The sequence below is a fragment of the Myripristis murdjan genome, chromosome 1 (genome assembly GCF_902150065.1).
Source record: "Myripristis murdjan chromosome 1, fMyrMur1.1, whole genome shotgun sequence".
NCBI lineage: Eukaryota > Metazoa > Chordata > Actinopteri > Holocentriformes > Holocentridae > Myripristis > Myripristis murdjan.
In genome coordinates this window covers 8,430,036-8,574,214 of record NC_043980.1, presented here as the reverse complement: position 1 = coordinate 8,574,214, position 144,179 = coordinate 8,430,036, and the positions used below count along the sequence as shown (strand labels likewise).

The window sequence follows — 144,179 nt, the reverse complement described above, 5'->3', positions numbered from 1 at the left end:
TGGGACTGTTTAACTGTTTCTCATGTGCCTGAAATGATAGTTTACACGGTCATTCATCTAAAAAACAAAGTATAATTGCAAATCATTGGTGTTATAGAGGAGATTATTCTTCTCTATGTTCCAAAAAAGACCTATACCTTGAAGATGTGCTTGTAGCATTGAAGCCTTTTCACTCTTTAAGTCTGAGTATGAGAATTGGTGTGATTTTTATGCACACACACCTTTCACAGCAATGCGCTACAACACAGTTTTTTTTTTTTTTTTTTTCAAACTTTCAATGGCAGCAGTAGACTTGGCGGTAACACTTTACAATAACAGTACAACAATTAATGTTAGTTAATGCCGTAATAGACATTAAGTGACAGATAATAAACATTAAGTAACAGGTAATGAACACACTGCAAAAAGTCAAAATCTTACCAAGATTATTTGTCTTATTTCAAGTAAAAATGTCTTATTTCTAGTCAAAACATCTCATTACACTTAAAATAAGACATGATCACCTAAGAAATAACTTGTCTTTAGACAATTTTCACGTGTTTCAAGTGAAAATCTACTTGAAACAAGTGAAAATCTACTTGAAACAAGAAACAAATTTTGCCAATGGAACAAGCAAATTTTTACTTGTGACACAAATGAACAAGTAAAAATTTGCTTGTTCCATTGGCAAAATTTGTTTACTTGTTTCAAGTAAATTTTAACTTAAAACAAGTGAAAATTGTCTAAAGACAAGTAATTTCTGAGCTGATCATGTCTTATTTTAAGTGTAATGAGATATTTTGACTAGAAATAAGACATTTTTACTTGAAATAAAACAAATAATCTTGGTAAGATTTTGACTTTTTGCAGTGCATTAAGTAACAGTTAACTAACTGTTAACTAATGTGTCTAAGAATCATGTACTAATGCTGTTCATCCTAAGGGATTAGTTAATATGTTATTTAAGGGTTATTGTAGATATTATTAACATTAGTAAATGCCATAATAATCATTAACTCACAGTTAATTAACCATTACGGCATTAACTAACATTATCTAACGTTTATTGTTGTACTGTTATTGTAAAGTGTTACCGACGTGGCTCTCGTCTTCACAACACAAAGAAAAAGCACAAGTAAAATCCTGCAAAAAGCAAAGTTGACAAGAGCATCTCAAGACAGTCACGTGGCTAATGCATCTTCCAATTTGCTTCCACATCACCCATCTGTTTTTTTGCATGACTGAAATCGACACGAGTTGGATATTGCAGTTGTGGCCTTTGCAGTCGTGTCGAGTCCTGTTGGAAATTACCTCTTAAAGCCTGACTAACAGTAGCTAGATGCAGTTAGCTGTGGTTAGCTACTCCATGTATTTCTGATGATGTCTTGTTTCACCAGTTTCTTCTGTGTTACTTCCGTTCCATCACGGTTTTTGGGTGTTGCAAATTAATCAGCCATGCACAGGTAGCATCACAATCTCCTGCCTTGGTTTTTGTTTCCACATTTTAATGAACATCATCGTGGAGCATTCAGAGGCTGTGGATGAGAGAGGCTGGATTGAGTGTACTGCCACCCATTCTCTTCAGCTTTTCAGTAATATTCCACCGTAATGCTCACTTTCTTTTAACTTGGCATGTTTATACTCTTTGTTCTGCTTGTCATAGAGTAGCTATCGTTCAGACAATGTTATGTGGGTTTGCATTGAGTGAACAGCAGCTTCTAACATCACACAAATGTACATGTCTTACTGGTCTCTCAGATTTGTAATGTGCACCAAAATTGCAGAAATCAAAAGGACGACAATTAAAAATAAGAAAAAAAAAAAAAGAAGAAAAAAAGAATATGTCAAAGTTTTAATATATGTCTAAGTCTCAGCCCCTTCTTTAGGCACAAGCAGATCAGTGGCTAACTTCCCCTTCTCTATTTTTATTTTCAGCATTGTGATCCCCTTTATTGCATCAAGTTTGCCCGCTGATGCTAATTAGATTGTTGCATAGCAACAAGAATGATGCCTATAGCTCTTGCTCTCTCTGATACTAGCGATGCTCACAGCTGCACTTTGCGTTTGAGCGTGAGATAAAAGCCTCCTGTCTGATCTAGAATCTATAAGGAACGAGATTACCAATTTCAATTTTCTCATTCCTTATCTGTCTTCCCCTGCCTTTGTCTTGCTCTGTCTCTCACACACCTTTGACTGGCAGTGTGTGTGTGTGTGTGTGTGTGTGTGTGTGCGCGTTGGGCTCGTGTGGAGACAGAAGTTGATGAGACAGTTGCAGGTCTTTTGATAAGTTCTTGCTGCTTGTCTGCGCTGTCAGTAATCAGGTGCCATGGCACACATACCTGCATACACACACACACACACTTCCACAAACACTCACTCAATGCCTGGCATGTTGAATGCAAGTTTGCTCACGCTATGGAAAAAGGTGTAAAAGTGTAAATTTATCAGTTGTGGAGCATCAACAATTGCCGAATGAGAATGCAGAACCTGATGAGGATGTGTGAGGTTGGAGTGTTGCGCTGTGCATCTAATTAAATTTGAAAAAGAGTGTTGTTCCCAAAGCATTACCCAATTTTCATGTTTGATCACGCCACCGCAGAGTTTTTCTTCACCACTTTCAAGTTGTGCTCCTCTCTGCGTTTCAGCTTTCATCTGTGCGTGTAAGAACAATCACTTTGAACCCACAAACTCTGCTCGTGTGACAGACGACTACACTGATCGAGGCAATTCACAACCAAGCCTGAGACAGATGAGGGAAATGAGAAATGTATCTAACACCTCTGGCTATCTCACACTGGAAAAAAAAAAAAAAAAAGCTCTGATAAAGGAATAAATCTGGCGTTTCTAACACAAAGTGAGGAGCTTAATTGCATTTCATTCACTGTAGCTGCACAAAAGATGCCAAGTTAGCCACTTATAAGCTTGAGAGTGGAGGGGGCACCGACTGTCTGGCAAAATCTGGTTCGGGAAGTCGTGAATCTGCCAAAGTGCCCATGAGCAGCTAAGCCCTGTGCTGCAAATGTGTAAAAAAAAAAAAAAAAATTATTTGACTAAAAATAATTACCTCAAGTTTTTAGTATGCAAACGTGTCTTAAGAATTACTTTAAAGAGACAATTCTGAATAGATAACACTGGATTTGCAACTTTTACTCTTTTTTTTTTTTTACTTTTTCAATAAAAATCTATCATGAATTAAATTGTTGCACTTTTGCAAAAGCACTGACTTTTCTCTTCATCTGTCTCTATGTCTTCAAATTTTCTTTTTGGTGGCTCAACAACAGGAATGTGTCGCCACATCTCTAATAACACGTGATGCAGATGTTTCCTCTGTCAAAAGCATAAGCAGACATTATGTAGAAAGCATGAAATAGTTGTACGCTGCCTTGATTTGACTGGTCGATGTCATGTTAGGGACAAAAAACACAGCAATGTAAACCTGGCGCTACGATTATGATTCAAAATTATTACCCAGCCGCCTGGCCAGTGGCTCCAATTTATTTTTCCACCAAACCCCAAATTTACCCACATTTGGTGCTTGGTGGGTGTTAATTTTGGACCCCGTGTGTTAAAGTATGTGATACATGTGTGTGAAGTGAAGCAGGATGCCCCTGACAGAGCATACAAGCTCAGGAACATTTTTTGCATGATTATTAAACATACATCAGTACAACCCATCGTCCAGCCAAACACTGGACATGAGATGGTTAAGTGTTGTATCAGTGGGTGGTTATCCATGTCAAAGGGTATTATTGGGTTGTTCCTCCTAGACAAGAACACCAAGACCACTCTCCCAAAGCTAGGAGGGGAAAGGAGACCTTGGGAACCTGCTGGACCCAAGCCAGTCAGAACCAAGATGCAAAATTTATGTAATAATATGAGCAAAAACATAAATTCAAAGTCACTTCTCGTTCATGGTTTACGCTAGCCTTGATGAAACCCTGCATTTTTTTTTTTTTTTTTTTTAATGAAATAGAGAGAATTTGTGGGAAGGTGTGAAGGCTTTCCATAACCGCACAAAATAAAATATAGTGAAATATGGAGCTCTGGAGGAAGTAATAAGGATAGATGAAGAAATATTACAAGCATTTGTTTTTTCAGTAAAATGATCCCTTGCAATCTGGGTCTTTTTTCCCACCATGTAATTTACAGCCATCAGGCTGCAACCTCCTGATTTGAGACTCTAAATTTCTGTGTAAACTTGAATAAGCTCCTCCTCTATCCCCCACTTCACCCATTACCGTTTAAACTTCATTCAAAACTTCTCTGAAAGTGCACATTTTGAAATTTCTGATCAATGGAAAAAAAAAATCATTCAAAGCAATTGACCTTGTAGCTGAAAGTCTGCAGCTTTACCACATTTTTGAACTGGAAGTCGGACAATCCACGTAATCCAACGAGAGCCTTGTGAAAGTGTAAATGTACCCCTCATTTCCTTCATCAGACGCCCCTTAACTTTAACACTCCTTAACAATCCCTTAACTGACAGTTTTGTACAGGAGATCTACGCTGAAGCAGGACTGACTTTGGAGTTTTAGCTCTTAACTAAAACTCGGTTGAAGAGATGCATATGAATCATTGGGACAATTATCAGGTTGCACATTCTGGTACAAATTTGAGCTTAACAGACCAGAGATGGGACGGTAGGCAGGTCTTATTACCTCCCCTCCTTTTCCACAATAATTAGGGATCTCCTTCTAGGCATTTCTGCTCTGAGGAGAAAGCCTGGGAATGAGGTTAGTTTGGACAAAGTATGTTTTTTTTTTGTTTGTTTTTTTTCTCACCAACCTGTTAAAACACTTGTTTTCCCCTCCACTGACTGACCTGGCTGCTGATCTCCCCTCATTCGTCTCCACACCTCCTTCACACTGTTTTGCTGCACTTTGAGAGAGATGTCACGGGGTTGAGCTGAGACAAGGAGAGGAAGAGGTTTCACTCTTGCTGAACAGCTAATTGGCTACATTGTTTAACCCTGGCCTCACCGGTTTGGACACCTACCCAGACCCGCGGAGACGCTCCTCCATGCGCTGACCCCTCAGGTCCAGCTCCGAGAGCCCTCCACCTTATGTCCGTTACCCATCGCCGACAAGCACACCATTGAGCTCTCGACCCCTACATCTGCCACCTCAGCCTGTTAATTAACAGCAAGCATCTGCTGGCTCCAGTGGAGAGCAGAGTGCAAATCTGCAGAGGGGAACACCAGAGGCTGAGGGAATTAACTGGGAGCTCGGTTCCCCCCAGCAGGCAGATGGGCTGAGAGAGAGTCCTTCACCGCACACTGCAGCACCCACCCATTTTTAAGAGGAGCGAGAGGGGAAGCGAGGGAGAGGGCTGGGAGAGAGATGAAACGAAACAAGAGCCAAACACCTTTGCTGTGTGTCACATATGTGCACCGGCACCCACTTCAAAGTGACCGGTGGATTTGTGGAGGGAGATACACGGCATCAGTGGCATGATTAAAGATACTGATTCTTAGTGGGGGGAGTATTATACAGTAGCTGAGTGTGGTGGAGGTTTAGCCTGACTAGTCGGGGAGTGCCCATTAGTCCGAAGGCCCATTATTCTGAAGCCCATTAGCCCGACCACCTGTTATCCTGAAAACAAACATCCAGTATCCGGAAACCCCAAAAGTCTGAAATGTGTCCGCTCACTGTAAAAAGTCAAATCTTACCAAGATTATTTGTCTTATTTCAAGTAAAAATGTCTTATTTCTAGTCAAAATTTCTCATTACACTTAAAATAAGACATGATCAGCTCAGAAATAACTTGTCTTTAGACAATTTTCACCTGTTTCAAGTGAAAATTTACTTGAAACAAGTTAAAATTAGCTTGAAACAAGAAACAAATTCTGCCAATGGAACAAACAAATTTTTACTTGTTCACTTGTGTCACAAGTAAAAATTTGCTTGTTCACTTGTGTCACAAGTAAAAATTTGCTTGTTCCGTTGGCAGAATGTTTAGTGTCTAGCAAATTTTAACTTGTTTCAAGTAAATTTTCACTTGAAACAAGTGAAAATTGTCTAAAGACAAGTTATTTCTGAGCTGATCATGTCTTATTTTAAGTGTAATGAGAAATTTTGACTAGAAATAAGACATTTTTACTTGAAATAAGACAAATAATCTTGGTAAGAGTTTGACTTTTTGCTGTGCTCCTTAAATTTGGTTAAGTTGAGGCAGGGGTTTCCTCAGGTTAAGGTTAAGGTAAACAGAGATGGATTCAATTCTCGTCAGGGATGCAAAACTCAGCTCACCACCGACAACACCAACAGCTCCAGATTGTGTGTATTTTCAGAGTAATGGGTGTTTGTTTTTGTCAAACCAGCGGCGCCGCATCGACTCGTCCTCTTCCTCCTCATTCTTATTCTGCTGGAGTCTGCTGAAAGCGATAGGAGCAGTAACACAACACAGCCTCTGTACACTAAAAGACTAATAAAAATGCAAAAACTACTCGCCGCTTGGGAAGATGCTTCACTGAACTGTCTCCCAAGCGTGCGTGACACTGCTGCGACTGCAACTAACATCAATGACGCTGAAATTAATCTCTAATGCAAAAGTAAAGTCATAGGTAATCGAATCACTTTTTAGACAAAATAATAAAGTCATGTGGTTACAACTGAAAGAAATCAAGGAGTAACTACTTGATTACGTTTTTGTGTAAATTTACCAACACTGTTAACAGTTATGTGAAGCAGTGTGTGTGTGTGTGTGTGTGTGTGTGTGTGTGTGTATGTGTGTGAACATATTAGGCCCGTTTCCACCAAATGTTCCTGGTAGTATTTGGGGGGCAGGAGCTGCTACAGGAACGTCCTCTCGCTCGGCCCTCTCACCTGCCGTCAGTGTTGCCAGGTGTACGATACTTATCGTATTTGTACGATAATTTGGCCCTCTGTACGATGTACGATCAATAATCCCCAAAAAGGCCAAATGTACGATAATTTGACCATTTCAAATTATTGCCTGCCGCAACTGTCTGCCGGAGAGTTTTTTTTTTTTTAACCCTGAAGGCATCTATCCCCATTTGACGTGTTTCCAGCCAATCGTGTATGCCGTCTATGCGTTTGTCTCAGCACAACGAGCATGATTGGCTGAATGGTCAGCTGCGCCCGCCTCACGGGACGCTCACAGTCAGGTCAGGAAGTCGAGTGAGCGCAATTCAAAACAGTTGCTGTTAATCCATTCCGTACTAACGTCACTGAGTGCCTGCAGGACACTATTAAACACTAGAGTGACTATATTTGACAACAGCGTATCATTGGGCTTGTTATTTTGGTTATCACATGTGTACGATAATTTCCCTAAAAATACGATAATTTTGAGCCTCTGGTACGATAATCCTACATTTCCCACCTGGCAACACTGCCTGCCATGTCTCCACTGAGAGGGCCGAGGAGGAGGAAGGTTCCTGTAAAGTTACCGGGCGGCTGCGCGACCATGACCGGGGCATCAAAATGTGTGTTGTTAAAAAAGCCTGTTGTTAGAGTTAGCTAACGTCCGCTGAAGCTAACGTTAGCGCCCCTAAAGATGCCGGTGTTCTGTCGATTTCTGCTACTTGTCAAGAAATGCTGCCTTGCGTTTCTGCACATGCGCAAAGCCGATGCATAGAGTAGCGGTAGCATTATTTGATAAGCTGTTACTGTACTATCGAAATATGCTACCCCTGAAATATTGATTATAAATACTAAAACAGTATGTCTAAATATGCTGCCATTCGTCCTACAGTGCTAGTGAGGTGATCAGTAGTCTTCTATGAATGCATAGAGTAGCGGTAGCCAGTGGTGTAGTCTACGTGATATGCAGGTATACTGCGTATACCCACTAGAAAAGGTCCCACATTTCCATATAACCACTTAAAAATGCGCAAAGATACGTTATCAGTATGTTTTTTTGACATAACGTTCACTTTCCCGTTCATAAAGTCGCCTTCTCTGTGTTACGAAGCGGCTCTTTTTGACCATATTTCGGGGGACACTACAGCTGGAGCTAATGTTAACGTTTCAGAAAGGGAGCCTGTGTGTGTGTGTGTGTGTGTTTGTACCTAGACACATGAGAGAAGATAAATTTGCCCCCTTAATGCCGATATCAATAGATTAACCTGTCGGTTTATGCGGTGGTAGCAAATTTCGACAAAGCAGCAAAGATTGACAGAACACCGGCTAAAAGTGTGTTGTTAACGTTAGCTAGCACGTTAGCGTTAGCTTGGTAGTGTTGGCCGTGTTGCTAGGGACGCCTGCTTTCCGTCGACATCACATCACGCCGTGAGTAAACCCAGGAGTTTTTTCGGGGCCGCTCAGAGTCCCTACCCCGAGGCAGGGCCGTTTTTTAGCCCCTGTAAAGGTTCCTGAACTCTCTCTTTCGGGGTGGTTCCGGCGGTGGAGACACGCGGCAACGGCCACGGCCCCGTAAAATTACCCCGAAGTTCCTGCGGTGGAAACGGGCCTAATGTGTCATTTGGTGGCTGCTTTTCCCCAACGCACGTCACAGTTTCACGAGCATACACATTTTTAGCACGTGGCCCCGGTGATTATAAAACCATTAACCCTGGCAGTTTTGGCGTTGAGTACTTTATGTGTGTACATGTGCTTGTTTAGCTACGTTTTTACAGGGAGGCTGGTGGGTTTATAGGTAACTGTAAAATACGAATTTAAAATGCAGTATTTTCCAAGCATTCCTTACAGTACAGAGAAGTAATATAGAGGCACACACACACAGAGGAAACGTATATGTGCAGTTTGTTTAGTTCTGTGCTTTTGCATTGAAAACCTTTTCTGAGCTCTGCCTCTGCTGATACAACAACACATTTGGAGAGTAAGCGAGCAAAAGCAGAATTTGAGGCACCTGGAAAATCGCATTCTGCAAGCCATCATAATAAAAATTTCCACTCCAGTTCTGTTATTGATGATAAAAGAGGGCAGAGCAACACTCCTCATCACCGCTCATCGTTTTCCAGGAAGAGAGCAGGAGCGAGAGGAGGAGGAGGCTGAGCGCTGGATTACATGTCGAGGGAGTCGTGGGGGCAGTAAGCCTCTATGGGATGACGTGACGATTTTGATGAGGATTTTACCATGATGCTGCAAAATCCGATGGAATAACAGGGCTTGGATTGAAGCAGAATAACTGGAAAAATGCATGTTAACTCTCATTTCTTTCTTCTTTCTTTCTTTCTCAGTTCACAGAATCACAAATCTTGCTCTAAACCTCCCGTTCTCATTCTCTGTGCCTCGGGCTTTGTCCACACTAACACCTATTCGAACACGATGTGAACGAGCCAAACAAGAAGCGGCACAAAAAAAAAAAGAAAGAAAAGAAAAAAGAAATAACAGCCAGTATTTTCGCCGAATATGTCCACAATCCACAGAGAGTGTCGGTGAGTGTTGCAAGCAGCACCGCTTCCAGTTAAACATTAATCTGACCAGGAGGAACCGGTGGATTTTGTCCATTTTCGACTGATTTTGGCTCCTCACTCTGTCACCACACGTCTTTACAAAGGCTACTCTGATGGCTCCACGGTCTCCTCTGTTCGGCAGCACACAGCACACAATTTGAGGGAGTGATTTGATCAGAAACCTATCATTGAGGGATGTGATTTTGAAGTGTATTATTTGAGAGGAAAGTCCTCTTTTCCTATCACCACAAAAAGACAATCTCCGCCTGAGAAAAAACTGTGTTTTCAGTACTGTAATTCAGTATTTTTTCAGGTAAATCACATTCTGAGTCTTTGGTCATGTAGAACAGACACTTTGTTTATACCTCAGCAAATTTGATGAAGGACAGTGTGAGTGTTCTCAAGTGATAGGCTTTTTTTTTTGGGTCACTTTTCCCCTATTCAGAATGGCCCAGTATGGCTCTTTTTCATATACTAGGGTAGTTGTAAAAAAAGAATTTTGCCCAAAAAATAGAAATCCAACAACAATCCATTTCATGAAATGGAGACCGTGATGACACCCCTACCCTGGGTAGAGGTATCTCAAAATCTAAGGGCCCCTCCTGCTAGACTGTTAATAACCTAATACAAGTAGCAAGATTTTTTTAAACAGTAAACGGTAATGTGATAACGTAATCCTTTCTATTACTACACTACTGGGAAGTGTAAAAAATTCACAGGGTTGCATTACTCTCAACTAGGTATGTAGCCGAACCCGAATACGATATTCGGAAGTACACAAATAATGCTTTGATCCCGAATAGTTTTTCTGTCCAAAGTTTCTAAAGAAAAAAAAAAAAACGTTATTCAGTAGACCCAAGCCCCCAGGAACAAAACCACACATTGAAGCCAATTTGACATAGTGGCCAAACGTGGAATTTGCAGCATTACGTGATGCACTGTGGCCCAAAAAGCATTTTTCTCATAGACAATAACGGGAAAAGAAGCGGCTATAAAACGGTGGAGACATTTTTTGAGTGTCACAACGACTCATTTCACCAGCAGAATTTGATCCATTCAGTCTGATTACGTTTGGAAAGTCTAGAAGAGCCGCACAATTAAATTATTTTATTCCCGTTCTAGTTAGCCAAGAGCTAAACCGGAAGTTAGCCGGATAGCTTGACGGAAGTCTCTAGTGCGCCCACTTCCGGTTTCTTCCCGAATCCGAATAACGAATACGAAGTTTTTTTGTTTTTTTTTTTAAGCCCGAATCCGAACCCGAATACAAATAGCGCAATGGCTATACACCCCTAGTATCAACACTGTTTTGTGAGTGCTGGCTGTCCCCGACATGACCCAAAAAGATAAGGAATCCCCTCCGACCCGATTCTTAAACGTCACAGATCAATAACGAGAGGAAAGCTTAAAGACAAACGTCTTTCCCACTGCTCTGGCGGCGTTTCCTGCTTCCCTTGGTTTCATAACGCCGTCTGAATCTGGTTACCTCGACATGGTCGGGCTAATGGGACACGAGCCAAACGAATAAGCATTGATTTCTGCATGACTACTGACAGGGAACTGGCGAAGGCCGGGGAGGGTGTATTAGTTTGGCGAGGGAGTAAAAGAAGGGGAGAGAAGAAGGAAGAGCGTGGTAGAGGGAGGGGGACTGAAAGAGAAGGTGAGAGAGAGAGAGAGAGAGAGAGAGGTCCAAACCCTGTTGTGCTAGATTGCACAGCCCAATCAACCATCTCTGCAGTAATTTCTGCTCAGACCAGTGAACTCGGTATTGTTGTATTAGAGTGGACAGCCTCTTTCACTGAGCCAATCAGATCATTGAGCTAGGTCCTGAGTGTGTGTGTGTGTGTGTGCTCTCCATGCACCCCCTCTCACACACACACACACACACACACACCACCCCTTCTAATACCAGCTTATTGACTCGTAGACTGCAGGTCATCTCGGCCCCTTGGTCCGCTGCAAGGCTGAGTTCATGTTATTGTCAGTTCGTACTCGGGCGTTTTCCTAGAAATTAGTCATCTGTGTGTGTGGCTTCATGTGTGTGTGGCTTCATGTGTGTGTGCATTGGTGATGAGGGATGTGCAACAACTTTTTTTTTTTTTCCCATCTTATGATTCAGTTCATAAGAGTGCTATTATAAGCTGTTCTCGCTGGCCAACAAGGATCTCATCTGAATGTCTCAAATCTATTATCCCTCTTTTAAGTACTTTACTCTCCTCTACATGGACGGTACACTCTGTTACAGCTGCAATATGTGACTTTTTTTTTTTTTTTAGTAATTAATGTTTATTTTATTAATCTGAATGGTTGAGTCGGTTGCCAGTGTTACCATGGTTACAGATGCTCTTCATAGACAGCTTCTGTTGTCGTGACCGGATGGGACAGAGATGGGCCGGTTAGCCAAGTTAGCATAGTGTGCAAAACAACAAGCTTTTTTTTTTTTTAAATTTTACATTTTAAGTAATCCACCCTGACTGATAGACTAACATGGTAGACTAAAAAGTAATGTTATATGAATGCTGTCCAATCGCCATTTACCTTTTGACAAATTATTATTATTTTTTTTAATTAACAAAGTATGCAAAAGTATATTTTACACTGTCAGTGGTGTTTTTATGTCTTTTTATTTGATGGGAGCCAAGACCTAGATCTGTATTTTCAAGCCATCCACTGTGGCATGTGGCACTGCAAACAATTTATCTTTTTTTTTATGACTATGTAAGAGTTGCCAATCCCCCACCAGTTTTAAATAAGTTATGGAAAGCAGTCTTAAATATTCCTTGCTGAAGTTTTATGATTCAGCTAAGAGAAGTTCCTACAGAGTTCAACACGGGCACGACGGCAGACACAGAACCAAAACATCTGCCACTTTTCTCCTTCCTGAGTTTCCTGAATTAATCTAAGAAGAGGTGAGAAGTCCGCCGTAAAGAGCACACAGTTCACCTTTTCATTATGAAGATAGCAAGAAAATGCATTTCTAAGTGGATCCAAAGTACAGTCTAATAGTGATGGGACAAAATAGTTCTCTCAGAATATGATTTGATACCACAATACCACATAAATAAAGTTCGATGACAACAAAGTGTGATTTGCAGAATTATGTTTATTTCTGAAACTAAGAGGATCTGAAACGAGTGACTGAGATCATAACCTCATGGAGGAAGAGTCACTGAGGTAATAAATCAAGGCAAAAACAAGAGTTTTCCTCCCATTGACTTCCATACATTCAGATGCTTTTTGCCAGCTAGCCTGGTCGCCATCTGGTGGCCACTAACGGGAATTACACTTATGGCCTGAGGCAGCTGTGGTAGGACCTCAAGTCTAGACAGCTGCTGAGGCAAGATGGTACAAACACCACTATAATAACCACTCCAAAAAGCGATTGAGCAAAAGAAAAACAAAAGAAAAGAAATAAAATAAAAAGTTTTCAGGAACCTGATGGCATATTTGAGTGGTAAAAACAGTTGAAAGCAGATGATTACACTTTCAGAAAACTGAACGGCTCACAATCAAGCTAAATTGAGAGTCGAACAGACTGAGTGCTGACCTCGAAAACACACAGGTTCGCTCCTGTCTCCTCTGAAGGTCAGAGGTTAACAGGTAGGGCGGCTGGTTCAGACATTAGGCGAGCCCAAAGTATACCGCAGCAGACGACAACGGAGTCATGAAAAAAAGGTAAAGGGGGTGAAAGTGAAGAAGATGAGGAAAATACAATGAATGGCGAAGCCAGATTCTACAAAATCTGACTTTTAGGTTATTTTGGTTCATAGAAGATCATGAAAATGTCCTGATAGGGTAAATGAGGCAGCTGTTTAAAATTTGAACTTCAGCGCCCAGAAATCACATACACTATATTACCAAAAGTATTCGCTCACCCATTCAAATGATCAGAATCAGGTGTCCTAATCACTTGGCCTGGCCACAGGTGTATAAAATCAAGCACTCAGGCATGCAGACTGTGAAACAAGACATTTGTGAAAGGATGGGCCGCTCTCAGGAGCTCAGTGAATTCCAGCGTGGAACTGTCATAGGATGCCACCTGTGCAACAAATCCAGTCGTGAAATTTCCTCGCTCCTAAATATTCCACAGTCAACTGTCAGCTCTATTATAACAAAATGGAAGCGTTTGGGAACAACAGCAACTCAGCCACGAAGTGGTAGGCCACGTAAAGTGACGGAGAGGGGTCAGCGGATGCTGAAGCGCATAGTGCAAAGAGGTCGCCGACTTTCTGCACAGTCAATTGCTACAGAGCTACAAACTTCATGTGACCTTCAGATTAGCCCAAGTACAGTACGCAGAGAGCTTCATGGAATGGGTTTCCATGGCCGAGCAGCTGCAGCCAAGCCACACATCACCAAGTGCAATGCAAAGCGTCGGATGCAATGGTGTAAAGCACGCCGCCACTGGCCTCTAGAGCAGTGGAGACGCGTTCTCTGGAGTGATGAATCACGCTTTTCCATCTGGCAATCTGATGGACGAGTCTGGGTTTGGAGGTTGCCAGGAGAACGGTACATTTCAGACTGCATTGTGCCGACTGTGAAATTTGGTGGAGGAGGAATTATGGTGTGGGGTTGTTTTTCAGGAGCTGGGCTTGGCCCCTTAGTTCCAGTGAAAGGAACTTTGAATGCTTCAGGATACCAAAACATTTTGGACAATTCCATGCTCCCAACCTTGTGGGAACAGTTTGGAGCGGGCCCCTTCCTCTTCCAACATGACTGTGCACCAGTGCACAAAGCAAGGTCCATAAAGACATGGATGACAGAGTCTGGTGTGGATGAACTTGACTGGCCTGCACAGAGTCCTGACCTGAACCCGATAGAACACCTTTGGGATGAATTAGAGCGGAGACTGAGAGTCAGGCCTTCTCGACCAACATCAGTGTGTGACCTCACCAATGCGCTTTTGGAAGAATGGTCAAAAATTCCTATAAACACTCTCCTCAACCTTGTGGACAGTCTTCCCAGAAGAGTTGAAGCTGTAATAGCTGCAAAAGGTGGACCGACATCATATTGAACTCTATGGGTTAGGAATGGGATGGCACTTCAGTTCATAGTATGAGTAAAGGCAGGTGAGCGAATACTTTTGGTAATATAGTGTAAGTTGACTGGACAGGACAAAAAGTTTCGACTTCGACTTTGAGACACATTTTAATTCTGTATTTGACTGATTGAATCTTAATCCATAGAAAAATAGTAGATAAATACATAAATACAATAAAGAGATAAAATGGTGAACTATACTAATACTATTTGCTGTATTTTGGGCATTGTTTACATTTGTAATTTCGATTTACACAGGAGTAAAATAGATATTTTCATTTGAAAAGGGCATATTTTTGGGCCATTGAGCATATTTTAAATCCTCTATGTTGTATCTCTCTGTATTTTTTTCTGTTTTTGAAGGTGTTTCTTTGTAAGTCTGTATCATTTGGTAGTGATGTAGCAAATTCCTAGTTTAATAAATTTCTCAAATTCTGTTCTCTCTCATGACGTTTTTATATTTTTCTCCCTTAGCTTTTTCTGCTGCACATTTTCTCTTTTTAGTTTGCTTCTCCATCACCTTTATTATAAGCCTTAGCAATGGGGCTGCTACCAAGCCCATAAAGTCATTAATAGTAGTAGTAAATAAATAAATAAATAAATAAAAGTTAGTTTGTGCTGCAGCAACTTGTGGCCCAACAGCATTTCTCCCGGTACCCCACATGTCCAGTCCTCCACTGGAAGAGAGACTTAAAAGATCAAATGTTGGTACATCCAGCTTTCTGTGGATTTGCTGTTTGTCAGACAGTTTGAACTCCTCTCTTACATTTTGATGACTTACTTCTGGCCTCGAATAGCTTTAAGAAGCTATTCTGGACTGACATCAAGCTCCTACAGTCACATAAAATGTTTCATACATGTTTTGTTGAAGCACAAAACAATGACCGCCCATAGTAAAGGTATTAAACAACCTCACTTATACATTTTTGGAAAATCCAACTTTTGTAAAATAATGACCTTTGCTGTGTTTGCTGTTTTATTTTCTATATTGTATGTGTCGACTCTCTGGTATTTCGATCAGGATTCCCATGTAAACTGGATTTGTAATCTCAATGGGATTTCTTTTTCCTGATAAAATAAAATAAAATAAAATGTCAGGTTTTTTTTGCACATATCGTAGCAATAAATGAAAAAAAAAAGTTACTTTCTCGGTTGAAGGTTGTGTCCCAGTGTCAGGGGGCTTCTGTATGTGTGTGTGTGTGTATATTAGACAGATGAAGAGAGACTGGAAGACAGCAAGAGCACAGAGCACGATAAGCTATGTGCACTTTATGTTAAATGCACATATAGCTGGATATCCATATACCCTCAGAGTCGTGGCTGAATCTAAGACCATGACATCCCATCATGTGGTGAGCCTAAGCCACCAGGCAATGGGCGGAGTGTGGAGCTAATACCGGGACCTATAGAGGGAGAGGATCGCATAAATACCCCTATATGTATTCACACACACACACACACACACACACTCCTACACCACATACTCTGGCATTAACGTCCAACCTGCTATGAGCTCAGTGACTCATATACTGTAATTGCCTGCATTTTCACTGTTGTAATATACAATGTGCACTCTCATTGGACAAATTATGCACCTGAAGAGTTCTGTGGACCAATCAGAGTGTGAGTTTAGGGTTGCATTTGCACAGACATTGACATAATTAAAAAAATGAGCTGTTGCACGCTTTACTCCCTTTCTCTCTCTCTTTCTCTCTCATCAACATGGATATGAATTCAAATTAATATTTGCCCGGTATCATCTATGTAAAATCTGCGATGATAAGGCGCAATGTTATCAGGACAGGGAAATGAAGAGATGATGACTTTGTGTGTGTGTGTGTGTGTGTGTGCCTGTGCGTGTGCTTAATCCACAGTGGTGGAGACAATATTTTTTTTATTGCACTCATTAATTCAGCTCATTTAAATAATCAATGCCATCTGTTTATTAGCCAGATAAAAGAGAGAAATTATTTGTTTCAGATGGAAAGATGTGCCAAGCAAACGTAATAATCATCCGGCCTTTCATATATTATTTTGAGATATCTTCTGCCTGCCAAAAAATGCCCGCGCAGACTTTCAGGGACCGGTTCGGTGTTGATGAGCGTAGGTGTTGGGAGGATTAAGGGCTCACTCCCGTGCATAATAGCTTGCGATGGCAGAGGCATGACCCCTGTATTCCAGTCCATCTTCAGTGGCTGCTGCTTCTCCTCCGCGTTTAATCTTAATCCTCACATTTTTAAGCGCCTTTAACGTTGAAAGATGTTGCCAGAAAATGTGAATATCGGCGCACGGCTAGAACGGTTTTGTCTCCGCTGTGAGGGTTGAGTGTGAGACCGACCGTGTCAGGCCCTCCTTTCCTGATATGCTTATTTTATTTTATGAGAAAATGAATTGGTAATTGGTAGATAATTGCCTTTTCCTTTCTGTGGTATTACAGAGATAAATAATTAGAGATGTAGTAATAAATAGGTGCTTGGGAAGAGCACAGCTGTACAGTTCAATGAAAATGACAAAGTATAAAACTGGCTGTAATTCCTAAAAGGTTGATACTAGGGGTGTACAGCCATTGCACTATTTGTATTCGAGTTCGGATTCGGGCTTTTAAAAAAAAAACTTTGGATTCGTTATTCGGATTCGGGAAGAAACCGGAAGTGGGCACACCAGAGACTTCCACCGAGCGAGCCGGCTAACTTCCGGTTTAGCTCTCGGCTAACTAGAACGGGAATAAAATAATTTAATCGCGCAGCTCTTCTAGACTTTCCAAACGTAATCGGACTGAATGGATCAAATTCTGCTGGTGAAACGAGTCGTTGTGACACTCAAAAAAATGTATCCACCGTTTTATAGCCGCTTCTTTTCCCTTTATTCTCTATGAGAAAAATGCTTTTTTTGTGGTGCTGCAGGGCATCATGTGATGGATGTGATTGGCTCAAAACACACACCAACATGTTTTTTGTTACGTTTTGATTTAATCTCTTGTAATTGGCTCAATTTGAGCTGGTCATGGGGTACTTGGCTGAAAAAAAAAAAAGTTAAAAAGTTAAAGTTAGCGAATGAATACAGTCACAGGTAACACGAATTGGGTGTATATGAGCTGTATGCACATATTTGTGTCTGCACTTACATTTTACATTTTTTAATGACGTGTTTTAAGTTTCCATGTGAGTTTTATAAGTTTTACATCCATTTTGAAGCTGTTAATTCTCACCGCTACCTCAGTCTGATCTCATCTGTAATCCTAATCCAGAGGAAATGTGACTTTTATTGGCCTCTGTTGGTGACCAGAGGAAATGAAACACAGCGAAAGCTCCCTTGCACAGTCTGTAATACGACACACACACACATACACAAATAAAGTTACAGAGATAAATAAAAAAGATAGCTAACCTAAAGGGAAAGTCATCTGAGGAGGGAATATATCCTCATGTGAAACATTGGCTGAAATAATACTGTTTTGTCGATACTTTGAATACAAATAGTGTGGCGATCCGGGTCCCTTATTTCTCAGAGATGGAAAAGGGAGCAGCTGAGGTGAGGGGACTGGAGGCTATTTTGTTTTTCTTCCTGAGATGTAATGTTGAAGGAAACTCAAAGTAACTCTACGTGACAAAAGGTGCTGATCCTGGCAAAAACAGACAGACAGAATGACGGCACTCGGGTCACTTTGTCCTGAGGACAGACAACAAGATGAAGTGTTGACAGGTTTACTATTCATTTGGAGCTGAGGGTGTAATTTATTATTATTATTATTATTATTATTATTATTATTATTATTATTATTATCAGATCAGATTCCTTTGTTCATAACACGGGGGGATCTTGTGTGTTTCAGCAGAAAAATGAAAAGCAGAGTTTAAAAAAAAACTAAAACAGAAGGAAAACACAATAAAAAATACTTAAAAATATAGAAATACATCACAATATAAAAGAAAATAAAATGAATGTATCCAACACACACAAAAAAAAGATAAATATACAGCAAAAAGAAATATATTTGGTCACCTCCACTTTTAAGACAGAATAGAAAACAAGCCAGGTGAAGTAAATGTCCAGAAATGTCGAGTAAATTATTAATTTTAGCATCAGCTCAGTCCTATTTTGTGCAAAGGGTCAGTACATAAATAAATAAATAAATAAATCTACAAATTTTCCTCTGGGAGTACACTGTCCTCACTTTGAAGGATTTTCTTCATCTTTCTAGCCTTTGTGAGAATCTACAGTCCCCATTAGTATAGAAATACACATTAAAGTAGCACACACACACACACACACACACACACACATATTCACCCGTAAACACACATAATACCTTTACACATAAACACACATCAAGTGCACACTGATCTCACACAGTATGACAATCCCCTCTTGCCACATATGCAATTTCCAACATACATTATCATATAGGGTTTAAGCCTCAGCCCACACCTCCCATGCTGCTCTGCGCTCCATTTCATAACACACACACACACACACACACACACACACACGACACACACCAATGCCTATGGGAGGGAAGAAAAAAAAATACATACATACATATTTAAATATATATATATGCACTCTCACTATCCTCCCATGTCACGTTGATGGGCAATAATTTTCCATCCACATTACATAACTCCGATAAACCTTTTAAAAAATGCTACGCCTCTCCGTGTGAAAGTCGCTAATCCGCGCGGATGCAGCCACGCGGCAGGCATTAGTCAGTTTTAATTTTCAATAACGGCTAACATTTAACATTTCGCTACTCGGCGGACACTTTCATCCGGGGCGCCTCGGCGTGCGACGGGCGCGTACGCGTTTTCCCGTTGGCCTTTGCGGCTGGCGGTGGCACGGCGGCGCTGAGAGGTGCAAGAGGGAGTCAAGTTTAGTGCGTTGGTGCGAGTTGATGCAGGACGAGGAGAGGACAAATGTATGTGGAGTGGAGGGAGAGCCGTGAGAGCGAGTCAAACCTATTTGGGACTAAACTGAATTAAGTCTCTTGATCTCTCTCTCCCTGTCTATTTCCGTCCCTCCTATCACTCTTTCTCTATTGCTTGCATTCTCTCTCTCTTTCTCTCTCTCTCCCCGTTACACGTCTCTCTCTTTTTGTTCATATCTGAATAAACAGCCGACACATTCTCCGCTGTGTTTCTTTCCTCTCTATGCCTTATTTCTCTCCTCATTCTATGGATTTGATGTGGTTGTCTGCTGCCATTAATATTACATTAGAGTAATGTTGCAGAATTGCATGGAGAAGTGGAACTGCACGCACACATACACAAACACGCAAACACACACAACCACACATCAAATTCAAAACCACTATGAAACACACACATGCAGCTGTACAAAAGGCTGTGCGTGCACACACACACACACACACGGGAGAAAAAAATCAGTAAAGTGAGATTCTTAATTCATTCTGTTCTATGTATGGAGTATGATAATGTGCTCTCTCTCTCTTTCTCTCTCTCTCTCTCTCTGACATCCACACACACACACACGCACACACACACACACACACCACCACACCAAGATGCTTAATTCATTCTGTTCTATAAAGGGAAGCATGATAATGTACGCCGTTTCTCACTCATTTTCCCTCTCCCTATCTCTCTCTCTCTCGCTCTTACACACACACACACACACACACACACACACACACACGCATGTTTCAAAAAATAGACTGACGCCTGATGGCTTCTGCTCGCTCCACGGCTGCATTCCCTATGAAAAGTCATCAATAGTGAAAGCTATTGTTGCCGGCAATGAAAGCCCTGATTTGTGCCTGTCAGGGTCGGGGGGGGGGGGGCGGGGGGGGTTGATCTCTGCAATAATAAACGTAGCAGGCAGGGGCAAGGTAATTATTAAGCCGATGTTAAGTAATGTTAGGGGCGCCTCCCACAGCAGCAGTGTAATCTTGTTATCTAAATGACAAGGTGGAAAGAAAGACGAGGCAGAGGGCGGGACAGTGATGGAGGGCGAGAGCGGCGGAGGAGCAGATCCCATCCCATCGTCAATCTGAACGCTTCCACAATTAAACTCTCGCACCCCGCGACACACACGTGCACCGGCAACACGCAGCATGAGGCTTTTTGCATGTGTGTGAAGATGAGAGCAAGGTGTGTGTGTGTGTGTGTGTGTAACAGATAATTAATGTGGATGCAGAGGTGTTGAGCGATGGAGAGACCTTGACTCTTGATTAAAAGGGGGGCAGTGTAGGGGAAGGGGGTGATTGGCAGGCTTGGGAGGTAGGGGGATGTGCCTGGAGGGCCGGGATTGGCTGAGAGGAGATGAGGTCATACCGCTCGCCCGCCCCCCCCCCGACCGACGGCAGCGATCGATCGAGAGCACAAGACCAGCCTACCTGTGGTACCAAATGCCAGACACCGAGAGAGGGAGGAGAGAGTGAGATAAACAGAGTGATAGATGCAGTAGTGAGTGTATGCGTGTGTGTGTGTGTGTGTGTGTGTGCGTGTAAAGCCTTATTCATGCTCCCTTTATGTATGAAAATAAATTCCATTTCAAATGATGTAACCGTTACAGCCCACGTACTTTGATGCGCTCTTTCTGTTGGCGTGGATGTTCAGTAATAAATCCACTAGGGGGCAGTGCAGAGTCAAACATTTCAGACAGTAACAAACATGGTGGCAGTGGAGGAGGTCGTAATATTGAACCCGCAACAAAGAGGCAAAAAACACAACGCACAAGGCATTAAACACATCACGACACGTGGATGGACCATTTTTTTTCTCTAAAATTATCATTTTTTTTTTAAATTTCTTCGTCCTGTCCTGCTCATTGACTGGTCTCGCTTGAACTATCAGCCACACTGCCCCCTGTGATTTCTGGTGGTACTGCTCCGTGTCGTCCGTACCTGCAAGCTTCCTGTATCTGCATCCGTATTTAACGTTGAGTGTAAACACACCTTAACCAGTGGAGCTGCTCAGTGACTTGTGACTCGTTCAAGTCCACACACATGTTAGCAAATGGAGCTGTAAAGTGTTGCTGGTTTATGATTATTTTGTTTTTGCCCTGTGGAAAATGATTTTTTTTTTTTTTTTGTATCTCATAAGCCAGTTCCTCTGTTTTTTTTTTCTTTTTTTGAATAATATAGTTTGAATTAACACATAACATGATTATTACATATATTAGTATAGTAATAACTTCTTATTTTATGTTGGATAAAATGAGTTAGCAACAATGCTCATACTCCACACCTCGTCTCCACTCAGACGATTTTTTACACCCCTTTAAAAAATCTCTAATCACCTTTGAAAAATGAATGATGTCCAAGATTGATACAGCCATTATAAATCTATATTATAGTATTTCACTGTGTTGAGAAAGAGTGGTCAGCGTCAGCCGGTTTCCGGGGTTGTGAACATGCCTGGAGATGCCAACCATGCTGAGCTAACAATGGCTGGTATATTTTTATATGGAGCTTTAAAACTGATAAAAACCTGCGTCACTAAATGCTGATATGACCATGAAAGTAAGTGTCTTCCTAACACATTAAATAGCTTCACTATCTGGATTTACTTGTACTGCTTTGGCTGCTTTCAACATCCAAGCTCTTATTTTGAAGCACCATAAACCCAGATATCATACAATAAAACACATAGCTGGTGGAGGTGCACCAAAAAGAATAGACAATAACAGCCATAATGCACAAATCATGTAAAACCATCCTTAAACTTAATAACACAACACAAAGAGCTCATGATAAACTAACGAAGTAAACAGGGAACATAAGCCAAACAAGTAAGACACTCTCCCTTACTCCTTGAAAAGTTACCCTCAACAACCCTTTGAGCAAGGCATTAAAACCCCAACCAGTCCACTGCTCTGATTTTAGTGGGTTATCGAGGGATTTCAGAGCTCACTGCTACTCTGGCTTTAGTCAGGTTTATTATGAAGGGCGTTTTAGTTCATGTATATTCCTTAAACAAAGAATGACTTTCTGTTTGGGATTTATTCGGCTCTTGTGTATAATCATTAAAAGAATGGCTTGAAGCGCAGTTTGCAAGAAAAAATAAACAAAAAGCAGGGTAAACCAGGGCAGCAGGGCGACAGAGGGAAGGATGAACTGGAGGGAAACTGGGCCGTCATGAGTCTCTGACGGCGCCTCGGGAGCCTGAACTGGGCAGTGGCTGGATTATTGAGTCCACATGAACACGGTCAGAGCAGCGTTTGCTTTCATTCATTTATAGAACCTATTTCGTTTATTTATTGGACTTTCTCGGATGTGTTGTTGAGGCAGGTTGTGTTTCCTCAGATAACGCTGATGTTGGAAAAGCCTTGAAATGCTTCAGCTGAAAAACAGTGGTCCCTGAGTCTCAGTTCTCTGGTTCCCACTGGTCACTTCAGGAATCTGACAAGGAACTTGATAGCACTGAACTGCAAAAGTTTTAATTAATGTGCTCTCACAGGATGACTGATGTCTTAACTTCCAGCTCTCTCAATTATATCCTTTTTTTTTTTTTTTTAACTTGTTTGTACAGCCAGCCCTGTTGATGCTTGATTTTAGGTTTCCTAGGAAATGCAAGTAAATAAATGAGTCAGTCAACTTAAATTAAAAAAAAAAAAAAATGCATCAGTATGCATACAGCATGTAGCTTATCAGTGAGGAGGGCTGATGATGAGCATCATGTCGACTCAGCCATGAAATTATGTGAGTCTAACCAGTTCCCTCTTAAAACGACCCCGTGTAATTTTGCATATTGCCCCTTTAACCCAGTTAAATAGATCATACTATATACTGTACATGCACATGTTTGTTATTACTGTTATGTTTTCATGCTATAATAATAAGTATTCCAATTATAATCTGTACATTGCCTTCTTGTGGAGGCCAATCCAAAAATAATCCAAAATTAACAACAGCAGACGTGTGTATTCCAGCTGATTCCTGTAGATCAGCTATAATAGATTTTTTTTTTTTTCCAAGTCTCTTGTTAAATGCAGTGCAGCCAGGTAAGTATTGACTGAAACACACTGATGCTGCCTTTGTGTGTGTGTGAGTGTGTGTGTGTTCCAAATATCACACAGCAGAAATACACACACACACCTCCAGCCAATAGATGGAGGAAACAGATGCTGCCTAAGCAGAGCACAGTTTGATCTTCATTTCCAGCACACAAGTGTCAAAGTGTTGCAAGCGTACAGTACACACACACACACACACACACACACACACACACACACACACACACAGAAACCTGAATTGAGGTTTGAACAGATGAAAGATTTATAAGACATCCAGTGTAGCTGTGAACATCTATAACTCTCCCTCGCATAAAAATACACACACACACTCTCTCTCTCTGTCTCTCTCTCTCTCTCACACACACACACTCACACATACACACACACACAGACACACAAACTGACATACACAAAGACTGTACTAAGAGTGTCTTTGGAGTGTTTGCTCTAACTGGAAAGTGCAGTCGACAACTGTCATCACACACAAACATGCAGAGGCAATTTACAAGCTAGTGTGTGTGTCCGTGTGTGTGTATGTGTGTGTGTAAGAAACTCGGCGTGTGTACTTGTGTCTATGCGCATGCTATCTCACCTTCAACTGTGCGTGTAAGCACCAAAAAGTGTTTGGCCAAGCATTCTTGCCTGAGAGTTTCCATGCAGGCAAACACATGCGTGCACACACACAACACACACACACACACAACACACAGTTTTTTAATTAACATTCGCTGCGCAGAGCGTGATTACGACAGCGCAAAGGGAGAAAACAGCTTAATATTAGCAGACATGGGGCCAAAATGAGGAGCAGCGGAGCAGAGGGGAAAATGTTAAGAGAAGAAAAATGGGATAGATTATGAGGCAGTGCAGAGGCACCACGGGGGAGATTTGTTTGTTTGTTTGTTTATTTATTTATTCATAGTTCTTTCAGAAATCTGTGTCTAGCCAGGGCACGTTTAGGCCTGAAAGCCGAGGAAACAATAATAAGTTCAGTGAATCTTTAGTTACTGTCAAAACTAGACAACAGCAGTCATTCTCCACCACTGAGGGGAACGTAACTGGATCATCATGCTTCCTGCTCTGTTCTGCATCCTGCTGCTTCTCTTTGGAGACAAAACGGACGAATTAGACTCAAGTGTTCAAACAGTATTTTGTCCATACATCTTCATAATTGTATGCTACCAGCTAAATTGCCCGCAGTTACATACCACAGGGTGTTTTGGGGGTTTCATTAATTATCTTTTCCTTGTCTATTTTCTGGGCTCCAGCAGTGTGCTTCTGAAGAAAAGCATGCCGGTTTCAAACGTGCAGTAAGTGCTTCCGCTTTGAAACAGATCAGCGGACACCGTGATTTCAGAAGTCGCCTGGAAATTGCGGTTTTGGGAGATGGTAATAACCGCCTCCTTCATTTTTGCCAAGTGATTACCAATCTGAGAAAATGTTTGTGCACGCAGGTTGGTAAACTAGAGCCACCACTTCATATGCGCTCAAAATGCTTCAATAAGGTTAATCAGCTTAGTTCAGTGGGACAACTCATGTTTGAAATGTTTATTGCAGCACCAGAACATGGTTAGGGTTCGGCATCTTGGCTCCAAGTTCATCACACCCCACCAATATGATTGCATGTCAATATAATGGGAGAGATGAGTAAATATGAGTTAATATCTTACCTCCTTAGTCGGAGTCTACAGATGGATGCTGGATTGGTGGAGGGGCTGAAAAAGCAAGCAGTTTAAACAGACCGCCAACTTGGGTTAGGTTAGGGTTAGGGGGGCGTTTCAGCACTGTTTGTGTATCAAGTGTAACAGTTCCTGAATCCCAGTACCGGGCGTCGGGTTCTGTCACTTGGTCCATTTTCTATTCATATACACTGTTTATATCATATATATATACTTTATACTATATACTATACTATATATTTATATAGGCTGTTTATATTTATATTTATTATATATATACATTTTTAATACTTTATATTTATATAGGCTGTTTATATTTATTCATATATACTGTTTATAGTGATATACTGTTTATACTTATACATAGTGTTCATATTCATATATATTGTTTATACTTATATATCTTATTTTTATTTTTACACTTCTTTTTTTTTTTACCTTGCTTTATTTATTTATTTAGGCTTATACCGGGACCTGAGTCCTAATTTCGTACCACTAACGTGTAAATGTAAGCTGGTATGACAATAAAGTTCCTTGAATCCTTGGAGGATGATGTGTGGAGGGCGAGAGTTGTCATGTGTGTAGAGCTGCTCGACTTGACTGCCTGGATTAGCTTGCTGGCGTCGCTCCATTAAATATTCCCAGTTTTGAAGCACATGAGAAACATGAGCCACGCGATGCTCCGAGTATATAATGGGGCCATTGGAAATTATTGGCTCATGCAAAATATGAAAATGCACCAGTTTGAATCTTCTCTCTGCCTTTACCTGCAATTCACAGCAACCATTGCGCTCTACACTCTTAACAAGTCAATGATTGGTGCAAGTCGCTATGGGTGTATTTTTGTATTTTCAGTGTAAAAACATGACATCACACAGAAGTTAATCAAATTTGACCCAACAGCAGCATACTGAGTGTGACCCAGGTCAGCAGAGGCTCAGAAATTATGCATGACGGACACACGGATGGACGGATGGATGAACCGAGCCCGATCCATGGTCCCTTCCTTGATCTGCAATCATGGGGGATGCATAATTAATAATGCTGCATCTATTGATCCATTGTTACCATTCACTGAGAGATATGAAAATGATGGCAAATTTTCTTTCAGGGTAGGCAAACAAACATCAACATTTTAGCGAGATTTTGTCCCCCATGTCTGCCCATCTGTCCATTTGTCTGTCAGGTGTGATTTCACAGCCTCCTTTGGCCTGTTTTGGATGAAACTTGGGGGAACAATGGGTTTTGACATTGGGCTCTGGCATTTTTTAATGGAAACCTGCTTGGCACACCACAGTGCAACCACCACCAAGCCAACAGGACCTTCACACTAAATATCTCAGACACTGCCAGGTCAAATTTGATGAACCTTTGGGGGTCGATACATTTTTACCTTCATATCCAGTTTCCACAAAAAAGGCCATAAAGCCCCCAAGGATCAAGCAGCAATATCTCAGACACCAAACATACAAAATATACCAAAAAATATAAATACGACATCAAGGGCAACTTGCACCAATCCTGAGGAACATCTCCATGAAATATTTAACAACACACAAAAAAATGTATTATCATATTTTGCCCTGAAAATGGTTGCTATGCATCTACTTTGGCTGGATTTACTTCAGTATTTGTGCCTCTACTGGATCCAGAAGATGTAAGGAGTGCATCCAAAAAAAAAAAAAAAAAAAATCACTGTAATCCAAATTTTCAGACTAGTGTCAAGGAAATAAAAGTGAGCCACAATTTCATCAACAATTTCAGAACAATATCCTGCTCGTCTGTGGCTTTTAGAGTGATTTACCTGGTTTAAATGGCTGATGACAGTGGTATTAAAATCGTATTAAAAGGGCTAACATACAGTGTCTTTAATGTCTAAAGTAAAAAAAAAAAGCAGGGTCTTCTTTCTAGTCTCATTATTTTGGTCTGACTTTCAGCAACACCACTTCTCCAACTTCAAACTCTTCCCAGAATGCCGACCAGAATGCGCTGCAGCTGCAAGACATGTTAAGTAAGGGGTACAACTCCCACTTTTACTTCAGCTGGAACATCTTGCCTCCTCTTGATCTTAATGTCACTATGACTATTTTTTTCTCCACCTACGCATACGACGCACCGTGGAGTTCAACAAGTTCAGGTCCGTTCTCTGGGGTTTGTCAAAAGGCATTCTGGGAAGTGTAGGAAAATGTAGGATGTACGCACAGCAGTCTATTACAGCCCTTCACTGAACATTACAGATTGATGGTATCTAACAGCGTAAGATTATCTGAAGATGGATTTATCCTTTAATTCCCATTGATGCATCGGCTTCCCCATTGAGCCACTTCTGGGAGTCAAACTGGAGACAAGCCCGAGTCTCCAAAGCTAGGACTTTCTGCCTTTTTCTCTAAAATCTTTCAGCATTTATAATAGATGATGATGGAAATAAGAGTATAGCGCATGAGTGGTCAGAAAACGAAGGGCCATAAATAGCATTTCGGTGTCCTGTCTCTGAGATCATGACCTTACAACGCTGCATTTTGAGCTTATGAGTTTTTTTTTTTTTTTTTTTTTTTTTTTCATGAAGCAAACACGTATGTATACATACACACACACACCACCACCACACTGTCTACATTATCATACAACAGGTTAAAGCAGAGGTCTTCAACAGGGGTCGCTAATTTTTTGGCTGATTAGACAATTGTTTATATATATATATATATATATATATATATATATATTTTTTTTTTTTTTTTTTTTTTTTTAAATTTACCAGTTTTTCTCCACAAATTTAAAAGTCTTTAAATACAAATTAACATAAATCCAACATATTATAGCGAATGGATAAATGGAGACAAAATATGTTATCTTTCAGTCAGCAATAATAAATAAACCTATGCATTATTTGAATAGCTTAGTATTGAATGCACAATAACAAGATACATATATACATGTCACTAGGCCCAGTTTAATATGAAACACAATTTTATATAATATATATTGAAGGGGGTCCCTGCTCCATCACTCGATCAGACCCCTGGGCTAAAGAACAAACTCATCCCAGTGGACAGAACAAGGCATACTAACCCCCTGCAACATCCCTGGATTATTTATTACCACATTTTGAATTTTAGTCGATTAATTCACCAGGCACACCGTGATACCTAAAATTAAAGTCACAAAAAAACATTTCCTAAAGGTGAACATTCAATTCCTGAACATATGGAGGACACAGTTGGCAGTTACCGCTCTATTTTCCCAGTCTTCTCAGTGTTGCAGCTTTCCTGCTTTTTTGGACGTCCCCTCGCGCAGCCTGGACTCGTTAACTTCACATCGTAATTACAGATCGCTCACAGCCCGATGACGTGCCCGCTGACCGAGCTGCCGTCTTCCCTGACGAGTCTGCCCTCCGAGGCGCCGACACAAGGAGGAGACCCCGTGATGTGTGGAGGTGACACTGATAGATGGAGGCCTGCACGAGCGCAAGCAAGATTTCTCGGCGAGGGACAGTGCCTTTGTAGCGCAGACATCATCATGCTCCCCACTGCGCCTCTTATTTTATTCTGCTTTTCTGCTGCGAGCCATGCCTTGACTTTGATTTGCGCTGCAGGATCTCATGCCTGCATCATGTGTGTGCCATTCATTTGACTCATAAATCATTTTGACAGCACTCTCGGGCAATTGTCAGGCTAATCTGGCCTACACGCTGGCACTGTGCCAACAGCAGATAAATAGCTCTATGTGATGCTATCTCTGCTATCATGATCGCCACACAGATACATAACTGAATGCATGTTTACCCACGCCTCTGCAAACAGAAAACATGTGTTCTTTCCGACCAGCATCGCTCGTTTAAACATGTAATGTGTGTGTCATCATGCCCTTCTACCCTGCATAAACAGCACATGACCAGCGATAAGCAGGAAAATGTGTTTGCAATGGGGGAGGGGTTGGGCGAAATACAAAAGAAATGCAAACATATAGGAGATGAAGAAAGCGATTTTGACTGAGAGGTGAGGAAGAACATGTCAAGTCTGCGCTTCAGGAATGTAAATGATTGTGTTTGTTTTTCGAGCGGAGGCCACATACTGTACCTGCTGTTGTTCTTTCTGCTGTTGTCGAGGAGGTGACGAGTAAAGATGTGTGTGGGCTACACTCATTCTTGTTTATCAGGCCGTGGTGGGAAAGTTTTATATTGCCGAACCTCTGTCGGCATTCTCAGTCTAAGTGTGACTATTCTTTCTCCTTCCACCTTTCTATTTCATCACCGAATATGTTTACATGCATAAAAAAAACAGATAATTGTGTAGCATGTGGTAAGTCATTAGGTGGACTTCTAAGTGAAGCAGACAGCATTTTTTTTGTTTGTTTGTTCGTTTTTCTTATATTTTACATGTTACATTAATATAAAATGATTGAAGCCAGTCGAGTATTGAAGAGTTAGTCCTGCTTCTAGGTTCACGGTAGATCACCTGTGCAATACTTGAAGTGTCCCAAAAGGGCATTTTTGAGATGTAAATGAGGGATACATTTCACTCTAACAATGCTCTTGTTAAATTATTTTGTCTCTGACACTCCAATTCCAAAATGTGGTGAAGCTGCAGATGTTCATTCACAAGGTAAGCTGCTTTGATTGAACTTTTATATCACTGCAGTGCTTATTGCAGGGATAGAGGCACTCACGCAACTGATCTGAAATTTTGATTAGTTTCTGCAGAATGTGTGATTTCAGTTAAGTTGAAGCAGCAAGGGGGTGAAGAGCAGGGCAGAGGAGGAGCTTATTCAGGCTACAGAAACTGGAAAGTTAAAACCAGGACATAACAACACGGTGGCTGTGGAAAGACCTACAATGATAACTCTCACATTGCAATCTCACGTTGCAATTATTGATAAAAAAAAAAAAAAAAAAAAAAAAAAAGGCATGTAACATTGCTTGATGTAGCTTTAATCATTGTTCACTGACCATGTGGAACCATGTGAAGTAGTGTGCAATTCTATCATCGCTTATTAGGCAGTAGGGCAATGTGCAATGCAACAAGCACTTTATATTTCTATACAACTAGGTACTCTAGGTATCACAAATTACCATTGTTGGTATTAAATTATTGTAATATGCATTGAGTATTGGGCAATTAAAATAGCACTTTATATTTATTTCATAATGCACTTTACACTTTAGCACTCTGCACTTTAATCAGCCCCTCGACATATAATTTAGTGTTTAAGCAGTGGTGAAATGCGCATGGTCCACTGACCCTTGGCTTGTATGTTTCATGATCAACTATGCTGTTTTTTTTGTTTGTTTGTTTGTTTGTTTTGTTTTGTTTTGTTTGTTTGTTTGTTTTGTTTGTTTGTTTGTTTGTTTTGTTTTGTTTTTATTCTATTGTGTATTATTAATAATGTGAACGCTATGTACAACACCAACCTGCCAATGGGACTAGAGATGAAAATTAGCCACATGGCTATAATCTCACATGTTTACATGTATATGTGCATTAACATGTACTGTCCCATTTCTTTTAAAAATAAATAAATCTACAAATCTAAATCTACATGTGAAGTTTTTATTATTCTGAGCATTGCGCATTGTGTTAATTGTGTCAGTGTCTTTTCCTGCACATGCTCATACTAAAAAAAAAATGTTCAGAAATCGAAGTATTGTTGGCTTCACATGGCAGCACATTGGCTTCACGTTGCGAAGTGCAGCCCTTTTCCTTTTGGTGTCCCATGTTAAGTGATTTGACCAGATGCACTGCAGCATAGAGCTCCACCGGCAGGCTCTACAGATCTACAGCATCTCGTCTAGTTCCCCTGTGCACTGCGAGCGAATTTCACAAGGAAACAAACAGAAAATATAATATAGATGGTCAAATATTCCTCCCATGCTTGCCAACCCTCCTGATTTCCCTGCCCCTCTCCCGCTGTTTTCCTTCATTTTGATGAAATTTCAGAATGTGTCCACCGCATTTGTTGGACTAGCATCACTGCCCTTTTTGATTGGTCATCAGAATACATTAGAAAACGGAGTTTGCATTGTTACCGGCTGTTGTCTTCCCCATTAATTCCATCCCCGCCGAAAAAAACTCATTGTTTTCTGTCAGAGGCAAAACAGCTCAACGCCTCGAGCTACAAGAACTGAAATTGTGTTTATGACCCAGTTTGGCAATGTGGTCGAACTGACTCAACCAGTAAATGAAGTACTTATTCCACACATTTGTCAGTTGGGTCTGAACTGAGAGAGAGGAGAAACAGAGAGGGGCTGATGCACATGTAAACAGAGAGAGAGAGAGAGAAAGAGAGAGAGAGAGAGAGATGGTTTGCTTGTGGACATGCTTCTTAGCCAAGTGCCTTCTTGTGTGTGAATTCACCCTTCCAGTCTGAACCGAGTGTAAAGGTTCACATGGTCCAGGAATCAGGTTTTTCCAGTAGAAATCAATCTGTGTTAACTGTCTTCCTCCGAATCCCTTAACCCTTTATCGGGCAAGTGACTATTTTTGGTAATTTTAGAAATTTTACATATCAGGCCCATCGCCTGTCTCAGTTAGTTCAATAATCATTTGGTCTTCACCCAGCCAATCAGCAAAGATCGCTCTACATCCCAGGTCACATGATTGTGGCATTTGACCAATCTCATTGGCTTTGATTTTCTATAGGAAAATGAAAATGTTAGAAAATTTTTATAAAAGTAATTAAGTCCTGTCATGTTCACTAATAACAGTCTAGGGTTGTTTTTTTTTTTTTTATTTTAAAGTATTTCAATGAGTGCCCTATAAAGGGTTAACCCCATAATGGATAACTAAAAGCGCTCACTGCAACTCGTGCCCACCATCTGCACCACAACATGGCTTTATTTCAGTTATGCATATTTGGTACATTGACCTTCCTCATACTAACATGACCTGGTCACGTAAAAAAATAAGTAAAATAAGGTTTGGGGTCCCCACTTGGGCCATCTGTGCTCACAAATGAAGGCTTGACAGTATTTTGAAGGCAAGTGGAAACACCAAATGCGAGTTTGTCATTAATCAGGTCACTGAAGTGGCAAAGTTTCTGCTGAGGACAGATTCATTGTGTTAAAGTAACAGGAGAAGAGGGCAATGTAAGCGAGACTTGTTCTCTCGCTTATTTGCCGTGTCTAATTCTTATCCTGTCCGCCTCCGGGCAAGGTGCTGAATTGTGGAGGCATGAAAGTTTTTGTTTTTAATCAATTGTGAGCTAAGATAAGAGGACATGGGAGTTGTTTTTCCTCCTGCTTCTGCTGTCACAAATTCTTTGTCAAGTGTTGAATCACACACACACAAACACACACACATATTAACACACTCCACCAGTGCCAACCTGTGTGAGTTGTGTTCAGGCCCTGTGAGCTCAGCGGGATGAGGCGAGTTAGCTGGAGTGTGGAGGAGAGGCGAGGGGAGAGATTGATGACAGTGACCTCCCCTGGTCCTCCTCTGGCCCTCATCCATCTCTCTGCTAGCTGACCGACGGTTTGTCCACCTGATTACCACACCTGTCCGCTGCTATCACTGCACTCCTTGACTTAACATAACGGGGTCTGCGCTTCAGCCCATGACCCGGAGATTATTTCACCATCGGTTGCATGAAGCATCATCCATCTGGGAGTTAACGTATGAATATGTGCACCTGTGCAAAAAGGTGGTGGTGAAACAGAGCGTGCATGTACATGAGGGTGTTTCTTTTCATTTTGGCTTTTGAGGAGGAAAATCAACATTGGACATATAATATAGATGCAGGGTAGCAGAGGAGCCCATTGATTTAAATGAAAATTTAATTTCTCTAGGTAAGACAAGTTTATTTGCATAACAGGCACAATTTGCATACAAAGGCGACCAACAGAAAAGTATACAGCATGTATACAGCATAACAATTAAAGGAAAATATTAAAACAAAAAAAAGCCCAAGTCTAAATATAATTAAAAGTACAAAAGGTGCAATCCTGGATGTAAAAAAAAAGTAAACAGATTTGAAATGCTATTTTTTAGGAAACAACGATGGACAAAAAATTCTTTCATCTGGATTTGAAGATGCTCAAACTCGGGGCAGAGCTGATGCTTTTTGGAAATTGGTACCATCTGGTTAGGGTTATGAACCTCCTCTTCCATCACAGCCTTCTCTCTTTACTGATGGCAACACGGTCATAATGTCAATGTCTCACCCCTGAATGACAGATGTGGATTTGTCTCTTGATGAATACACATTAGAAAGTCTTACTCCAGTAGATGTGTGTTGTTATATTACTGCTATTTAACCTAAACTGGACTAAACATACTGGTCAGTCCACTTAATTACAAAGTAGGTCATTCAAACTCATTCTATTTAAAGGTGCACCATGCAAACCATGATATTGCGTGTTTATTCCACAGTTTTGGCAATTTTCCGTAGTGCATCTTTAAGTAAAAATGAAATGTAGTTTGGTTAAAATGTTGTAAGTTACTGAGTCAGTTTTTAGAAAAGGTATTGTTAGGCTGTCAAAACTCGATTCTGTTATCTGTGCAGTCTTTAAATGTGAATTACAAAATAAAGTGCACAAAATAAAGCCTTTTTCTTCTCCTCATTGCTGGGCGACTGTTCACTGAGAGTGGCTCCACAATGGACCAATTAACAGTGATCAAGTTTTTTTATGTTTAGGAAGAGCTGACAAATTGTTCTCTATAATAAATATGATTTAATAATAATAAAACTCGATTCTGTTATCTGTGCAGTCTTTAAATGTGAATTACAAAATAAAGTGCACAAAATAAAGCCTTTTTCTTCTCCTCATTGCTGGGCGACTGTTCACTGAGAGTGGCTCCACAATGGACCAATTAACAGTGATCAAGTTTTTTTATGTTTAGGAAGAGCTGACAAATTGTTCTCTATAATAAATATGATTTAATAATAATAATAATAATAATAATACATTTTATTTATATAGTGCTTTTCAAAGAACTCAAAGACACTTTACAAAAGAAATATAAAAATCAAAGGACAATTACATGAACAGCACATTACATGACAATTTAAATTTAAAATGTACTGAACTGCAATATTCCAGTAAAAAAATGTGCTTTAAGGACCATAAACAAATGTTTTCATGGTGACTCTTTTCCAGCAAAGAGTCCGTTTAACTAACCTTTAACAGCTTTGTTATAACTTTATTATGGTGATCGGATTCTGGTGTGAAGAAAGTTTGAAGTAATTTTTATATTGTCTTGGAAATAATAGAAACCAATGGCTGGATATAAGGGAGGAAAAACGAATCGGAGTTGTAAAATTCAACTGTTTCCTTTAGGGAAAGATTAGCAGAAACATGAGGTATATGCATTTTGCAGGTATTAGGCTAAATATGCAAAATCCCTAGTATGGTCCTTAATGTACAAGTAATATGACTGAATTTAAACGCTTCCCAGTTACAGTAATATGATGAAATGTAATAGGCACTTGCACCTTTGTGAGAATGACACTGTTGGGAGAAAAAAGAAAGTGCACATGAAGATGAATACAGCCTATCATGTGAGGTTAGTTAATGGAGCACTCCTCTGACTTACATTTCCTTTTCTTAGTGGATCGTAGAAGTGGAGGCGGTGAAAAAGAAGAGAAAAAAAAACGGTCTTTTCACAGCGGGTTCAACTGCGTACGAGTCCAGCTTTCTCTGGCCAGAGTGCTCGCTTCCTGCGTGTAGGAGAAAGTTTTGTATTTCACTTTTAAGTTTCTTTCTTTCTTTTTTTTTTTTTCCCCCAAACTTCCTGCAGGGCTGAGAAGATTTCCCACCCGTGCACACAGTGCCAGAAACTACAATGACTCAATTAGCGAGGACAGAGCACTCTTCTCTTTTGCAGCCCCAGTTTGTGATTATATTAACTGTGTCTGATAATACGGGTGTCGTATTTTAATTCTTATTTATTTATTAATTTATTTATTTCGTGAAAAAAAAAAAAAAAAAAAAAAATCTAGTGCCGATTTAAATTGAAGCAGCGAGGCGGTAGTCAGGCTCACACTGACAAGTCATGCTGTAGACAAGGAGAAGACGAAGCCCCCGGAGGAGGCTGAGCTTAGAGTTAATGATCTTTCTGTATGCAAAGGCCACGGTTCAAAAGGCACTGGGATGATAGGAACTGGCAAAACCCCATTAACTCCATGACGGAGTCTGCCACAAGTAATATGCTCTCTTCCGCTCTCTCTCCCCTCTCTTTTTCTCACCGCGTCTCTCTCTCTCTCACACGCCCTCCGTTTAATTTTCTCCCTGTCTCTCCGTCATTGTTTCCCTTTATCCATCCGCTCTATCTCGCTCTCTCTTCGCTCAGTGTCCTTCTCTGTCTTTCTCCCTCTCTCTGTAGCTTCCTCTTCTTCCTCTTTTATACTCTTCAGTCTCTCTTGCTCTCCATCTTTCTCTTTGTCTCTCTTTTTCTCCTCCAACTCTCTCTCTCTCTCTCCCTCTTCTCCTTCTCTCTTTCACTTAGATAGTTTGATTCAGTCCAGTTCCATTCAAATGAGGTTTATTAGTGTTGAATACTTACCTCGGTATTTTTTGCCAGAAAAAAAGTAATAATCTATGTAACTCGGACCATTTAGCAACATTACACTTGAGAAAGTGCTGTGCTGTGTGTGATAATGATGTGCTGCCAATACTGCATGATATAACACGACCGCTAGTGTATTACTACAATTATACCACCGTTTTCAATCAGTCCCATTGCAACAGGTGTATAAAATCAGGCACCTAGCCATGCAGTCTGCCTTTACAAACATTTGAGAAAGAATGGCTCGTTCTAAAGAGCTCACTGAACTGTAACGTAATAGGATGCCATTTAATAGGATGTGAAGTTTCTTCCCTCCTAGATATTCCACCATCAGCTGGAAGTGGGATTATTGCAAAGTGGAAGCGTTTAGGAACCACAGTGATTCAGCCACCAGGGGGCAGCACCACGTAAAGTTACAGAGCGGGGTCGCCGAGCGCCGAGGCTCATAGTGCGTAAAAGTGGCCGACGCTCTGCTGACTCAGCACCTGCAGAGCTCCAAACCTCCTCTGGCATCAACATCAAACTGAGTGCTGGGAGCTTCATGGTGCTCACATCACCGAGCACAACGGCGAGCATCGGATGGAGCGGTGTAAAGCACACCACCACCGGACTCTGGAGGGATGGAAACAGATTCTGTGGAGCGACCTAGCTGCAAATGGAGGATCAACTCCATATTAATGTCTATGGATTTAGAATGGGATGCCAGAAAAGCTCCTGTAGTGTGATGTGGAGGTGTCACACTACTTTTGCCCATACTGTGTATTTTGTGAAAGGACCAATAGTCATTGCTACAACATCAATGTCAATGTCGAGGTGTTCGGTCAAAAATATCATGATATTTGATTTTCCATACGACCGAGCCCTAGCACCAGCTGCTGCAGTTTGATGGGCGGAGTGATACATACACAGTATGCCTTAATTTCATGTTTTTAATGGCGGAGAGGCACTCTGGTGAGCGCCAGTATCTTCTGGCACTGGATTTCTCTACATGCATCACCTGCTTTGTTTACTTTCAGTGATCTGTAATTACGCTGATAAAAAAAAAAGTAACGGTTGACCTGTCAAGCTGTAGCAGCTGATACACAGATAACACCTTGATCAGACGTAACGTGCCGTGTCAAGTTTGGAGCGCAACACTTCCCCTGCTGTTTACACACGAGCCTTCACTGCAGCTAAACCAAACAGCCAGCTCTGCAGAAACACACACACACACACACACACACACACACACACACACACACAAAAACAAACCTGAAATCATTAGCATATGAACTGGATCGCATCTTTGCAAACTAGCAAGAGACTTTAAAAACCACAGTGAAGAAATCAGCAACACCAGCAAACATACCCGGTAGATTCTTCACGGCTGAAAAATTTCTATTTAAAATACCTCATAGAAAATTGGATTCCTCTCCACTTTGATAATCAGCCTTTCCTGCTCTGTTTTCTGACAGGAGAAAGACAAAACTTGTGGTTGTGAGACTGTCCTCCGGTAAAACACCCCCATAATAAATCCATTTTTTACAGCAGTTTATTAGCCCTTAGATGAATAAGTGGATCAAAAATGATCCGTATTGGTTGTTTTTTTGCAATAACTTTCCCATGAAAATATTTTGTCCGTTCATGCTCTAAGTATTCCTCAAAAATCTTGTTTTTGATGCCTCTTGATTCATTTTTTTTTTTAATTTACTCTCTGTACTTTCTAATAAAAAAGATGTTTTGTATCATTACCCCAGAATGACCCGTGTGCATTTTCTATGGAATTTTATGAGATCATTTGATCTTTATCAAGAGTAAAGCATGTTTACTGTCATATCAGGTATGTAACCACTTATCAAGAGTATTTTCCACATTATTTCTATGTAATATTGTATTATTTCATATCATGTCAATATTATCAATATTATATACATTTTTTAAAACTGTATGAACTCTTTTGTGATGCTTAAGTGATAACAGTTGTAAAACATTGCACATTTATTGCCACAGATTGTATTAGCATTTATTTTAATCATCAAATCAAACTTTATAGATAGCCAGTTAACACCATGTAGCTAACCAGCAACTAACCAGTAGCCTCTAACCTGCAGCCTGAGTGCATAATTAGTTTGGAAACGCATGTAGTGGGCAGGTTGCCAGTTTGATTTGATGGTAAATTTACCTGTCATCCACTAGTTAAATACAAAAATGTGTTACACAAATTAAATTATCAATCATTGTTGTATACATCAAATAATCAGCTTAAATGAATGAAAAATACATTGAAGAACATCCACTCCACTGTGTGTGTGTGTGTGTGTGTGAGGAGGCTGGTGTGGTGGCGGATGAGTCAATCAAGCTGACTTCCACTCAGCCGACCCACGTTCAAATCTCATTTCAGGCAACAACAGTCTTCATTTTATGGCTAATATTACCAAAACGTTGCACACTTGGATATAAAAAGGCTTCCAGGCGTGCACGGGTTTTAAAAAAAAACAAAAAACAACTACAGTTCTGGAAAAACACAAGCACATCAGTTCAAGTTCAGCGTCTAGGTCTACTGAATGACTTGACATTATAAAACTGACCGTAATTCTGATCTTGCATGAAATGTAAAATGTCCACTCGCACTATAACTCCCAGAAGACACTCACACTGACAGTATTTTGCACACAACATGTTTTCAAACAAGCTACATGTGGTTACACTGCTGAACTGCCATATGAGCAAATAGCTGCGTTAAGCATTGTTTCACACAACATGGTCTTTCAGTCAACTCCTATATAAATCTCCCATTTGCATTAAGGGTAAGTCCATTACTCTTGCACATTCATTATACACTGATGTTGCTACTTTTACACGTATTTTCACCGCTTTTGCTCACCTGGAAATACAGAAACACAAGCACATCTGCTCAAATGAATGACGCGTACACGGCCTCCTGCTTCTTACCCAAAACACACCAAAACTGCCCCAAAGTGTCCATGTGAGCTTTACTCAGTGTTTACTCTGTTTTCTACACAGAATATTGAAATTGCATGAATGGCAGCCGAAAGGAAAGAGTCTCATTTTTTTGTTGTTTTTTGTTTTTTTTTTCCTCTTTTGATGAGGTTGGACTTTCCCAAAGTCGTCCATGCTTTGGATTTTGGAGAACTAGGTCGCTCTGACATTTTCATAGCAAATGCAATTCAGAAGGGAAGAGCACCGAGGTCTGCCTGTGACCGCCTGTTTCGACTGCCAGGCTGATCCTCTGTTTTCTCAAGGTTTTTTTTTTTTTTTCTCAGGCTCAATAATCAGGTAATCTGCCGTCATGTACTGTTTGTTGAGGCCCAAATATTCTTCTAATTTAACTTTGAGATTTTGTGACTTTTTAGATAGATGAATAGATAGATATACTTTATTGATCCCAACCAGGGAAATTCTGGTGTTCCAGCAGCAACAGTAGAAACATATAATAAAGTTAAATAAAATAGAATAAAAGCTAAATATATACAATAAAGACTATAAAGACTAACTAAATATTTACAATAAAGACTATAAAGGCTAAAACTAAAAATATACAATAAGGGCTAACCTAAGAAAAAGAGATATTAGATGTGAAATATACATATGGTAATGAATATGAAATATACAGATGGAATTGAAGTATATGTACAGATGGAATTGAAGTATATGAAGTATTTTTCCAGTGTGGCTGATGCTTTACTTTTTCTCTGGCCATTATTTGGTGGGGGTAAAAGTGATCCTGTCCTGAGACTCGGCGGTGCCTGACCGAAGCTCCAGGTCCAGCTGACAGGATGAGTCTTGTTGCTCGTTACCTGGCCCTGTCTCTCCTCATCTCTCTCTCTCTCTCTCTTTGACTCTCCCTCTTTCCTCCAGAGTCTCCCGTGATTTTACTTTCTCCTTCCCTCTTTTATTGTCACTTTCAGTCTCTTGAAAGCATGGGAAACTAAAATGCTATTTTTCATCATTGTTCTGAATCTGATGTCCTTTCTCTGCAGTGAGAGGCCTATGAGTGGATTTTGATCTTTTTCTTTTTCTTTTTTTTTCTTTTCTGGACATTAAAAGCTACTTTAAGGTGTAATCAGAGCACAACCAGTTTTTATTCCTCCCTGCCCCGTTTGATTAACTCTCCAACTGCGCCTGCTGTCCTCTGCCATGCTCAACAAATGGTAGCAACATAAATGTTAGCGTTTTAGCCCTGCACACTGGATAAAAATCCACCATTTTACCGGGAATTATTTTACCGACTTAACGTTCTATCATAAGAGACGAGGGCTAACAAATTGCTTCAATCTAATATGGAACTTAAGCTTGCAAAGTCTGTAGGGGCGATTTATGTTTATTGTAGGCATATCACATTATTTTGCTTGGATATATCTCGCAGTATTATTTTGAACACGTGGGGGCGCTCATTAGTTGTACGGTTGTATGTGTAGGGGCCTAGGTGGATGGATGGCAGTTCTCACCAGATGAGGACCGGCTCAATAAATAACAAACTAAACTGCAAATAACAACTGGAAAATCTATCGTATTGGGTCTGTGTGAGATTTCACCCTCACCTGTCTACTTATGGCAAAATTGGAAAATTTTGGAGAAGAAAACACTGGAAAAGTTGAAAAATTGCCATTATAAAAGTGTCAGTCATGGACTTTCTCACTTCCTCCTGGGGATCAATAATCTATTTCTGATTCCGATTCTGCCTCCAAAATTACTGTTTTTTTTTCTACAACAACGGCATCAATGACAAGCCCTGCTGGGATATATCATTGTACAAAATGCAAACCCTAAAACTTTTTTTTTTTTTCTTTTTCTATTTTTTTCTCAGTCATTGGTGTTTGGGAACCTTGGTGGCTGTATAAGGAAATGTATGTTTTTAACTGGGTTTACAATCCCTTTAATTTCACCCTTCCTTTCTCTGTCTCTCTTCCCGCCGCTCTTCATTTCCCTGTTCCTCTCATATTGCAGGCTAAACGAACTTTTTCCAGTGTTACAAAACATTAAATTGGAGGTGGTGCGGTTCCATTAGCAGGGCTGACGTGAGCGAATAAATATCCTGATCGCAGAACTTCATAAGAAAAGCAAGGCTCCAGTAAAACAGAGGGAATCTTTTTAAGAACGGAAAGCACGGGGCAAGTTGTTCATGATTATCAACGTGATGGTTGCATCTCCTGCTTCACTCTGAATAGATAGATAGATAGATAGATAGGTATACTTTATTGATCCCAAACTGGGAAATTCCCACGTTACAGCAGCATCAATCAAAAAACATAAAATAAAATTAAAATTAAAATTAAGAAGTATATACAATAGAGACTAAATACACTAAATATATACACTAAAGACAATAAGGGCTAAGTATATACAATAAACTAACCTACGAATATGAGATGTTGAAATGTTGAAACGATGATAATAATAAATATGAAAAAATGAAATATACAGATAGTAGATGGAGGATGAAGATTAAAGCAAAATGCACTTAACGATATCCTAATGCACGGACCGTACACTCACAATGGACGATTATACATTGTAGAGACAGTAACTGTGAGGTATAACAGCGGATGGAAATTTTTGCGGACATAAAGCCGCTTCTCAGCCCTTGTGCAATGAAACGACGCCATTTCTCCGGAAGATAATGCCGACCCTATGCCATTACCTATTCCAGAAATGTGCCTGCATCCCCATTTAATGTGGAATTTCTTTATCAACAAATGTTTTTTCCACCTCAGATGAGCATAATAAACTAGATTTTTTCTTTTTTTTGCAACACTAAGGGACTTTTTATCGCCATTCGCCATTTCTATTCAGCATCCCCGATGCCATAATTCACATAAAAATGCTTGGAAGGGAACCCATAGCTACTGTCCGTCTCTCCCTTCACGCAGCACTATCTCTTCCCTCTCTCTCGCTCTGTGAATGTCCCCGCTGTTTCAACGCACACACACACACACACACACACACTCACACACACACAGCCATCCCCTTTAGCCACCGTCGCAGTTTACTCATTTTGAAGTCTGTCGCGGCGTCTGGTATCTCCCGCCACACTCTGTGACTCATAAACAACAAAGGCCTCAGACAGCAGGCAGACACAAGGCTGCAATCAGCGGCCGCCTGAACCTGCTATTGTTGATGGACAGCGACAAAGTTGTTCCAAGTTCACATCAAACAGTTTGGTTTCTAATTGTGAGCAAATATTCAGTCGCTCTGTTCGTCCCTCTGTGATTTGGCTGTGATTGCTCGGTAGAATAATACGCCGCAAATTGCTTCGCCAGCACTGTTCATTACTTTGATTCACGCTAATACATTGTCTATGAACTGATGATCTGCAGATGGAAAAGCAATTTCTAAACCTTTTAGCACCAGACACATAAATTCAGAGTTTTTGGCAGGTATGGATGTGAATCACTTCCTGTCAGCTAACACTGACAGATGACAGGGCTTCTTTGTTGTTATCAGATTTTCCGTCTTTCGGTCGAGTTTAAATGTGTGTCTGTGAGCGTGCCCTAACACACACACACACATGCAGACATTAACACACTCAAAAAAGAAGTGAAAAATATGTAGAAGGATAAAGTTGATCTTTTACGAGGATGCTTTTAGCAGTATGGCCCAGCTTCCAAAAAATGGACACTGACACTGAAGCTGCATTTCCAGACATTTCAAACCTTTTTTCTGAACATGTTGCTGCAGTTACAGCTCAGCAGATACTCCTCTAAAGAAATTCATCAAGTTACTACTGGCTAACAAAGCAAACAAAAGTGTTTAAAATAGCTAATGCGCTAACGTTACCTAGCATTCAAAACTTTAACGATCACATGATGTTTATACAGGCTCCACCACACTCTTTTAATGTTGATATGCAACATATTTTTTGTCCAGGGATGCTGACATTTCAATGTATTTGTTGCAGAAATGTAGAAATTACAATTACAATTCACATTTGGCAGCCACTTTTATCCAAAGCGACGTACATGTGAGGAAATGGCAAGATTTTATTCTTGGGACAACGATGGCCGGGATTACTGATTAATCTTTCAAACATTTATAAAATATATTGAAACCTTTTTTTTCTTAAAAACTGCATACTGATTTGCATAGTTTGGAGTGTTTTTAAGATCAGTAATAGGTAAAAATTCAAGGACAGAATGGTCCTAAAGTGGCACCAAACATATATATTATTATTTTTTTAGTTTTATTTTATGTCATAGGATATATAATTTGAATTAATCATTATTACTGAGGAGGATAAGGGCCAGATGAAAATAAAATAACTCTTAGGAAAAACACTCAAAATTCTGTCTTTTGCCATCAATGCGGTTAATGTAAAAATGCTTCACTAAAGGGCACCAACACGGGGATGTTGCCACCTTTGCAAAGTCTGTGATGATGCAAAATGCAGGGAGTTTTATCAGTAATCATGACCGGATAGAGTGTATACTGAATATTTAGCTGTGGAGGAGTTCCATACTATAGCTTTAAGTGCTAATCTTAATAAAAAATCATGAGTTCAATTACAGCCAAGGAAAATACTGTTTGCGTTCTGTATCCTCAGCTCAGCGTTATCTCAATACGGCACTGTTGCTGTGTAGTTTGACCGTTTCATGCAAAAAAAAAAAGAAAAAAAAAGTGCTAACTGTGTAAGTTTACAAAAGCTGTGTTGACATTTCATGCGGGGAGAAAAAAGTGGTGCTAAATCTGCAAAATTCAAAGATCTCCCGAATAAAGTGTGGATTTATTTCAGCAGCGGGAATCACTGCGATCCCAAAATCATAAATTCCCAAGGTGACTGACTCGCAGTGAAGCTATCAGCGATAACTCCAGTGGCTCTGCAACTGGAGTTATATATCACACAATCAAGCACATCCAGACCCAGAGGGAGGACCGCAGAGAGGACAGACATGATATGTCAGAGCCACCCAGCAAGACACATACTGATGGCCCGGAGTCCCTGCCATTTAGTCCCTGTCACACCCGGCGAGTCTCAAAATGCCACCAACTACTTGCATATAAATCATGAGCAAGAGTGTGTGTGAGAGAGAGACAGAGAGAGAGAGAGAGTTTCTTGTTTATGTGGGAGGAGGACTCCGTGTGCAGTTTCAGCGGTTTGATTGTTGCAACACAAAGAAGATAAATTAGCAGCGGCGCTGAGTGAAGAATAAAACTGCAGATTTCAAGTGTGTGTTGTTACACGACTGTAATTGTGCAAAAGTGAGTGTAATTCGTTCTGTCACATTTCCTTTTGGCAGTGTGTTGCGAGCAGAGTCAGGGGAGAGCACTCGTCTAATTTAAAAGGAAGGGAGACAGAGGAGGGCACAAACACTCTCTCACACACACTCACACACACACACACACACACACACATAAACACACAGAGGAAGAGTGAGAGAAAGAGAGAGAACATGAGACGAGCCACAGCCACTTTTTATTCATTAGTTGTGTTTTTTCATTTGTCTGGGAAAAAAAACTGATTGGCTGACACTATTACACAACACAAGGAGTGTGTGAGGGACTCTCTCTCAACACACACACACACACACACACACACAGAGAGAGAGAGAGAGAGGAAGAGTGAGAAAGAGAGAGAACATGAGACGAGCCACAGCCACTTTTTATTCATTAGTTGTGTTTTTTCATTTGTCTAGAAAAAAAAAACTGATTGGCTGACACTATTACACAACACAAGGGGAGTGTGAGGGACTCTCTCTCAACACACACACACACACACACACACACACACACACACACACAAACTTAAACTCCAATCAATTAGGTGTCGCCAAACCCACAGTTTGACAGTTGTTAGGCATCCAGCTCCACAATTGGAAGTGCGGATAAGAAGATTTAGGGCACTCCGCAGGGTGGGAGAGGAGAAGAGAGAAAGAGAGAGAGAGAGAGAGAGAGAGAGAGAGAGAGAGAGAGAGAGAGAGAGAGAGGAGCTGGAGGGGAGGAGGTGGTGGTGGCGGCGGCGGCGGTAGACAAACCGCTGTCTGCCGGATTGCTGTTGACAAATGAGCTCGGTAACGGGGCATTAGCCTCTGCTGTCACCGGGGAAATCCGGTGTTGCAAAATCACATTAAAGCCCGGTTCCTCTCCGGACCGTCAAATCCAAATCGTCCCAATACCGCTATCTGTCTCACTTAGTCAGCCAAATCACACCGCTGAACGCCGGCGTGCAGGGGAAGTTACTTCACAGGCAGTCCCTTTCCATTCAGTCATTTATTTTCTCACTGAAGCATCATTCCAGTCTGTGGGACTATATTATAGGCTAATGGAGATGAAGCATCCAGATTCAGGAAAAAAATATGTAGATATTAAAACATAAATGACATAAAATGGACATTTGTCTCACATCACAACATCAGACATAAACACAGCAGACACTACTAACAGATGCATGCAGTAGAAATAAATAAATCTGCCAGATGAAGGGAATAAATAATATGCAGTGAGGCGGTGCATGTTTTGATTTTTGAAATTTTCGCCCACGCGGTTTGCCGCATTCATGATCCCTCTTATTTTTCAGCCTCTTTCTGGTCCCGTGGAGGCATGATCTTTCAGACAGGTACTTACAAAGGTAGTACAGCATTCACATCCACACCTGTGCCACACAAACGTCACCCAGTCTCCAAGAGGACAGTGAACTGCCGCCACCCGCCGGCAAAACGCGGTACTGCAGCTTGAGAAATCCCATGACACTGCGTGTGGGATTGTCTATGAGCAGCTTTTTTTTTATTATTGGCCACACACTCTCCCCTCTACCTGTTTACGCTGAAATAAATCATTGTGACATATGATTCACACTATAGGCCGCACTGTGAAAGGAAACTGATGAAGCTGTAGTTGTGTGAGGATTTTTTCTTTTGTTACAAGGGGTGTGGTGATGCTTGATGATGTTTATTTAAATGATGATCCAAGTCACAGCGGCCCCGCCTTCTTAATTTAAATCGTGTGTCATCTATTCTCTATATGCAGGGTGACATGTGTATATGGGTGGGTGTTTTGCCCTGTGATGATCACCCGGCGCAGCTGTTAGCGCTCCCACATCCCTGTTTACAGCTCCATCAGCAGCGGAGCCGCAGCTCACAGTGACTCAGCCCTGCGTAGCCTGACATTAAATTCTCTCTGCTGAAACCACATCCTGTTACCTGCATTTTCTCACACTGCCGGCTTCATTCACATACAGGCGGCCGCTAACCAGAATGGGCAAAACAATAAATGCAGTGTATCGATAGGCCTAATTAGAGGCAACCTCTGACATAAATGGACGTGGCAAAGTGCAAATTTCCTCAATAATGTCCTATCACGTAGAGCCATCAGAGGAAATCAAACAGGAATAGTCACCCTCTCTCACACACAAATGAAAATAAATGAATAAAATAATGTTTGATGTCCTCTTGTATTTATTAATTCGTTTATTCATTGATCCATCCATCACCTTTTTGTCGTTTTTTGCAAATAAACCCAATCGCTTTATTGGATTTGACTTTTTTTCCGACTTTAATGTTTTTGTCTTATCATTTTGTCTTATTTTTTTCATCTCACTCAGCTTCACAATCCTGATGACCTCAGGGTGCACTTCATCTCTCATTTTGGTGTACTCGTCAATAATCAGACAGGTATTAGAGATTACTTTGAGTCTCCAAAGTTTGCTGCGGACAGGTGAGCGCTGCCCCTCAACTTTGCGCACTGCACTGCGGGCGCCAGCAGAGGTAGTCTGCGTGTGTGAGATTAAAGTATCTGCAATCCTAACCCGCAATTATGCGGAAAAGCAAGTTTGAACAACCCCGGCAAGTCACTTCCTAGTGTAGGGTTTCATTCCCCCCTTCACACACCCTCCACGCAGGGCGGCCAGGCACCGAGGCGCTGATTTGGCCACAACTCCGACAGGACGCACGGCACACCGGTGTGTTTGGGCGCAGACGCGGCACCGTCGAGGCACTGCGGGAGAGAAGGGGGCGATGGACATTTGTGCGAAACCCTTCTGAGGACGATTTAAGTTGATTTTCATTTGTGGCTCAACTCGGGAGGCACAGCCTTCCCCCACCTCGCCCGTGAGTGCGCATACCTGTGCGGACTTGCCCGCAGCCCGTTAGGTACTCAGCGGGGGAGTCGAGCCCGATCCGATACGCGTTATTATCGGCCTGTTGCGGCTCTACCGAGGCCCTTACTCTCTTTCTCTCCGTCTGACACCGGAGGAAAAACACCATCTGAGGACTGAAATGTCGGCAAATGAGAGAGCAACTCGAGCACTGAGGGAGATCCTGCAGAAACCTGGAAATGACGCGTGCGCAGACTGTGGCGCGCCTGGTAAGTGAGAGGAAATATGTGCTGCCTTCAGGTACTGGCGGAAATAGCACAATTACGAGTTAAAAGTGGTGAATAAGGCTTGAGAAAGACAGATATTTCTTTTAAACCCTGAGTTTTTCAGGTGGATGATGTATGTGATGCAGGACATTTGAGTCTAATGGTAAAAAAATATATATGAAAACAGCATGTGGCTTATAATTTTATTAAAGTTAACAATCACAAGTCTGCTGTATTGTTCTCCTTCATTCTGTCTCTGCATCACACACTACCTTTGAAGTATTACATTTTCTTATTCCAGCCATAAACACTTGGATTTCTGACAAGTCACATTACATAACGAGAGTCGCTACCTCTGGCCCCTAAGAAGTAGGAGCATTTGAAGAACACTTGAATGCAACAGTAATGCTCAAACTCACAAAAAGCAAGTCTTGACAAGCGCATTATAGGGCTTGTCCACACCTCACCCAGAGCTTTTAGCCTCTGTGGAAGTCCCCGTGCATGTCCTGTACTACCTACTGACATTGTACAAACAAGGCCTTCATATGCATGCGAGATATTGTAGGGCGTAATCACAACTGAATCATGAATAAACAATGAATTCAAGCCCTGAGGCTCCGTATTGCTGGTTGAGCAATGGATCACTGCGTGTGGCCGTGTTTCTACTCTGTATAAAATGAGGGTGGACTTGACTGCCTGCATGTTGTACAACCAGTCTGCTTGCTCAAAGGCAGCCTGACAGGAGTTGGCCAAAGAAGTGAGCATTTCTCATACACTGTCTTCACACAGATTTCCCAGCTGCAAAGTCTAAAGTGTTCACCATCAGACATACAGAGAGGTGTGTTTGTTGTGTTGACGTGTACTTTTCTCGGTGTGTTGGCGTCTACTTGTGCATGTTAATTTTTATTCAGGTCCCTGCTTTGCATTGCAAAAAAAAAAAGTTGACTTTCCAAGCAATTAGGTTTGAGGATTAACTAGGCAAATGTGCAGCGTTCTAATCTGCATGATATGGTTAGAAAATTAAAGAACTCTCTACCTCTCCTTCTGAGACATCTGTGATCTCTAGCAATACGAACAGGGTACACACATATATATACACACACACACTCTCTCTCGATCTTGGTTCACTGGCAGACTGCTGTGTGTGTGTGTCAGAAAGATAAGACAGGTGTGGTCAAAGCAAAGAAAACATTTCTTGCAAGTCAGAGCTCAAAGAGGAGCAGACATGTCAGAGGGAGATTAGCCTCACAGATTTCGGGCTGTGTGATTAACTGGGTCGGACAGGAGAGGCGTCGGGGTGTGAAGCACGCCTCGTGATCAGAAGGTCACCGGTTTGAATCCCCGCACTTGTCGAGGAAAATCAGGGCGGAGGAAAGTGGACGAGGAGCGCTTTCTTCTCACTGAGAAACTACTTTTGAGCTGTGCCTGAGCGAGACTCTCGAGTCACTGGACAGCTCTCAGGAGGGGATTCAAGCCCAGCAGACCTTCCCTTTAACTTTCTATTTGAAAATATCTATTTAAAGAAAAAGTATTTACATTTAGGAAGCTTATTTCCTCAAATTCAAAAACACCAAACCAGTTCTTTAACCCTCCTGTTATGTTCAAATTTACAAACATCTTTTATGTTTGGGGTCAATTTAACCCCAGCAGTTTAAACCTCCACAAAATTATTAGAACTAAAATTGTTACCAAAGTTTATATGTCAGGTACTTTATGTTTCTTTGTTGACGACCTAAATATCCCTTTAAATAAAACATAACTCCTCCACCCCCACCCCCACTTATACATCCAGTATTCCTGTTCCGCGATTATGGAAAAATATGCAAATCACCATAAAATCTCACTGACTGACCTAAAATTGGAAAGAAATATTAATTTTTGGTGTTTTATCAGCTTTATATTATTTCTAAGAACAGATTTTTGTTATTTATAACCGATGTGTTACAAAGTGTGTACAGGACATTGAAAACATATCATCATCATGTGAATTTCATGTTTACCCGGTAGTATCCATTAAATTAGGAACACTCATTAAATATGAAGCAAAAAAAATGATGTTAATCATTTATTTAGAGATGTTAAACATTGAATGGGGTCAAATTGACACCAAACATAATAGGAGGGTTAAATCCTTGTTTTGTTCACTTTCCCTGAAAAACTTCTCACTCTCTCCCTCCTCTCTCACTTCTTTGCTTTACTTTTCAATCCTCTCCCTCTATCCCCCTCTCCTCATCCATCCAATCTCTTATTTCACTCCTCCCTCCCTCTCCTTCCTCTCTCTCTCTCGTCCTCCCTCCAGACCCAGAGTGGGGTTCCTGCTCCCTGGGTGTGTTCATCTGCCTGGCCTGCTCCGGGATCCACCGCAACATCCCCGACATCGGCAAAGTCAAGTCGCTGAACCTGTCCCGCTGGGAGGACCACGAGGTGGAGGTGAGACTCGGGGGAGAAACAGCCCTCCTCCGTCCCCCCCAACACGCCCGCAGTGCCCCATAAAGTTATCAGAGCCTCCTTAAAACCGAGCTCAGCGTCCCGTAAACTTTGCATTTTTATGGAGAAAAAGTGCTGCCTCGTCCACATTTCCTTTTTTTGCTGATGAACTGAAAAAAGTGATGTGATGAACATTTTGTTTCCATAATGACCAGCTGCCACTTTGACGGTGCTGATGTCCACCTCTCAAACACTCGCCATATACTGCCTCTTTATGATTACAGCTACTATACCAATTTTCTTTATTTCTTTATTTTTTTTTTTGTTCACCTTGTTGTAAACTGTCTAACTAAAAAGACTCTTTTTTTTTAGTTTAAATGTGAAAATGGTCCTGGCATGGAAACATATTTTGTCGCTAAAGAAATTACATTATGTATAACAATGGAGGCACATTTGTGATACATATACTTTAAAATTCACCACCGCCTCGCAGTTTCATATGTTCTAATATCACTTTATATGCGATAGATAAAGCACAAAGCGATCATTAAGCGTGTAGTATGTCTTTTTTTTTTCATTCTATGCCATGATATATGTCCAACATTAGCTGATACAAAACATCATTAACAAACTGCATCCCTCAATTATTCTTTTTTAAACATGTCTGCGTTTAAAAAGCTTAATTGTTTGTGCCTTTTTAGAAGTTGGCACATCAGAGCTTGACAGGATGGATGGATAGTTCATTGTTTTCTTCATAACAGATATTCTGCAACCACTAATCTTTGTATTACAGTAGATTAATATGATATGATCCATTTTATATAGCACCAGTGTGGGGCTTTGTTGATGATTTTTATCCTAAATAGTCGACATATTAGATTTTTTGTGGTATTTTTGAAATTGCTGGAGAATGTGTGTCCTAAGAGCGGCTCTTCTAAGAGGAAAAAAAAAAGGTTTTAAAAATCTAGTGCTCCCTCCAAAAGTGATTTTATCTTGCATAGGACTTCATAGAGTAATATTAATGGCGGTATTGTGATCTCAGTGCGTTTAAGCCTTTGTAAACATGACTGATGGTATAAAAAGTGCAATAGTGCCACCTCAGAGTCATAAAATATAAGGGCCTTGTTTGAAAAGATGGTGGCGCGTTGGATTTTGGCAGCATTGCAGACGAACCTGCTACAGATGATTTACAGAAATAGGAGACAAATCTGATTTTTAGCTCTTATTTCTTTACTTAGGAATCCTCTGTCATATATTTTAGCCCTGGAGGAGCCTGTGTTTCTTCTGTCTATCTTCTGGGTGCTGTCGCTTTTACACACCTCATCATTGATTTGTTGTGTTAATGTTCACAGACGATTTTATTCCAGGAAGTTTCTGCTGTTGAACAGATAAGAGCATCAAGCCAAGTGCCAAAAAGGGAACAATGTGCCAAGCTGTCATGTCATTCATACTCCGTTGCTCTTTTCTCTTTATGGTGTGGTTTATGTATGTGTGTGTGTGTGTGTGTGTGTGTCTGTGTGTGTGTGCTGTTAGTTCATGGCACAGAACGGTAACAAGCTGATGAGGAGTAAATACGAGGCTGCGGTCCCTGTTTACTACTACAAACCTACCCACAGAGACTGCCAGTGAGTAACCATGGCAACACACACACACACACACACACACACACACACACACAGTGATGATAAGAAATTTTTGACGATGAAGCCATTTCATTATAGAGCTCCCTGGGGAGTAGACATGACACAAAAACATAAACGGGTAACGACTGTGTGTATGACTACCTGTTTTGCTTGCATTGGTTCACTTTTTTTTTTTTTTATTGTGCGTGCGTGCGTGTGTGTGTGTGTGTGTGTGTGTGTGTGTGTGTGTGCGTGTGCATGTGTGTGTCTCCATGCAACACTCCAAATAAACCGATAGGCTGACAGACAAAACATTCTTCATCGCTCAGTAGACATTTAATCATAATAAAATATTAAAATGGACTCAGTGGTGAAATAACTTATAGACTCATGATTTGCCTCCTTATTCACATGTTTTGTCATATCAGTGCGATGAAAGGTTTGATGTCTGTAAACAAAGGATTTCTCAAGGCAGCTTGAGTGTGTGTGAGTTGATTTCTCCTCTCAGTCTCTCTCCCTCTGTCCTTTTCTCTCAGTAACACACTCTGTCTCTCTTTCAGTTGAGTTTTATTCACATTGCATACTGCATGCACACGCCTGTAATCAGACATAAATGAAACAGAAACAGAAACAAAGTCAAATAAAATGAAACAGGATAATGACATGATGATTACACCGAATAAACACACAAATAAAATAATAAAATCCATTTTCTCACAGGGTAAAGTTAAAAGACAGGATTTTTTTTAAGACTATGAGGCGATATCAGTTTTTTTTTTTTTCCAAGGAGGACACACTTCATTGAAACTTAGAGCTTGAAAAATTATTAATTATTTTAAAGGTTTTAGTAAACTAAATGTCTTTGATAAGGTTATATTTCGTGCAAGAGACGGGGAAATGTTCTTTACGCTGTTTATCGTGTCTCTGTTGTCCTCTTTGTCTCTCGCTCGCTCGTTCTCTGATGGACAGGTGTGAGGCCGTGAATAGCAGCAGTTATGAGGAAACAAAAATATTTCCGTGCAAGAAAAAGCAGATGGGAAATTGTTGACTTTATCGAGTTAATCTCATGCCAGCATTTTTTTTTTTTTTTTTTTTTTTTTAGGGCTACTGCTGTTGCAGGAAACACGGCCAAGCAGCTTATAGAGTGAAGTATTTTTGCATTGTGGTGATACTTTTTCCTTGAGGAGAGGATTTAAGGACTTTATTCACCTCTGTCTGTCAGTGTGTGTGCATGTGTCTGTGTGTGTCATATTTGTGTGTGTCAGTAGCCAAACAGTCAAATGAATGAGAACCATTTCACCGATTTCCACTTCAACGAAGTCCCTGAAGTGAAAAAAAAAAAGTTTCTCGATTCTTGAAAAAAATGTTTGCAAATTTATTGAAAATGAAAGACAAAATCTGAAATGAGTCATCCGCAGCTTCCGGCAGTGACTGCACCCCCGAGTCAGCTTGAATACATCTGGATCGGCTCGGCTCACCTCCGCTTTTTGGATTTTCTCCTTTTCAAACTGGCACACGGTCAGGCTCGGTCACGTTGAATCCGGAGTGTCTGTCTTCATGTTTTTACGCAGATTGTCGGTGGGATTCAAGCCTGGGCTTTGGCTCTGCCACCCGAGCACTATCACGCTGTGTTTGTGATGCAGTGGAAATGCACGGTTGTAGCAAAAAAAGACATTGTTTTTCTGAATCATCATTGTTAGATTTAGTTTCAGCAACAACAAAAAAAAAAATGAACCTGTGCACAACTTTTCATTCACCTTTATGCCTTTCTCGGTGTGATATTTGTCAAAGTAGCAGCTCGTAGAAACTTTGTTTTCACTCTTACTGTCTTTCAGGTGTGATCCTACAAAATTCAACTAAGAATAATTACCATTTTATTACTTTGGGGTGCAACTACAACCTGAAGGACAGTTCCACTTGTTTGCCATCATCTGCTTTAGATTGAAAATATCTCCAATTGACAGATGATGGTTGAATATTTCAGATTCCAGACTCCTCAATCCAACTTTTTCCACTTGACCGATTGCTCTGGTTTTCCAACTTTGGTGAAATGACCCTAATAAGTGCGTCACAGCCGGCCACTGCAGGAGCTTAAGGTGTCCCAGGAAACTTTTGTGCTATACAGAGGGGCTCACCAGCACCCCGAGGCACCCTTCATACACCCTTAAAGTAAGTCCATATCAGACTCGCTGAGGACCGATAGCCCTGAATCCCTGCGGTGCTGTCACATATCTCACCCACACCAAGAGGGACCATCGGGTTATATTCAAGATAACTGGAAACTGTGAAATTCAATCCCGAGAATTTACTATTTCCAACCAGTGAGCATTGCATTTGTTTGCCTAAAGGGCCACTGTGCTGTTTTCAGTTTAATCGTTCCAGTTTTGCAAGCGTCGATGCATTCATCTTCTCAAGGCTAGATTACTCCAATGCCCTTTTTACTCCTTTTTTTTTTTATTACTCATACACTCAGATCACTTCACTGGCATCTGATAAAATACAGAATGGACTTCAAAATGTTGCTCGCTGTTTAGAAATCATTCGAAGGCCGTGCTCCTAAATGCATCCGTGACCTGCTCAGTGCTTACAAACCCTCCAGAGCCCTCAGATCATCAGACGCTGGGCTCCAAACTGCACCCATGACCTCAAGTGACTCTGCTGAAGATGAGTCAGTCATTATGGGCCGACTCTCTGGAACAAACTGCCTGATGATGATGATGATGATGATGATGTCGTTTAAAAGCAGCTTAAGACCTACCCGTTCTCTCAGGCCGAATGCTAGTGCCTCCTAGTGCCTCCTATAAACATGTGAATAAATCTCAAAATCAAATATCAAAGAAATCACAATTGGAGCTTTGCAAGGAAACAAAATCAAATGCAAAAGAGAAAAAAAAAAATGGCCATGATTCACCAAGTCTGCTTCTTCCATGGATATTTCCTGCTGTTTCTTGACTGATGCAAGCAGTCCTTTTGTCCTTTTGCGTCCAAGTCCGGACACGACACAGTCACAGTTCACAGATATTTGAAGCTCGTTCGTGATCCGCTCCGTTTCGTGGCTCTGAACGGCCACCAGAGAGAAAATCCTCCCCTACAGAGGCATTTGAGCCCGGCCCACTGAGGACACATGAGACAATCCTGAACATGCTGATCAAGTTGGCTTTCCCTAGGATTTGGAAAACTGCCACCCACTTCTCAGCGGTGCATTTTGTGGTATCGTGTCCAGTTTTCTGTATTTCCTCGAGGCTGGAGAAAAACTCTAAAAAGAGTTGTCATTTTGGAGGCAGCCGCCACCTGCCGTAATGATGTCAGACACTTATAATTAACAATCTGAGCCTGTCAGCGGCAAAAACAAAGTCTCTCCGTGGACGCAATTTGACGGGCAAACTTTGCAGTAGGGGAGACTGGGGTAAGTTGAGCCAAAGGGTAAGTTGAGCCACCCCCTGTTGCTAGGAAACGGTAAAAAACATTGATCATTTGACCAAATATTTAGGAGGAAGGCATCATTTCATGGAGTCTGTGAAGGTAAGAACCACATGGGTAAAGTGGTTATACATTTATTTCCAAAAAAACATTTTTTACTCTTGAAAGTGAATTCAATCTATCATCAGTTTCCTGAGAATTGTGTTAAGACCAAAACAGATCATTTTAAATTTGTTTTATACATCAATTGTGGTATCTATGAGCTACAACATGAGGTCATAAACCTAGCATAAAAGTGCACCATTTTAGCTGTGGGGACTAAAAAAGTCAAAATGGTAGCTCTGGGGTAAGTTGAGCCATTTGGCCAGGGGTAAATTGACCCAGAGCCCCACACACTTAATAAGTGTATTTTGGTTGTAGCCTAAATGTCTTAAATATTAAATAAATATGAAATATCGAATGAATGAATGAATGAATGAATGAATGAATAAATAAATAAATAAATAAATAAATATGAATTACTTATTAAGTGTATGGGGTAAGTGTATTTTGGTTCAATGTGTTACGTCCACATGCGGCTCAACTTACCCCGCTCCTATGCTCAACTTACCCCATACATGGGGTAAGTTGTGCCACGAGACCACTTTTTTTGGACATGCTATATTATGGAAACAGTTATGTTTACACCCATTCTGTTTGTTTGAAGAGATGCACAACATCCTGAAATATATGCAGATATATTAGTTAGCGACAAAACTATGATTGCCTTGATGTAGTGATCCTAAATATGAAAAATGGCTCATCTTACCCCAGTCTCCCCCTAACATTTCACGTCTCTATTTGGACCCCAAAAGGTGGAAAAAATAGGGTTCAAGTTAAAAAAAAAAAAAAAACAGAATTATCCTTTAACTTTTGGTTTGGTCACTTTGTATACATTGCACATTCACATTGGGATTGGAAGCAAAAAAAAGTAATAATTTTTGAAAGCACCGGGCTTGAAATAACTTTTGGTCTCTCAGTCACAGTTCACACCACTGAGTATTCTCATTTGCTAAAACTTAAATGGAGATGAAAGGGCTGTAGAGGATGTATCTGCATGATAAGGCCGAATACAGAGAATGATGCACTTTATTTGTACCATTGCGTTACTTGCATTACGCCCGTCCCGCGCCCAGAAGTGTGATTAATAGAGTGGATATACAACGAGACAGGAGAAGAAAGTGCAACTGAGAAAAGGTTAGGGGAGGACAGGAGGACGGACGTGAATACAGATTTCTCTCAACACTGATGTGTGTTTCCGCTGCGGTCTTTAATAGTCTCGAGCAAACCTCGCCGCGCTGTGAATCTCACAGTCCTGGCTAAACACTATTTGTTTTCCTTGCTCAAACCTTCGCCAGTCACGACCTGCTTGGCATCTCTCATTAGGTGTTCATGGTCTTTTCTTCACCCCCTAGTTTTATTTTTACCCCCTCCTGACGATCACTGATGACTTCTGTTTTCTTGTCTCCTTCCTCATCTCACCCCGTGCTGTTTCATATTTGCCTTCCCGGGGTCTCTCCGTGATAAACACGTAGCGCCACATCCCGGCTTATTTTGTCTTTTTTTTTTTTTTTTGGCCGACGACAGCAGCTTGCCGGACCGCTAGCACCAGAGCCGTGTCACGTCAAATGTAGAGGGAAGCCTTCCTCACGGAGAAAGATCTGCCAGCCAGAACAGTCATGCATGCCGTTGGTGCAATGAGTGGGCAAACAGCGCTTATATAATGATAATAAAGTGGAACGTAGATAATATATGGAGAGAGAGAGCGCACACTCCTCCTTCGTTCTCGGCCTGCTGCAGGAAAAAGTGATCGCCTGTTAGTCACTCTGCTGTGCGAGTCCAATTAGGAGGAAACATACATGCACACACACACATGCAAAGGGTTATATACTGTTTATGTGTGTGTGTGTGTGGGTGTGTGTTTGACAAGGTCGCATGTCCCCAGGTAGCACGTTATCTGTGTTTTTAAGCTTCAAGCTCCTCCACTGAGAAACAGGGCAAAGAGGTCATTTCTGTAATTACTGACACCGCACCACCACCACCACCACACACACACACACACACACACACACACACACACACTGGTACCAGTACAGTAATATGAAAATGGGTTCTGAGATTTTACCACACATCCTCTCCTAAATACCATTTAGGAGCAAAGCAAACTTATTGAATTAAGTTTATGCATCATTCACACATGTACATTAAGGGTTTTATTGCCTTTTTACTGTAGTTTATTGTACTGTAGTTCCCTGACTTAATCCTTAAAGCAAGCAAGAGAAAACCCCCAAGCTGTAACATGGAAAATTGGAAGAAAACCTGAAAAGGACCACATATTATGAGAGGAATGCCTTACCATGAGAATATCATGACGAGGGTGAAAGGGTTGATTTATTCTCTGTTTTCGGTTTGGGAGATTTAAGGTTTAGTCAAGGCAAGAGCAAACTACTGTTTTAGTTCCTCCTTGAGTTGTTGTCCATAATTCAAAGTGGGTCAGGAGAAAAGAGTCCATATTTCTCGCTCAGTATAATAAACCGTCACGTCGGACTTGACAGGTGAGGCGCGTACAGTTAACGGGATTCAGACAGCGTTAATTAGACAACCTAGGATGAATGTAGGATGAATTTAATCATAAACCGCTGAATGCCACAGGACTCTTTTTTTTTTTTTTTTTATTCAGAGATAATAGGTGGCTCTCATAGTGTCTGACAACCTGGAGCAGTCAGCTCTTTCAGCAACTCATGTTGGGGGGGATGGGGAGGGAAAGGCGCGCAGGCAAAGTAAACACATAATTCCTGAATTCATATCTGATTAGCGTTGATGGAAGGAAGCCACGATTTCAGAGCGTCCAACAAGTCCAAATCTTCCTTACTCTTCACTCTCACTCTCACACTCAAAACACTCAAAGTACAAATAAATTCCAGAGATTTCTATGTTCTCTTGTGTGTTCATTTGGGGGAAAACATCATTTAGTGTGTGTTTTAATTTTCTGTGTACACAGGGTGTTGAGAGAGCAGTGGATAAGGGCAAAGTACGAGAGGAAAGAGTTCTGTGAGCCTGGCAGGAGCCTTATATATGAGCAAGGTGAGAGTGTGCGCACACACACACACACACACACACACATGCACACGTATAGAAACATTTAGGCCAACACACATATGCAAAAACACACACATACACTGACATATAATTACCAACTATAAGTACTAACATAAAAAACTGAGAAAGCATAGGTACTTGTCATACCTACACACACACACACACACACACACACACACAAATGCATCACTTGAACACACTCGTCTCTCCCACAGGAGCTAGAGACGGCATGCTGATGAAAAGGGGGCGGGACAACGGGCAGTTCCTCAGCAGGCGATTCGTCCTCTCGGAGAGGGAGGGCACTCTGAAGTATTTCACCAAATATGACGTAAGCACCGGCTATAACCTGGCTTTTATTAGCCAAGCACACACACACACACACGCACACACACACACACACACATGCACACACACACACACAAACGGATCTGCGCATAACCATGACCACAAGACAGCCCTGCCTTAATTAGATCGCATCCTGGTGACTGTAGTTTAAAGACAGTGATTTATTTGTAGCACATACACACACACACACACACACACACACTTTATAACCACATGCTTACCAAAAACCAAGCAGATTTAGGTCTTATCTCCTCTCTCCTCCGCTGTACACACTCTAAACTCTATACACACCCATTACAAACACACTCTACACTCTAAACACTCTACACACACACACACACTGAGTGTATTCAGACCAATTTAGCCAACAGTCTGTCCCGCTGTTGTCAGTGTGGCTGATTCGCTAAGCTCTCCACCAACCAAACCAATTAGAGCTTTGTTTGCTCCGGGGAAAAAAAACTGGAAAATAGACTCCTTTTCAGTATAGATTCTGTGTGTGTATGTGTGTGTGTGTGTGTGTGTGCGCGCCCATTTGCATGTGTTTGTTTTAACACATGTCCTTGCATGCATCTGTCTTTCTATCGTGAATAATTGATGTGATCCTCTTCTCGGGTGCTGTTTGCATTGTGAATATTTCATGCCTTCGTATTCTCCTGGTGTAGAACAATATCTTTATATATTTATATATATATTTAGATATATGAAAAAAAAATCTTATGTAGTCACAGCAGTGCAGAAATCAAAAGTGACTTCTCCTCGCCGCGCAGTCGGTTTACTGTTTTTAAGCCGGGGAATTTGGTCGGGCTTCAGAGGAGCCCCGGGGTGTGTAAAATATTCAGGTGAGGCGCTCCTCACCCGATTTGTTCCCCTCTCATGCCGCTTGTTCGCACCGGGGGAGTCGGCTCTCGCAACGACAGGCGGGCTGACAAACGCTATCAGAGGAAAAGTCGCTCGCCAACTGTGGCTGAGTTTGTTGATTTGCGTCGTTTAAAGTCATTTTCTTGTCTGAAGGTCAAGGTCAGACGAGGTGCACACGGCAGAAAATGGCTACTACAACGTTTTGCTTCAGCTCATTTCATGATGCAAGAAATGTATATCTTAACAAGTTCTTCTTCTTCTTCTTCTTCTTCTTCAGTTTTACCCAGTACTCGAGTTGAGGGGGGATGAGGGGGGATGGCATCCCCCCTGAAGTAAAAACGGTCAAAATCATCCACCCTGTAAAACTGCCATCCTCCCTTTTCATCAAGTGAAAAAAATTGACCATCCCCCCTGAATTTTATTTACAACTCGACTACTGGTTTTAGCATATATTTATCTGGAAAAAAGTATAAATGTGTTGAAACAAGGCAGAATAAGCAGGTCATCCCACTTGTATCAAGAAAATGAAACTTTGATTGAAGAAAATTCAAGAAACAAGTTGACTATCTCATCCCAGTGGCAGCTTTTTTCTACCTTATTTGAAGAAAAATGATATTTTAACACTGAAGATGACACTAAATGATTTGTTAAGATCAATTTTTTTTTTTATTATTTTTCCTTTACACATACATGCAGTCTCTGCTGTCAAAGCTAAAATCACTTTGAAACAGACACAATAGAACAGAATTATCTTGGACGCAGATTGATGTTTGTTGATAATATCGGTATACATTCTCATGGTTAGGAGGAGCTCACACACACACACACACACACACATACACACATCATTGGAGTAAATCAACATCTGTAGGAGGCTTTTCTTGTCCACAGGAAACTAAGACTTAGAAAACAAGAGGATTTTTTTTTTTTGTGAAAACGCTGTTATCTTTTGCATCTGCTCGTAGCGGAGACATTGAGTACGTTTACATGCGCACCATATTCCCATTCGGGTCAATATTCTGGTTAAGGTCATTTTCCGAATAAGGTGTTTATATGCGCTGCAGCAACTGGAATATTCCGTTTATATGTTACTCGGCATATTCCCGTGTTTCGGCGTACTCCACGCTCTTATTTAATGCAACACTCAACCAGCAGGGGGCAGCCATGCGCCTATAGGCGTCTGGTCTGCCAGAAATACAGAAGAAGAAGAAGATGTCGCTATTTCTGTGTTTTCTCCCATCGATATCCTCCATGATATTTAAGTCTTTCATTAGCTGAAGGCAGACTGCAGTCTCCTGGCTCTTGCTGCTGTTCGCCATGCCGTTCGCCCCGCTCGCAGTAACCATAGCAACAAAGACGCCCCAGGATTCCTTGCGAATCGAGCATGCGCAGACGTAACTGAATATTCCCGTACGGGGCATTTTTCAATTAAGGTTTACATGGCACAATATTCCGGTTGGAACAGGCATATGCCAGGGGTCTTATTCGGAATTTTCTCCAACTGGAATATGACCTTAATCTGGTTCGGTGCGTGTTCACATGAAACGTGCGCAACCGGAATATTGAGGATATTCCGAATAACACCGGAATATGGTGTGCATGTAAACGTGGTTATTGAATAGAAAAGCAGAGGCAGTTGAAATGTCCTTGCACCTGCTCTGACATGACTCAGCATTCTCAGTGATTCATGTAATTCTTTCTCTCTCTCTCTCTCTCTCTCTCTCTCTCTCTTTGATTTGTCAGTATTAAGTGATTTCCTCATCTGCACAGAGGCAAGCAGTTTAAAGAAAGGGCTTTTCATTTGTAACTTTCTGGAGGAGCTCTCAATCGGCATCTGTCTGTACGTTTTTGTCATGTGACTTTATTTTCCACAGAGATCGGACACAATTAGGACATTTTAACTTTGTTCCTGCATTTGCGCCTGCTCAGGCTCCACATTGCTGGTTGAGCCGTGGATCACTGCGCGTGATGGCGTTTTTAATCTGTCTTTATTCAATGAGGGTTGAGTGCGAATATGTGGTACAACCAGTCTTCTTGCTCAAAGGCAGCTCGCTCACTCGGCTGCGGCTCAGATTCAACTCCTCTAGTCTTCTAGTTCCTACTTTTCTATAGTAATCGCCATCAAACGCGCAGAGAGGTGTGTTTGTCGTGTCGGCTTCTGCTTTTGTTGCTGTGTCGGCATCTGCGTGTGCGGTTTGATTTTTATTCAGGTCCCTGCCTTGCATTGCACAAATTTGACATCGCAAGCAATTAGGTTTGAGGATTAACTAGGGTTAGTGCAGCGTTTTAATCTGCATGATAGGGTTAGGAAATTAAGGAACTCTCTACTTCTTTCCTTACCGCCTTCTGAGACATCTGTGATCTTTAACAGAGCAGACACACACACACACAAACACACACATATACACACATATTCACTCTCTCTGTCTCTTGTTGTTGGTGTATAGTGTTTTCCATCTGCACAGAGGCAAGCAGTTTAAAGAAAGGACTTTTTTGGTAACTTTCTCCCTCGTCATCTGTCCGTATGAATGACTCATCCTTGTTTTTGTCATCCGACTTTATTTTCCACACAAGTAGGACTTTTTAACTTTGTACCTGCGTTTGCACCTGCTCCCATTTTCTTTTTTTTTTTTTTTTCTAAAAACAGAGCAGTAACATTTACATTTTCTAAATCATCCATATGCATGGAGATGTGGTTTGTTTGTTGTTTTTTTTCCCCTTCAAAAGTCTGTTATTATTGCCATATTTTTTTCACCCGCCAGTGCAATCAATAGGATTATGATTTAATCTTAGTCTCTTCCTTCATTTCTTTCTTTTTGTGTCACACACAGTATCTCAGACACCACTGATTCCATTTGATAAGACTTTGCAGAAATGGCGCCTCTCACCATTGCATTGTGGTATATTCAGAATTAGCTGTCTTCTTCTTCCTCCTCTTCTTCTTCTTCTTAGCAGCAGCAGTAGTAGTAGTAGTTGCAGTAGTAAATTTTTTTCAGTTTGCAAGGAGCTGCCAAAAAATTGAAGTGGTTGGAGAGATAAAAAAAAAAAAAAAAAGAAACAAAAACATCACAGAAAATCCAGTCTGTAACACAGCTGCTGTTCAAACCTAAAGGCTAAAAATCGAGTTATTTCTCCGCTTTGTGCTTCCTCAGTGGAGCTGCGCGCCGAAAGTCAAACAGTCTCACGTGCGCGACTCCAAGGCGATGCTCCCAATTAGCGAAAGCAAAGTGTAAGCGCCACGCTTTCCGGAGTGTAATTCCTCCCGCCGACGAGTCGGGTTATCGCGAAGATGAAGCAATCAGACACGTTCACTTGTGACGCCTCGCCCTCTAGCAGCAAATTCACCAAGCACGGCGTGAGTGTGATGTTAATTTGACCTCAAATCGCCACGTTTACTGGAGTTCATTTTGAGCTGATCCAGAATCGCAGAGCAGGCGCTTCTGTTGCTCAGTGGGTTCCAGTTCTTCCCTTGAATTACAAACCCTCTTTCTCTCTCCCTCACTCACACACACTCACACAAACACACACTCACGCTCACTCCTCTCCCCTCCAGGCTAAGGAGCCCAAGGCGGTGATCAAGGTGGATACCATTAATGCAACCTTCCAGCCCGAGAAGATTGGCAACCCCAACGGCCTGCAGATCACCTACCTCAAAGACTACAGCACCCGCAACGTCTTTGTCTACCACGACAGCGGCAAAGTCAGTACCATCAAAAAAAAAAAAAAAAAAAAAAAAAAAAAAAAAAAATCCTCAGCTTAACAAGTCTCATGCTGAGTCTTAAAATCGTCTTTTTAAGGGCTATAATAATCCTTCCTGTCTTGTTTGTGCATGCTGTGTTTTAGCCCTGACTCGAATTCAGATCAGCAACTTTAGGAATAGAGTCAGTGTGTCTGTGCGGTGCAAGAAAATCACCGTCTTCACAAGTCATTTGGTCTCCTATCCAGTGTCAAAAACAGTGTTTTTCTTGGAATAAGCGACAAAAATCAACCAGTAGGATGCGAAAATCGAATTCCTTCAACTAGAATTTTCTTGAATCAAGTGGGCTGATCTGACTTTTTCTGCCTTGTTTATTTATTCTTGTTACCAGAAATATTCCTGGAACAAGTAAAAATACATTGGAAACACGTGAGATGATGTCATCCCACCGGCTGACAAACAAGATTACAACACTGGATATGACGCTGAGTGACTTAAGACGGCTATTTTTTGCAGTTGTGGTGTGGTTAGGGTGTGTGACAGGACCCCCAGTTTCAGTTCCTCGTACCCCACTGGTTTGAAAAGCAGTGGAGCAAATTAAAGCTCCAGACTAGAAAACATACAGCGATGTTCACCTACTTTTGATTTCTAACCTTGTAAAAAAAAAAAAAAGAGAATTTTTGGTTCCTATATATCCCTAAAACATTTCAACATATGTGTTTATATGTGGAGCTAGGGCTTACTGTCATTTTATTGGTTTATTGATAAGCATAATTATTGTCTTATATGTCAAATAACACGTAGATCTTGACGAACACCTCGAGAAATACAGTGGTAGATTGCATTGCATTAACAAATCACTCTTAGGTCTTCAAGTGCAATTTCTTTTAGTACAGTCACAGCCAAAATACTAAACAAATCCTAAAAAAGCCATTAAAAACTTAAAATTGATTGGTTCCATAAAAATACATAAGAAATTTTTTAGTATTGGGTCATTTTGGTACCAGTGATGAAGGTCGTTCTTTTTATTAAAAGACACATTTTTTGTTGCCAAGCTTCGTTTCTATATAAAGCCAGCACATCTGAAAGTTCTTCAGACACAAAAATGGCTAAAACAAGGAACCTAACGCAGGAAACACGCCTGAAGATAAAGATTCAACTGTCAAGAATTTAGTTTTGTTAGTTTTTCTTGTAAACAATAAACAAAAAAATATAATTTGTATTTGTTTGTATGTGTTTAATGCAGCCACACCTTTTGAAACACAAAAAAGATTTTTCCAAAAATATTTCATGATCATATTTGAGATTGTGAGATTGTGTAAAATTTTAAGGGTGTCCGAAAACTTTTTTCCACCACTGTACATGTGTGTGTTTCACATCTCATAAAGTCGCACAGTAAGATGCACACACACCCACCACATGCAGGTACTGCCGGTTTGATCACAGTGTTGAAATATTTTAGGTTTGGCAGCTCCAATAGTGGTCATCGGTGTAGGGAAACTATTTTGCGGTAATGTAATTAAGTAAAGGATATGATGTTACTTTTCTCAGAGTTTTGCAGAGTACTTAACTAACATAAATAAGAACCACAGGAAGCATCGGGCTATATACTGTCTTAAATCTACAGGACCATGAGACAGGCAGCAGCATTAACTGGTAAATCTCTGTCTATCATCGAAAGCATGACTAAATGTCTGAATGTCCAACTAAATGGCCGAGTGTGCGTGTAGGGAGTGGGAGTGACTTAGATGAAGCATTAAATCTCAGCTGGGTGCTGTCTGAGCTGCTCTGAGTTCAAATGTTTGACTAAAGCCTGGTCACTCCCAAACCTAAATAAGCTTTTATAGCCGTGCACCTACATTTGAAATTGATTTTGCTCTAAGGACTCTGATTTGAGAACATATTTTGGATTCTGTTAAGCATCAAATTGTTTAGATGAACACTGGCAAATCCATTAAAATGATTAACTGAATTGAATAACAGTGAAATTTAACAGTTTAACAGGATTCCTGGGGATCCCACTTTGAAAACCACTGCTTTACAGCGCACACAGTGCCAGTAGCCCTATCAGTCTTGGCAGAAACAACACGGTGCATGAAGGTTTGCCTCTCTGTGGCATATGATATTGTATTTTGAAGCGCGGTGCACACAGGCCTGCAGACCGAAAAGGCTGGGCCCCTGAAGAGCTCAAGTGAATGGGCCCTCCCCTTGCTCCTCCCCTGCTTTACTCACATCACCTGAGTGTCAAAGTGAAGAAATACAGTGAGGCGCAGGTGAACAGCTTGAGAGGCTGGGACACTCTCAAGGTTTTCGCCTGAGGTTTTTTCATCCAAGCACCGGAGAAGGGGAGATACACAGGCAGTGCCTCTGTATTTTCTCTTCTGCCAGTAGATGGGAAAAAGGTTGAGCCTCCATGGAGCTTTCCCCTTTTTCCTCCTTTATGGTCGGCCCTGTGTGCACACTGCGAAGAGTCTCCATCTAAACAAGTAATCTAGTCTTTAGTTTTGAAATCTTGTTTTTTTTATTAAAAGACAGTAAAAAATCTGCAGGTGGGATGAGATGACCTGACTTGTTTTCCAATGCTAATCAACTTGTTTGAAGAATTTTTGTCAGTCAAGTGTTGTTTTCTTGATTGTACTGAGCTGATCTGCCTTGGCTCTGACTCTGCCTTGTTTCAACATATTTATACTGAAACAAGTGAAACTGCGTCAGGAAAAAGTGGGATTATCTCACCCCACTGGCTGTTTTTTCCCCTTGTTTTAGGAAAAGCAAAATTTTTTAACACTGAATAAAAAACTAGGATTCATTTTTTGCAGTTAAGACAAAAATACACCATAAATGCCACATCATATTGCATTGCAACAGACATGCTGCTACTTAGAAGAACCAACAGAGAAGTCTGGCTCGGGAAGACCTTACTCTTACTTTGTCAGATTTTATCTACAAAGACTTTTTTAAAATTACATTTGACTTAATGTTTTTCCTCAGCTTTCAGCAAAGAGCAAAAAGCAGCCCCGAATCAACCCAAACGATGATTTGTTGTAAAGGGTAAATTATGATGATTATCATTATGAAACAACATGAGAAACGGGGTCGTGATAACATTTTTGGCCCTCGCTGTTTTATCGTCGGAGTAGAGAGACGATGGGATCAAAGGCCTCTGCTGTGTCTTAGATGACAGATGGAGGCAAATTAAAAATCAGAGGAATAACTTCACAAAGTCAAAGACTCTCTCTCTCTCTCTCTCTCTCTCTCTCTCTCTGCCCATTAGGAGATTGTAGATTGGTTTAATTCAATTCGGGCGGTTCAGCTTCACTATCTAAAGGTGGCTTTCCCTGGGGCTACGGATGCAGAGGTGAGCGTGCCCACACACACACACACACACACACACACACACACACACATTAGATATGCACCATTTGGAATAAGATGAAATGACCGCTGAAATGAAAACAACAATGAAAAAAAACAACAAACAACAAAATGATGTATTACTTGTAACTTTTTTTTTAAAATGAACATACAGCATTTAGGAAAGAAAGCCCTCATTTGCTCATGCTATTATTTACTTACTTACTTTCTTACTTTCTTACTTACTCATTTACTTGCATACTTATTTACTTACTTACTTACTTATTTACTTGCATACTTACTAACTTACTTATTTACTTACTTACTTATTTACTTGCATACTTACTTACTTACTCACTTATCACTTATTTACTTATTTACTTACTTACTCATTTACTTACATACTTACTTATTTACTTACTTACTTGCATACTTATTTACTTACTTACTTATTTATTTACTTACTTGCTTACTTACTTACTTTCTTACTTTCTTACTTACTCATTTACTTGCATACTTATTTACTTACTTACTTACTTATTTACTTGTATACTTACTAACTTACTTATTTACTTACTTATTTACTTGCATACTTACTTACTTACTTATTTACTTACTTACTAACTTACTTATTTACTTACTTACTTATTTACTTGCATACTTACTTACTTACTTATTTACTTACATACTTACTTACTTATTTACTTACTTACTTGCATACTTATTTACTTACTTACTTACTTACTTACTTACTTACTTACTTACGTATTTGCTTGCCTGTTCGTTTCAGCTCATGCCAAAACTGACCCGGAACTTTCTGAAGGAAGGATGGATGGAAAAGACAGGGCCCAGGGCAAGTACACACACACACACACACACACACACACACACACACACACACTCTTTCTGTCTCTCTCACACACACTCCAAACAGTCAAGCTTAATTTCATCATATGTCCACTTTCCCCTCTCCCTCTCTGCCACCTTTCTTCCCCTCCATCTCCTCCTGCGCTCCTCCCAGCGCTCCACTAACCTGATTTAGTGGGTGACTTTGTCAGATTTACAGCAGGTGTTTCAGCCCTCAGTCAGTGGAGCTGCTTTGGTGGGTGGGGGTTTACTACTACAGGGCAACCGTAAGTGCCACAAAGTTCATCCGGCTGCATTAATATTTCCAGGAAAGTCGATAACCCGAGTTATTAGATGGCTCTGTCGCATGCTCAGCTCTGATTGGTCAATCATGGCAGTCTGCGGTCCGATATTTCTGAATAATGACCGTCATTATGAATAACTGACCATTGCTATGTCATTTTTTGATATGGTCATGTTTGTTTTATTACTCCAAACATTCCACTCCGCTCCATTAATCAGTCGAGCTAACAACGACACTTGCTGGGGCCAAGAATTCATTACAGCATGGATACCAATTTATCTGGGAACGTTAAATGTTTGATTCATATGCCCTGTAGGTGCAATGAGAGGAAAAATACTGTACATATATTGAGGGTATGATTGACTAATTTTGCTTTTTTCCCACATTTGTATGTACAAGATACAGCATGTTCCCTCATTTTAATTGAATTGTTTTGGTTCATTTCTGAAAAACATAGTTTGTACTCTCATTGTAATTAAATTGTTTTTGGGTAATTCATGCGCACATGATGCATTTTTTTCCCCCTCATTTTGTATCTGTACATGTTTTGTGGTCAAATGATACATTACAAGAGGAGTTTTTTTTTTTTTTTTTTTTTTTTTTTTTTTATCTAACTTATCATGATCTACCCATTACGGGAAAACTATTTACAACGTAATTACCTCCTGTTTATTATTTATTGACACAAATGAAGCCCTGAAGGGTGAAAGGACCTCTTCCAACTTGCGATAATTCAACATACTCAGTTAACACACCTCCAGGCAAGAAGAAATTAAGGCATGTGGGGTTTTCCTTCCATGTTCAGTGACAGTCATCCAGATAGACACAGACTCTTGCTACATGTTGCTCTTCCCTGTCAGTGGTTACCTGTCTCTTGTAACCCAAATATTAGGAACACAAGGTGATAATTTCATGATTTCATTTATCGTTAATCTTGGTGGAATTAAAATGTAATCCAGGACGTGAAAACTGTTTGATGCATAATGACTGGAGAAAATTACTTACCAGGGTTTACTCGCTCACAAGAAAACAGCTACACAGTTTTTTTTTTTTTGACATTTAAGCGGTACCTTATTTTCCTGAGAATGTAGGGCGGCTATGATTGTGTCCATTTGTAATTTCAGTCAGTCTTCTGGAGGGTTACAATATCGTAATCCTGAATGATGTCACTTTATGTCCCTCCCAAGTAGAGTCATCGGTGTGTGAAGTCAGTGTTGACGAGGAATTCAAGCCAGAAAATTTCTAGAGAGTTTCTTCCAGGGTGGCTTAAGAAAACATTTGTTCTGAATGGGATGAAAAAGGGTCCCGAGAAAATAGTTACCCGTCACTAGACCTCCCGTGGTAAAACTAATACCATCTGCAGAGGGCTGATTACAGCTCATTTTAATTTAATTTTTTTTTTTTTTAAATCAATTTTATCCGTATTCACATGGGATTAATAGCACCTGGGCGTGTGAAGTGATTTGTAATAATTACGAGAGCATCAGTGGTTTTAATCCCATGCATCCTATCTATAAATCTGCTTATTGTGAGTCTGACTCACTGATAAATTATGTGGTTCTTGTGCTTTTTGTCAGCTGAGTCACAATAGTCAATTAGCCCTGGGTAATTTTGCATAGTGCACCTGGAAGTAGACATATGTGGATCTCTGACAGATCCTCACGCCTCATATATCTTACAAGTGTGCCGTCACTGTTTCCACGGCTCTGCGGTTTGCTTTTCAGTTTAAAGACCGAGACTTATTTGCACACAAAACCCGATCCAGGTCTGGCGTGAATTGTGTTTTCGGAGTGAATTTCCATTTAACAAGTTGGACACCGTTCCCTCCATCAGCTCTCCCCATGTGATCCCTTCTCTCTCCCTCCTGGCTTTAATTGAATAAGAGTTGGGCTAAGAGGCTAACTAACCAAGCTGTCAGTGCAGCTGCTTTCCTCTGCTGCCTGACAGACCCGTTCAGCCGACAGGCAGCTGAGGAGGCCTGCCCGCCACCGTGAGTGTCTGTCTGTCTCTTGGAGAGGCAAGAAAAGGCTTCCAGCTGGGGATAAACTTAATCCTCAGGTGTCAAACACACACACACACACACACACACATACACACAAACTGCAGACCGTCGGTATTTAAGCACACTCACAAAGAAACATTTGTAGATGTGCATGCCGACATAAACACTCACACGTACAGTGACTTGTCAGGATGCGAACACAGACACCTTCACAAGCAACCCGATACTCGTTTAGCATTCAGACAGACAACCACATGCACAGACACACACACACACACACACACACACACACACACACATACAGACTTGTTTTAATCTCCCCATGTCAGGCTGAGAGATGAAAGGGCTCACTAACCTGCTGCGTGGGGCTGATTTGCTAAATGGATGTCATAATTCATTTCCCTCACACACATGCGAGACATATTTGCGAAAGGAGTCATACGCGAATTGAGAAGGGAGCAGTCGGTTATGCAGGCTTATGCCACAACGAGAATATCAAACACTTTTATGAGGATGATTTGGCAGCAGTCGGGGACCTGAACGTCCTCATTATTTGAAGCTCGGCTGTCTGAAAGGAGCCCGGGCTGCTTCCGCACTTCAGTAGCCTCTCCAAAGTGGCTGTGTTTCTCATTCTTCGATAGCTGGCTTTCACCGGGGATTTGAAAACGCTGCATTAATGTAAACTTTCATCCTCGACAACAAGTTTTTCCCCTCTCGTTTCATTTCGAGTGCGTTGTGCAGGTGGTGCAGTAAGCATTCAGCCGGGGCTGTCAGGTGGAAAACCAGTTGACGCCATTAAACACTCAGACAGAAAACCATATGAGTCTTTTTTGAAGTTTTCCACTTTCATATACCATATTTCACAGGCTTAGCTTCATGTGCATTCACAGTGAAATGACAACACAAGTGATGTTAAACACTTACATGCCAAGCAAACAGTCTGCTACTTTGCTGTTGCTTTAGAAATGGAACAGTATTCTTGACAAAATAGTTAAAATACAAGCAGGGAGACATGTGGTCAATCTATATGACATAATTTTAGATTTTAAGTAAAGTGAGCTTGCAATTTCTGTTTATTTTTTAGCCTGTCATGATGACTCTTACACATTATTTGGCTGTTTCTCATATAAGAAAACTATAAAAACAAATTAAGTGCAGAATCTTCCAGATCTGAAGGCTAGACAGACATCAGACTGTGGTACAATGCTGCTTTGTAATGCTATACAATGTCTCTCTCTCTTTCTTTCTCTCTCTCTCTCTCTCTCTCTCTCTCTCTCTCCTCTCTTTTCTCTCTTTTCTGTCTCTGCAGCAAACAGAAGGCTTCAAGAAGCGCTGGTTCACTCTGGACCACAGGCGGCTCATGTACTTCAAAGATCCCCTGGTACGGCATTTTTACACACACACACACACACACACACACACACACACACACACAAGCCTGCATAATGGCAAACACTCCAGCCGTGATTGTTCTTTTGTTGCATGTTTACTCTTTAGGCATTTAGCTTGTGCTCGTGCCCCGAGTGAATAAACCTTCAGTTCCTAAACCACAAACAACGTTTTTGGTTTTGTCGTCCTCAGAAGTCGCTGCGGTGGCTTCCTCCCAGATGTTGACTTAGGTTTATTTTGGTTTATATTAATCTTTTCTGCATGTAGCTGTGATGATTATTAATGAAGGAGGAGTGTCTGGATATTGATTTCTTGTTGTGTGTTTTTCTTCTTAAAAATCTACCAGCGGGATGAGATAATCCCACTTGAAGGTCAGAAATACAACTTGGGGCCAAAACTAACAGGCAGCCAGTGCAAAGATGTGAGAATAGATATAATGTGCTCTGGTTTTCCTGGCAGTTGAATTTTGGATTAATTGTAATGAGGAAAGAGACTTTTTGCTGCATACGGAGAAAAGGGAATTGCAATAATCTGGCTGCGATGATTGACTGTTTCAAGGTTTTTGATAGACAGAAATGGCTCAATTTTAGAAATTTTTCTGAGTTGAAAAAAGACTGTATGGCTTATTTGATGTGGCTGTTCAAAGTGAGGTTGCTGTTAAATAAAACACTAAGGTTTCTACACTGTGGAGTAATAAGATGCAAGTATGAACCTCCTAAGTTCATTCTCGGTGCTGGAGGAGTCGGTGCCAATTAAGAAAAGGCTATTTCAGTCTTATTTGAGTTGAGTTGAAAAGAGTTTTGAGCGATCCATTTATGAATGTCCGCAAGGCAGTTTAAGAGTGAAAAAGTTTAATTTAAGTTCCTGGGGTCTCCGGAGGTAAACCTGGGTATCATCTGCATAAAAATGGAAATGGATGCTGTGATCTAATGAAATGTCCTGTTAGCAGCATGTAAATGGTGAACTAAATCGGGCCAAGCACTGAAACCTGAGGAACCCCACAATGCAGAATAGAAGTAGAAGACCTAGACTCAGCAGTACCAAGACAGAAAGTCCTGTCTGTGAGGTTCAACTTAAACCATTCAAGGACTGTGCCACTGATGGCCACCTGCTGCTCTGAACTGAACAAGATGATGTCCTGAGATCTAAGAGCTAAAAGTCATTCATGACCGTAAGAAGGGCAGTTTCTGTGCTCCAAAACCTGATTGGAAAAATTCAAACCCTGATCATTCATAAAGGCCAAAAGTTGATTTGCCAGGACTTTGGCTAAAAAAGTTTAGAGATTGAAGTGAGTCTGGGTGTCTTTAGCAAGGGTTGCGTCAGTATAAATGGACAAATTGAGTTAAAAATTTATTTAAAAAATCAAACAGGGAGAATGTCCAGAGGACAGGGGGAGGAGTTCATTTTGTTGGGTTGTGAGACAAGGTCAAAGTGATCAAAACAAGTATTAGGCCTCGTGGGTAAACAAACTGACGGGGGAACAACGGATGAGGGAATAATCTGGGAAAAGCAGGAGCCCTGTTGAGTAAAAAAGTTTAAAAAGTCATTGCAGGCTTCAGGAAAAGTGTCCACAGAAGGCACCAGGGGAGCATCAGTGGCAGAGCTTACATTGTTAAAAAGCACTTTAGGATGAGAACTATTACATTCGATAGGATTAGAGAAATAGACATGCCTAGAGTTTTTAACCTCTTCATTGAAAAGCTTCATCAGAGCCTTAAGGTCCTCATGGTGGCCAGGGAGTTTAGAGGCCTTCCACTGACACGCTGCCTTGCAACAATTCATTTTAAAACACAGAAACTTTCCTTTAACCAGAACTGGGACATGCTTTTTGCTTTCCTGGATCTAAATGGTGTAATTTCATCAAGGATGAAACTGCAGATAATGAATTTAGTTGGATGCTCATCCATTGATAATAAAGACTCTATTTCACAAGGAATAGTATTATAAACTTTACTAAAAGCATTAGCAGAGGCAGAATTAAAAACTCTTGACCACAATGAAGCATTTAAGCAGCTAAAACAAGCAGGTAAAACCAGAAATACAAGGATCAGAGCAAAGACTGTAACATAAAGCAAGATCAGGAGTATGACCCTGACAATGAGTGGGACCTGTCGGTTAGAGAGATAAATCAAAAACAGGTTAAAAATTCAGCACTTAGACTGCTAGAGGTGCGGGAGACATGAAAGTTAAAATCGCCTTTAATTAAAATATCGTATCATGGTATGATTAAAGTAGAAGGCACAGACAGTGGGTATCCCCCTGAAGTATATATGAAAGTATTTTGACAGAGAAAAACAGTCTTAGGTCAATGCAAAGAAAGAGCAAAATTACTCCTACAGAAACCAGCTACCTTTCCCCCCTTACCCTAAAGTTTAGGTTGGGGGGAAAAAGAATAAAAGGCTTCAATTAGGGGAGTAAAATCCTCAGCACCCCAAAATTCTGTTATCATACAAAAGTCCAGATTCAGTGATAAAATGAAATCATCGCACACAAATAACTTATTTATCTTACACTGAATAGCCCTGTCTTGAATATATTTGGGGCAGTGGAAATAATATAGGCCACCAGGGAATATGAATGAGAAAAGGCCACAGAAAAGGCTAGCGGGACCCTTACTGTTGTAACATGAGCTGGGGAGAAACTAATCTGTGGAAAAGGGTCATGCTGAGGGTTGTGTAAATGAAAAACAGGATAAAAAGAATTAAAAGCTATAAAATAAATAAAGTTATCAACCCGCTGCTTGGTTCCTGTCTTGTTTGGATGGTGGCCATCCATTCTGTAGAAGCTGCTTGGTCCATAAATAATAAAATTGCTGATAAAATTGTATCCTGCTGCTGAAAAAAAAAAAAAACATTGGCAGCCAGTGGTGGAGATTTTCAACCAGAAAATGAAACTAAATGACTTCTTAAGATGGAGATTTTCATAGAGTGTGTTGTGTCCTTGACATAAACTTTTTGTCTGCGTTTGGGGTGTGTAATTGCTGTGTTGTCACTTGTATTCATGGTGTGTATTTGTGTGTGTGTGTGTATGTGTGTTTGAGTTTCTCCAAGGATGATTAATAAAGTGTACCCAATCTAATCTGAACCTAGTAAGGACTATAAGGGTCAGAGCCGCAGCAGTTTGGCAATATTTGTATGACAGAAGAGCGGGGAAAATCTAAAAAATGGGCACCATGTGGAGTTGCAGAGGGCATTTTTATTTCTTAAAGCAAATCAGAGGGAGTACAGGAAGTTTGCGAGAGGACATGATTCACTGGGGAGAGGATGGCAGGAGTGCATAGATTTTTTTGTTATGATTTACCTCAGTGTGACTTGACTGAGTGTTATGGAGCCATGTCTGACACAGGACTCCTCAGTGCACAAACCTGAGCAATCCCAGGCACCGGAAGGTGAGAGAAGTTGCTGAGGCGAGACTCGGCGGCATCGGTGTCATCGCAACAATTCGTAACAGTGAAGTTTTTTATTATTGCAGCACTTATCACACACACTTTGCACCCAGCTTTGCGAGGGGGCGGCTCGGATTGCCCAACACTTGGCTAAGTAGACGGCAGATAGCCAATGCTAAATTAGCCCTGCATTGTTGCTGATGCAATAGTTCAATAGCGAGGTGCAAGAATTATAGGTGATCCTGTAAGGGACTGAAATGTTCAACTTACCCCAAGAGTGTTAGACAAGGAAAACGGCTAGATGAAAGGAAGAGGAAGTGATGAGCGGTTGTAGACTGGGAATACGCAGTAGAAGCTCAAAGCTACTGCAATATGATCACTTGGATATTTTGTAAATTATGCATGTGAAATATTGAGTTTATGGCCATTATTAAAGACAACAACTACATTCCTACTTTTTGCTTACAACAGAGTGACATTTCGCGAGAAGGAATCACCTCTACTTATGAAACACCGATGTAAAGGACATAATTGCTTTCCAAAAATGGATATAGCTGGGCAGCAGGATGGAGTGGTGAGTAGGGAATCTGCCCTTCGACTGGAATGAGCAAATAGGAGCCACTCATCTTGACAAGCACCCATCCAGCTGAAACATGGCCATGAGCAAGACGCTGCAATGCTGATCTGGAGCTGAGCCTGACCTCGCTCTGCAGGGAGGCGGGCAAAAAGGGAATTTCCCTGCAGCGATCAATAAGCATCATCTCAAAAACTTATATTATAGAGGGCTTGACACTTTCTCTGCACTACATTTCAGAGGAAAATATTGTACTTTTTACTGTTACTGTGTATTTGCACTATAGGTTTTTACATGCAAAACCTTAAATAGAGGTAGCTTTAAATTAGAAGTGTATTTTTGTGTGTGTGTGTGTGTGTGTGTGTGTGTGTGTGTGTGTGTGTGTGTGTGTGTGTGTGAAGACAGCTCTGTGTTCCCTCAACGCAAAAGAAAAACATATTCTCCATACCTCTTATATTGAAAAAATACTTAATCAGATGTTCAATAAATAATGGTTGAAACAGTGTTGCCGTTCAAGCTGCTTCAAAGATCTTATTGCTTGTCAAACACGCTTTTTATTAACATTGCAAAACTCACAAAAGTGTAGTATTAGTGTTGGCATGAACAACATGAGACACATACATAATATTTGCAGCATACAACAATCCTGTGTTATCACGTTCAACATAAAAAGAAGAATAATGTCCATAATGTCCATGTCCTCTGGTGTACCATGAAAAATGCATAATCTGATTGTACATGATCAGCAAATAATATCTGAAATGCTGTTTGAAAAAATGAAAATAAATTACACCGGGGAATTACAAGGCCTGGGCACATAAGACCTTAGGAACACATATACTGTCCCCTCAATAGTTTAACACTTTGAAATTAACCATTCTTCACAATGACTGCCTATATGTTTCACAATTAAATACATTTTACTGCTAATGCTTCTATACTGCCTAAGTGTAATTTCAAAAGTAGGACTTTAACTTTCAATGGAGTAAAAGTTTGAAGAACTTTTTCCACCAATGTCCAGCTTATATTTTGATAATGTCAGTTTGTAGGCCAGCTAGCTATGGCATATGGTCAACTAATATCAGTGTCTTGATTTTGGCACATTGGATTTGGGCACAAGCTAAAATATATAATGCAAGTGAACTTTAGCATTAATCGTGGCCGGATTGTCGCATTGTGAAATTAGTCTGTCGGCTACCTGTCAGCTGTTTGTTTGGGTAAACTGACTCTTCTGAAGCTGCAGGAAGTGTTTGGAAATAGAGTGTAAGACTAAACTAAAGAAAGACAAGACGTTTGAATAGCTCCTTTGTCCATCCATTCATGTTTTTCCTGACCTTCCTGAACTGAACTTCACTTACAGTCTGTTTTTCAAGTGGGCCCACATCTCTTGGCCAGCTGCCATTCAACCATTAATTCTCCAACTGCACAGCCTCCATTATTAGCAGCTGGAATAATAATTCAGAACCAATATCCTCAGTTGTATTCATTAAATAATGAATTTATTGTGGGTAACACATCATCTAGCATTGGATGAGGTTGTTCTGTATACTGTATATTTTACTCCTCTTCCCCTCCCTGTGTCTTCAGGATGCCTTTGCTAAGGGCGAGGTGTTCCTGGGGAGCAACGACCATGGCTACAGCGCCGCCCCCGGTTTGCCCGCCGGAACCCACTGCAATGGCGCCTGGCAACACGGCATCACCATAGAAACACCCGAGCGCTCCTTCCTGTTTACCTGCGAGACAGAGAGTGAGCAGCAGGATTGGGTGAAACACTTCAACGATGTCATAAGTAAACCGATGTCCCCTCAGGAGTACACCAGTAAGAATTTGAAAGTTTTAATGGTTATCATTAATTTATTAGTTGTCAGCTCTTTATATGGGTGTTTACAACGGGCTGCTACTTTTTGTGAAGCTGTTTTTTTTAAATATATTTTTTATGGCACTTATGCTTTATTGGATAGTTACAGTACATGGAGACTGGAAAGATAGGGCAGATATTCAGTAAAGGGCCCCGGTCCATCAAATAGTTTTACTCTCCTATAAGCCAAGGTGGAATAATAGATGTACAACAATGTGTTAATACTTTATGTTTACATTTTTTTCAATGAAATAAGAGGCTTTATACCTAATTGTTTATCACAAGTCACTATTTAATAGTCAAAGCACAACTGTCACTCTCATAAGTGAAAAATTAACACCATAAACTGAACACTTGTGGGTGAAGGTCTGCTGCACCTGATGACATGTGTTGTGGACAAATTTGAAATTTGAATTTCAAAGGGCCAAAGTTGGCAGAAAACAGAGCCATACCCTCTGACCTGAACGCTCATTGCAGGCAAGAAAAAAAAAATAGTAATACCCAAATGGAGGAAGGGATAAAATGGAAGAAATCTTGGGATGGGTTACAGGGAGAGGGAAGCCCCCTCCAGACCAGACCCTCACATAATATGCTCAAGGATAAGTCATCATGGCCCTGTGTTGCTGAATCGACAGAGCATGACCTTAATAATACCACCAGGGTGAGATGCTCCCACTTGGCCACCCATGTTAAAATATATGCATTCATATTAGTGTTAGAAGATCTGGTTCTTACTGGTATGGGTTGTTTTCATGGTGTTTTTATGATCCTTTGGCCCTTTTTCTTTTCCTACACTTGTTTTTTTTTCCTCACACATTTTCATACCCAAAGCGCTCAAGTTTTTTGTCTGTTTCTTCACTCGCAGTATTACTGCACTTTTAGCCAACCGATAACACACTGTGTTTTATGTGAATCTTCTAACTTTGGGCTTTTTATGTATTTTCCAGTGGAAGCCCTGTTCAAGCACAGGCATTGATGGACCAGAGGCCCGTGGGACTGTCTCCTCCCTCCGCTCAATTCACCTCCAGTCTGACACAGCCCTTGTACCAATTCTATCAGAGGCTCCTCTCCTCAGTACCTTGGGGAAGATGTAGTAAAGTGATGCAATCTGGCCTTCTTCACTGGTGTGCTCAGGTTAGAGTCTGTAGCTGAGTCCCAGAGTAGTGACTGCAAGGTGTTCTCTCTTGTTGTGCTGTTAAAAATCTAAACAAGAGGACCAAGGCACCACTCACTTAAAAAAAAAAAAAAAAAATGCATGTGGCCAAAATAAATGTGTAAGTGTCTTTATTGGCAATTTTTACCAATAGCTGACAAGCATTTCTCAATACAGAAAGCATATTTTCAAAACTCCTTCACTCAGTTGGCATAGCAGCAGTTTAAACTATGGATAACTTTTCATTGCTCTGACACAAAATGCATTCAGTGACTACATGTTCATTAGCATCATCATCATCATGCATCATCAGAAACATATGGTGTATGATATAGCCTATCCTGTAATGCCACTGGTTGGTAGCATTGCTAGAGAGAGAACTATGTTCACAATTTTGAAAATATGACTTCTGTGTTGAGAAATGCTTGTTAGCCATCAGTAAAAACTGTGATGGTAACATAGTAATCAGCAAAGATTTTTTGATATGTGACGTCTTTATATGCTCAGCAGTTGTGCACTCCCTCCCTGGTGATCACCTGTCAATCAAACAGTGTGGCCGGGACTTTGATATCTTTTTTCCTTGGATTTGCCGTTGATGAAGATTGAGTTTATTTAGGTACTGGCCTCTTCATGTCTGTAATCACCTAGTTTTTGTTTGTTTGTTTGTTTGTTTGTTTGTTTTTTTTAAGGATTTTTTCCCAGGAAGAAAACCCTACTTTGGGAGACACTGGGTATTTAAAAGAGCAAATGTAAATGCTTGCAAACTCTGATGTTGCACCTGAGCTGTCGGTACTGATGATATGTGAGGAAATGATGGTCAGATGGGTGAGAAAAGGACTATCATCCAGGCAGGAAACAAACTTCTCACGCTTGTTGCTGTGATGATGGGAGGATTCAGAATTCCACTTGGGAAAAAAAATGGCTTTCACTGTGATATACTCTTCACTGTGCTGTTGCAATCCAAATGGTCACCAAAGATTTTGGTTTTAGCCAATTATCTAGGCAATAGTCTCAGAAACACTATCAAAAGCAGTTTGTATCATTCAGCATGGGCTTTAGTATTTTTTATGGTTTCTCTTGAAAAATGAGCAGATTTCAAGTTTATATGTTAGTTTCTGAGATATCGGTACTTATGAAAAATGTGTACTGGAAGGTCTATTACTGTAAGGAGAATTGTCAGTGCATTTGGATGCAAAGTTGAAAACACTGAAGGTAATAGATGGTCCAACAGCGCCTCTGTGTGGCACTTGCCCAGTAAACATAATAAGTATGTTTGTTTAAAAATCAAACTATTTTTTTCTGTTTGTTTCATAGACATTACACCAACCATTTGATAAACTATAGAGCAAGGAATATTTTTAGCATTTTTTTTTTATTATGACAGAGAGAAAGAGATATTCACATTTTTTGTACATGTGATGTCACACTTTTCTAATGTCACACATTTCTCTAATGAGGCATTTTTATGTTAGACTATAGATAACTGACATTGCATGCTTTGTCATTCATGATCACTAATAAAACTACCTGTGGCATTTGTGGTGTTTCCCATTGTTTTGAAAGTCAAGGGATATTCTATGTACAAATGGTGTTGTATGCAGCAATCATTATAGTAATTCAGAAATATATTGAAGCTATCCATCAAGAAGAGTTGCTTTTGTTTTCACACTCTCGAAATATCAGGCTGAAAGTGAGCTATCCAAAAACCTTATGCCATTCCAATCTCCAATATATGATCTAACCTAAATGACAAAGTTTGATTTTATCCAAGAAAAAGATGTATGCTGGTAAAAGATGAAAATAATGCAACACAACACTAAAGCTGTGGAAAAATAACCCTAAATTGGAATTAAAGGGCAATCAGAGAGCAGGCAAAAGTTTTCATGAATTTTGAAGGTAAAAGTGGATGGCTGATGTGAACCTAAAGCTAGGTGTACATCTGTATGGTGTGTTGTATGGTGCATTTTATTGTTGTACATGTGTATGGTGAAGCGCCTGTACACAGTTGCCCCTGCCAGCAATTGCTGGGTGTCTAAAACTACACCCTGGTGCTCAGAGACAGTAGGTTGGGGGCCGAGACAAATACCTCATAAATCTATAGGCCCATGCTAGCTTTTCACCTAGGTGAGAAAGAGGGAAAGAGAGGAGTGGAGAGGAAGAGAGCAAGAAAGGACAGTGATCAGGAAAGTCCAAAGACCATAGACACAACAGTCTTCTATCAAAACTGAGACACATGAGTGCTGACCCAAGTAGATCCACTCAGTGAGGGTCCATTTGCCATCAACATGGTTGCATGCATATGGATAAGGGAACAGCGAGGAAGCGCAGAACGGGGATGAACTTGGATAAAACAAAGGATTTGATCTTACTGTACCTTGCGCTGATTGAGTGGGTGTCTACTTGTAAGAAAAAAAAACCTGGCTTGGACATCAGAGGACAGAAGATGAGATGAATTTTGACTATTGAGCCAGGATAAAAAATACATTAAAGGAAAAAAAAAATGGACATCTCTTCGGGACATCACAGAGGACTTTGATGGAAAGAGAGAGCTGATTTCACCTTGCATTTAAAGTCATGCATTACTGATCACTGTAGGGAAGGTCTCTCTGGAGTCGGTGTCTTGCTCAGGAACACTTCCTGACTCACTGCACCACCCCGCTGCCCCCAGATGACTTCATGAAGTTCAGAGTCCTAACCCCAGCAGGCAATTTCTGTATTCTCTATGGCTGAGGACATTTCACCTCTGAGGTTTCTTGATAACTTAAATCCTCACTAGATTGTGGGTCTTTTCCGCTGTGTGGATTCTGAGGAAGTGTGGAATCATGGCTTTGTGGAAGACCTCAAGTTTGGAAATAAGCACTGAAAGCCATAGGAGCCTCCCCAGCCACTGGAGTTGTCGGCCATGTCAGTGATCTCCTTAAAAGCTTCTCTGTGGATTAATGCAGTCGATATGGGCCAGCGCCTTGCTGAGTTCAGTTGTCCCTAAACTCTCTTGCTTTTTTCACATTCTGTTTTATTTTTTCTTGAGCGTTTTAATCATTCAGCACAAATCCATAAGGAGCTGTGACAAACAATGTTTTGACTGTAACATGCAGGACACGCTTGCTAAAATAAGACTTTCTTTTTTCTACATCAGTCATTTCAGGAGCTGACTAATGTGGAATTGAGAACAACATAAAAGATTTGTTTAATTGTTTTTTTCCCATTTGATTATGCCGCTGAATCATCTGCCAGAGCTTTCATCTTCTATCCGTGCTTTACATTAAAATATGGAATTCATACAGACTCAAAAATCCTGTCCGATTTTGCACAGGAGTCAACCCTCATAGAACCTGGAGGATCATTCATAAAACAAGACTGTCTGTCACTTGTTGGAGCTTGACCTCTGACCTTTAACCGGACTCTAACCTGCAATGAACTGCACTCCCAATGCCACCATCAATCCACAGCTGGGACTTGTCCTGAGCCCAGAGGCTGGAGGTCGGGGTAGTGGCGGAGGAACTGGGCTTGGAGAGAGTGGTGGTGGAGCGGGTGGGGGCGTTTGGGTGATGTCCCTTCTTGGTGCTACACTATTGATCATGTGTGCCATGGGTGTGGCAGGCAATATGTACACGCTTGTCATCACACGCTCGGCAGCACTGCGCCGTACAGGCTCCATGTATGTGTACATCGTCAACCTGGCCCTGGCTGACCTGCTCTACCTTTCCACCATTCCATTTGTGGTCTGCACCTACTTTGCTCACGACTGGCTGTTTGGTGAAGCAGGCTGCCGCATCCTTCTAAGTCTCGACCTGCTCACCATGCATGCCAGTGTCTTCGTTTTGGTTGCTATGAGCCTTGAACGTTACCGTGCTGTGGCCAGGCCCTTCATTGCCCGTAGGTCCTCGTCCCGCAAACGCAGGCTGGCGGCGGGGATTATCTGGGGGGCTGCATTTGTGCTGACACTGCCCATGATGGTGATGATCCGACTAAGGGAGGGTAAACCTAATGCAGCAGGCATGGTTAAGAGGATCTGCTTCCCTACCTGGACACCCGAGGCCTTCAAAGTTTATATCTCTGTCCTGTTTCTCACCAGCGTTTTGGTGCCTGGATTGGTAATTGTTGGGTTGTATGTGGGGTTAGCAAGGCGTTACTGGGCAGCACAGACCAGTTTGGGAGGTCGCAGCCGCTCTGCTCAGAGGAGAGGGCTCAAACAGAAAGTGGTGTCAATGATTTTTAGTATTGTTGTGGCTTACTGGGCCTGTTTCTTACCTTTCTGGGGATGGCAGCTGGCAAAACTGTTCTCTCCGGAGTCCCTCAAGGCTCTGTCTCAGGCCACTCACAATTATGTAAATTTCTTTGTCACGTGTCTGACTTACGGGAATAGCTGTGTTAATCCTTTACTGTACACTCTTCTGACCCGGAACTACAAAGACTACTTGGCCCAGAAAGGTCAGTCCACAGGGTCAAGCAGGGTTGACCCGGGGTCAGCTTCAAGCATACCCCTACAGGACCTTTAAAGGATGGATAGTTCTGATTCAACAGTGACAGCATATACTCAGCAGATTAAATACTGTTGACCCTTGAGTGATTTTTAAAAGCTACATTCTGTTTAACTAAAATATGTTACCTTATTGATTGCAGTAGGGAAATTTTCTTTTTGCCGGCAACTATCACATGAGCGACTATAGAGTTTCCAGAGATAACCTTTCGCTAAAGTAAGGGAGGGCATACAACACAAATGACATTACTGTGCCATATGCTATGTTCAAATCCACCTGTGGTATTCCATCATTTCCTGCCGAACAGGCTAGACTCCATTTCTTCCTTTATGACAGTGTTCATAAAATATCATTGTGATGAATATGCATTTTTTCCTCTGAATTATACACATTTAATAGGATGTTTTGCATTGGCCTGTCTGTCCAGACTCTGATATCAATTATTGTTTAAGCACAGTTTGAAGTACAACAAAAATAGGCTGCAAAGGGAAACAAAGCAAATCAGAAGAAAAAGCTGCACAAATCCAAACTTCATAAAAAGACACATTTGTTGTCTCAGCAACCACTGAATTTTGTTTTTAGCCTGTGTAACACACCCAAGTTAAGCATTAGTATACTTTGAGCAGGAAGTGATGTTATTCACCCCTGAAAATGACAGTCCTTCATACCAGTATATGAACAATGGAATGAAATGTAAAAAACAACTTCCCTTTTCCCTCATCTATCCTTCTTGCCTGCACTTAGCACACACACACACACACACACACACACACACACACACACACACACACACACACACACACATTTCTTTCTCTTACACACACACACATAGGGGTTAATTCATCTCGTTCAATGGAATGTGGTTTCATCGTGCTAGATTCCTCAACCTTAAGCCAGAGCTCTCTTTGAGTGCTCCTGCAAATTGTCTGTGTAGGAATGTGCCTCATCTTGCCTTTCTCATATGTCATTCCCTCTGCCAAGATACAGATTGCATTGCACTCATTCTATTCTATTCTATTCTATTCTACTATGGCCTACTACCTACTTAATCCTGATTTAATAACAGGATTTATCATGTTGTACCACGCTATATCTGATATTGTGCAAGGAACCTTTTAAGAATATATGATTTATTTTTGTGTCATTTTTAGTGAAAATGTATGACTTTTTTTTACTGAATGAGAATCTCTTATAGAAACTATTCAGATGCTTCCCTCCCATACTGAGAAGGTGAAACCAGTTCTAGGTTTCCACTTGCTCACTGACAGATACAGCGCGAGCCGGTGTGTGAAAAGGAGACTGTCACAGTAGCAGGAGGGCAGTTAACACTTGCAAGTTAATAATAAACATTTGTATGTAATGTCTGGATACTGGGAAGGATGGCACGAGGTGTAGCACCCATGGCAGATCATGTAAGTTTGCATGTTTGTATATAATTGTCTCTCTCCAGTCTTGACAAAAATTTTGTATGTGGATATGTGTAACTAAATCTTATCTTATCTGGGCCATCATAGAAACATATTCTGCCTAGCAGCATCTCTTTAAACCATTCACAAGGTGGTGTCCTCAAAAGGGGTGGCGGGGTTGAGAAATGCAACCCTAAAAATGATGTGTGTGTGTGTGTGTGTGTGTGTGTGTGTCTGTGTGTGTGTGTGTGTGTGTGTGTGTGTGTGAGTGAGTGAGAGAGAGAGAGAGAGGAGGAAGAGGAGAGAATTGTCACTATAATAATGGTACAATAATAAAAAAGAACATGAGACTCTCTTTCTTGTTCCACAGTGTTTTTATGAGCAAACTCAGTGGCCTTCACAGTCGAGATGTCAAGCATACACTCAAGCATACAGTCAGGTCAGATTTGGCATGGCGCCCTCTGGAGGCCATTTCCTCTCACTACAAAACACAGGCTCAGCATGGTGCACATTTCCTGGTGTCCAGGCCTGGACACTTCTGGATCAAAAGTCAACGGTCAGGTGGAGGTCAACCTCTACTTGATCTTGAAGCCAATAACCTTTGCGTCGCCGGTGACCTCAATGTGTTGGTACTTGACGTCTCCCAGTCGGTTGGGGAAGTTCATCATGCAGCCATCAGGAAGTTTGATGTAAAACTCTGAATCGTTGAAGTTAATGTAGAACTGCGGGAGAAACAGAGGAGACAAGGGGGAAAGAAAGTTCTTAATCATGAAATCCAAAATGCGGACACATCTTGAAAATGACTGTGGATAGAGAATCATTGCAGGAGCACTTTGACTTTGACACTGAGTCTAACTCCAGTAGAATGACATCTAGGAGAGATTGTCTATTTACCCAAAGCTGCTATTATATTTTATGAGCTCATAAACCCAGTCATCATAGTAGAGCTCAGCATTTGTTGACCTAACAGGGTTGCAGCACAGATACGAGCCACTAATATTCTCTTCACTACTGCAGAGATTATGAAATTTGTTCTCAAGCAAAGTCTTTCTCATATTAGGAAACCAAGGACACCAGTTCGCCTCCAATGGCTGTGTTTTAACTCCCAGTGGCTTTCAAAAAGCGGTTTAAATAAAATAAATACCCTAGAGCGACTCTTTTCTAAACAAAGACAGAACCATGACAATGCACTAAGGTCACTAAAAGAATGAAAACTAAAACACTAAATGAAGTTCTAAAATAAAGGCCAAAGTTGCAGAATTGATGTGGATGAAAATCGCCCTAGCAGAGAAATTAGGGGACTCAATATTAAGGGTTGCTGATTAAATTTAATCTTTTTTTTACTGTAACACACTTACATACATCTCAGCAACCAAACGGTTTCACTGGATTATACCCAATTATGTCTTAACAAACCAAACCGTTCCACTGTGTTACCAAATGAAAGAAGAGCTTGTTAGATCGCCGGTAACTTACACAAACCCACTTTGTCACTCACCTTGCATTCCTCCCCCTGTGAGAAAGGGAAGTTGAACTCACGGTGTTCGTCTTGCCAGGACCCACCAGACATGGAGTTGCAGACGATGGTGTTGGTGTCGCCGCAGCTGTCGAAACGTGGGTTGAAGTGCAGTGCGATGTTGTCAGAATCATGACCGATATTGACGGCAAAGCTACAGTGGAGGAAGGGTGGCAGAAATGAAAAGAGTGAGATGGTTTAACTATTAACCTATGTCACAGTGGTCAATGCTTGGTCATATTATTAATGATTAAAACCAAAATTGACACCATGTGTGAGATTTTTAAAAATGAGTACAGACGATCTATAAGAGACAATGGCCAGATCTCAGATCAAACATGTTCCACAAACCACTTCACCATTTGATATGTGCTCCCATGATGAGGAACTAACATCCCCATTTTACTCTGACTATAAAATTGCATCATGTTTGATGAAACTGCGTTTGGATGGTGCAAAAAACACAAAATCATCCCGAGACAAATGCAGCTAGGGTTAGGGTTAGGGTAAGATCCGTTCACTCAAATCACCTCTGCAGGTAGTCAGAGACAACAAAGGCAAGCATGTAAATGGAAGTATACTTTTGTGTACGGATCCAACTAGGAAGTAAACACCCAAATTAAATAGAGAGGAGGTCAGGATACACATTTAAAGGTCAGTTTTAAAGAACAGGGATATTATGAGTTGATGTGACATACATGGTTGCCTGCTCTTTGGTCTTAACCAAACCCCAAACCCATTTCTCAGTAAAGCCTGACATCCAGCTGTGTCAAGTAGGGCAATGAATTGGCCATGTGCTATTGGTTGACCTTTGGCAACAGATTTCTAATGCCATGTGTGAACTGGGCCTAACATTTGCCTCAAAATGCTCTGCAGCTCTCCTTCTATTGGCTGCTGAATGGTTCTTTAGCCAATTAGTGAGCAAACTTTTGTACGACAGACTCAAAACACCATTCAAACAAATGACCAACAGCTCCGTCACTGAAGTCAAGTTGCCAAATGGAAATAGGAAACCTGAATGCCCAATGTCTCAAATATCAGTTTCACTAATCAGTGAAACTGACTGGTGAAACTGATACTAGTTTACCAGTGAAACTAAGTGTCACCGTTCAAAATGTTCCTTCACAATGTTTTCTTGGCACTCATTTTCTATACAAATCACTGTTGTTAACCCCTATAAGGAACTATTGGTTTTCACAATATTTAACCACTTCAGCTATTGATTTTGTGGATTTATGCTAGACAACTAAAACCAAAGCAGCGAGTAACAACTTTGGAACAATGCAGCAAAATGGACACTCCGAGTTCTGGTTTGGTTTGAGGTTGGACTGTTGTTTTATGAACCTTCAGCTGATCCACAGAAGAAATTCAGACACCAGTTCCAGCAAAACAGATTTCATTAAATACCATCCAGGAAACTTACGTAGCGCAGTCGTCTTTGGGCTTGATACGGATCTTAAACTCATGCCCCATCTTGAACGACATGTCCTTGACCTTCTGTAATAGGAAATGATAAAGGATACTCTGTGAGAGCTGTGACAAAAAGATGGATGGATGGATGGATGGTGACGTATTTCAAACAGATGACCTTTTCATAAAATGAAAGCGACACCGGCAGTGCTACAATAATACCTTAATTTCACAGAGAATTCAACTGATGTGATGGTGTTGATGAGATAACAGATTTTTTGGAACGCTTGCACTTTTTATTGAGGCACTATTAAAGGCAGGAGCAGGTCAACGGTCTAATTATGTTTCCCATTTCCATAGATAGAGGGATGTGCAGGATGAAGGGGGGAAATCCGTAATGTGCTGAGCTTCTCACAGATAACAAGTATGATCAAGAATGTCCTCAGAGTAGCTGAGAGGAAAGGTAAGTGTTTTTGCAGTGGGTGGGCCAATCTCAGCGGATGAGCATACAAGTTAAAATGATGGTTAAGATGTCTTGCTTTGATTATAGATTTTTTTTTGCAGAGTGTTTTTGAGGTTTAAGTTGGGGGAAAAAAATACATACATTAACACATAAATCTGGAAATTCTGGAGAGTTCTGGCTTTATTTTCAGAAGGGCAGGGCTGCAGGCCAAGTGGTGGGTATTACATTCTGGGATCAAATTATTCATTTTCATGTTGCACAGGACTTTTTGCATATCATTGGAAGAGATAGATGAGGAAATGAGGAGGGGAATTTAAATGTCCTTCAGCAACACTGCCAACAGTGCATGAAACTATTATCAAGTGAAGTGTATCCTTTTCAATCTGTGGCTATTTCCTTATTGGACACGAGTCATCATTTATGTGCTGCCACGAGGCTTGGGTATACAGTATCATATGAAGGAAATGACTCGGTGCAGTAAAAGTCTGTGGTGATTAAAAAGTGCTCATCAGAACAGATACCGGAGCTGTGCTGATGATTAACCAGGGTGGAACAGTGTACCTGGCTGTAAAAGTGCTGAAACAGGAAGGAGCTGTGTTTGACCATTGAAATGTGGTCGTCATGAATACAGTAAAGCCATAAAAAACGCCCACACAGACCTCAGGGGTCTTATCATAAACCCTGAGAAACTAGATGAGTAGCACTATCACACCTGTTGGATTTCAAAAGTTATCGCTCCAGAATTACTCATCACTGCATGAGGGCTTCCCCAAGAATATTCCCCCAAACAATAAATTAATAAATTCAATTCCCTGCCGTCCTCCCATCAATAATCCCGGCATCACATGATAGCAATGGCACCAATCATGTAGAAGATGTCAACATCCTGGACTCTTCAGTGTATTCCTGCACCACACCCATAGATAAAAAAAAAAAAAAAAAACCCATATGACTAGTAATGTATTGTGTGGAGCCACATCTTTTCGCCTATCTATAATCAATACTGGTTTATCATTAACCAGACAGAGCTTATGTTGGAGAACAGTGCTCCATTCATTCGTTTAGGTTTTCTCTCCATAGAGACCCGAAGACATTTCCTGGCGTTAGATCCATGAAAATTTTAGATTTATTGCTCAGTTGTGGTTGTGGACTGCCTTCATCAAATTATGGTTTATGTCTATATGTGCATTTTAAGTGATTTAGCTTTTATTTAGTGTGACCTAAAAAGAGTGCAAGGGTAGAACAGGTTTAAATCAGCGTCATCACAATCTGTGGCAAGGAGAGGAAAGGTCGAACCCGTTGGCACCCACTCATAAAATATAATGATTATTCATGTATTATTAAAAAAAAAAGTACTCACTAAAAAGCTATAAAATGGGATGAAAAATTGTCAAAAAGGTTTTAATGGTGTCAAGGTTTAAGGTGTAGCAATAAATACAAAAAACTAAATAGATCTAAGAATGTTTTCACATGTCTGTGATTTGAATGTATGGCCTCAGCACCTTTGCAAAGTTTAGTCACATATAATCTCTCCACAAAAATGATATAGAGAAATATTTCTAAAAAGTGCCACTTCCACCTCATTAGTAATATCAATAAAATGTAGAAATGTGCTCTTTTGAAGCAGAAGTGGAAGACGAAAGCAATCAGAAAGCCAAATGTCTATCATAGAGGAATAAATCTGATGGTAAATCATAAATCATACGTGTTAATGAACATGATGTCATAGAGTAGAAATATAATAATTAGATATGTAGGGGAAGATTAGCCTCACTTTGAGCTTGGTGCAGTGCCATAATAAAGATAATATTCAAAGGGATGTTGAGGAAACATTGCCAGTCCTACAGTCTGTTCCTGCAGTTTAGCATCACCACTGTTATTACTGAAAAACGGTGATCGACCACTCTTCAATAAAAAAAATGTAAGACATGCGTTACAAGCTTTTTGAGCATGCGGAGAACACAGAAGTGTGTAATGTGAATGAAGGTTACACCACTCACCATGTTGGCTGTCTGCAGTGGGCTGAACCTCCAGTGACAAAGGTCTGCAGCCAGGTGAGCAGTTTATATCATGTCAGCTGACGCTCTGAAGAGGAAGCAGCCAATCAGGAAAAGGGTTGTAAAACCAATCAGGGTCAAGAATGTGACTGCATTTCCCAGCGTGCTGCCGCAAACATTACACCTGCAAACCTTGTGCACACATTTGAGAAGGTGTGATGGAGCTTTGTGTCATCCAGAGAGGGTTTGGTCAACATGAATTCTCCAGGTCCAGTATAACCACAGTCTTGTACTGGTGGCCACAAATTAGCTACACTGCAGGGTTAACGGATTTAAAGTGACTTCCTCAAGGGCAGCAAATCAGTCATTTTTTGATAGAGGCAAGAGTGTTACTCATTAACTCTCTTACATCAGCAAAGGCAATAGCACCCAGCAGGGAAGAAGAATATGGACACAAGAAAAAAAAAAAAAAAAAAAAAAGAAAGCAAAAAAAAAAAAAACAGCTATAATAAAATTTTGTTTTAGTTTTACTGTCTCAAATGAGGAAATTCCTCTTGTCGTTGTATAAGAGCGATGATAAATAATAGAATAAATCAATAAAAGCAATTAAATGGCATAGAGACAATTGTAAGGTGATGTAAAAACAGTTATAATAAAATTTAGCTTTAGTTTTACTGTCTCCAATGAGGAAATTCCTCTTGTCGCTGTATAAGAGCGATGATAAATAATAGAATAAATCAATAAAAGTAATTAAATGGCATAGAAACAATTGTAAGGTGATGTAAACACATGTTGCTGACAGTTTTAATACATTTAGGAGACCGTAAAAGCAGGACATATGAGGAAAAAATAGATTATTTGCAACTACGCAAATGTTTCAAACAGTCTTACTTGCTTACGTAAATATAAATAAAACAAAACATAATAATGTTACAGAGTAGATATGTAAATTTGCAGTGTTCTGTGCAAATATGCATCATGTTTACATTATACATGTCCATGGTGGGCTGAACATTTGTGCACAAATTGTTGTAGCATACAGATTTGCATTGCAAAACATAATAAACTGACACTGTGCCACTGTATATTCACAAAAATTCTTCCAGCTGTACAAAACCTTTTTTCTCAAAACATCAGGCTGAAGTTCATGGTGGTTAAATGACTATGTTTTTGCAGAAGCTCCATGGTTTCAGGTGTCACTCTTGCTAGTCAAGACTAGTTTTCCCTCTTGAGTTTCCACTTTCAACTCCTATGTTTGAGTAACGCCTAAAGAAGAAATAATTTTTAGCAATGTCACTAAGAGCATCTTTTCAGTTGTTTTCCTCCAGCTGGTCATTTGGCTTGGAATTACCATGTGTGATTCATAATTTGTGGAATATACTGCATATAAGTAATAAAATGCAAATATCATTGTTATAACAAAAAACAGCTGAACTCTGTTTCTTCTGTTTCTTCCTATGAGTTGCAGTAGTAGCAGCAGTATTAGTCGAGGGCTACCTGAATGTTAACACACTCATGTTTATTCAGCAGCTACTTTATTTTCACATCCACAGCCTTGGACTCTGTGGTTCACAGTCTGCAAAGCCTCTGCTCCAACTTTGAATTGTTTAGGTGTTTTAGGAATTTTTCAAACATATTCAAATTTTTATTATCTTTATCATTTTGAGGATATTTAACTTTTACTAACCTTTTCTCCATCTTCTTACAAGTTGCTTCATGGCAGAGAATTAATATTTTCATATTTTCAAATGAAGTGTTGTCATATTTTTGAACAAATGCAGACATCAGTGTTCTTGCAGCTCACACATATTCTCCAGGCAGACATTTTCTTCAAATTATTGTTACAATCAATATAATTACTATTATTATTGTCAGCGGTGTTATTCTTATTAGCAGTACTCATGTGTGTGTTTCTGAAAGTAGGTCACTTGCTCCACTTTAGCCAGGCGGCGACTTGATGACTCTTGAACTTTAACGGAGTGGGTGTGGCTTTCAGCGCTGTAGCCAATCAGGTGCCAGTATTTTATGATGGGCGTGTCGCACAGCTAGGCACACAAACCGATGCTAACACAACTAACTGCCAAGTTAGCTTGTCAGCTATTTCGGGTATGTCAACATCTCATATAGGATTTCATTAACAACTTGGGCTTCATTCAGATGGCCGAACGTTTTAAAATGTAGTTGACACGATACAGATGTGTGTATTATTTTTTTTTAGGTCAATGTGAAGAAGTGTTACAGCCAGTAAGTTAGCTGTAAGACCAGTTAGCATGAGCTAACAAGCTCCACTGATAATCAACGGACGCTCCTTTGCTAGTGGCTAACGGTTGGCTAGTAAACCCCAAGCCAGGTAGCTAGTTTGTTTATTTATTTGGTTACATTTGCATGGCTTCTCTTCCTTAAGGTCCGGGGAAATGGCGTCGTTAACGGCGACAGAACCAGGGTTAGGACCGGTAGCAATACCAGCAGCCGAGTCCATAGTACCGGCTTGTATGTTTGCACCAGACCGAGGATGCGGGGACGATCCATCCGGCGGAGAGGGCTTTGAAGACGGGGAAGGCACAAACGGCGAGTCCGCGGCTCATCTAGACTTCAGCAGCAAGGTGGGCCCGAGTTTTAACACCACTCAGCAATGTTTAATTTGTGTCGGCTAAGCAAGACTTTGAGCACCTGATGTACTAAACTAATACAGCCGAGCGACATATTATTGCATAGGAGTTGTTGCATGTAGGGCACACGATGCATTCTGAGGTGGTTGTGCAAAATGTGAAAAAAAGTGACACGTATGTTGCTGTAAGTGCAACCAGCTGGCAACTCACACTGCCTCAGGTATGGTATATCCATATGTAAAGTGTCGTGTGCCTTGTGCTGTCGCCTTGAGCGTCTGAATTGTTTTGTAGAGTAAAATGTTACCTTCAGGGATACAAAACATGAACGCATGCTTTCTAATCACTGGTCAAAGTTTTAGCTGATGTTTGTTGCAAGCAAATCAGTTTTGTTATGCTGTGTTTTGACAGGTCCAAAAGTGAGATTAGACTCAACACCTCTCTCTCTCTGTTTTTTTCTTGTCTCTAAATTCCCCTGTCTGCCTCTTTTCAGCTGGTTCTGGTCAGTCCAACAGGGGAACAGTATGATTCATTACTACGAAATCTGAGAGAGCGGATGGACGAGGGCTGCGGGGAAACCATTTATGTGGTGGGAATGGGCTCAGGTGAGGGGACACACTGTCCATATCACACAGACATTAGTACAGATTATTAATACATATTCACTAGGAGTCTAACAGCTCAGTAAACCCATGGTTCAGTTTGTATTGTGCTGTTGTGGTCACAATTTTGTTTTTGGCTCAGTTTGTTTTGCACATTTGGGAGAAAAAAAATACCATTTCCAATTTTCTCTGTGTTTAGTAGTACTTTTTTTTTCATTTAGAGATTTTGGATGACAATATGAAATCAAAAAATATTCTTTCAAAGGTAAAAGTATACTTAGACTATTTGAAACAATTCAGTATATTTATAAATTCATCAGCTGACTGTTTGGTTGTATGGCTCTCATACAGTGGATGCAATAAGGTAATTCTCAGTTGCTGTGGAGGTCCAAATATCACTGTATTGTGTATTGAACAGTTTGTTTTTATAAGGTTCGGTTTTACACTCCTAATAAGTACTTATGTTTTTAAAAGTAAATTCACTCGCACTTATAATAGATTTAATATTGCTATGCTCATCTTCAAGTGTGCATATGTCATAAAATGTGTGTTAAGCCTCGTTGGGTCACCTTTGAACATTGGCTTGCATCCAGTCGACGTAGCAGCACTTGTTTCAGTGAAATATCATAAGTAGCAGCAAGCGAGTGCAAATCAACTTTAAAAGCTGACTTTTTATTGAGATAAGTGTTTCATGATGGATCGCGGCTATGCTGGCTTGAAGTGTGGAGCGATTCAGAAAGACTCGCTTTAAAACCTATATGCACTATGTCTACAAAGATAAACTGACAGATTGATGCTTGCAACTGAGGGGACATTGTCTTGCATACAGAGAGAAAGAGAATTGAATGAATTAGGTATTGATCAGATGGCACCATTTAATTGGTGTTTTATTTGGGTTACCCAGTCACAGATATTTGTTAGAGTTAGGCCTACAGCACCTTTAAAAAAAACCCAAAAATAAAACCCTACAGTACATTCTGGTGCTCCAAAACTTCCTCTACCAGCTCTCTGCACTGTTCAGATCTTCATTCCACTGACACAACACTACCCACTCTGAGACCTACACTAATCTCCTATTGTCTCAGTCCACACAGTGACTTAGTGTTTCATGAATAATCTGGATAAATGTGGCAATCCGTAAAGTCATGGAGTCTAAAAGTTGTTTTGTCAGCACCTGGAGATTATAGACCCCCTTCAAAGTGTTGAGTGTCAAGTTGAGCAAGACCCTTGTAACTTAGAGATCATCATAGTCAGTAACTCAGTCACCTGAGGCTAAACATGCCCTAGGTGTGAGTTTCATCTTGCCCAAGAAATTCCTTTTTTTCATGGATCTGGCAAAGTCACAATTTGTTTTCTTAAATTCACCGGACGGATAAAATATTTCATTGAACAGATTGGTTTTCAGAGAAGAAAAGAGCCTCCAAAAAAGTACTGCATTAGTGGCCGGACAACTTGGCAACCAAAGGCAACGTTTACCAGCATCTTGTGGGAGGCTGGTGTTAATTTCCCGCTGTAGTTTCCAGCAGAAGATGTGGCGATGCAAACTGGCTCGTCAGAAGGAAACTGATGTGAACATAGATGTGGACAAACACTGGCTATGGAAAATGTTGCTATATGCCTGAAGTAGTTGTGGAAAAGTCAGTTTTCTCCCTTGCGTATTAGGAGAGTCATCACCTCTGTCAGTTTTGGCCCAGTGTGACCTCCCCCTGGCAGCTAACCCCATTTGTATGCTGTTTGGTTTTCACTCTGAAGCCCTCTCCCCTCACCATGCACACACACACACACACACACACACACACACACACACACACACACACACACACACACACACACACACACACACACACACAGTCGAGGGCCTTTGTTGGCAACCCGAGTTATTTTCTGCCCACCGCAGCAACATGTCTGACCCATGTGACCTGTTGAGGGTCAAAGGGCATGTGTGAAGTGGGCCTCATGTTACCCTGCTCTGCACTGGGACTGTCACTGGTTCACTGGTCCCCATCAGTAGCCCTGGCCGGGTCAGAGACTGGCTGACCGGCTGACCAGCTGGCTGGCTGGTTGTCTCAGGCTGATATGGACAGCATAGGTCAGTGGTGTATTGTGTAACAGAGTTGAGATAAGCAGCAGCAGGCTAATCTAATGAAGAGAAAGTACTTGGTAGTGGGTAAAGGCCCCGTGTAAGTTTTCCTTTAGAAATGTGGTCACATTACATAGAAGGGGGAAGATAAGCTCTTTTTGCCTCTTGCTTAACAATGCAAGGAATTTGCTATCTTAGCTCTTCTTGAAAAGCTTTGCTAGATAAGCCTGTGTCTTAGAAAAAAATTATCGATGGCACTACTCAAGATAGCGTTCCTCAGTTTGTTAGTTATCAAATCTGCTGGCTTAGGATTTCTTGCATGTTTCAAATTATTGAGCATCAAATTGCCACCCTACACAACTAAAAAACATAGTTGTGCCCTTTGAATGACCAGAGAGTAGCTGTGAGAAAAGTTGCATTTTGATCAAGACCACATACAGATCCGACAAATTACCATTTTTATCACCGTGCTCTTAGTAGAGCATTGTGTTTAAAAAAGAAAATCATTACTATTAGCATTTTGTATTCAACTTATATTAAACATCAACCATAATGTGCTTTACAATTATCCCAGCAGCCATTTAAGTAATTGTTGCTTTTTTCAAATGATAGATATATTATATTGGAATGAAACTCTTTCATCTGGTTCTGCTTTAGTGTTTTCCAACTCTTGCTTAACCCTATCTCAGGTCACTCATTTTCAAATATATTTTTAAATATTTCAGTTACAGAGTTAATGACATAAAAGACAAAATCCTGCAGGCCTGATGCACTAGCTAGTCAAGGCTTGGGTGGGTTGTGTCTGAAGACATCTTGAAATGTAAAATAAGGAGCTAAATGGTTATGATATAGTAATTTGTGGTTACAGCATGTTAGGTTTTTCCATCTCTGCATCCACTTCTGCCTTTCTTTCAAGCCCTCTGATCTCTCACTCTTTCTTCTACCAAAGTTCATTCCTCTCACAGTCTGTTAGTCTTCTTTGTCACATCCCTTTCTTGCTCAGGTCTTTCTGCCTCACCCACAACCTTTCACCCCGTCACACCCATCCCATGTTTCTTTTATCTTTTCAAGCCTTTGCAATTTCTGCTCTTTTCTGCCTGCTCATTTCTTTCTCTCTTTTCTTTATGTTAGGATAAAATAGTAGGTAAGCCGAGTGCGACTGTGCGAGCATTGCACTGCTGATCTCTAGTTATGATGGTTTAAGTCGTGTATGATAGTTAAAGTGGCAAATGCTTTAACTTACCCATTTTCCTGCATTCCTGCAACTGCATTTCAATAGATGCAGTTGGTGTAGCAGGTTAAAAAAAAGGAACACTCTGCTATGCTCTGCCCAGAGTACCCATCATGTCATGTCTGTGCCTGGTGTATTTTCCCCATTAGTCCAACAAAAAGATTGTTTGAGGGAGAGATGGTCATACATGGCAGAAAAAAAGCAATATGAGTTTTTTGTGCTTGTTGAAACAAAGTGCAGACAGACCTAAAAACTAGCTGTTTTCACATGATCTATGCAAATACAACCACCAGATTGGTCAGTGCCAAGCGGTTCCCACTTGTAATTTGCATAAAGGGGAGCTATCCAGTTTTTGTCACCTTGTCTCACCCATGCCGGTAGCATCACACCCTTTCCAGTTCCACAATTCCCTGTGCATACTTTCCTCCTGGTGTCATTGTAAATTTTTGTGATTTTACTGAGCAGATTTCTTATAAACACCTACTTTAAGGCATTTTAGATAAAAGCATCCACCAAGTGTCAGATGTGTGTATGATGCTTTCCTCCCTTGCCCCCCTTCTTCACACTCTTCTTTCTCTTGCACACCCTCTGCTGCTAGATGGAGGCGACTATGGTCTGGATGAGAAGGACATGGAGGCGTCGGTGGCCACAGTGCAGTCGCTGTGCGAGCAGATCGAGGCCGACCTGATCCTGCTGAGGGAGAGGACAGACACCGGAGGATCGATACGGGACTACCTCATTCGCCGGCGTGTGGGGGAGCAGGACTTCCTTGAAGTCAGGTAAAGAAGCGAAAAGTCAAAGGAATCAAGTGTGTGGGGGTCTAAAAGTCCATTTATTGCATCGATACATCGATTTATAAATTCTTCTGATTCAACTTCATCGATCTGCAAAAAGAAGTAAATAGGATTGACTCCTCTATATTTGGCCTGAATCGATATGAGGTGCTTTGACTTGAATCAGTCATGATTCTTAAAAAAAGACGGAATGCTATAATCTAATATAACACTAAAAATTGACTTTTTTTTTCTTTTTTCTTCTTTTTTTTTTTTTTTTAGGCTTACATGTTCATTGCACATTTTTACTACTGGTTATTTTATGACATTACTTAAAGTATTTACTTACTTTAAGTAATTTATTTGCTTTGACAGTTCGATTCAGTTTGAGACAAATTGAATTGCCAAATAGTAAATTGTGAATTGAATCTCTGTTGAAGCCAAAGATTCACTCTTAGAACAGATATCACCAGTTCAAACCCCAGTTTGGCTGGAAACATCTGAGTTATTCTTTGTGAAAGAGGAGCAGGTTCTGCTCCCTCAGTAACTACTGTCAAGTTTACCTTGAGCAAGGCGCTTAAGCCCCATACTGCTCCAGTGGAGCTGCTCACTGACTGAAGCAAGGTGTTGCTTCACATGGCAGTTCACAAGCAAGCTGTGTGTACTCAGTACACCTTCCCTGGATGAGTAAATATTGTAAAAAAAAAAAAAAAAAGCCTGTAAAAGAATGTTGTCATCCTAAGACATACTGACTAAGGATTAGCAACTCTGCCCCCACCCAGCATGGCCATAAATGCTGACATATCAGTCAATCAGTAGGTCGAGTTGACCATAAAAAATATTGGGACGATTTGCTTGTGGCTTGTAAGAGCTTAATTTGTATCTAAAAAGTAAGCCTTTCATTTCAGTAAATCAAGGGCTGTGGATCATATAGTGAACAGGGGCAGTATGCAAGTGTTTGGATGACACTGCTGTTAACTTATCTGAGCTTAAAGCAGTTTTATACATCACCAATTCAAGAAAGAAGTAGATTACTTTTTACAAATACTTTCATAAATATATGCTCATTTGAAGCAAACTGTTGAATGATTCAGTTTAGTTTTCACAACAGAAGCATGTGTCGGATTGGGTGCAGTGTTACTACTCATCTGTGCATCAGTAATGACAGTTGCACAGGGAAAAAAATACTGTTCCATGTAATTTATTTGGCTGGTGCCGTGCAAATTAGAGCCTGACCACTTCTGGATTTTTGGAGCCAATACCAATATTAGGGAGTAAAAAAAAAACAACTCTACTGGTAAACTATTGGTACATCGGCCAATATATACATAAGCACACATTTTGCAATAATCCCTCTAGAATTGGGTAATAAGTCAACCGTCAGCCCAACAATGATTGGGTGATTGCTGATATATGATCAAATATTCATTTATAAATTAGCTTCTTTTCCAAGCATCTCTTTTCTGCATTATGTTCTGTAAATAAAACAAAAAAGTAAATAAATAAATGAATATCACAGTGGTGCATATTAGACAACATATGCACTGATGTAAATATATCTGTGATAGGCCAATTTAGGCTGGCCAATATATTTGTCTAATGCCAGTGCAAATATTGTGACAGTGCACTAGAGTTGAGTCCATAAATGGGAAATGTGAATATTTGTAGCCAGTCTTGCATGGATATCTTGGTGGATATCATTTTCAATATTTATGAAGATTAATAGAAGTGTCATTCTAGCAATATTTTTACTGCAACACTGATAAGTATGGAGGCCGCGCTTGACCAAACTGCCTGCTCAATAAAGTTGGCAGGTGCAAATAGGCCAGCTGTAGCAAATTACATGACAGATGTTTTGGATGATTTTGGAAGTGAACACAAAAAGTAAATGATCACAGAAACATAGACATTATTAACTTTGCCATTTGGAATTAAAATAGTTTTGTAACACAGCAAATTTATGCATGTACCTGTCTACACACGGCTCAGATGTTTTGCAACAGCTTGTGATTAATCCTGATGGAACCTAGTGCCCAGATTAACAGTGCCTTTGTTTTATGCTCATAGTGTCTTATAAAGGCTGATAAGTTTATTATTTTGATTCACAATTCATGTTATTTACGTAAACAAAAAAACAGCAAAGAAATTGGAAGCAAAAACTGAAAGTAAGGCAAATTTTCAGACCACTCAGTTCTAGAAATGTTGCAACTGTATCTATCTGTATATGTATCCTTATACATCTGTATCAGTGTTTCTCTTTCTCTTTCCTGTCATCCCCAGGGTGGCGGTGGTGGGGAACGTGGACGCTGGGAAGAGCACCCTGCTGGGGGTGTTGACCCACGGCGAGCTGGACAATGGCAGAGGCTTCGCCCGTCAAAAGCTCTTCAGACACAAACATGAGATGGAGAGCGGCAGGACCAGCAGCGTGGGCAACGACATCCTGGGCTTTGACCAGGATGGACAGGTGAGTTTCTACCATATATATGATATATAGTACAGGCCAAAAGTTTGGACACACCTTCTCATTCAATGCGTTTTCTTTATTTTCATGACTATTTACATTGGAGATTCTAACTGAAGGAATCAAAACTATGAATGAACACATGTGGAGTTATGTACTTAACAAAAAAAGGTGAAATAACTGAAAACATGTTTTATATTCTAGTTTCTTCAAAATAGCCACCCTTTGCTCTGATAACTGCTTTGCACACTCTTGGCATTCTCTCGATGAGCTTCAAGAGGTAGTCACCTGAAATGGTTTTCCAACAGTCTTGAAGGAGTTCCCAGAGGTGTTTAGCACTTGTTGGCCCCTTTGCCTTCACTCTGTGGTCCAGCTCACCCCAAACCATCTCGATTGGGTTCAGGTCCGGTGACTGTGGAGGCCAAGTCATCTGCCACAGCACTCCATCACTCTCCTTCTCGGTCAAATAGCCCTTACACAGCCTGGAGGTGTGTTTGGGGTAATTGTACTGTTGAAAAATAAATGATCGTCCAACTAAACGCAAACCGGATGGGATGGCATGTCGCTGCAGGATGCTGTGGTAGCCATGCTGGTTCAGTGTGCCTTCAATTTTGCATAAATCCCCAACAGTGTCACCAGCAAAACACCCCCACACCATCACACCTCCTCCTCCATGCTTCACAGTGGGAACCAGGCATGTGGAATCCATCCGTTCACCTTTTCTGCGTCTCACAAAGACACGGCAGTTGGAACCAAAGATCTCAAATTTGGACTTATCAGACCAAAGCACAGATTTCCACTGGTCTAATGTCCATTCCTTGTGTTTCTTGGGCCAAACAAATCTCTTCTGCTTGTTGCCTCTCCTTAGCAGTGGTTTCCTAGCAGCTATTTGACCATGAAGGCCTGATTGGCTCAGTCTCCTCTTAACAGTTGTTCTAGAGATGGGTCTGCTGCTAGAACTCTGTGTGGCATTTATCTGATCTCTGATCTGAGCTGCTGTTAACTTGCGATTTCTGAGGCTGGTGACTCGGATGAACTTGTCCTCAGAAGCAGAGGTGACTCTTGGTCTTCCTTTCCTGGGTCGGTCCTCATGTGTGCCAGTTTCGTTGTAGCGCTTGATGGTTTTTGCGACTCCACTTGGGGACACATTTAAAGTTTTTGCAATTTTCTGGATTGACTGACCTTCATTTCTTAAAGTAATGATGGCCACTCGTTTTTCTTTAGTTAGCTGATTGGTTCTTGCCATAATATGAATTTTAACAGTTGTCCAATAGGGCTGTCAGCTGTGTAGTAACCTGACTTCTGCACAACACAACTGATGGTCCCAACCCCATTGATAAAGCAAGAAATTCCACTAATTAACCCTGATAAGGCACACCTGTGAAGTGAAAACCATTTCAGGTGACTACCTCTTGAAGCTCATGGAGAGAATGCCAAGAGTGTGCAAAGCAGTAATCAGAGCAAAGGGTGGCTATTTTGAAGAAACTAGAATATAAAACATGTTTTCAGTTATTTCACCTTTTTTTGTTAAGTACATAACTCCACATGTGTTCATTCATAGTTTTGATGCCTTCAGTGAGAATCTACAATGTAAATAGTCATGAAAATAAAGAAAACGCATTGAATGAGAAGGTGTGTCCAAACTTTTGGCCTGTACTGTGTGTGTGTGTATGTATGTATACATATATATATATATATATATATATATACACACACATATATATACATACATACATACATATATATATATATATATATATATATATATATACATACACACACACACACACACACACACACACACACACACACACACACATTTTTTAGCATTAAACAGGAATGAGCCTCGTGTTGACTGGACACCTCTTCCACAGCATCTGCAAAGGGCTTAACAATAAATTTGCTCCTGTTTAGATCAATTATCGAGGCCTAACCAATAGCTAAAAGTATGTTAAAAAAAATTCCTTTGCTGTGAAAACAAAAGCATTTTTGCAGCTGTTTTGCATCTTTTGCATCCTGAAGTACGTTAGCTTTAGTAAGGGTTCCCTCCTCTCTCTTACTCTGATACTGCAGCTCAGCAGCTGGTCATCTGTTGTTGCAAGGCACTCTCCTGTAGTCTTGCAGTGTTTGTTCCTTTATTCATGCTTTGCTTGCTTGTTTAGTGTTTGCTGTAATTGGATTTGATTGATTTTATTTGGACAGAATGAATAATTGCCCTCGTGGCACCGATTGTACTTGGAACTTGCTTCCCGCTCTGTGATCCTTCCCAGAGGTTTTTTCCCTTTTTTTTTTTTTTTTAGTTTAACTTTGGTTTCTTGCCTGCTATGAGAGTTCAGGTTATGAGTGTCATTTTGTTTTCTATCAACTGTGGACCTGTAAAGCCCTTTGAAGTAGTAAACCGTGATTAAGAGCTATAAACACACTTGCACTTGGACTTTAATTTGCTTAATGCTCTGGATTCAGGTCCAGAATTATATAAAAGAATCATTTTTTACAGATCAAAGCATCGCTGTCGGTTCAGATCTGTTGCATAATTACATATACATATCTAAAAAAAATAAAAGCTGTGTGTTTTGCTGCAGTGTGGTTTGTTTGTTCTGTTTAGGTAAACCAAAGACATGTAAATATGAAACAGATCGGAGGCCTTTCAGTGTGAGCTGAATACTTTTATTGTGGCGTGGAACATTATTCCTGCTCTGATCAGCATCTGAAAAGAGCATCACTGTGAACTGGGCATCTGTTAACTTCTACTGACTGGCATAGCAATGAGATGCAATGGTAATTTAAATTAATTCTGGTCGGCACTCTGATTCATTCCACTTGTTTTTCTCTGACAGACTTATTCATCGTTCATCTGTCTCTCACGCTCTCTGTAAATGATCACTTGCTCCTCCTGCCTACATCTCTGTCCATCAGGTGGTGAACAAGCCAGACAGCCACGGTGGCAGCCTGGACTGGACCAAGATCTGTGAGAAGTCCTCCAAGGTCATCACCTTCATCGACCTGGCTGGACACGAGAAGTACCTCAAGACCACTGTGTTCGGCATGACCGGACACCTGCCTGACTTCTGCATGCTCATGGTGAGAGAAAGGAGAGCGCGTGTGTGTCAGTGTCTGCAGGTCTTTAAAAAGTCTTAAATGTCCTCAATTCAAGATTTTAAATATTAAACCTCAAATGACATTAAATAGTCCTTAATTTAAATGTTTGATCTAAATTTCAACATTAACATTTTATTTGATATCCTTTTGTCAAACTTACTCAATTTCTTGTTAGGCAACATATCTGATGCCTTTTTACTTGACACACTTACTGTGTGTGACACATGCTGCTATGTACTTTCCTGTTGTACTTAACCTATAGAGAAAATTACAAGAAAATCTTTGGACTTAGTCTTGATTAGATTTGTTACAAGAGCACCTTGCTATCTAGCTTAAAGGAGACACTTTATGTAATCATATAGGTAATAAAAAAAAAATGTATTCCTACCTAAAACTGCCCTCTGCATGCAGTGCTTAATACCTACCTGCAATGCTGAATTAAGTAAGAAAAAGATGTTTTGTTTTGTCCAAAAACTGTCATAACTTTAATTAAAATCTATAAAGTCATTAAATTTAACTGCTGTCATCAAGTCTGAGATGGTGAGAAATCTTGCAGTATTTGAAGTTACTATCATCTCCTATGCAGGCTAATTTATAAATTCAAATAAAGCATGTAAACTGTGTGTGCTGATCTTCAATTGAGTGCTTTCTCCACAGTTCTGGCAATGCTTTAACTTCATTTCCAGGCGTTGTTTCAGCCCACTTACCTCTGTCTATGCTTTTCCATTTCTCTCTCTCTCTCTCTCTCTCTCTCTGTCTCTCTCTCTCTCTCTCTCTCTCACTTTCTCTCCACCCAGGTTGGCAGTAACGCTGGCATAGTTGGCATGACCAAAGAGCATCTGGGCTTGGCACTGGCCCTCAATGTGCCAGTGTTTGTAGTGGTTACTAAGATAGACATGTGTCCGGCCAACATCCTCCAAGGTAAAGACACATGCTGCTTTATTGTCTGGTTCTCTAATTAGTGTCAGGGCCATTCGGTGCTGTATATCTGTGACGAAATAGTGGCTAGCCTGACATCCCTCCACAACACTCTACAAAGTAAGGTGATCAATAATTGCTGTTGTTCATTGGTGTTCAGTCAACAAGCAACATCCAAAAAAAAAAAAAAAAAATCAATAAACAGGTTTTAGTTAATCTTCTATTGACCAGTGTTAAGTTGACTGGCTGCCTTGTGTATTCCTTTGGGCAAAAGAGTTGAGTGAAGCTTAGCTATCCAAGCATCATTATATGTCCTGAAGAAGGCAGTCAGCTGCCTCAAACGGGCAACTGGACAGTAGCATGGGAACGCAGTAGCTGTATCAGAGTTGTTCTTAAACTTTTTTTCTCCAACTATACAGCAGTTTTGCTGCTGGACTGCAGCCAGTTTTCTGTAATGTTGTATCAGAGTAGTTCTTTCTTAAGCAGTAACCTATGTCTGGGCTAATTATTGCCACCTTGTAGCCATCACAACAGATTTTCATCATCTGTCTGAGCTAGTGGTACTTCTAGGTGGCCGCAGTGGATAGTCAGCACAGATGATCTTGTGTGAGGGTTAAGGCCTAGGACCATCTTGGTCATTTCAAGCAGTCTGGACTGAATCCAGTGAGAATTGAGCTTGAGAAATGGGAACTATGCAAAGTATAATGTTCCACCTCCACATTTGTTTTGGCTCTGTGCTGTAGTAAACGCCACAGCTTGTGTTTTTGTCAGACTGGGCGTTGGAGGTGTTCATGGCATGAGAAGTCAGTTTCTGTACCAAGACTTTACTTTGTCGTTGAATTTGCATTCCTGGAATCCAACTATTTGTCCAGTGTTTTCACGGTCTGTTCAGGTGCTTGATGTGTGCCCAGCTTTTGTTACAGCCAGTGCTTTGGTGCCAGAAGCATTCATTCTTTATAGTATTTATTTATTTATTGGTTTATGTGTGTGTGTGTGTCTGTGTGTGTCTGTGTGTGTCTGTGTATCTGCAGAGACTCTTAAGTTATTACAGAGATTATTAAAGTCACCAGGCTGCAGGAAAATCCCCGTCCTGGTCCAGAACAAGGATGATGTCATTGTCACAGCCTCCAACTTCAGCTCTGAGAGGTAGGAGGGGGTACAGAGGGATGGAGAGTGAGAGTAATAGACAGATAGAGAAAGAGAGAGAGCAAAATAGAGAAGAGTAGAAACTACCTCAACATTTTAATCCATATACAAATGCTGGAGCTACAGTAGCATGATTAAAAAATTGTATGCCTTTATTTTAAAGGCAAATGGTCTTGCCTGTGATATTTTTCTTTCTGCATAGCTGTCCTGATGCATCTTCTACATCCTAGTTGTTGTACAATAAATTCAGAGGCAATACATTTATGACATATTTAAGTATATCCTTCATTGTTTAAATAAGACTGTTTTCTTCACTGCAGAGCTGTAAACAAATGGTAGTTCAGTGCAATCTTAAGCTCATGTTGGCTAAGAGCAGCAGTAGTCGTGATAACATTCATTTCTTTTCATTCCATTCATTTCTGTCCCTTGCTGTGATAAGGACAGCGCATTTTGTTTTCTGTTGAGTCAACAAATCGAGCTCTTGAGTAGCTGACTGTCAGCATAGTCAATTGTCAGAATAATCGTTTGTTGCAGCCCTAATTGACACAAATAAAAAGATAAACTGGAGACAAAGAGCAGCCAAGAGGGAAATAGAGAGAGATGGGAAGACGGAGAGAAAGAGATCAGCAAAGACAGAGAAAAACATGTTGCTACAGAAAGAGGAAATAGACAGAGATAAAGAGATTAGGAACAAATAGAGGCAGAGTAAGAGCCAGGGCCAGTTAATTCAGTCAGATGTCCATTCAGATTTCAAATACTATGCATTACATAGTATACTGTATATAAGAAGCCTAATTGTTGACTGTCACTACTCTCCTTATTCAGAAGGCCTGTTTAGTTTGTCATTTAATCATTTAGATAGTGATATATTCTATCCTTTAATTTTTCCTCTATCTCTGACTCCCTCTCTCTCTCTGCAGGATGTGCCCAATCTTCCAAATATCCAATGTGACAGGGGAGAATATGGACCTGCTGAAGATGTTCCTGAACCTTCTCTCCTCCAGGACCTCCTACAGCGACGAGGAGCCCGCAGAGTTCCAGATAGACGACACATACTCTGTACCGGTACGACACACACCACACTTCACTCTCTGTGTCAAGTTCAGAATCAGAAATATAGGTGAATTGAGGTTGACTTGTAAATGACTTGCAGTGACTAGAATGTTTAATCCCAATGGCCCATACAAGACTTTTCAGAAAGTCCTTGACCCCATATAAAGCCTGCACGCATGCACACGCACACAAGTCTCTCCCTTTTCCTCTCACACACTAAGAATTGCTCACACTGATTTTCTTTTTCTCACTAACTCGTGTACTTTCATTCTCTCTCTCTCGCACTTACTGTTTTGCACACTCAAACACACTTTTTCTCTCCTCTCTCTCAAACTTAATCGCTGTGACTAGGGATGTCATGATACCACAATTTTGGTATTTGATACCAATACCAGTGAAACCACACGATTGTCAATACTTAATTCGTGTAAACATTAACAGATGCACAGAAACTCCATGTATTTGAAAGCACACAACTACAAGAAAGCAGCACTGCACATTTTTAAAGCTGTGTTGGGACTATTGTAGTCTAGGTACCATTCTCCAAAGTATTGATTAGTGTATCTTCGCCATCTCAGATTCATTGTAATCTCCTTGTGCAGTAAATGTGAAGGAATTTGCTTTTGCAGATTTAGGGCAAACAGAGTTTTACATGTTAAGACATCACACCCAGGCAGTCAGACACCAAATATGTAAATGGTAATGCAGCGACACACGCAAGACCAAGACCTAGCAGATTATACTCACTCAGTGTATTCACAGCATTATAAGTTACAGCCATCTAGATAAAACAGAGTCTCACCTTTGCGTAGATATATATTTCTAGTAGTTAAGAGCCAAAGAGGATTTAAGTCTTTCATCTCCTCAGTTATGAAATAGTGAGAGTGAAAGATACACGGTTAAGGGTCTCGTAGGTGTTGTGTGAAAACTCACAACCAAGGTGTGAAGATTCATAGTTACAATTATATTCTCACAATCATAAAACACTTACATCCTTTTCAGTAGATCAGTAATGCTCAATAAAGAACATGAATTGTGGAAATTTTCTCAAGTGCTGTGCACGGCGAAGAAGCCAGAGCTGAGCATGAAAGAAAAAGCCTTGCTGAAGAAAAAAAAAAAAGGTTTCAAGGCCTTTTTATGAGCACCTGAATCTTCTCTCAACAGGGTGTGGGCACAGTAGTTTCAGGGACTACGTTACGTGGATTGATACGGCTCAACGACACACTGCTCTTAGGCCCAGACCCGTTGGGCAGCTTCATCCCCATTGCTGTAAAATCCATCCACCGCAAGAGGATGCCTGTCCGAGAGGTTCGCGGTGGACAGACGGCCTCCTTCGCCCTCAAAAAGGTTTGTGTTGGGAGTCTGCGGGTTAGGGCGGTTACTGTGTGTGGCTGAATTCTTACTGATTTAAATTTAAATGGCATTACCTATTTTAATCACAAAAACAGCATTTAAACTACCTGACACAAAGGCAAGCCATTCTGAAAACAGTTGGGTGTCATCTACATAAGATTTTTATCTTAAGGAAATTATTTTCACCACACATAATTTTACATGCTGTATTTTTTTTTTGTCTCAGATCAAGCGTTCATCTATAAGGAAAGGCATGGTGATGATCTCCCCAAAGTTAACGCCACAGGCCACCTGGGAGTTTGAGGCTGAGATCCTGGTCCTTCATCACCCGACCACGATATCCCCAAGATACCAGGCCATGGGTTAGTGACAGCACGCGGACAGAATCATTTTAGTTGATAAATATTCAGTTTGTGATGCAGTATTTCCCAAAATAGTCTTACTTTGGCAGTCCACCAAGGTAAATTCACATTCACCCAAAGAAACTTTTGTTTTAGGATAATTTAGAGTCTAGTCTACTTTTTTGTTGTATATTCGGCACTGTCCCTTGCACTTTATTTGAACTGTCATTGTACCATGTGTATCCACAAATTGCACAGGATACTGCTTTCATTGTTTGTTATCTATAACAATCCATATTTAGAAAAATGTGTTACTATGTTTGCATCTTCCCATAAGTTTGATAGGGTGCTTGCACTTCCTGATTTGATATATTTACTTAGTGTCTGTAAGTGAACTTAAGATGCATTCACATTTTGTCTGCAGTGTGACCAAATTAGTTTAATTCTTAGTGCATCTTTGGCTTGAATTTTATGCATTTCTGCTCTGATGATCACCTAAGACACATTAATGCCACTGACAAAGCTTTATTTCTCTTTTTCTTCATCTACTTCAGTCCACTGTGGCAGTATCAGACAAACAGCCACCATCCTCACCATGAACAGAGACTGTCTACGGACAGGAGACAAGGCCACAGTCCACTTCCGCTTCATCAAAACCCCCGAATACCTGCACTGTGACCAGAGACTGGTGTTCAGGGAAGGACGCACCAAAGCTGTGGGCACCATCACTAAGGTACTGGATGATAAGCATGATAAGTAGAGCGTGCGTCACAGTTTTCTCCTCACTGTAGCAATAATTTTATGCATGCAGCACTTTACAAAACAAAGTTAGAAAGTGTTTCACAAAGACAAGAATTTTAAGCGGACAAGGAAGTAAAGGGTAAATAGCGCTATCTGTCTGTTACTCAGAGAGTGCCTGTCTGTCTAGAGACCAAGATAAGAGAGGCACCACGGGACAGAGAGCTGTAAAAATGAAAGAGGGTTAAGTGTGTGTTCTTGCCAGTGCTGTTCTGTTTCTCTGATACACTGAATAATTGATGGTTAATCCAATGAGAACATAAAAAATGGCACTTAAAGGCAGCGTAAGAGCATGTTAGAATATATATTAGATCTTTTTCCACATAATTTGATAGGTTCCATTATTGCAGTAAACAAAACACAAATGTTACCTTATCTTTAATTCATAAACACACACTAGACACACACACACACACACAAATAGTAATTTGTACCTAGGTTTCTCCTTCCCTTCAAAATTGACTATCAATCCACACAATCTCATGTGTATGGCTTTATTTTATGTATTCGGCTGTGATACAGTCAGTTTTTGAGAGGAAGAGACTGCCTAGTGAGAATGTTGTTTGTTATATATAAGTTCATCACTTCACAGTTGTGGTAAAAGCAGGTAGAGTGGCTGTAGTTATTATTTTTGTAGATAATAGAACAGATCACAACTAAAAGCTCTGACACTGATAGTAGTTTATTAACCCTCCTATTATGTTTGGGGTCAATTTGACCCCAGCCAATGTTTAACGTCTCTAAATAAATGATTAACATCATTTTTTTTGCTTCATATTTAATGAGTGTTCCTAATGTAATGGGTTCTACCAGGTAAACATGAAATTGACATGATGATATGTTTTCAATGTCCTGTACACACTTTGTAACGCATCCGTTATGAATAACAAAAATCTGTACTTAGAAATAATATAAAGCCATTAAAACACCAAAAATGAATATTTCTTTCCAATTTCAGATCAATCAGTGAGATTTTATGGTGATTTGAATATTTTTCCATTTTCGCGTAATAGGAATACTGGATGTATAAGTGGGGGTGTTGGGGAGTTATGTCTTATTTAAAAGGCTATTTAGGTAATCAACAAAGAAACATCAAGTACTTGACACATAAACTTTGGTAACAATTTTAGTTATAATAATTTTGTGAAAGTTTAAACTGCAGGGGTCAAATTGACTCCAAACATAAAGGATGTTCAAAAATGTGAACATAACAGGAGGGTTAAAAGCTTAAGAGCTATCTGTATCATGTGATGCTGAGTGTAACGCAGTTCACATGAGAAATGGACAGCTAATGATGAGATGCCTGGAAATTGAGCTTCAGAGGATAAGCAGAGATCACCAAATTAACCTCTACTAGGAGAAAAAGAAAAAAAAAAACCAATGCTCATCAGGAGTAAAATGAATGAGTAATGTGTCAAGTCTTCACTGGCTTTGTGTGTTTGTGCTGCAGCTACTCCAATCAGTGAACACCCAGGCAGCTAAGGCTCAACAGGCCAAGATGCAGGCCAATAAGAAGGCCTCTAAGGAAAGCACAGCAGCCAATGAGGAGGTCGGTTCCATGGCGAGGCCGGCCAGTCCCAGCACAGCACAGGTAACACCGAGTCAATCCTCTATGTGCGTCAAAGAATCAATGTCATGTGATGGGTCCTGTCTGTGTGTCTTTGTCTGTACTGTTTACGCCCAGTAACTATTGTAGAAATAAGTTTTGGACCTCTTGGAACGTCCTTGATGATTTTACCTGCATTTTAGTTTTTTAACATTTTAGAAAATCGCCCAATAAGCTAAAGCTAAGCTGCTCCAGAAAATCTGTGCTTTAAATCAGGTGACACATTGGCAAGTTTTTGTGTGTGCATGTGCAAAGTAAACTCTTTCTAGTAGCCCTTTTCACTGCTGCCATCTTCCTTTTCTTCTTGCTGCTGATTCTCTTCCAGTCCACCGGTTAATGTCTTTCACTGTCCCCTCTTTCACTTTTTCCATTTGATCCCTCAATTATGATTGTTTTCATCCTCCCATGTTTACTTTTTTTTTGTTCCACATCTCCTATTCCCTTGACTCTTCTCATTTCTGCCCTTAATAACCCTGCTTTTATCTGCCCATTCGGTTACAATTGCCCTCCTCATCATCCCTCCATTTACTGCTCTCCTCATTTACCGTCTAATACCCACTCCTCCTCCTCCTCTCTCCACTTCTCCTGTCCCCTCTGCGCATTCGTCTCTCCTCCATCACTTTTCGGTTTCATCTTATGCATTCCCTCCCTTTCTTGGCATGCTGCGTTAGACAGTGGCAGAGGAGGAGGCAATATGTAAAGATGGCAACAAAGAAAACAAGGTAAAGAAGTTTCCTCTGCCTATGGGAGACAAGTATGAAAGCCTTTGTCTACTGAAAGCTGAATGTTTTGCCACTACCTCTTTTTCAACCCCAGTATGAATTTGAAACTTTAACTAACTACAAAGTTTTGATTGATTACTGTTATTGAACAGAGTAGGCTTGCACCATTAGTGTTGAGTCAAAATCACTGATATAAAATCTGTCTTTTTCCTTTTGAGAAATACGTGCATCTGTGGGCCAGAAATGGAGAAAATCAACATAGTTTGCTTTCATTTCTTATGTTACTTCAGGGTTCTAGTATTGATATCGGTGTATCCCCAGTGCATTCAGTGTGTTTTCTCACTACAGTTCCTTCACATTCATACATTTCACACATTCTTGCCTGGGAGCTGCCCAATACCGCCACAGTTTTCTACGGCGGGCCATTGAGCAGCCCACTGGACCGCCTTTTGGTCATTAAGTGCAATTTCTTTGCTGAATTGGACCCCAGTGGCATTTAATTTACTTACTAACAGGTTCCCACTGGTTATTGAATTAAGCAATTACAGAAATAAAACATACATCTTCTTAATGCATGATTTTCCAAAGACGCAAAACAGATGTCTGTTACACGTAATGGTAGGAGGCTCCCAAAAACCCAAACATGTGAATTAAAAAATGTACATGAGAGACCATTTGAATGCAGAGTGTAATGTTTAATTTGCTCAAATTAAATGGCAGGGGACATAAAACGTTTGCTCTTTGCAGTTTGCACAGGTGACGTTTCAAGCTAAAGCTGCTCCTCAGGCAGTATTGTGCTCTCTGCATCTTTATGTGCCAGTTTTATGCCTACCTAACAGAAAAGACAGACAAGTCACAGACACGTCGTGTAATTTGGTCGACTTGACAGTTATGTGGCCATCCAAAAGGAGGTGCCAGGCTAGATGAGAAGCAGTAGAGACGTCTTTTTGTTTTAGTAAAGCTCACCAAAAGATCTGCCTAAGATGGAAACATTGTCTTTTTGCTTGAATAAAGTTGTACAGTTGGAGTTTGCAGTGTGCTCGCTCTACTCTGTTCGACAAAGGCATGGAATTTAAAATTTTAGGATTGCAGCTGCTGGAAAAGAAGTTTCCAGCAGCTGCAATATGTGTAATTGTGTTTTACTTGATTTTTTGTGAATGAGTCTACAACTTTTTATTTAGATCAAGACGAATGAATGCATTCTCTCATTCTGACGCCCCTGTGAAAACACATTTTGCATGTTACCTTTGTGGACCAACCAGATTCTACCGACTTTCTTCCTTTTTATTTATTTATTTATTTTTTATCCTGATATCAAGGAAGAGCTGGCTGAGTGATGTTTCCTTTTGTGTGTCTGCAGCCCAAGTCGGGAGGCGGAGGACGCAGGAGAGGTGGTCAGAGACACAAAGGGAAAGGCCTCAACGCCGCCGCCACATCTACGTCTGCAGGCGGAGCAGGCACGGCCTAAAAACACCACCCTCTCCTCTTCAGCCCTCTTCATCTCTGTTACAGCTGAGGAAAGTGAACACGTTGCCCTCTGGTGGTTGCATTCAAATCCCCGCTGCACAAGGGACTGAGTATAAAATCATATTAGTTATATTCAGCGGTTTGAAATAAATGTGAGTGAAACCCTTTCCATTTAAAGCCACTATTAAGCTTTTTTTTTATTGGTGTAATTACTTACGGGCTGAGTTTTTATTTGATTTGAGATTGCGTTATAAAGTATCATCTTTTCAGTTCAAACACAGCATTTCTTGAAGCGTTCATGCAGTCACTTGTTCATTAGAAAGTAGCTTTACCAATGACCAGATCAATAGGTGTTTTTTTTTTTTTTTTTTGTTTCAGAAATGAATGCAACCAGCAGATTTATCATCACTTTCCCAGCCTAAACCTTCCCTACCGTTTAAACTGTTGCCCTCTCTGCTCTCCTGCCTTTTAGATCCCATCCTGTCCCACTCCACATAACTTAATTCACCTCTTCAGAGGGTGTCGGGGTTGGAGTCTGTTTACCGTCACATCAGTCAGTTCAGGAAGCGTTGGGTCTTCAGTAGTTCAAACAGAAAATATTTTGCCTTTTGAAATGTTCTTATAAGCCCATTGATATTACGAAACCTGCAGTTTGAATTTACATTTTGAATTGAGTGAATTGAAAGGGAACTGACCCCAACCCTGACGGGGTATTAACATCTATAACAAACTGATCCTTGAGCAGGAGGTTAAACTTGTTATAATGTTAGCCTTTGGCACAGCTTGTGCCAGAGAAGGAACTCTCACCAGCATAACGCCGGGTAAATCTTTTTCTGTGACTGATTAGTTAGTTTACTCTACTATCCCCTTTGGTAGTAGGTCAGCTGTCATTTGGACATCCTGGTCTGGTTTAAAGGCCTGTCTGAGTGGTAGGACAGTGAAAGTGGTTGGTGAATTTTGGGATTTACCGGCCACTGTGGCAGGTCGACTGAAAAGTACATTCTCTGCCCTGGGCTTGGTGCTTCCATTGCACTGATCACCTCTTTTGGAAAATTGCCTCATAGATGAAGAGCAAAAAAGACCCAATAAAACAAGGTCCTTTTTTAAATTAATTTTGAATCCCTCCACTCTGAGAGCTTCTGTTCCAGTTTTAACAAACTGACTAGTGAATTAGTTTGAAAGTATTTGTCCCAATTTTCTCTTTATTTTCCAGATCATATAGTGTCAGCATGGCTTTGTCATGTGGTAACTCAGCACAAGCCTCTGTGAACTCTCAAGTCTACACAGTTTGCAGGGAAATAACCTTTCCAGCACAACTCCAAGCACAGTGTTGATCATTATGGTCTACCAGTGGCACCACAATGAAGCCATACACAGAAATTATTAATCCAGTAATTCTTCTTCTTGGATGCGATGACTGAGGTTATGGTTGACACTAATAATGACTAAAGATAAGTTAAAGCTAGTTTTAATTGTTAAAAAAAAATAAATGGGTGCTATGTGGCAGAAAGTTATTTTATACTATGAAGGAGAAAGGGAAGGCACAACAAAACGCCCCTAATTTGTCTGCTAAATAAGAGATTGGACTTGAAAGTTGCAAGGTTTGAATACAAATGTGCATTTTGCCCTCCAGCGTATGCTCTCCTCCATAACTGAAGAAATTAGTTGCTGGAAGTTATTTTTTATAGTCAGAGAGAAATAAACTTTTTTTAACCATTGTTGCCTGATTTGTTGGCGCAGTAAAAGTGGCTGGAGCTGAACTTGTGCTTTCTTATTGCCCACCAGCAGACATTTTAATGCTGCTGTATGACTCTGCATCAGTCGGTCAAATAGCTCAAATCAGCCATCAGATAGTAACTCAGCGATGTGGTTGCTGGTAGTCTAAACACCAGCCCAGGTCAGCTCAGGTTGTTTTCTGTGCAAACACACTTCTTCATAATAACGTAGACCATTGATCACATCTGGCTCCGCTGGGAAGCCACAATGCTTTGCCACAGCAGACACTCTGGCCCTGTTCACAATCGGCGTTAACATCTGTTTCAGGGGGTTCGGTCCTATGTGGACCGCCGAGGCAGGCCCCCCGTTTACAAATGGCATTACGATGCATCTCAAATGCATCTCCACTGACTTAGCAGATTTCTATCAGACTTACGTTTTCCTTTCTTTTCTTACTTTGATTCCTCTGTACTTATTCTCCCTCCCTTCCCTTCTTTGTTCCTCGTATCCCCCACCCGTCCTTTTCCCTATCTCTGGCCCATTCACAAAGCAGCTGTGCCCAGCCACTCAGTTTTGTTTATTGTGTCCAACAAAGACAACACTGTTTCACCACGAAATAAACCTCCTTCAACCTTGAACTTCACACCAGCAATCCGCTCTGCCAAAACGTCCTTCCACAAAGCGACCAGGTTGTCTGATGCTGCTGTTGGGGATGCATCCGGATGCATTAGGAAAGAGTTCACACTACAAATGCTACGTGGTCTAATGTGGCCCTGACCTCGTCTAATGGTGGTTTGGGTGGTAGGATCACAAAGTGTCACCAGCTATAGTTCGAGCTGTCCATTTACTAACACCAAGACAGGTGTTGAACCTGTGTGAATGTGTCTAAAAAATATTTCTAATATTTATTTTGGTGTCAACATCTTTTCTTGTGTGGTTTTATTAGGTTGTTGGAAGGCTCTCCTCCCTATTCTAGGTTTTGTACTGGGAAGGTAAAAAATTATTGGCTGTTCTCACAGCGCCAGGAGCCGTTACTCCCACATATTCATATTGTGACTGCAAGCTGGTCACACATTAAACTGCTCTGAGGTTTGTGTCTTTGGGGTAATTCTCCTGTACAGACTAACATATTTTATAACAGACACAAACACCGTAAACTGCCAGGATATTTTTCCCTCTTTTTTTTCTTTTCTTTTTTTTTTCCCCAGAAATTACCAATAGTGCATGGGTTTATTTTTGAAGAGACACATTTTGTGTGTATGTATGTACAAAAATACAAATTGTGCAGAAGAATTAAGGAGGTAAAAAAAAGATGCCATTTAAATTAAGTGGTGCCAGTTTGTGTTGTAAATCCTTTTAAATAAAGATGTTTCAGAATATCAGATGATTCAGTGTGGTCATTGGCATAATGGTCTTTCTCGCCCGCAATTTGAGAATGACTGACAGAGAGAAAATGGGTAAATTCCTTGATCACCAATGTTACAAGCAGCTCGTAGTTTGTCAGAGATTAGAGCCTGACAATGGACGTCGATACCTCTCTGGCCTAGACTTATCAGTTTAGGGCGAAGTTCAATTTATTCTGATTTGTTCCCTGTTCAGCTGACAGATCTGTGATTGACTTGCACGGAGCGAATTTTTTTCCGTCTACACAAAGTGGACTGAAAGATTTACCTCACCTTGAATAGATGTATTGGTTCATGGATGGATGGAAATGTCGCTGGCGGTAAGGTTTCACAGTGATATTTGGAATTGCCTAGAACACTCACCCAAATCATTTTATTTGGCTTTGGGATGCTCAGCACGGCGGCACCATATTGTCGTGAAGGGCTTTCAATCAAATTTGTTCAATAGTTCAGAAAGAGTCAGCCTTCCAGCTATAATTATTTCCAAGTGCCCCCCCGGCCTTAATATGGTAGTCCGTGACAACTGATTGCTTTGGTAGCAGTTCAATCAGAGTCTCTCTCCGTGAACCATCAACTCGTTTTAAAGCGGTGGTGTTCACTCGGATGGCTTAAAAATGGAAATAGAAATGGTCTTTGATGCAGAGCCCGGGATCGATGAATACTTTGATGAATGTAGGTTGGGGCATTTCAAGATTGCACTCTAGCAGTTTATTGTGGTATTAAAACAACCCCTTGCACCGTCTCTATATCTCTTTCTCCCTGCCTCCCTCTTTATCTTGGGTTTGAGTATTCGCTCCGACTGCTATTTGGAACTTGTCTCTCTTGATAGAATCAAGCCCAAATAGCAATTACTCACCGTGTCTACCTCCTGATTTTATGGGCCTGCCCACCGAGCAGCATGAGGGCCTCATAATCCAATCTGCGCAGGACCGGGCGGCTGGGTTGCCGTCAAAATATGCACAGCCATTGTGCCACCTCAAGCATGACATGAAGGAACTTAATTATTTCTTTAGTGGGAGATACTGAAAGGGGCGAAGATTTATTCAATGTTGCAGTCCTGCCACACACACACACACATACACACTCACACACTCACCAAGCAGAGACTGTGGAGTCAGCAGCTTCACTGTCCTCACTTAGCCTATTGCCGTTCCCTATTTTACATTGCGTTTTAGGCATTAGCTGGCGCTCTTATCTGGAGTGACTAACACTGAGAGTAATGGTAGCTTAAGCTTGAATTGCTCTCTCAAAAATAGCCCTAATACAAAACAACCAATAATAGGGAGTGCAAGGGTCGGTCATAATACCCTGACAGCATTAGGAGGGCTGCAGAATATTTTGTAGAAAACAAATAAGAGCAGAGGACAGAGATTTAACCCTTTGAAACCTGAGCAGTTTCACTTGATTTCTTCCAAAAACATGGCGGGAAAAAAAGGTGATTAACAAGAAATGACCTGAAAATCAGCAAGAACTGAGTGAAAAGGTACAAATGACACGTAAAAATGACCAGGAAATCATCAGAAAATTAATAAAAACCTAAAACTATCATTATAAAGATATTTAAAATTTAACTACAAGGAAATTAACACCAATAAAAAATACAATTAAAAGAAAGTGCAGTGAATTTTGTTAAGAGGGTAAATAAAAACCTTTCCTAAAAGCCTGTCCACAGGCTTCTTGATTTCAAAGAGTTAAGTTTTTTTTTTTTTTTTTTTTTCTTTATGCCTACTTGTTAATCAAATGTAGAAGCCTGCTATATACACACACAGCAATCCACTAGATCAAACAGTCTGGACATATTAAAAAATCCCCACAGCTGCTGTCTATAATGCAATAGCATGTCATATTAAACAGTGATTTTGAAATGGGGCTCTTGAGGTGCTTCTCGGGGGTCCTCAGCAAAGAAGGACTAGTTTCACCATAATTTAATTTACTAGAAATTGTTACCAATATCAAAAAACAAAACAAAATATGTTTTCATCAGAACAACATCTTAACAATTTCAATATCGCACACAAAATCAAATTATCTTTTCATATCAGGCTCCCGAAGACAGACCACTTGAAATGGGGGTCTGCAGCTTGATGATCATCAACTTGGGGGTCTAAAACATGAGTAAACTTTGAAAATCCCAGATGTAAAACCCCGTTTTACCACCAGGTTCTCCCTTCTTGCAGCCCGATAACCTGCTTATTATCAAAAACACCTCAGTGTTAAATCCTGCTCATGCTTGTGATCATTTTGACAATCTATTTATTCATCCTCCTACTTTAATCTGATTACTGTCTTTGCACAATCATTGCACAGAATCACATCTGAATCCAAATGAATTGAAGACCCCTGCAGTTACTTCCCCTACTGTATTGTAGTGTAGTAGGTCATTAATCTGGTGCTCAAGAGAACAAGTAGTCCTGAAATACAGCAAAGACTAAGGAGCTAATCATCAGCCTCACAGGTCACAGGATGACAAGTACGCTCCGTTCTTCATCAAAAGAGGCAGAGTTGAGTGTCCACTTTCAGGTTTCTGGGGATCCACATGTCAGAGGACCTCCTGTGGTCCACTATCACCGCTGCACTGGCCAGCACAGAACGCAAAGGTAGTTTTTCTTTTGTTTTTTTTCTGAGGACGCTGAAGAAAGCTGGTCTGCCCCAACAGCTGCTGCACCACAGAGAGCATCCTCACGTACCGCGACTCTGCGTGGCACCTTTGCGATAGGAAAGCTCTTCAGCGGCTCATCTCCAGCCTGCAGGAGATCACTGGGACACAGCCCTCCAGCTCACACCGCCTCAGGAAAGCCACCAGTATCTGGAAGGACTCCACACACACCCCCCATGCCATCATCTGATTGAACTCCTGCCAACTGGAAGATGGTGTAAAGCCCAGTACGCCTGCGCCTCCAGACGGGGAAATGGCTCTCTCCCCAAAGCTCTGAATCAGTCCATCAGGAGCCCCCCATAGTCTATCACACTGCCCCCATGATTGTCCGACTCACAAATGACTTTACATACACACACAGACTGCACTATGACTCTAAATAAACTATGAAGGGTACACTCTCATTCACTCTGTGTGTGTATCTGTAATTGCAACTCAGCTGCAGTAAAGAATAACCTCAGAGTTCAGGGACAAAATGCATGCATCCACATTGTGTCATTTATTGATTCAATTATTTATGTCTACATTTCCATTTAGTTTTGGTTTTCTTGCTGCGTTGCACGTCTGAGCCGTTTGCACTATTCAACTCTACTGCTTTGTTTATACTGTGTATATATAGGGGAGAGTGGGGTAAATAGTGCCAATTTTTACTTAAAGTGCCTTTAAAGCGAGGGGATTACAGTAATGCCTCCAACTAAAATATGCACATATAGTTTAGGATGTTGTGCATCCCTGGGAACAATCACTTTGGATCTTATATAAACTGTTTGAGAAATATAGCTTTCGAAAAAAAAGTGGTTTTGTGGCACAACTTGCCCCCAGCGCGGGGTAAATTGTGCCATTAGAGAGAATACACTGGGGTAAATTGTGCCATTGATAATTGAAGTAAACAGATCATTTTAATCTCACAAATGATAATGCTATATAAAAGTAAAGCAAATTCAATACAAAATTATTTATTTAACATTTATTTATTATTTTAATAAGATCACAGGCCACTTTTCTATAACAAGGCCTAGCGCCACATGAACACATACCCAGAACAAAATAAAACTTCCAAAATGAGCACCTGCAAATCATCTTCATCTGAATCTGAATAGTTTTAGTGATCAAAGGTAAGAAAATAATGTACAATAATAATAAAATACAAGAAAGTAATATATAGTATATAATCACAAGTTGTGCCACTGGCACAAATTACCCCAAAGCCCTTTGGCACAAATTACCCCAAGCCCACCATTTTGAAAAAAAATGCATCCCCCAGCTGTTTTGAGCTAACATCATGCTAACTGTATAGACTCATGGTGTAGCTTGCTTAAGTACTAAAACCTGTGTCAACTGTTTTCAAAGTTTTCTATAATTGTTCAAACACAGCAATCAAAAAACCTTGATCATAGAAATTTTACTTTGGAGGGCAAAAAAATGTTTTTTGAACTTAAATGTGCTTACCTCTCAAGCCATGTGTCTCCCTTCTTTGCAGGATGAGTGAAATGGATGCCTCTTCAAAAATATGTGGTCACATGACCAACTTCTATAGTTTTCTAGATAACAGGGGTGGCACTACTTGCCCCTTGGCACAAATTACCCCACTCTCCCCTACTGTATATAACATTTATACTGAAGTGACCTGATTCCCTTTGCTGTTTATTGCTAATTTATCTCTTGCACATCTGAGCTGTTTGTGCTATTTAATACTGCCGGACACTGTTTACACTATTTATATCGTCATATATTCTTTATACTATACACACTGTTCATACTGTTTGTAACTGATTGCTACTCTGTTGCGATTTTATCTCATTTGTTGTTCTATTTGTATTTTTTTATTTCTTTTATTAACTTTGAACATTTACCTTTTACCTTTGTTGGAAGCTACAAACTTAATCTTGTTTTACTTGTGCACTTACAATAAGGATATTCCATTTTAGTCTATTCTACTGTACTGCATTAAGAAGTACTCATTATATAGTATCACAATAAGCCAATACATGGTGAATCTTTGTAAATATAATAAGATCTACTCAAAATCCCATCGTTCCAGCAAAAAGTGTTCTTTGGTAAAGGCGAGACAATCAACTGCTTTGATGCAATGGTTTTAATCTGTTCTTGCCTTCTTGTGAAGTGAAAGCATTTTTAAGTTTTATATGAAAATTCTTCCCATGCGTGAGTTGTTGTGACACTCATTGAAAGAATTCCCTGTTTCCCCCTCCCGAGGTTTTGGCTGTGACATTATCTAGTTTGCTGAGAGAAAATGATGCAAAAAAAAAAAAAAAAAAATGATGCTTTAACAATTTGGAAGACATTTTATTTGCTGTGATGCGGAAATCTCCAATTCTCATGATATTCACAAAATCGAAGCATTACTGGCTCGGAAAATGCTGTTTTTTTTTTTCTTATTCCCTGAAAAGCTGGCATTTTGAAGATAGAGAATTCTGAACATAAACACAGTGATCGTCTACCAACTTTATTTGCTTCATTGATTTACAGTAAGGTGAATCACAACGGCTGTCAACACAAGGGGATTTGTCCCGCTGTCCCGAGGCTTTACGGCTCAGAAAGTGAACGGGGTCTTGTGGACGTATTACGGTGACATCTGAAAAACCTCCCTCCGCTGGTAAAAGAAATATAAGTTCCATCCGTGCTTATGATGGATTATGTCTTCAATTAAACATGGATGTCTCTCTGCTGCTGGCAGGCGCAGCCTCGAGGCCTGAGCACACACTGGACGAGATAACAAATGCTTGTAATTTGAGACTTTTTTGGCGACTGCAGGCAACAGATTTGAAGCAGCAGCAGCAGCAGCAGCAGCAACACTGGCACCTGTAGGGCCTGTTATCACTCTGTTAGGGGAAAAACTAAATTCTGCAGACATACATTGCAAAGTGAATTAGGGTTTCAGCGGTTCGTTCTTCCTCATCCACGCTCTGGCTTCCTATAGCCTGGATGATGTCTTGTATTTAAATACATCAGCCATTACTGTGGTCGTCTGTAAATGCCCAAAATGTGATACAGTACAAGACCTTTTAAAAAAAAAAGGTCAGGGCGCATTTGGACACCATCTTTGTTTTGGCATATGTATTGTTATTTGCATTTCATATGTCAGGACATGGGCTCATTGCATTTAAAATGAAATTATAAAATAGTTCTGAAGGATATTAATACTGAAAAAAAAAAAAATTGTTAAAAATTGTTGAGTAGAATAACAGCTAGTTTGCGCTGACTTCTCATGTAGTGTCTGTTGAGCAGTTCTCCCAGCTTGCACCATCCTAAATATCTGAAAGTGATTGGTTGATAGCATTTCTGGTGCTGACAGTGACGCCACTGTTAGCGTTTGAAGTTTTCCTCATGATAAACTGATGGAGTGCGCCGTTGCCTTCTATTTAAAAATCTAAAGTGCACGGTGCACCTTCAAATGCCATTTCAGTGTCTAAGAAAAACATGCACTTCTAATGCTTGCAGTGCACGTCTGGCCTGACAGTCATAGAGATGTTCTTTAGCTGCAAGTGTTTATTAATCTGGGTCCCTGCAGGAGCAGGAGGCTGTGATTGAAAAGGTGTTTTCTGGTGCCACCTGGACCCTGACAAACCAGTAGGGAGTCTTCCGCTTTCAGCGCCACTTCTCCGTCTGATCACCTTCTGTCGATCTGCCTCAAACCTGCCCTGCAATCTGGCAGCACACCCATGCTGCCACTGTGAGAGTGTGTGTATGTGTGTCCATGCATGCATACATTTGTGCTTGTGTGCATGCTTTTGTTGTTTGCAAGCTTGCATGCATTCATGTCGATGTGTGTACTCTTAGGTACAGAAGAACTTCCCCCCTGTCCATGACCGCCCTCACCCTGAGCTCTGAATGGGAGCTCATTAGAGAGGATTAGTGCCCAACATTTGGGCCATGGCATTGCTTGTTTATCTTTGACCACAACCTGCTGGCCTCTGGAGGCCTCTGGCCTGGTAACAGTACAGAAAAAGTTCACACCATTATTCAGGAAAACACCAATTAGCTGGCAGACAGCAGTGCCGGCAGATAAGACAAGATGGAGAGTAAACACCCTCTCCTCTTGGCCAGAACAAAATCAAAGCGATTTTTCAGCTGCTTTCCCGGAACCAAATTGTTTTGTTAAAAATGGCCACCACTCAGGCCATAATAACAGCTCGATAGAAGAATAAAGTAACCTCGGTACAGTCATCGTTTACTGTCTTTCCAGCCAGACGCCCACATAAAAACACAGATAAATATGTAGAGCACGTCGAATAAGATAGCCAGAACTCTGCTGGACCCAGAGGGAGAAATGAAGTACATGCCCGGCAAAAATTTTGATTGTCGAATAGATGTTGATATGACATCCTGCATCACCACTGAAAGCCAGAGTGCCAGAATTAAATTTAGAGGAGCTATATGGTCATTGGTAGTTGCTCTCTGTGTTGTTTTGCGTAATGAGGACTTGGTACAAAACAGGTTCCAAAGTCATTTAAATCTTAATTCCTAATGTATTCCAATATAATTTTAGTGCTTATTTTGATTGAAGTTGACCGGGTTTCATTGTTGTCCTAAGTGGCCGAGACCGGGGCCACTGAGCCAGGAAGCATCATGTAAACCCTTTTCACGGACTTGCAGTCTGAGGAGGTTTCGGGGGACACTCTCACTGTTTGCTGTAGGAAATAACAGCCGTGTCTCGAGTGAGCGGGCGAGAGAGGAGTTTGACTCCTCTTCCAAACAGGACAGATGTAGGCGCTCTGACAGGCTGCCAGAGCCATTAGACACACCTCGACACTCGGTAAACGCTCTGACTTCTCTTTTGTCTGTGTCGACTGACTCTCTTTCCGCTGTCTGAATCGCACATCTATCCATATCCTCCCTTTGGATTTCTTTTTTTTTATTTCCTGCATCCATCCATCCATCCTTAGCATAACTTATTTTTCGAGTGAATGTTTGGATTCTGCATTGAATTTGGGAAAAAAGGGAACTAAGAATGATGTAATAAATTATATATATATATATAAAAAAAAAGATAAAAGTCCTGGCCAACACTTCAAAATTGAATAGCTGTGGAAGAGGGGGTTATTGTAAATAGTAAGCATGGCAAAACATTTGAACAGCAGTGGAATACACAATCGCTCTAATCAAATGGAGCAGCAGTGGGCGCCGTAATTGAGCATGACTTTGTGAATGGTGTTGATTCTGCCGCTGCGTTGTGGAGCCCTCCATGAAAGACGTGCCATCTGCGGGTGTCATGAACAATGGCGATCATTGTGTGGAGCAGAGATCAGTTTTGGCTCGCTCTCTTTCGCGGCAGCTGAACGTTTTTGTTCCTCGCCACAGGACATTCACAGCGAGGCAGATATACTGTAACCGCGCGTGTGGATGCTTCAAAATTCAGATATTGTTTGATTGAGTGAGTTTTTTTTTTTTTTTTTTTTTTTAATCATACAGGAGGGTGATATTCATTTCATTTGCAGAAATTACAGTGCTCAAGCCAAATCAATTTAGTTGAAAACTTTTTTAGTGTAATTTAATAAGAGTGGCACTTCTGGAGCTGGTACACTGCAAAAACGCAAAATCTTACCAAGATTATTTGTCTTATTTCAAGTCAAAAATATCTCATTACACTTAAAATAAAACATGATCACCTCAGAAGTAAATTGTTTTTAGACAATTTTCACTTGTTTCAAGTGAAAATTCACTTGAAACAAGTGAAAATTTGCTTGTTTCATTGGCAAAATTTGCCAGTGGAGAAAGTGAAAATTCACTTGAAATAAGTGAAAATTAGCTAGAAACAAGAAACAAAATTTGCCAATGAAACAAGCAAATTTTCTCTTGTTTCAAGTGAATTTTCACTTGAAACAAGTGAAAATTGTCTATAAACAAGTTACTTATGAGGTGATCATGTCTTATTTTAAGTGTAATGAGATATTTTGACTAGTAGTAACACATTTTTGACTTGAAATAAGACAAATAATCTTCGTAAGATTTTGAGTTTTTGCAGTGTAGGGGTTCACTGTTATGTTGAGGGGCACTTTGGCTGTTTTGGCGGATTGAACCTGAGAGTTTTCTGACTTTTCGAACAACTGGCCCCCATAGATCAAAGGTATAGGAAGTTATTGGCTGGTTCATGATGTGTCTGGGGCCACAGGTGATGTCTGAAGCTTCCCAGCTGTTTTACTCGCTGTGTTCACTCTTCCGGCTTGTGTGTTTTACTCCAACAGCTGTGTCTGTTAGGCCTCAGACTGCAGGCAAATCAGATTTGTCTCTCAAGTCAGATCTTTAAGAAAGACTGTCCGCACTGTCATTTGCAGGTGATCAGATCAAATTTGTGTAGTCCAGACATCACCAGCGTATCTGCAACCACATAAAGGTCCGCTTCTCCACACAGGAGATGTGGTTGATCAACATGGAGGCATGAGAAATGCAGATCCATCATGTCGCCCTCCAAACGATCGCGCTGTCAAGTCGCGTTGCAGAACATCTCCGTCGCATTAGACAAACTCAGCGACGGAGGAGGCTGATATTAATTAACGTATCCATGGTAACAGCAGCCGCTGTCATGCACTTCCGTCACTTTGAACTGAAGATGTTGTTGGGTGTCATAACAGACACTTTGAAATCCTGTTTGAGTGTCCAGAGCGTCCGGACTGAGACACATCTGTACAAATCGCATTTCAAACCACCTCCAGATGTGGCTTGGATCTGATTTGATTTCAGACTCTCTAAACATCAATCTGGATATGACAAAAAAACAGATCTGGGCTGGCAGCGTGAACAAGGCCTTAGTGATTTGTAGACAACTGCCAAAAATGTCTTGACTGACACCGACGCTATTTACTGTCTCGATAAGGTAAAGACATCAGATGCATTAAAAAACATTCACACACAAGCTTTGTCTGTCATCTAGCCACTTTACCACATAATTAAACCGCCAACAGTTTCGACTGGTTGCATATTAATTACAGCGGGTTGACCTATTCTGTGTTTGAAAAGGCACTAAGTAGCCTAGGAGTTTTATTTACCTTTACCGGAGGCTGGTAAGAACCGTAATAACATCGAGCCGTGCCTGGTGCACCACTGCTGTCCGTCACTGTGCAGGTAAAAATGTGAGCGGCCTCGATGTGATCATTTTCTTTTGATTACAACACCACAGTCCAGGCTGGAAAGTGAGTTTTGAAAGCCAAGGATCTCAGCAAGTGACCGTTGAGTCATTGTTTTTGACCAGCAGCCCCATCAGCCCCCCACAGATGGTCATTTTGTGCTAAGGGGCGGTTAAAATTTTATTACTCACACATGGTGTGTTTTTTTCCCCACAGCATCCATACTTTTTTCTTCTCTTTTTTTTTGAGAGAGAAACAAAGAGTATTTTTTTGGGGCTCACTTAAACTGTAAGTAAGGCTGTACGGCTCACTGTACTTTATCAGAGTCCTATGCCTGACGTTCTTGTGACATTTTGGGCGTCGTGTGTGGAGTGGCCACTTTCTGAGCGCCTCTCCTTGGACTCCACATAACAACAACACTGCAAAAACTCAAAATCTTACCAAGATTATTTGTCTTTTTTCAAGTCAAAAATGTCTTATTTCTAGTCAAAATATCTCATTACACTTAAAATAAGACATGATCAGCTCTTGTTTTTAGACAATTTTCTCTCGTTTCAAGTGAAAATTTGCTTGAAACAAGTGAAAATTTGCTTGTTTCATTGGCAAAATTTGTTGTTCTTGTTTCTAGCTAATTTTCACTTATTTCAAGTGAATTTTCACTTTTTCCACTGGCAAATTTTGCCAATGAAACAAGCAAATTTTCACTTGAAACAAGTGAAAATTGTCTAAAAACAATTTACTTCTGAGGTGATCATGTCTTATTTTAAGTGTAATGAGATATTTTGACTAGAAATAAGACATTTTTGACTTGAAATAAGACAAATATTCTTGGTAAGATTTTGCGTTTTTGCAGTGAATGGTGGCAAAGTGTGAGCACAGCCTTCATTCCACTTAGACTTCTGGCTCTGCTGAGACTGAGTCAATTTTTACCTTTTTACGTGATCCAACAGAGCTTTTTTTTTATAAGTGTTACCCCTATTTAAGGTGTTGCAGGGTAGCTGGACCCAAACTTAAAAGCAACAGGAACAGGAACCGAAGGAAATAAGTATTCATTCCCACAATCAGGTCACCAGCAGGACTGAAACACGAGGAGCTAAACTCAAGGAACATAAATTGCCGCTACGCCGGTGAACATTGACAACGAACTGACAAGGAACAGTGGGAAACACACAGGTTTAAATACAGGGAACCCAAAAACACATAAAGTCGAAACACTAGAGTCCACGAATTTCAACCAAAGTCTTTAAGTTATCACCACAAAAGTCCAAAACCCACAGACCTATAGTGGTTTCTTTATGCTGAATAAGATAATGCTATTAAATGACAATATTAATGAATGCCAGACAGAGAAAAGAGAGAGATTAGTGGCATTTAGTGTAACTCCCACAGCTAATAACAGCAACTCTATCATGCTACATCACTGACTCGGGGAGGAAAGCAGCGGTGACACTTTCTGTCTAAATTACTCACCGTTTAGCGACAGTAATTGTTGGAAGTGAATCGGAAATAAAGCCCATTAAATTGCTCTCAGGGCACGATTGAAAGAGCTCTTGGTTTTCATTTTGACACACCAGCGCGCTGCACAAAGCACGGGCCATCTCCTGCGATTACTCCAGGCACTGTACGGCGCTTGTGTTCAACTGGTGCTTTTTTTTTTTTCTTTTTCTTTTTCTTTGTACAGGAATGAATCCAATCAATTTGAACCAACTGGCGCTGTTCAGTGCCAGCCTGATATTACTCACCCATCCCTCTCCAGCGATGATAGTATTTGAGCTTGGAATTGCATAAGCTTCCACATTTCATTTAACTAAACGAATCATGTTCATTTGCATTTTTACAGTCTGTCTTTTTTTTTTAAAATCTAGTTTCAATCAGAAGAGCTAAGCACCTGTTAGCAGAGCCACATGACATGCAGAACTCGTGTTTGCCCAAAGCTACAGATGGAGGCTTTATATTCCAACACCAGAAATGTTTGAAGCAGTTAAAATGTGAGGCAGTTAGGATGTTAACACTTATTTTCAGGAATTCAGCATCTTTTCATCCACTTTTCGCTCAGATCCGCCTCGCATGGTGGTTCTCTAACCGGCGCGGGGAGCGACTTGTGATCCAAACAAGTGCGTTTCTGTACAGGTGCAACATGTGCAGGTGCCATAGCTGCCAACACTCCCGTTTTTCCCAGGTTTCTCCCGTATTTTAGACTCATCTCCTGCCAACCTCCCGTTTTGTCTTTTCTCCCGGGAATCTCCCGTAATTTACAAGCCCCAATTTTGTTTGTTAATAATAATGAGAAGCGCACAATAACAAAGGTTTTGTTTTGAAAGCTGAGACCGGAAGCCGCCGCAGCTCCGTTAGTTTAACAGAAGCTGAAACACACGGCGAAATGTTTTTAACTGCAAATAAAAGTGCACGTTTTCCAGCTAGCGTCAGACAATGCCGAGTTTACTGACTAATTATTAAAAACCTGGATGAGTTGTAAATCTTAACCCGCTTGGCAGGCACTTATATCCCCACACATCCTCTGCTCCTGGGTTTACTACTCAAATGTTGGCAGGTATGGCAGGTGCTATTTTGTGAATAGAAAATAATAATAATAATAATAATAATAAAAAAAAAAAAACAATTTGTGCCACCAGCTGTGCCGAAACATTGTCAGTCAAAGTTACGATCAAATTCAAAATCCAACTTCTCCTGAACGTTTGAGTAGAGACGCTTCAGTACATTTTGAGAAAGTTGTTTGAACGGTGTGAGCCATCTTTCTTGCAGTGACTCTTTGGACTCGCTCATTCCTGCAATGACCTTCCCACATTTTAGTTTATTCTCTGTCCTCTGTGTTTTCTTGTTTTGGTACTGTACCTGGGCTGCTCGATGTTACGCCAAATACATAGGAGGACCGACACATTGTTGCAAAATCCTGGAAAATGAACACAAAGTCTGAAACACAGGTGAAAAACACATTCCTCTGTCCCAAAACGACAGCACCACAGATTGGACGGTTCACGTTTGCTGCATGAAAAGGCTAGTTAATAGTGAAGTTCAAGAGAATAAACAACGTTGGTTATTTTAATGTAACTAAAAAGGTTAGCATTCATGTTTTGGTCGCAGTTAAACAAGAGAATCTCAGGCGAACACTTTCCAACCTCTAGAGCCACATTTTAATTTTCCGCTGTGCTATTTCAACACCAGACTACGTCCTGTTTCGAGTCTTGTGTCCTCCATGTAATCCTTTCATGGCAGGGAAATGTGTGTTTTTTTTTTTTTTCTGACCTGTCAAAGCAGGAGTGTGTTGTTAGAAGTGTGTTTCAGAAATTAGTCCAGACCCATATAATAGATTTTCCCAGACGTAGCTGCTCTTAAAGTGTTTGAGCCAACATTTGCCAAACAATCACTGTAAATGAGATTTTCCCCCCTAAAGATTAATAAAACAAACCAAAAAAAAAAAAAAAAAAAAAAAAAAAGCACACCTTTTAACTCTACTTTAATATGTGTACATGTCTACCTGAGGTCAAACAATAAAATTATGAACATGGCCTGTAAAATTATTAGGAAAGAGCGGAGACGGTTGGGATGTATGTATAAAATGCAGGTGAGACCACAAAAAGCTGGAAATATTGTGTCTGATCCCGTTCATCTCCACTTTTAAGAATTCATAAAACTGACCTCAGCAAGACGCTGTGGAGCTGCTGCAGCAACTTTTACAAAAAAAAGTCTTTGATACCGAATTCAACAACTCTGCTAAACTCATAAACACCATTCACACTGGAACCATGTCGATTATTATCTGCATGTTGTGTGTTTTTATAATTTAGACATTTTTGAGACTCACTGTGATGTGTTTTAACCAACTTGCAAATTTCCACATTTTCCACAAACAAACTAGCCTGTACGATAAATGATAATCCTGTATAAAGGAAAAATGCCATGTCCATTTAGCATGACAGACCTTTGAAATTAATGAGCACCATGATCACCGTCCCTGGCAAATTCATATCAATCAAACTTCAATCAAACTTTATTTATAGAGCACTTTTCATACAGAAGGAGCAGCCCAAAGTACTTTACATAAAAACAATACAACAAACAATAGACACAAGAGATATCCCCCCTTCTCCCACACACACACACACACACACACACACACACACACACACACACATTTAAAAACACTGAGGAATTAAGAACACTGAGGAAACGCTATCCTACACTCGCCACTTTGAAGTGAGGAAACACCAGAGAGAAGATAATCGATACTATAGAGATATAAGATGACTGTATAGATTAAAATTCAGTAAATATATAAAAAATAAAAGTAATAAAATAAATAAAATTGAGTTAAAGGCCAGACTAAAAAGTAAAAAATAATCAAATAAATAAATTCAATTAAAAACCAGTCTAAAAAGGTTACATAAATAAATAAATAATAGAATAGAATAAATAAAATTCAGTTAAGAATCAGACTAAAAGGTTAAAAAATAATAAATAAATAAAATTTTGTTAAAAGCCAGACTAAAAAGGTAGGTCTTGAGTTTGCTTTTAAAAATGTCCACATTCTCTGTTTTCATAGTTCATGTATATCTTATATATTCATAATCTGCAGCGAATTTCAGCCGTTCCAGGAATATTTTATATTGTCATACCTGTCCGGGGACTACAGGTGGAAATTAGCAACTGTTGCTATAACCTGGCCCAAGACATCTTTTCTTGTCCTACAAGCTTAATGTTTATTTCTGCATTGTCCCTGTTTCAAATAAATAAATTCCTCCTACTCGCCTTGCGTCTGACCAAATTTGAAACTTGAACCTGCAGCACATCCTGACCTGTGATGGACACGCCAAGTCAGACACGGTTATAGAAATATTTTTTCACATAGACTAATAAATATTTAAATTGTTTCGTAACACTTTACAATAAGAGTACAACAATTAACGTTATTTAATGCCGTAATAAACATTAAGTAACAGGTAATAAATATTAAGTAACAGTTAACTAACTGTTAACTAATGTGTACTAATGCTGTTCATGCTAAGGTATTAATTTATATGTTATTTAAGGGTTATTGTAGATATTATTAACATTAGAAAATGCCATAATAATCATTAAGTAACAGTTAATTAACCATTACAGCATTAACTAACGTTAACTAACATTAATTGTTGTACTCTTATTGTAAAGTGTTACCTATTGTTTTTTTGGTTTGTTTGTTGTGGCCTAGTGCTCGAGGAACCCCAGTCTAGAAGGGGAGGTGGGTGGAGGGAGGGTTTGCAGCCTCATTATTTCCTCTCGATCCAAGATGGCTTCCTGTGTCGGCGTCTGCGGCATCACAAGCAGTGATGTGACCTCTGCTGTCCCGCTCGCCTCAACATGCACGGGCCCTCCTCCGCCCAAAATGTCAGCATTCATGCAATATTCATGTCCCGTCGTGCTCCTCTGCTCCGTCCCACCGGACCGATAAGACTGGACACAGATCAACATGCTTCCCCCTCTCTCTCTCTTTTCTGTCCCTGTCTCTCCCCATCTCTCTCCCTTCCTTCTCTTTCAATCTTTCTTTCTTTCTCTCTTTCCTCCTCTGACATTTTCGGTTACATGTCACCAACGTGTCTTCTTTATTTCTCTTCTGCACCTTTGTATTCTTGACTCCATTTCACTTATGTTTTCATCCTCTTTGTCTTTCTTTCTTTCTTTCTTTCTTTCTTTTTTGTCTTGAGCAGATCCAACAAATAAATCCCCAAAATGTAAGATACAAAAAATATCTCACCAAACAGCAAAAATACACCAAACGGTCGACATGTAGAAAACAAGTGTGAAGAAGAAGACAAGAAAGAAAGAAGAGAAGGAGCAGGAGGCAAAAAAAACAAAACAAACTTAATTGGTCTTCTCCCCTTCCTTACAATATCCAATCACTCTACAAAAACAAACAAACAAACAAATGAACAAAAAATAATAATAAAAAAAAAATAATAAAAAAAAATAAACATCCCAGCAAATATATAACATTATTATTGGAGACAACAAAAATAAAGCTGAAAAAATACTGACTATTATTATTATTTTTTTTGTTACCTTTTAAGCTCCTCTATTTTATATTTGCCCGTTAATAATTATTTGTAGCTGTTGTTTGTCAGCCTTTATCTATGGACTAACAGTCTTTCTCAGGACTTCCTTATTTCACATATTTAGCAACAAGTGCCTTGCTCAAGGATACCTTGTCAAATCAGATTTATTTGCCTTTTTTTTTTTTTTTTTAAGCAAACTGATTTGTTTACAAAACCAAACACAAAAAGGACAAAAAAGCAAGGAAGCAACGGAAACCATATTTTCTGTTCATGTGCCTCTCATTGCCATTTGATTCGTCCTGGGAATGCGCGTCCTGTCATCCTGAATGATCATCCGCCATTTGAAATAGATTTGACTGTCACTCTCGCAAAATGATAGCTGGCATCAAAGTGAAAGCACAAACAGAGAGCGGTCACCGCATTGGAGTTAGGGCAAGAACGACTGTAACGGCACCACCTGTCGCTGGTATTTTACCTCTTTTACTATATTACCGCAGCCACAAATTTGACATTTTCTTTATTTTCTTTTTTTTTTATCAGGCAAGAGGAGCTGATAACATTTCCCTCTCATATTATCACTTCTCCATGGCGGCGTGTCCTTGTGAGCGCTCTCCACGGCGGCGCTCTTTTAACGCGCTGCACCAAGGTCAGCTAAACACCTCAGCTCAGAAAACACATTTTGAAGAAATAAATGCTGTTTTTCCCGTGGGGCGTGCGGTGCGGTGCTGCCGCTGCAGGCTATGTGCAGGGCAAATTGTGGTCACTCACTCACTCGCTCGCCCACTTGCAGTCGACCTGCGTGGGAGGTTTAGTGGGAGGCGTGTGCAAGTACGCCTCCATCCTGCAGCCTGTTGAGATTAACGGCATCTGAAAGTGACACTTGTCAAAGTTGTATTATAGTTGATAATTTATTCATGTGGAATGTTTTTTTGTTTTTTTTTCAGTGAATCTCTTAGCTACACTAATACCGCAAATACCGGACACACGCAGGTGCACCATGGTTTCTGGACGGTTTCATGCGTGCTAAACATTTCCACAGACTTCCCAGAGAGCAAAATGTTGAATGAAACAATGTTGAAATGTGGTCAGGCAGAAATATTGAATCCATGCTGAAACCCAACATTGATATCATACAGAAAGTGTCCCCTAGGTTTGACGTTGAATCAATGTTGGATTTTCAACCACAACTGACACTGGATCAATGTTGCTTCAACCATCATTAAAGTTTTAGTTGATCTTACATTGAAGCAATGTTACTGAATCAATATGGATTCAACCATCATCTGATAGGTGATCTACACGTACATTTTAGCTGATCAAAATGTAAATGGACTGCATTTCTACAGCACTTTTCTACTCTACTGACCACTCAAAGCGCTTTACAACGTTTGCCTCACATTCACACACCATGCAAAGTGCCTAGCTGTCCATCAGGAGTGAGGGGTTCAGTATTTTGCTCAAGGACACTTTGACACACTCTGGAGGAGCCGGGGATCGAACCGTGAACCCTCTGGTTACCAGACGACCTCCTGAGCCACGCCTCACCCAGAGCCCGCCCGTTGGCCGATGCCCCCCCAAGACTATTTACAATAGAGACTCAACATTGATTCAGTGTTGACCATTCAAGCATTAAATTCAACCATAACACAATGTTGATTCAACCATATCTTTTCAACCTTTCATCTTTTCAATAGTTGATCCACCACTGATCTTTAACCCTAACCAAAAGCCAAGCAAAAATCAACATTTTTGACCATAAATCGATGTTGATTTAACAACTTTTGCCATCTGGGTTCTCAAATAGCCATTTTCCCCCTCATTCCCCCTTTATGATCGCAGTAATAGCACATCACCACCTTGTTTCCCTTCCGCGTTTCCAAGCGAGACGCTCCGTAACCAGGTAATCAATATCAATGTAAACAGCTAAAGACCGTTTAGTGGGCGGCACATGAAGCTAATAAATTAAAAGAGGTTGCTGAACTATGATGTCAAGTCAGTAACTATCACTGGGCACAACAACCACATCCATTACACTTTACACGCAAGCGATAATGTATGCTTTAGATCATTCCATCCCCCTATGATGTATAATAAATTAATGTCACGGTGATTTATGTTAGACTAGAAAGGTGACTAAACACCATTTTTCAAAAAGGGGGTTAACTGAATATGGGCTTGTTTTCCCTGCACTGAATCCCTACCTGATCTGTAGTCATATTCACATACACAAGGTATTTCCAGCAAGGCAATACCACCAAATTGAGTCACGAAGACAGATATCAGATGACACTCTTTGCCTTGGGCTGTTATAATGTAAGTCGCCTATGGGCAGCTTTAAAACAGGAATACAAATCAAACACTGGGGACGTGGCATTTACGCTACTGCCATGTCCCTGATCTTCCATTGTGATGAAACACTTCTTATATTTTATCCAACACCTCCCTCGAGGCAAAGAAGTATGTGATACGTGCAGTTATACACCTAACTGATGCCTGTGTTGTACCTAAATCAGAAATTGGCGCTGAAATAGAAAAAAGTGTGTCCCATCTCCTCCCATTGAGACACGGTGGGATTCACCCTGTGTGTCCGTGTGAGACGCTGGTGCCAGGCGGGGTCACGGGGCAGGAAGCCTTCTCTGCCAACAGGAAGAGACAAAGTGACACTCGAGAGAGAGAAGAATGTGAGCAGTTAGTGATGGCTGAACCTCTTCGCCACCCCCGTTCCCATCACACACACCAAAGAGACAACTCTATGAAAAAATCATAAGGCGTCAGAGGCAAAAAAATGAAAAAAAAAAAAAAAAAGGCTGAGCTCTTGTTCAGACGGCATGAAGAATGGATGCATAGCAGGATTTCCGCTCATGAGTCGCCGACGTGAAAACACACAAGGAGGTGGGGGGGAATGGTCAATGAAAACAGGCAGGAACATCCAATATTAATACTGCCATGCTATCCAAGCACACACCAGCACACACACACACACACACACACACACACACACTAAATATTCACTAAACATTTAATCTTATTTTTTTATGATGATTCAGTAGCAGAGAATGTTCATTTGACATGACAAATATCAAAAGCACATAAGATGGTCACCATTATACAAAGACTTGTGAAGATGTAGTAGTAAGGCACAGAAAAAAAAAGATATTTGGTGGGTTGATCATTGGGTTCTTTAAGTGCTTCTGTGATGATATGAAGTCAATTTGACCCTTTACAGAGAAAATAGACTAAATGCCTCATATTTTTTTTAAACCACATGGGGTTTACTATTTTAATTTTGTTTGTACCATTGGTATAAATGACAATAAAGGCATTCATTCATTCATTCATTCATAATAGACTATCGCTGCAGGTTTGTGAACCACTCAGCTGTAGTTCCTCTCTGTAGCTGTTGCTGATGTATGCTCTGTCCACATCCTTCATCATGGAGCCCGAAGACGAGTCCTTCAAACTTTATACCATTTGTCCAACGATCTCGACTGTTACAGAAATACCAAACAGGGTATAGGTTTAGATAAAAATGTGTGACTGAAACTGAAAGTCAAAGTTAGTGAGAGGTAATGTCTTCAACAGTAGAGCTCATGTACATTAGCTATTTATACTGTGGCCATTTATATAAATCCTGCAACCTCAAATATGGTGCATTGTTAATATGTTGAGAAAATTGGTCCCTTTCATGCATGACACAGAGGATAGTTTTGCACCAAAACATTTACTAACTCAGCTGGTTGAAACCTCAGGCCAACACATTATTTTCTGTTTTTCCAAAAGATCTGCAGAATGACAGTCTGACTTTAACACTCCACAACGTTGCTGACATCAGGCATTATACCAGATGTTTTGCTCACATTTCGGCACCAAAACGTCTTATGGTTTTTTCCAGAAATGCTGATGGAAGTAAGCCGTGAGTCGACCGGATAAAGCCCACGGAGAGCTGTAGCACCACTCTATCTGGTTTTTGGGATCCAACGTCCTGCTGATTTCCCCTCATCAGCCATCTAATCAGGCACCATTTTACACCTGGAATGCAAGATGAATGCAATTAACCACCTGGTAGGAACGAGAGCCACAAGTACTTTAGATCGCAGGCACCAGGACTCAACGCCAATGAAGTAAAAAGCTGATTGGAGCTTTAGTGAACTAATATTCCTCTAAGTGAGGCAGAGCTTTTTTTTTTTTGGAAACATAAATAATGCCATTGGTTTCGGTAAACTTCAGAGGGTGGAGCTGAGGAAACAGCTACTTGGACTACTGACTTCCCTTTTTCATTTAGTGATGATCACGGCATTTGTAACCCTGGAAGGTCAACAGTATCTAAGTAGCATACCTTGAAAACTATAGATAACTAAGTGTGCCTATTGCAATTTTTTTTTTTTTTTTTTTTTTTTTTTTGTAGAGCACTAAGCTTCATTAAATTGGCAGTCTCCTCTTTGACACTCTTTTCTGTCTTTTTCATTAGACTCAAATCCATTACTTGGACATTACATTGAGGTTTAACTCGACCAATGAGATTATACTAGTTGTTGACAGTAGCAGTTGCTGTGGTCGTTACCGTAGCGATAGCAGTAATAGTAGGAGTGGTGGTGGTGGTGGTGGTTATAATCTGGGAGCTTTGCATCACATAGCACCAGTTAGTAAGACAGACAAAGTCAAAGACGCCTTCATTGTTTCCATGTGTTTTTATTGCTTTTATTGTATGCACGTATGCATGTGTATGCATGTATGACTTTGCAATTCGTGTGCAGTAATTGCACTTTTTTTTTTTTTTTTTTTGCTGCTGGATGCGACTGTTTTTTTTTTCCCGTTCACATGGGGTCTCAGTTGATGTGTTTCAATTGATGTGCAACTGCAAAATCCAGTTTAATTCACCAACAAAACTTATTCAGCAAACCTCCTCATCTTCTTCTTTTTCCCCTCTGTTTACGACTCTGTCCTTATGTTATGTTACCACCAACTGCGTCATTTATTGTATTTTACTGTAATCAGCTTACCCTCTATTCTTTAAAATTTAATCTCTTATTTTTTACAAAAGGCCTTCTAGGGACACGGGTTGCAAATTAGCATCTGCACAAATACCATGATGCTTGCGTTGGATGGCTGCTTTCAGTTTGCCAGTGTGCATTGTATCGGTCCCTATCAAATAAACAAATAAATAAATAATATTAAATGAATACATTTCTGCATGGGTTTAGTTCTAATGCAGACATACCTTAACTTTGCCTTAAGACTCCAATCTGCCGGAGAGGGGGCCGAGAAGAAAGACAAACAAAGCAAGTGAAGTGAATATACAGACAGGAAACAAGGTATAACCAGGCACACGAACATGCTGATTACAGGCAGGCGGAAAAGAAGCAGGCAGACGAGACACTGTAGGCTGTTGATCAAAACAAAGGTGGGCGGAGGCACAGACAACAAGTTGGGGGAGAAAAAAAAAGGAGAGAGAGCATCACAGAACGTTGTATGACAGTGAAAAATGAAAGATGCATCATGGTTGCAGACAAGAGGTCAGCTGATCACTGCAAGAAAAATGAGATGAGAAGATACTGGGAGGCGAGGAGAACTTTTTCAGCACCTCCGTCCAGACAGGCGTCCCCCCAGGACAGAGATCCCTGCCAAGTTGTCCAGCTCCCACATTCACTTGTCTAGACGCTCTGATTAACTGCTGTCTGAAGTGCTTCTTCTCTTCTCTGTGAAACTTTATATTGAATTTTCACTGGAAAATGATTGACTGTTTTGACATTGTTTGGCACATTTATTTTTAGCCAAAATGACTCTCGAACTACAGAATTATACAGTGTTGCTGTGGAGGGGAAAAAAAGCATGTAACTGCAATTTTGGTGTTTCTGCAATGCTGATTTTTTTTTTTTTTTCAAGTAATGCTCTACCTTGCATTTGCATGTCAAGTTAGTTTCGTGACTCTTGACTCTTTAAATGACACCTCATCCCAGGCATCTTTGACCATAACAATTAAGTTGTTTATCCCAGAAAAAGTTAAGACTACTTTTTGCAGATGTGTTTTTTTGTCTGTTAACAGTGATAAGAAGTCAGGGATGGTGGTTTTCCATCTCTGTGAAATATTTCCTTTACAGTTAAGCCTGTGTGTAGCATTGGTCAATACAGCAAAATTTGCAGATTTGGGACGAATGGACGATAAAAAGGATAAGAGCTGGTGAAATGAACCACTCAGCAAAAAAAAAAAAAGACAGTTGGAGTCACATTTACACAGTCAAGGACAGAGGAGACTTTGTTCTCTTTACAGACGGGGATTTCACAGCTATTTTTTTCACTTGGCTCCACTACACTTTAAAGAGACTGACTGTGAAATCAAGGTTACCCTGCTCAGTATCCCTGCACCGTCTGCATCACATGAAGGGTTTCACCTCAGAAAAATGACATCTGCTTTGACAAAATCATTGAATGCAGTGCGAAATTAAAATATGTTTTTGTGCTTATTAATGGTCTGTAGATACAGGGCTTTGGTTTATTGGGTTCTTTCTACAGTGGATATTGAAAGACAAAATTCAGGCTTTTTTTTTTTCTGTGCAAAATGCCTACATCACATCTCAGAAATGAACACTAGATTTGGGCTTAGGACAATATATGCATTAACCAATGTTGGGCTATTTGGCAGCCAGTGTCATAAACCTACAGTATAGTGAAGGTTCTTCCCTAGCCATAATGCAATGTTTCCTGTAAATTAATTATTTTAATGTAATGTAATGTGTGCCTTAATACTGAATCCGTTGGATTGGTCAGCCTGCTCCCTAAGCTGTCTTTAATGTCCAGTGAAAAAAGCCCTGACCTCAGCCCCAAAGGAGATCTAGTCCGCCAAAGTTGATATGCCACATCAATAAATTCCTTTTCTAAATGTGAGTTTTTCTGGATTTCTCTTAAAATGGAGCTGATTGGAAACAAAAAGGATACAGGAATATCTGTTCCAAATTGAGGCGTATGATTAAAGAACATCCTTGTCGTACACTTCCTCAAGATGTGTAAATTATACGAAATGTACATTTTTTTGGGTGCAGTATTCCTTTAAAAAGCTGCTGTACCTAAAGCAACTCCAATAATTTGGGTTTGTCAGGTTTCGTGTTGCATATTACATTCAGTTCATCTCTGTTTCAAATCCTGGCAAGAATAAAATTTGTAACATTTGTAATTTCTGGGGATCGAAATGGTCAAACTCAAAGATTTTAAATACTGCACAAAATATCAGCTATCCGGGAGCTTTAGTGTAAAAATATCACACTTGGCCTTCAAAGCCCTGTATTGGCAGAGCACTAGACTCTTTATCGACTCCCTCTAACCTCCTAACCTGCCCGGTTCCATTTTAACTCTGCAGAGACATGATTTCCAGAAATCTTTTTTCCAAATGTTTGCGGCGATGCTCGGCCCGCGGGAGCCGTAAAGTTCATGACGACGGGTGCAAATCGAGTCTTTGTCAATACGGCGCCGGCGACGAGCACGATGTGTCGGCGAAACGAACGCCGTTGTGTATTGAAATGCTCCGAGAAGTCTGTTCAAATGTTTACACTGATGATCCACCTGATAGAGGTCAGATCTGTTGTTGCTCAGGGGCACAAGGAAAGTGTGTAAACCTCCCAAACAGAACAAGACACGCACACACACACACACACACACACACACAGACACATACACAGGTTCTGCATTCACATCTTAAAGTGTGACTAATTTCTTGTCTTTTTTTATCTGTAATTATGTCCTACCTCGCTCCGTAAAGCACTTTATGACACGTTTTTTTTTTTTTTTTTTTTTTTTTTTTTTTTATTCTTTAAAAGTACACTTGACTTGACGCGGCTTAGCAGGGCCTTCATAATTCATGCTGCTCGGAGCACTTGGCTTGACTGGTTGACAGCTAACACAGACGTTCACATCTACATGATGAATAGGAGAATGCATGATTCACGCTGTGTCTGCGCTTATGAATAATCCTGACTTGGGTTTTGTTCTTTGACATGCCCAGAAGTGCCATGTGGTCCGGTCTTTGTCTCCAGTCCAGATCCCTAATGTCTCACACTTGAGCTGGGGATGTGGCTTGAATCAAGTGATGATGATGAAAACAATAGTAATCATAGTAATAAAAAATAAATAAATAAATAAAATTTTAAAAAAAGAGGTGTAATATCCCAGATTTGTTATAGATGTTAATAGTCCAAGCGAGTATTTTTTCATTGTATTTAGGAAAGTAGTGAGACAAAAACGATTCTGGGAAGAGGTAAGAGATTTTATTAGTATAATTAACTATGGAGCCCAAGCCTTTCATATTTATCCTCATCATCCAAAAGAGAATAACATGAGGAAGAAAGTACACATCTTTTTAGGTAGATGTCACAAGAAAAAATGGTTATAGCACTATCATGGAAAAATGTACATTGACCAGATATTGGTAAATGGCTGTAACGACTGTCTGCATGTATATCCTTAGGAAAAAAAAAAAATGTATGCTATTAAGGGAAAGCAAGAGTTATCAAAAAAATATGTCTTTTTATTAATTACTATGACCATAAAAAGTTGTAAAGTATACTGAGTCAGCGGAGTGAATTTGGAGATAATTGAGTTCATCTAGCATGGTCCCCATTTTTTTTTTTTTTTTTTTTTTTTAAATTATTATTATTTCAGTATATTTTGATTTGGATCTGTATATTCTGAATGTTTTGGTTTTCTTTTCCAATCATTTGTTATATTTTTTATTTTTTATTATTATTAATATATATATATATATATATATATATATATATATATATATATATATATATATATATATATATTTTATTTATTTATTTATTTTTTTTTTTTAATTTTTGGCCTGTGTTGTATATGTTGTGTATAGTCATGCATGTTTTATGATTCATGAAAAACTAATAAAGAAAGTGCTAAAAAAAAAAAAAAAAAATAGTGGTTAAACATTTAAGAACATGCATTAAAGCATTGCAAACTGTAAAAACAAACAAAAAACAAACAAACAAACAAAAAAACAAAAAAACAAGTGTGTTAGATGTGTGTTTAATGTGAGTGAGGAGTTAATATTGAATTAGATTACAGTGTGGGTCTTTAAAGTCAAATCTAAATGAGGCCGATAACCAGGGCGGAGACGCTGGAAGTGTGGTTACTCCGTTTGGCTGCAGTTAATGTCCTGGCTGCTGCTTTCTAAATGAGCTGCTGACTTTTGAATTAGAGGGTTTGGGTGATTAAAATGAGATGAATTAATCAACAGTTGCAGTGGTTTACACAACATGAGGTAAGAGCATGGTAAATCAGCAGAGGACTTCATTGCATAAAATCAACATTTTAAATAAAATGGTAAGGCATATTCTTTCCCTGTGGGATGGAATATACCCACTATATCCTGCTAATTCAATGTTTTATAGACCTAACTCTCCCTGGTATCACGCTCAGGAGTTGGACTTAACTAACTTCGGTTTTTACGACCGCCGTGGTCTCCTCGCTGCAAAGCAAAGGCACATTTGGACTGGCTTGCAGATAATGTAAAAAGCAGTGATTGCTTTTATCATTGCTTGAATTATGTGAATATTCTCTTATTCATAGCATGTGGTAGACATAGAAAATTGTCCAATACAACTGAGTAACTAGGATTAAGTTGCTGCTTAATCCTGGTTAGGATTCATGTGCTGTATGTACATTTTGATGCAGATGATTGTATTCAGTATAATTAAAAAGTTGTGGTGCAAAACCCAGCATACACTTTATTGTATGGGGTATTAAAACAAGGGTAAAAATTTCTGCTTTATCTATTAGCTCAGGGGTGGGCAACCATGTGCCATGGAGAGCCGAGAGGCTGCAGGTTTTCTTTCCAACAAAAACTCCACCAGCTGATTTCACTGATTAGTCCATGCTCTCTGCTTGAAGGTGAGGTAATCAGTGAAATCACCTGGTGGAGTTTTCGGTTGGAAAGAGAACCTCCTTGGCACATGGTTGCCCACCCCTGTATTAGCTGCTATAGCACCTCATAACAAATTGATTTGATTCAGGTATACTATATGGATTTATATTAAGCAGGTTAATTACCCAACCCTGCATGTTACTTCCAAATCTAGTTTATTAAGTGTGTTTAGAGCAACTTTTTTTTTTTTTTTTTAATACAGTCAAGGCAGGTGGCACGTGCAGCAAAGCCATTATGTGTCTGAAATGTAGAAATAAACCAGTATAAGCCCCAAAATGTACTCTTAAATAAATTTCTTTGCCACTGGACATGGTATGATACCACTCTGACGAGCCAGTAAGCGCCCAGCTGATGGCCTTTCCAACCACTCATGTGAGCAGCGTGTGGATTCATACAATGCGGCGCCTTGCTCCGAAGACTACGTCTGCCCTGATCCCCTGAGATTCCCGTGGCTCACACACACACACACACGTTGGGGTCCGTGGAGCAAGGCAGACTTTTCTAATCGCCACGCAATGGACCGAGCAAACCGCAGAGGACTCTGGCCCCGGGCTAAACTGAACCAAGTGCTCCCAAGTCACCCAGGTCTCATTTGTCCAGCAGGTGTCAGTGTTGTGTAGGGATTTCTTCCTTGGCAGACGCGTGAGAATGCAGGCAGTCCCAGGCCATTTGTGTCTGAGGGTGTGTTTGAGTGTGAAGGCATCAGTCTGGCACCATTCCATGGAATAGTATTATCTCCAGTAAGCTGATACTGTAAAGGCAGCTATTGAATATAGAATGTTCTCTCTCTGTGTGTGTGTGTGTGTGTGTGTGTGTGTGTGTGTGTGTGTGCTTATTCGCAGCAGCTGCCGGTGAAAGAGAGAGAGAGTCATAGATAAAGGGGTGAACGAGGGAGTGGAAGTGGGAGAGAGAGAGAGAGAGAGGGAGAGAGAGAAAGGGAAGTTGTCTTTCGTATTTATGGGGCTTCATTAGACGAAGGCGGCTCCCACTTTTGGCCGAGCTTCTCCCTGATTCAGCTGTTACCGTCTCTGCTGGCTGTTGTCTATCCTGGGCTGCTGCTGCACACACACACACACACACACACACACACACACACAGAGAGAGAGAGAGAGAGAGAGATTCACGCAGACATACACTCATGCATACCAATGCACCCACAGATGCAAATGTGCTCATGCACGTCCACGCGCAAAGCCGCAGACATAACACACTCATGCACGTACACAGATACACCCACAGCGTCACACATACACACACACACACACTGCACTGGATCCCGGCTCTAGCCTGCTGTTTACCTCCTCCTGTCCAGCTTTATGGGAGCATCCAGAGACAAGAGTGGGCCAAGAGGAAGGAGATGCAGCAGCCAAGAAGTGCCTCTCCATCCAGCCCTCAGCCTCTGTGAGCCAAGGTCTGAATCTTTCATTTTATATTCCTGTCCCTCTGCCACCGACTGTCACTTTCTCTCTCTTTTTCCTCCTTCAGGATCTCAGGCTGCCCGTATTTATTTCTCTGAGATCTCACCTCTCATCTCGCCTCTCATCTTTTTGGTTCTCTGCCATCCTCTTTCCCCTCTCCCTCTTGCACAAGTGGCACTGCTTTACAAAAAAAAAAAAAAAGTCCAAGTCACTGAATTGATAGACTCTTAAAATAAAGGAGATATCCTGTTAATCCTGGGTGCAATGTTTTTTTTGTTTTTTTTTCTCACATCAAGTGCCATTTTCTTTAATCTGGTGGTGATCCGCTTTACTCTGCCTTGCTGCAAGATATCGACAAATTCCTGAAACGAGAGATAATGAATACAGAATAAATAAGATCGCTTCATCCCCCTTGGCAGGAGATTTTGTGACACTTTACAGTATTGGTACTCAAATAAACTGCTTGACTGATACATGGATCATGATGAATCAATGAAGAGTTAATTAAGCTCCTATCTGAGCAAACAACGGTTCGCTCTATGGGCAGCAGACAGTAATGTTGTTCTAATTCTTCATGAACCTGTAGTATTAATACAAGAAATTGATGTACTACCATTTAAAGGTATGTGTGTGAGTCCTTGCTCTCTGCAGCTGCACACTGGAGCAGGTAGCTATGCAGCATGAACCTGTGTGCATCTGCGTGGTGATACAGCGGCAGTGCACGGGGCTGAAAAGAGCGTTGAAAACGAAACCAAAACAAGTGTGTGTTGTTGTGCATACTTCAAAATATTTTTTTCAGCTTTGTGTCGCTGCTCAAAATCATGTCAGTCCTAATGTACAGTTGTCCCTCGCTATAACGCGGTTCACCTTTCGCGGCCTCGCAGTTTTGCAGATTTTTTTTAGTGCAATTTTGCATGTTTTTTTTTTTTTACTAGACTTATTTTTCTACGAAGGTTTGAACTTTGAGAGTGTTTAAACAAGAGAGAAAAGTGAGAAAATGTTAATGCCTGTCTGAGAAAAGTGTATAAAGTGTGTAGTGAGGGGTTTTACAGCCTTAAAACATCTACAATAATTGTAAAAAATAAAGCTGACTACTTCGCGGATTTTGCCTATTGTGGGTTATTCTTAGAACGTAACTCTCGCGATTAACGAGGGACCACTGTAGTTTGTTTTTCATGTTGGAGCAGTGCACTCGTGGAGAAGCTCCCGTTCTTGTGAATTTAACAGACCACACCTGGTGGATGTATTACACTCATAATAAGTCCACACCAGCAAATAAGACTATATGAATAAGAATCTGTACTGTCACTTTAAATGTGTAGCAGTCAACACAGTGGTGGATGCCTGGCCCTGTAGCTGACATTAGATTGCAGTTATTGTACTTTATAGCGCTGAGTAAATAATCATGTGCCTAAACTCACCTCATGTTTAAGGAAAAAAACAGATTTTATGACTGAATTACAGGCTGAATGACCTGAGATTGACATATTTTTGTCCTGGTGGCAGCAGTTGTCAGTTTGTCTTTGTGCCACAGCTGAATTAGAGTTGTAAGATTATTGATGGAGTGTCTGTGTCTAATTGAGTCATATTCCGTTTCGCGGTCAGCATTTATTGAGTCCTCGTGTCATCGAGGCAGCGCTCCACAACTCATTATAAACCGCATCATCTTGGGTTTGAGACTCCGCCTTGCTAAAACAGTGGGCTATTTCAAGCCAGACTGAGCTGATCAATCAAGGTAAAAATCACGTAAGAGTTTTTTTTTTCTGCACCTGTATAAGCTTTAGAAGAAATTGCCACTGAGTCACTTAATGGGTCACCTGGGGTTATCTGATCCAAAGAAAGTGGCAGTGGTTGGCATCTGACCAGCTAGCAGGGAAAGTAAACAGGTTATGTTCTCCCCTTGCCCTCATTGGATTTACACTACTCACAAAAAGTTAGAGATATTCGGCCTTCGGGTGAAATTTCAGGATGAACCTAAAATGCATTATAACCTTTACAGGTGAACTTAATGTGACCTTCTGTAAACTTTTGAATGCACATGTCCAACTGTTCAATGTTTCAGTACTTTTTGCACAAGTTGCTGTTCTCTAACAAGGAGTTTAACGGCAAAATTCACATCAGGTGTTTGATGCTCCAGCTCATCGAGGTCGTATCATTAGGGAACGGCTGCTGGAGACTGGGGTACCTCAGATGGAGTGGCCTGCACTTTCTCAGACCTGAATCCCATAGAAAACCTATGGGATCAGCTGAGTCGCCGTGTAGAGGCTCGGAGCTCTGTACCCCAGAACCTCAATGTCCTGAGGGCCGCCCTTCAAGAAGAGTGGGATGCCATGCCTCAGCAGACAATAAGTCGACTTGTGAACAGCATGAGACGTCGTTGTCAAGCTGTAATTGATGCTCAAGGGCACATGACAAGTTATTGAGACATTGACATTTTTTGTTGTGGTATATCCACCACTGTTTTTGGCTTTTGTTTCAAGAAATTGTTTGAGATGAGGAAATCATCAGTGTATGCTTCTACTTAAATGCCCTACTTTCATGATATAATATCACTGTAGCATGAACATTTTCCATTTTCCATAAATTTCACCCAAAAGCCAAATATCCCTAACTTTTTGTGAGTAGTGTACTTACTGGTCAGTTTTCAGCTGTGAATATGTGGAACTATTAAAATTGTAAAGGAGGGAGACTCGAAGAGCAAGACTTATCAGAAAACTTTTTATGAAGCCCATAAAGGGATGCAGGAGGGGGAAATAGATGGAGGTGAAAAAAATAAATGCCTTTGCCCGTGCAAAACTTTGCATTCAACCATGAAACCGCTTTGTGTGGAAATTACAAAGTATGCAACCCAAAGGGGTAACACCAACAAAGGAAACATTGTTAGGTGTAACAGTATCAATGAACTAATGCACTGGATAACCAATTAGTTCTCAACAAATGAAGTTCATCTGGTTCCGTTGTGGTGTCGTCTGAATGCAAAATGACATGGAAGTACTCTGACTTTTGCCTCCCTGACTCCAAAAGTTTCTTAAGAGAACACAAAAAGTTTTGCGAGAGAATGCATTTTTTTCCCCTCCTCCATTTATTTTTTTCCCCACTGTGTCCCTTGGGGGCTCCGTAACTTTCCCTGGTAAATGGAGGGGAAAATAATAATAAATAAATAAATAAATAAATAAACAAATAATGA

At 40.5% G+C, this 144,179-nt stretch overlaps 4 protein-coding genes across 4 annotated transcripts; 3 read left to right on the top strand and 1 right to left on the bottom strand.

The window, feature by feature from the left end:
* The first annotated feature begins 46,352 nt into the window (after nucleotides 1-46,352).
* Nucleotides 46,353-77,306, top strand: LOC115368139 (arf-GAP with dual PH domain-containing protein 1). The gene is made up of 11 exons (XM_030064142.1): nucleotides 46,353-46,841; nucleotides 49,138-49,268; nucleotides 50,799-50,890; nucleotides 57,348-57,430; nucleotides 57,661-57,773; nucleotides 62,202-62,348; nucleotides 65,617-65,700; nucleotides 66,487-66,549; nucleotides 70,158-70,229; nucleotides 75,784-76,015; nucleotides 77,002-77,306. The coding sequence occupies exons 1-11, from the start codon at nucleotides 46,754-46,756 to the stop codon at nucleotides 77,028-77,030; spliced, it is 1,134 nt and encodes a 377-aa protein (XP_029920002.1). The 5' UTR covers nucleotides 46,353-46,753; the 3' UTR covers nucleotides 77,031-77,306.
* A 3,314-nt stretch (nucleotides 77,307-80,620) lies between these two features.
* Nucleotides 80,621-81,706, top strand: uts2r4 (urotensin-2 receptor 4). Its single transcript, XM_030053399.1, has one exon. The coding sequence runs from the start codon at nucleotides 80,621-80,623 to the stop codon at nucleotides 81,704-81,706; it is 1,086 nt and encodes a 361-aa protein (XP_029909259.1).
* Nucleotides 81,707-83,445: 1,739 nt separating this feature from the next.
* Nucleotides 83,446-88,519, bottom strand: lgals2b (lectin, galactoside-binding, soluble, 2b). The gene is made up of 4 exons (XM_030053409.1): nucleotides 88,484-88,519; nucleotides 86,034-86,107; nucleotides 84,593-84,764; nucleotides 83,446-83,816 (listed from the first exon to the last, which is right to left on the bottom strand). Exons 1-4 carry the CDS (start codon nucleotides 88,484-88,486, stop codon nucleotides 83,670-83,672), a joined length of 396 nt encoding a protein of 131 aa, XP_029909269.1. The 5' UTR covers nucleotides 88,487-88,519; the 3' UTR covers nucleotides 83,446-83,669.
* A 2,003-nt stretch (nucleotides 88,520-90,522) lies between these two features.
* On the top strand, nucleotides 90,523-113,831 carry gtpbp1l (GTP binding protein 1, like). Its single transcript, XM_030053387.1, has 14 exons — nucleotides 90,523-90,586; nucleotides 90,885-91,083; nucleotides 91,580-91,691; nucleotides 95,598-95,778; nucleotides 98,053-98,236; nucleotides 101,150-101,314; nucleotides 102,130-102,253; nucleotides 103,282-103,396; nucleotides 104,317-104,461; nucleotides 105,614-105,796; nucleotides 106,029-106,164; nucleotides 106,698-106,876; nucleotides 108,392-108,532; nucleotides 110,630-113,831. Exons 2-14 carry the CDS (start codon nucleotides 90,895-90,897, stop codon nucleotides 110,735-110,737), a joined length of 1,962 nt encoding a protein of 653 aa, XP_029909247.1. The 5' UTR covers nucleotides 90,523-90,586; nucleotides 90,885-90,894; the 3' UTR covers nucleotides 110,738-113,831.
* Nucleotides 113,832-144,179: the final 30,348 nt, after the last annotated feature.

Bases quoted from the DNA above. Each gene is read 5' to 3' on its own strand.
- LOC115368139 (XM_030064142.1), top strand. From the start codon at position 46,754: ATGTCGGCAAATGAGAGAGCAACTCGAGCACTGAGGGAGATCCTGCAG. The intron at 50,891-57,347 runs GTGAGTAACCAT...CTGTGTACACAG, and splicing joins CCTACCCACAGAGACTGCCA to GGTGTTGAGAGAGCAGTGGA. The intron at 57,774-62,201 runs GTAAGCACCGGC...TCTCCCCTCCAG, and splicing joins AGTATTTCACCAAATATGAC to GCTAAGGAGCCCAAGGCGGT.
- uts2r4 (XM_030053399.1), top strand. From the start codon at position 80,621: ATGAACTGCACTCCCAATGCCACCATCAATCCACAGCTGGGACTTGTC.
- lgals2b (XM_030053409.1), bottom strand. The intron at 84,765-86,033 runs GTAAGTTTCCTG...CCTCCACTGTAG, and splicing joins CCCAAAGACGACTGCGCTAC to CTTTGCCGTCAATATCGGTC. The intron at 83,817-84,592 runs GTGAGTGACAAA...TTTCTCCCGCAG, and splicing joins CACAGGGGGAGGAATGCAAG to TTCTACATTAACTTCAACGA.
- gtpbp1l (XM_030053387.1), top strand. From the start codon at position 90,895: ATGGCGTCGTTAACGGCGACAGAACCAGGGTTAGGACCGGTAGCAATA. The intron at 104,462-105,613 runs GTACGACACACA...TTCTCTCAACAG, and splicing joins ACGACACATACTCTGTACCG to GGTGTGGGCACAGTAGTTTC. The intron at 106,877-108,391 runs GTACTGGATGAT...TTTGTGCTGCAG, and splicing joins CTGTGGGCACCATCACTAAG to CTACTCCAATCAGTGAACAC.